Below are 144,179 nucleotides of genomic sequence, written 5' to 3' on the forward strand. Positions count from 1 at the left end.
AGCTTTCCAGGCACTCTTCCCCAAGCCTGTAGCATTGCAGCTTTCCAATAGACAGAGAGCGTTTCCTTTGCAAAGCACCTTTCTTGCCCAAGATCAGGTCACTCTTGCAGCTTCTCTATACATTTCTTCTACCTCCTCCTCGTCCTTTCTTGAGCCTGATCTTCTCCCCTCTGCTGATGAGTGCAGAAGCAAAATGATCTGTTTGACTCACATCATCACGCTGTTATGGGCGTGACGCATCCACTCCTTTGGGTCTCCATTCCCACACCTCCTCTTCACTTGCATGGCAGATTTTACATCACTTAAGCACAGCTGTGGGAGAGCCAGAGCTGCTTGTGGGCAGGGAGGAGAACTCAAACCTCCCTGGAAAACTCATGGAAGTACTCCCTCCCCTCATCTTCTCTGTTGGCTACAGTGATGAGAGGCAAGAACATCAGCGAATCTTTTTTCCTCTTTTAAAAAATCATCTGTTTTTTCAAAAGCGAAGTGTTGTCAAAAGTTGTTGGCTTTACTAAAGTACTTTATTTGTGGTGAATTATTTTGCCAAATATATTTTCAAAAATCCATTTCGACTCCATGCAGTGATATAAGCAATAGCTGCACTGGAATTGTACAGATGCTTTAAGCAGGAACTTATCTTAAACATCTCAACAATTTTCATTTTCTCAAAAGCACAGCTTTTATTGGGATCGAACTATCAAAAGCAGTCTTTAAAGCAGTTAAATAACATGCCAGTTAAGATATCAGTGATAAACGCCACAGATAATCTTACAAAACTAGGGAGAAAATGGAATTTGCTGAACTGGAACCAATTTCACAATTCTAAGGTTCTTCCCGACATTTCCTCAGTGCTTTCTTCCTCCCCCCTCTGCACAGCTCGCCTTCAACTGTGCATGCTCATCGCCCTCAGAGCTACTTTGCAATGCTGCACATCCAACACCATTGCCGGAATAACTGGGAATGCACATGGCCGTCGGTCACACGCTTGGGCCACGTCTCCCCCATCTGTCACAGGGCAAAAGTCATTTCTGCACCCCCTGGCCGCCTGCAGAGCATCATCAATGCACAGCTGCTGAGCTGGGCTTTTCCTGCTAATCTCCCTTCGGCAGAAACTTACATTTCCCTCTGGTATTGAAGGACACTAATATGGCAAGAGGTGTTTTCTTTTATTCCTTTCAAAGCCCTACCTCCTATATTATTATCAGCAGTACCTGAGTTTTCTAGTTGCTGGGTCAAGAAGAGAATTCTTCATTTCTTGTTGGGGGATACTTGCTGCCTAGGAAAGAAGGTTGCAGCCTCCACCTTCTTAATTTTGTCCCTTCACACCACTGCATTTGGTATGTTCTCCCTTCCTCTGCTCACTTATTAAGGGGAGAGTTTATGGCAATATTTCATGCCACTTTTCTCTGCAAATGTTATACCCAAGAGAGCATATCCTTTAACTCTCACCAGCAAGCCAGCAGCTCAATAAAGACACTTTACATTTTCATGCTGTTATTAGATAAAGTAACTGCCATCATTTCCTATTCATAGTGGCTGCCTGGTGCCCACATTACCATAAGGACGTATTGCTTTCAATTGCCAGCCTAACGCAATGCTCAGCAGAGTCCTGCTGCCCTGGGCCATATCGGCACGGGGGGGGTGGATGAACTGCCTTGGTTGCCTTGTGTCAGAGAGAAAAAGCTCCAGAAGCCAGTAGTGATGGATGGAGGAGGTTCCTTTTCCTGCTGTCGGCCCAGGCAGTGGCTTGTACGGAGGCAGCCTCTAATTCTGAGCAGGTTTTAAGAGCCAGAGAGTTTATCATTTTCTGGGCAGCCCACCTGAGAGGCTGTCTCTGGTCACGCTCTGCGGGCTGGCATTTTGTTCCCAGAGCTGCACTCAGCTGGGGAAAGCAGCAGTCAGCAATGCAGACTGGCGGCAGCGCCAGTGTCACCCTTTAATCTCCTTAGTGTTGTCTCCTCTCCAGTGCAGATTTGTGATCAGGATGCTGGGGGCCTCCCTAGGAGCCTGCCAGAGTCACAACAGGATTTTTTTTTGGTCCAGCTGCTTTCAAACAGACACAGAGACATGTGCATGGAGGTGTGCGAAGGACAGGCAGGCAGCAGGGACGAGGCAGACTTGCTGTGCTTACGTCAAAGTGTGAGCAGCTTCTGGGAGTGCAGACAAGCCCTGCTGAACAAGGTCATGCTGCTCCTGCCTCCACCATGGAGGAGGAGGGCCTGGGCAACAAAGAGGTGGAGGGTTGTACCCAAATGACCCAGCAAGATGGACTGAAGTCCTTGCTCTTCTGGGTCACAAGAAAGATAAGTAATTCAGGCTTGCTTCAGAGCTTTGGATCCTATGTCCACATTTTCCTGCACTTGGACTTTTCTGTCTTCAAAATCTGGTTGAGGAAGATTTAGGAGATGTTCACTGAGGATTTTCCAGCTCTCAGAGGTGGCACACATCTTCCTGAGTTAGCCAGCCGTGCCTCTTGAGACAATGGGGTGAAGCAGGTCTGGGGCATCTCAGTTTAAAGAAGGTATCTAAAATGTGTTAGATGACTCACCACCTAAAAGTACCAAATCACCTCCACTGACCTGCAGCTCTCACAGATGTAGCACCACGCTCCTCCGTAACCAGGTGAGATAAATCCCAAGCCCAGCAAGCTGGGCATTGCCACACAAGCAGCATCTCCAGTACGTGGCATCCTGCAACCCCAGAGAAGCCCCTGCACATCCCACCTGGACAGTGGGTACCACGGCAGGGGCTGCTTCAGTGAGGACCTTCTTGCCACTGGCACTGCTTGGCCAGCACTGCAGGAAGGCCAGCCCTGGTTGTGACCGAGGGGAGTAGTCTCTGCAAGGGGTTCTGCTTGCTGTAGGGGTACGTGCACAGCCCGCACTGCTCTCCCTGGCCATGGCATCCCCCTGGCCTGGCCCTAGTGAAGGCTCCAGAGCCCAGGTGACCCCAAATTAGTCTGGGTACACACCATTGCAAGAGCCTCTGTGTCACCTCTGGTCCCCAATCCTGCTCTGGGCAGTGGAGCTCCACATTGCCAGGCATACCACTCACCAACACAGACATGGGCTGGGGATGGTTGGACAAGCACCAACTAGGTCTAAATTTCAGACCCCTTTTCTAAATTTCTAAACCATTTTCATGAGAATTTCTGGGACAGAGCCCAGCAGTAGCCTCCCACATAGTCCTGGTGAGCCCAGGGGCCACACCGTTATCTGAAGGTTTCACCAGCTCCTGCCATCTAAAGGCTTGTGGATCCCACTGATGACCACTTGCCAGGTGGGACACGTAGCCTTTTCGAATCTGTATTTAGTCACTTGAAAAGCTTGGCTGCCAATGCCAGTGTTGCTGAGGGATTGCTGCGAAGTTCAATTAGCTAATGGCACAGAGATTCAGAAAGCAACGTGGATGGGAGGCAGCACTCAGTGCCAAGTGCTGTTAAAATTATTACCATGTCCCAGTGTATCACCAGAGGCATCCATCCCTCATGAGCTGCACCTGGTAACAGTTTGCCTGGACCATGTCCTTTCATGTCTGTATGCGCACCAAAGGCATCCTAGTAGCCAGTGGCATTTTTCAACCCACAGGTAGCTAAGGTTGAGCTCACCTAGGTCAGAGATGGTGCAGGGACTCCTCTGCCCAGAAAGTGTGCACAAAAAGGGATGTCCACCAACAAGGGCCTCACCTGGAGCATCAAATCCTCTTCCCGTGTCCACACATGGTTCTCCCATGACATTGGTGGCATCTGTAGACAGGTATCTGATGGCAGAATTTCACTCTTAGACCATTTATTACACCTTCAGGATCTTCTCAGGAAGAAAAAACAGAGGTGGCTAGTCCTCCCTGAAACGAATTTTTGGGCTGTCCTTCAGCTTAGTTTACCCTTGCAATTATGCTGATGCCAGCAGAGATGAAGCAGACCGATGCCTGCCATCACCAGCTGGCCAGCGCAGTGAAGGCCACCCAGCTCCCTCGAGGCTACGTCCTGCAGTGATGGTTTCTTTCTCTGCATCTGGACTAGCGTGTCATGAGCTAGAGACTGTCTATGATGTCCAGGACCCACATCACATCTGTCTTGCCTTGTCTAATATGGCAAATGGTGAGAAACACTGGGGAGGGCTGTCAAAGTATGGCCTCTGTTTACCTCCTCTTTGTATCACAGGTGGACAAGTGATGCTGTGCTGTGCTTCAGATGTGGTTGGAGTCATGGACAGGGCAGAGGATGTTGGTAGATCAGTGGAGGGGGGCTGAGGGAGAGAGAGAGGCAGGAGGTGAGAGCTAAAGGTCCAGAACATGTGCCTATAAATAATCCACCTTCTTTGTGTGGTAGAAGGATATATATCTGGAGTTATTAACCTTAGTTATAAACCCTTAATTCACTATTTCCCTGGAGCAAGATGGCACAACTCCCCTTCGTGCTGGCGGGCATGTCACCCCACTGGGTCCCTCTGGGCAGGTGGTTTCTCACCGGTACAGGTTTTCAACAGTGCTTGACATAAATTTAAAATATGCAGCACTGGAAATGACAATAACCAAATAAATACTTGCAGCCACATCGCACTCTTGGCTTCCCTGGGGTGAGCAGTTTTAATACTGCCAGTGTTGCCTCTGTTTTGGGGCACAGCCACAGGACAGACCTTATTGCTTTTCTTCCTGCCTTTGTAAATTTAACTAAATTAATTTGATTTATATAGCCAATAAACAGGCGCTTCTGTCCCCTGTTCTCAGAGACAATTGTCAAATGGACTGTTCTTGCAGCCACCTCTCTGCCAATAACAACAGCATCTTTTAGCTGAAAATAATCATTTAAAGGGGAAACTGTCCTAATTGGCTAATGTCTTAATTCTGGGTCTGTTTTCCAGAGAATAACTAATGTTTTTCATAACGAGATCAGTTATCGTCTCTGGGGATACAGCCACCTTCTTCCTGGAATGCTTTTCATGCCGGAGGATGCGTGTTGAAACCGAGAGCAATATTGTTGGCGAAAATCCCAGCTGACGCTACATGTTTCTGACTGTGATACAGCTAACTCCCGAGAGGCGAGTAGAGCCTGACCTCAGGGCAGCCAGTAGAGATCAAGGCTGCAAGCTTCCAGCCTGGGATTTAGCTCAGCCACTTTACACTGAAGGAAAAACTCCCAGAGCCTTCTCTCCAAGATTTTCCCGGCAAAGCAACTGTTTTGAGTTAAGCGTCTCGATGTGAAAACATCCCTCTGCTGGCAGTAATAGCTGAGGGAGAGTTCCCAGTGCGACTTGTGCCTAATAGCACTGGGACTAAAACTGCATGCTTTGCTAATCACGGCACATCAAAGAGTCAGGCAGTAATTTAAGACTTGATTTCTTTTTTTGGGGGGGAGAGTGTTTCAATTTCTATTTGGTATTCCTTACCAAAAAAAATTTAAGCCTTCAATAAAACTGAGCATCCAGATAGCTCAACACAAAACCTAAGAAGAGGTTATCAAGACCATCCCGACTATATCTTGACCCGTTACTAGAAAATAAACAACTCTTGCAGATCTTTTGCCAGCAATTAGCTAGCAGGCAGCAAACTGCTCCTCCCCAAGTCCTTCCACCACTGCCACCTACCCACCGAACTATTGTCTTCAATCAAGGAAAGCCCCACAGAGCAGATGAGCCTTGACCTCTGGCCTCGAGGCCATCGTGCTTCGGCTCAAGGCGGGGGGGGGGGGGGGAGTCTCAAGAGGCTTCCTTCCAGAACACACTCTGGTTTACATTTTAAATGGCAATTTATAAAACCATGATACAGCTAACACTGAAAACCTAACTTGTTTGAAAGCAATCCCTGCCACGCAGCATGACAACGGCATGCCTCGGGGTTTGCCTTGGTGGTTTTTTTTTTAATGTAAAGATATCAAATGATCAGCTCACTCTCCCGGTGTTATTTCACCTCTCTGTATGAAGCAAGACCATCAGAGACACTTTTCTTAATTACTCAGCAATCCCACTGGGATTCATTTATCTCCAGGGTTAAAATATGCCAGGCATTTAAAGTGCAAACCAAATGATTGTACTAAAAGTTTGCCAGAAGGACTATCAGCATTTTATGTGTGTAACATCCCTGGTTGAAAGATTCCAAAAGGTGGCTGTGATATATTCCACTTAATTATTTCTTTCGATGGTTTTATAAATGTGCTCTCTATGATCTACAAGCAGTGTACATCTCGATTATATATGACATGTTTGTTTTTAACTAAAAGCAAATCAATAAAGAGATTCCACTTTTTATTTAATGTTGCTATTGGATGGCTGCTCACAATAAAAAACCCCACAAATATTAGTTGAATCATAAGAATCCAAACAGGCTACTTAACAAAGCATAAAAAATAGATGTCAGCCTTTGTTTTGGAATTAGGTTATAAACCATGCCCCTGCATCTGAAATGCAAAGCAGCAGAGCTAGAGGATAAGGCACGAAGCAGCACCTTTGCCCCTCCGCCTGCCAACGCGGTGGCTTTGAATCGAAGCTGGAGAGAAGCCATCCTGCCTTGGAGAACACCTGCCACCCGCCCTGGCCCCACAGCCCATCGCAAGAAGGAGGAGCTCTGACAAATTGCAGTCCCAAAGTCCAGATCAGGATATTTTTTTGCATTTTTTTGGATCCAAACCTAATTCAGCCCCTGATCCAGTGTGCAGCCTGGGGGTTGCCACCTTGTCTGCATTTCTGCTGTGCCTGCTGAGGGTGAGATGCTCCAATGCACAAGCACAAGTTGGAAAAAGTCATCGTGGAGGACTTGACCCCTCTAGTGCTCCATTTCCGTCTAGCAAATAAATAAATGCACATTTTGGTTCTTCTGAAACACCACTGGAGGATCCTCGGCCACCCTGTGTCTCTTGCCCCTTTGATGCCTGAACCTGTATGGGCCTGGAGCCCCTCAGCAGGAGGGCAGAGGTGCCAGGCAGCATGCACAGCGGCAACCAGGACATGGGGCATGTCCCTTTAGCGAGAGTGGGTGCAGAGAGGGTCTGGGTGCTCCAGGGTGAGGCAGGGTGGGGAACACCCATGGCACCCCAGTCTCTGCTGTAGGGGCACTCACAGCCCCTTGGGGAGTCCAGCCTTTCCCAACCCATGTGTTTTCCTGACATGTTTTTTGCTCTCGCAGCCCCATTTACCTCCTGCCACCAGCCTTGGAGTGGTGATTTCTTGCCTCCCATGGCATGTCTGGAAGTGGCCACATTCATGGATGAGATGGCTTCTCTACCTCAAAGGTCAGGGCAAGAAGAGTGGTGGAGGAGGCAAACAGCACCCAGATGAACTCACACTTAGCAGTTATTGCTAGTATTAGTGGTTTTCATGATGAGAAAGGTGAGCAAAGAAAAGGATTTAAATGGTGTTTGCTTCTTGTACATCTGATTTTTCCACCATTTGCAGATCCCTTCAATTAATTCCTCCTGGAGAAGAGAAAGCCCTTCTAGATCGTTTTCCAAAGCTTTGTAATTAATGTAAGCAGAGCCCTGAGGGGCGTTCGATTTGTGTTAGAGTGTCAGTCTCATTTATGGTTAATTTGGGACGGATCCACTCCACTTTGCTTTGCTGGACTGTAGCACCCAGTCAGATCTGTTTATGAGATGCACTTTATTACCAGCAGAGGTACCCTCAGGGCACTACATCAATTTACAACTACTTAGTCACTGCTTTCTCTTAACCCTCTGACTGCCAGCTTATTTGCATTTTGTAAGTTAAATAAACAGCATTCAGTGGCTGACTGGGGCAAATAGCAACTCCTTTAGCTAGTGGATCCTAATTAGCAAGATAGGAGTAAGGCAGCCACCCATATCCTAGTAATACTGTCATTGCACCATAATATTTCAGCTGAGGATCCCTGGGATCTTTATGTGACAATGCAGGGGACAAAAAGGGCATGGGGGTGAGTTGGTAGTGAGTATGAGAGCCTCCCTCTGCAGATGGACACGGGGGTTGAATGACATGTCACTGCCTGCACAAAAAGTCTGGGCAATGCTTGGAAGAGAGCTTGGAAGAAAGACCATGTGTCCCAGATTTCAGAGCTCTGCTCCCCTTTCTGTCTCCAGCCTTCCCCTACTTTCTAGAGTCAGAAATAAATTGGGAACTCTTCAGGTGGTTTCACCATGACACCGAAGAACCACGAGATCCTGCTGGTCTCTGGGACGTTTAAACGATGCTGTGAGCCTTCTGCGGGGGCCGAGCTGGGAAGTGCTGACCCTTCGACCACGGCACTGTCCCTGTCACTGGCAGAGAGGGAGAGGGACTTTTGGGGGAAAGAAGGCAAAATAAACAGAAATAGAAACAGTGTAAAAAAGGAGCTCAGGCTCATGTGTGACTTGATCTGCTAGAGTGGAGAAGAAAATTGTCCCTAATGTTTTCCATTGGAAAACAACCTTTCCATTCAATAAACATTTTCAAGAACATGCTACTTTCAATGACTTTTCATGATCGGAAAAGTTTTAATTGCCAAGCAACTCCCAAATGTTTCCATTTCTCAAACTCTGGGTTTCTCATGGAGAAACTTGAAAAAACACCAGCACAGACAACAGAAATCCCTAATTCCAGGGGGCAAAAAATCTCCATGAGCTCTGGCTGCAGTCCAGAAACAACCCTGCAGATAGTACCCAGAAACAATTTCTCATCCTACTTGCTCACTTCACCGGCAAGGCAAACTTTCCCTTTCGTTAGGACTGCAGAGCAGGCTTCCTCCTACATCATGAGAGGGAGTAACAGTTATGCCACAAAGCACGGGGCAGAGGTGATGACTCGCTGTCCTATGTCAAGGTCAGTCTTCTTCTAGACCACAGAAAATAATATGAGAGGAAAGAAACGGACCCCCATTGTAGCAGCTTTTGAGCCATTTTTCTGCTCCAATCACACTTCAATGAAAGTTGGGCGGCAAAAGCCCAGCAGAGAGGGCCAGTAGAACAGGGATCTGTAAGAAATGATAACAGAGAGAGTGTGTCAAGAGGGTTTAAATGGACAGCTTACATCAGACAGAGGAGTAAATGCGGTTAACACAAAGCATTTTAAAGCCGATGGTAAGTGACAGCTACGTTCCTTTGCGCCTTATTATTAAATCGCATTGGATTAATCTGGCATTAAGTGGTATTTCTGTCTCTCTTCCCTGTCACACAGATGCATCACTCCTGTGAAGCACTGGCTGTGGTATGTTTCACATGAGCTTCAACCAGCAGTGTGGGATCAGCCTCCGTCTGCAGAGGTTAGAAGTGGATTCCTCTTCCCTACTGCTCTCATAGGCTGGTTTTCTAGATATTACATGGGAAAAACAAGTTTGCAAAACTGAGGCATTGACTGTTCAGATTCAGCTTGGCTGGTTCTGTCCTTCCTAATCAAAATCTGGCTATCTTGGGGAAATTTTCTCCTTGTGAAGTGTATTGTCACAGGACAAAACTGTGATGTTCCACCTCGGAGAAGACAGTAATGAAGAGGTGATCCTCCAGAACACATTTTCTCAGGTGCTCTGGGATGTCTTGGGAATAAGGAGTGATGGGCCTCAGCTACACACAGAAACAAACAGATCCTTTACAAATGTCCGCTTTTATTACAGCCACACCGAAGAGTGAAAGGAGCAGCCCTGAGAGCTGCGTTGCTCCTGTGAAAGGGGCTCTAGGCCTGTAAATGAAGTCATGGGTTCTCTGCAATATCTTCCACCGATCTCTCAGGTCATTTGGACAACTTTCAATTATTATCTGCTGGACCTCAAAGCTCAACTAAAAAGAAAAAAAAACACAAACCAAAAACAAGAACAAAAAAAAGAAAGTTGAAGTAGCAGCGATTCCTGGCAATTCTCCTGAGCTTTCTGGTATGGTCCTAGTAACATGTGTCGGGAAGCAGAGAATGACTGCATAAAGCTTTTGGCATTGATTGAATATATAGATTGGTGATGTCTCAACTTCTGTTTTAATCTTTCCATTACCTGTGGTATTTTTTACAGGGAAAGCCTTATTATTTAGAAAACAATTTCTATCAGCCTTCAAATAGATGAGAAGCTGCAGCATCTTAATGGAAGGTAAATTACTGGTGCTTTCACAGCCAGAGCCTCTCCTTGGTCTGATGGAAAGGTTAACCATTTAGCACCTCCTCAGTCTGAACACGGTTTTCCAACTGAATGAGAATTTGGCAGAATTCGTCACAGCGTATTCGCATTTTCTGTGAGGGATAGCTACTCCGTGCCAAAGAGGGCTAAATTTTTAGCAGTGGGGAAATCCCCTATGGGGAGAGCATCTAGCAGGGGAACAACTTGCAGGGGCAAGTGCATCGCCGATGCAGCACCGATGACCCCCGTCACTGGCCCCGGCTGCCAGATGGGGGCTTCTGGCCACCAGGGTAATTCAGGTGATCTGTCCCCACTTCCCTCCCCTGAAGCAAATGAGCAATTTCACTTGAGCACCAAAATCGGATTCCAGCCGAGGTGTCTAGGTGGGGAAGGCAATTGCTTTAATCCATTAAGCTACTTTAGCTCCCCATCTTTATCTGAAACTCACAGACGGAAAGTGTCACTGGGAACTTGATGGACTTAACTACTTAGTGCAATCAGCATTCCCCGGTGCAAATTGGGGTTTCTTGGTTACCTTGCTTAAAAGGGAAACAGACAAAAAGAAAAGGCTCTATTACAACCTCAGATGCCCCATTTTGGAACCAAATCCTCACCAGACAATCTGTGCCAGCCAAAAAGCATCTCGGAAGAGGATGGGGACAGGAGTGGTGTGGGGTGTTTGATCTGAAAATGGCTGCAAGCCTAAAAGCCTGTCTGTTTCAAAAAGCCAAGCAAATCTAACACAAATGCTAAAAAGCATGGAGCCGGTTAAATCAGTCAGACTGCCAGCAGACACTGGTGTGACATGTTGATTTTCCTGTCTCTCCCTGTTATTTGGTAAACCACAGAGGTTTCTTCCACCTCCACACTGAATCCAGCTGTCACAGATCCATAATTTAAGGTGTGCACCAGCATCACAGCATTTGGATGACTGCGAGTGGCACGATGGATAATGAAAGTCATTTTTTGCATTGGGCTTTTAAAGCCCCCCCCCGGCTATTACTGTGCTTAAATTTTTGACAAGGGGGAACACTAAAACCCACATCCAGCTCTGCCAGTGGGTGGGCAGCAGACAAGAGGCTCAGGCAGCCCCCTCCATCCCCCATCCCTGTACTGCCTCAGCTCCAAATTTCCACATGAAAGTCACAGAGGGACTAGGGAAAATTCGGGAAAAGAGGTGGAGCTGGCACCGAACATGGGGGCAGCTCCCCAGGCTCTCAGGTGAAACTGCTGCAGCAGCGGGACCCTGTCACCAGGGCCAAGCCTTGGGATTCCTCATCCCCGCCCCAGACCCCTTCTCAAAGGCATCTTGAAACCTTGACCAGGTGTCCCAAAGCCCTCATATCCCACCCCCACCACACCAGCCAGCTTGACACAAAACCTAAAATGCTTCATTACCCTTCACGAGGTTATTAAAGGCAATGAAGTGGGGGACTCTGGGAGGTGAAGACTACTTCCAGTGTCACTAAATCAGGGAGGGGTGTAGCAGCTGAATAACATCCCCTCTTAAAAGGCTTTGAAAGTCAAAGGCAGAGGCACAGGGAAGATTTATTGTTATATTGGCCTTTATAATCCACTAAGGCATTTTCTTCCAAAAGGGGTCCCTTCCATGTTTTGCTCTGACGCCCTGACCAGATGGCAGGGTGCGCAGTGTGCCCCCTTCGTTCCCTGGATCAGGAGATGACTGACCTTCAGTAGCTTCACCCCGCCTGTGTTTACACCAGGGAACAACGTTCTGCCCCTATGTCTGCCAAGTCCATCTCGCAGCAGTGGTCATTACCCAGAGTTTCCCTTCATCCACCCCTCCTGACTTCTTTTTGCTTGCACACTCCATCCTGGGTTGGTTGGTTTGTTTGTTTTTTCTTACTATTTTCATCCCTCTCTTTCTTTTTCCCCTGCAAGTCGCCAATTCCTGGACATTCTGGCCCTTCTCTCACCTTAGGGTCAGGGCTTTGTTCTTTCCCTGGGCAAAATCACCAGCCTAGGACTTAGCAGGCTGGCAGAATAAACAGACCAGCATTGCCCCGGGGGAGAGATCAGAGCCTCTTGCAGAACAATTTCCTCCTAATTTATATAGCCCTGTGTCCAGCTCCAGGCCTGAGGACAGCACAGCTTTCCCTGTGTTTCTCTCATCACCCGCAAAGAAGGTCTCCAACCATTTCCCGACCCCATGGCTGTTACATTTGTCCCAGCAAAACTGAGAAGCACCATGATTTAGAGGGTTTGTATCCCACACCCCAGCCTCTGTTCCCCACACCCAGGCCACTGCTGGCTGATGGTTAATGGTAATAGCCACATGGATGAGAACCAGGAGTAAACTGAAGGCCCCCTTGAAAACGGGGGAAACAGATGTTCGGAAGGCTCACGCTCCTCATTGTTAAATTCAGAATGTAAATGCCTGCTAATTCCTCATTTTATTGCCCAGCCTCACGCTCAATGTCAGAGAGAACAATCCTGGAGGGATGCTCCATACAACAGCTCTGAAGGTCACAGCAGTGGTGGAAATGTACCTAAACAGGAGAGGGGAAAGGGGGCAGGGGCCGCTGTTGCAGCCCCTGGGCTGTGGTTGGGAAAAAAAGGGCCTCCTGAGCAACTGTGAGAAAATGAAATATCAGGGTCTGACAGCAGAGAGGGGAAGGGGGAGCCCTGTCCCAGACAAACAGGATTACTGGAGTTGAAGATTATCCTTAGCTGGGTTCCTGACCACTTTTGGTGGTCAGATTTTTCTCACTAGAAAGCCACAACAATTTTTTGCTTGGGAAGAATTTTGTGAAAGACAGTTCCCCGAAACCAACATGACTTTGCTGGGAGCTGGGTCTGTTCTGGAGAGCAAATGATTTTTCTTTGTATAGAGGGGAGATTTTTACGACCTGTTGAACAGAGATTTAACAATATCTGTTCTGCCATTTTCTCACTCTCTTGTTTCTTTTTTCAGACATTTATTCATACTATTTCCCCCTGCTTTTCCATTTCAGCTTTCCTCCCCTCTCTTCCCAAGCGCTGTCACTGTTCAGCACCAGATGACAGTGCTCAGGACCACAGATGTGGTGGTGAGCTGGGGGGGATGGGGTTTTGCAGTCTCTGACCTTGTCACTTAGACCTCTCTACTGAAGCTCACGCTCCCTCGGGATCTAACTCCTTCTGCAAGAAGAGCATTCATAAGGAGATTTTACTGAGGACAACACGTGAACAAGTTAGTGGTGTTGCATCTAGGAGGCTTCTGCACTTACTGCAGCAGCTCAGCTGGCCTCCACTGCAGCAAGAGCGACCTGGCATTGCTCATGGAAGAAGGCGTAATGGAAAGCAAGAGCCTAGAAGACACAGAACGTGCAATGGGTCCTCCAGCCCTCAGCATGGAGGAGTGGTTTACTGGACGTTGATGCACAGCAGGGAGGACTGCTGGTAATATTAAAGCTGGATTTACAATGCAACGGCTTAACTAGTGAGCTGAATTTCCATGCAAATGGATTTTTATGAATGCATGTATGGAAAAACAGCAGCATGGATGAATGGAGTGGAGCTGAGGCAGGCAGGTGCATCCAGCATGAGCAATTTACTGTGTTAGTTGGGAGATCAGTGGAAACTCCTCTCATGTTCTCTTAATGTCTAGAGTTTCGCTTAATAAGCAGAGAAAACATACATATTCTAACCTTCAACTGTGCAGATGAAGTATAGGTCAAATATGTATTTGAAGACAGCACGACCACAGTGGTATTCCACGGGCATCTGAGTAATAAAAAGGCACCTAAAAGTTTTCCACTTAGCAGGCCCCTGTGTATCATCACGGACACTTGTCTGCACTTGGAATGTGACAGTTTAATAACTACGAAGCAACTGGAAATAATAATGGAGAAGACGGTGGACTAGAGCAATATTAATTATCTGTAACAAATACATCAAGCCAACATGCTGTTGTACACGTAAGATTGACTTCAGCTAGTACATTAAAAGGTCAGCATGAAACGAGGGGTTGGAAAACATCTCTGATTTGTGGACATATGCTGTAGACAGTCAGGAGTGAGGGATTCTAGCCCTCATCCCAATGTTTATAAAAGCACAGGGGTATGTTATTCTAATCAGTTCCTTCCCATTTATGAATTCCAACTCATACTTGCCAAACACAAATAGCGTGCACATGTACAAAGACTATTTTTGATTAGCAGCTAAGACCTGTTCCTGAAAAGGCCACAGGCACAGAGGGACTCTGCAGCTGTGCCTACAACCACAATAGCATCTTGGCTGGGAACAAACCTCCATTATCCTTGAGGAATAAAAAATGCACAGTAATCAGGCAAGGGAGATATCCAAAGTACAGTTAATTTTGGTGAAGCATATTGATCATTTTGCAGCAGTAATGAAGTGAGGCAATATTTAGAGGTCTTCAAGGGTATGCTAATGAAGAAAGTTTTGCCTTGGTGCTTCAGTGTGATGCATTAGAGACAACATGGACAACACAGAGAAACCAGTCAACAGACCACTAAGCGATGATCTGTACTGTGACCACATCCCCTAAGTGCAAGACTCTCATCAATATTCAAGTGTGCGTAGCAAAAGACCATAAATTAAACCTGTAAGATGCCAAAGGCTAGTCACACAGGAGTCAGGCAAACAAGGACTTCACCTCATCTAAACGCACCAGGCTTTTGGTGAGAGGAGGGGTTGCATTATATTAAGCCTGAAGCCAGCAAGAATTCAGACAAGATAAAACCCTAACATCAAAAATATGGGTATGCATGAATGCATTTTTGTCATATTGCTACTTTCATGTCATAAATGCTTTGCCTAGTCTTTTTGAGATTGTTTCATAAAAAATAAATGCAATCACACATTGAGTATAATATTTGGATCATGGGATGCAGGCATACACAGAGTCAGCACCTCCGAGTTGGGTGTAAGGATGGAAGTTGGTCTCATGAGGGACAGGGACTGGCGTGGAAGTGACTGTAGTGACAGACCAATATCCCTTCTGAATTACTAACACCAGACATTCAAGGGCAAATTATTCCTTTCCAAACTTTCTTTTTACAGAATCTTTCTCTTCTCCCAAAAGACAAACCATGTATGTTACAAGAGAGTTGAAGACTGTAGGCAACTTCTCGTGCAGGGAATTATAATGCCTTTCAAAATGAAGCTTTAATATTAAGTATGGGCAGCTTTCTTCATGGGTAAGACTTGAGCGCTCACCACTAAAAATGCCATGAAGCACAAGGGCAATCTGGTCACTGCCTTTTACTGTTGCATCAAATCGTATCAAGCAGAAGGTTTATTCAGCTCATTAATATGAAGAGATTTTTGATCTTGTTTGTCTTTTTAGGATAGGCAGATGACATTAGACTTTGCTTCAGATTCTACCTTCTCAATCAGCGTAACCTGCGTACTACAGATAAGTGTGACAAGTTTAATTTATGCCGCAACAGAACAGTGATGAAAAACACTGAATCTAAATAAGATTCTTGATACAGCTTTCTTACCAGAAGAGGGGAGAGCACGGTAATTCATACACACGTGTACGCTCACTCATACACATACAGCCACTGAATCTTATGAAATTATTAATGAAGATGTTTGGCTTTGTTATTTTTAATGCCTAAAATATCTTCTTTGTTGGATGGCTAACTTTAATGTCATATTGGTCTCAGATTTCCCCCTGAGGGAACTTGCAATCTGTATTAACAACCCAATTCAACAGAGAGGCCCATTTAACACTCTTATTAGCTCAGTACAAAGATTAATTAAGCAATAATCTCTTCCAAACAGCTCCTCATCAGTGGTTAATAACATGTTTGTTAGTTAACTTCCTAAGGCTAGATCTGTGATGGGGAATGTTCTAGTGAGCTGGTTAACTGTTTTAGCAATTGTTAAAGGCTTTATTGCCGATGTAAATTGTACTTCATGATTTGTAACAGAAGCAGTGGTCATAAAGAGTTATCCACAAAAAAGCAGATCTAACCACGTAGATCGAAAGCCGGTCATTTAACCAGTGGGGGTCTAAGACTCAATTAGAAAGAAGGCCTGCTGAAGATAACTATATCTCTACAGTGGTCTTTGCGATATTCTTTACAATGTATTTTCAAATGCGCCTTAGACTTCTGTTGGCTTTTAGAATGTTTTTATTTACAACAGCTTTCTATTGCTGTCTCACAACCTTTCCACGATTCCTTTTCCAGCAAGGCATCACGGAGCTGCCAGCCCACAAACAGCAGGAATTAATTTTTGTAAGGATGGAAAGAAACTTTCCCAGCTCTTGATCAGTAGCGTGTGATGAATCGCAAAGCTACCCAAGTCTTGCAGAAGGGAGAGGAAAAAAACCACAACAATTCAATTTAATTTAGGGTTACATTGATTTCTCCTCCATCCCTTTATGGGACGGTGACAGCATTTATCAAATTGAAGTATGTTACTATGTCTCCAGATAAAATATCTCTTTTGGACCTGCAGACCTTCTGCTTTCATGCCCCGACTAAAAACAATTACCTCATGTAAATCCTCCTAAAGATGCATATTTCAAAGGGTCAGGACACCTCTGCCCACGGGCTCTGCTTGAGGTGTGATCAGCCGCAGGGCAGTGGCCAACACGTTGATACTCCTCACCGGAGCCGCCGCTTCTCCCGCACACGGCCGGGAGCAGCAGGCTGCACCCACGGACCCTTCCATGGCACCGAGGCCACCGTGGAGGCACCCAGCTGTGGACATGCTTCTGCATGACGGCGGAAACTCTGCTGCCTGTGTTAATGCAAGTCTAAGGCTGCTCACTCTTTGCCCTGTCCTGTGGCCAGACCAGACAAATTATCCCCTGGAAACTGTGGCAAAAACATATATATGTATTTCAGTAACAATCAGGGACAAAAGCCAAGGAAACTCCTGCTCTTCACCTAATATTCCTTTTTTGAAACACAAATCAATACAACAGTGATAAAGTACTTTTAGAGTAACACAAAATATTTCTAGAGAAAAAAGAACCAACCCACCTGATAAATCCTCTTCTGCTGTTCTCGGGTGAAGAGCTGAAAACCAATTTCTATGGTTCAGAAGTAAGCAGGGAAGGAAAACATCTTGCCAGATATTAGATTTATTGCTTTGGTAGTATATCAATTTAATAATGTCATTCCCTTCACATGTCACATTGGTTTATACAGGTGAAAATTAGAGTTGAATCTTCCATACATAAATGTGATCTTTCCTTTCTATCCAGATGTGCATGGCTGAGCTGAGACTGGAACTGATACGTGGCAGTTGCCAGAAAAAAAAAGCCTGACTCTCAAATTCCCTGTCCAGGTGCCTTATTTATTAACTACCCAGTATATTTTATTATAGGTTCCAGCAATTTAATGCAAAATCAGGCCATTTTATGCTCTTATGGTATTTGAGCAGTATTAACTTGCTTTTCCTAAAACAGTGCTGAAGCGGGACCCTAATTTGAGCATTTGCTTATGAAAGAACCTTGTGGTTATGCAGCACTCCTGTGATGACATTTCCACGTAGATGGTGATGCTGTCATTCTTGCGTTCCAGGAAAGGCTCGTGCGCCCATCCAGACATGTACAATGAATGGAACAGCTCTGTTTTTCACAGGTTTAGAAGCGCTTTTAAAAGCGGTATTTATCAGTCTTGGTTTTTTTAAGCTTCAGATCTGCTAAGATTCCATGCTTCCACCTGGGTCAGAGGATGCCGTGATTTACACTAAGCTGTCATCAGACAGCACTCCCCATTTTTTATGTATAGTTATGGATGCGGCATTAGCTAGATCAAACAACAAGATAGCATCGTGCATCACACACCGCACGCGCTTTGGAGTCTACTGATGAATAGGCGAGGCCATCTTTATAATTTGTGCACCAAGAAAGAAAAAAAAAAGTGGGTTAGATTATAGCAATAAAAATGGAAATTAGAGGGATGAATACAGCAAATAGATTATGCTATCATTCCAGAGCAGACAGCGGAGAAGTCACCGTTGCCCATTTATATTTTGACAGTTCATACATCAGATGAGATTTGCAAAGAGGGGTACCACCGCTTAGAGGAAGTGGAGAACAGAGTAGTTGCTGCTAAGTGTGAATTTAACGGTGCATTTATTATTTGGGCAACTTGCTTTTGGATAGGCTGGCAAGAAAGCCTTTTGCATAAATAAAAATAAAATTCGGATTGTGCACAAAAAATGCAGCAGTCAGGCATGTTATCTGTCAATTTATCTCTCTCTTACAGTGGTCCTAACCAGACACCTCAAAGGAAAATCCAAAAGCCATCAGACAGGGTCTCCTAATTTCTACCAGAGTTAGACAGAGGCTGATGTAGCCTTCTCAGCAGGTCTTGAAGTCTCCAAGAGGTGAGCAGTTTAAGCCCACACATGACACCCTGCAAGATTCAGACATACCTGGGATGGTTTGTAAGCATGGGAACCCAATTGTCCAAGGCTGAATGATTGTGTGACTGAACCTGGCCTGTCCCAGCCTGAATTCTCCCCCTGCAAATCCCCGGTGTGATTTGGCAGCCGGTCAGAGGCTTTTCGCAACTGGCAGCCATCCCATTTCAGGAGCTGGGACAGCTTGCTCACGCAGAAACTGCTGGTACCAGGCGCTCGCAGTGCCCAAGAGCCTTCCCCATTGTGTATAAATTCATATAATATCAGCTGTTATAGATGCAGTCTTGGTTTACCTCCCAGGAACAACTGTATATACTCGCAGCATGCTTAATACTTTTGGAAATCGTGCTAAGTTTTAGCTTCTGCAATGTTCTACAGCTTGACCTCTAAGCCTTATTAGGCACTCTGAGGAGAACAAGAATTTCTGTTTTGTTACTCAATTCTGCCACTCTTTAATTTTACTGAATTATGACTGAGCTCTGTCATAAGGAGCAGGAAATGTGTATCTTCCATCCTCCTTCTTTTGGACCACTGTTTCATATATTTTAATCATAACTACTATTATTCCTTTCCTTTCTAAGGACACGGACCCAAGTTATTAAAATAACTTTGATATAAGATCTTCCATGCCTTCCCCAACTCCTCACCTGTTTTGCAATAAACTTTCTTGCATTAGGAGCCTACTCATAGTGCAGTTTCTACCTTTGCATATGTAATCTTTTCCGGGTATACTTCTGGTTTTGGCTTTATGCACATATCTTTACATCAGATTGAAGTTTTCTGTGAACTTCTGGCATTGATATTGCTAACTTACGGCACTGTAAGGTATAGAAGTTGATTAAATTTTCTCCTTCAGGGATGTGTCAATTTGCACATCTTGACGCTGACTTGCAGAAGGACTTGAAATGAGCTAAATGAATGAGCCACATGGCAGCAAATGCATCTCCTTGGGTTTTTCTCCAGTTTTAACTGTGATTTGCAAATTTTCTCATCTTCCTTCTCAGTCAACGCCTTTCTAGATCACAAATGCACAGGGAGGTCACCCACTGCGAGCTGTTTGTGATGAGATGTGATTATTTAATCCTCTGTTTTACCTTCTGTGTCCCAGCTAATTTTTAATTCATGTCATTTCTTTATCCTTCACTTGCTACAGCTAAATTATTTCTAGTAACCTTGTGCGAGACATTTCAGAAGCCCTGTGAAACCTCTTGCTAACATGTTTTCTGTGAGCATGTAAGACAGACACAGGAATGATGTCTAAGATAAAGGCAACTGCAGGTTCCACGCTGACACCAAGCACCGTTTGCAACTCAGAGAGAAGATAAATCTTGTGTACACCTGTTCAGGTCCTTAGATGCTTTCCAGTATCCATCTTACAGGTACATATGGGCATCTTAGGCTCACATGTTCTTCTGCTGACCTTCTTAAGCTTTTTCTCACTTTCCCAGTTTTTAGGAGACAGCAATCATAATCCATGCTTCTCCTCGCTTTCAGGACTCCCTGTGTCTGTAGGCTGAATCCAAATTCTGTGAGCATAGGGGAGCAGACCGGGAGGGACCAGGTGACAATTCACAGGTCCTAGAGAAAGTAGTAAAACCACTCCTTTCCCTGCTGGAAACACCCACCTGGAGCCACGTCAGGACTACAGTCTGTTTATACAGTTCTTTCACCAGTGCGTCCTGCGCTCACTTAGCACACCTAGATATTTCGGTCTCCATCATTCTGACGAGTGAGCTCCTGGCTTATAGACAAGTGAAGTCTCACTCCCAGGCTGACAACTACAACTTATGCTACTCAATTCTGTCCCATTTCTACTACTCCCTTCCTCAAGTACTTTCCACACAGTGCCCCAAGCACCCCTCATACGCGTAACAGAATCAAACAGCAAATTTAATCATGAAGTAGATGGAAAAGAACATTTTCCATTGCCCCCAAAGCTGCAAGCTTTCTTGAAAATCCCCATCCACTACCCGTTACTTCAACCATCCCCCGTTTAGGAACTGAACGTTTGCAACAAACACAACCCCTTCACACATGAACAAACACTTACAGCCTGGCAGTGCATTGCTTTGTAACTCAGCAGTTTGTCCTAGCACACCTTCTGACACTTCTCTTTAAAGAAAATACCTCGACTTCATTACCAAGGAAAAAGCAAGCCTGTGGTAGGTGTATCCCTGACAGTGAAAGCTGGTGTCAAGAAATTAAACTTCCCCAGAATGCACTTATCTTCCCTCTTTCATCTATTGATCCCTACTGATAGGGCAGAGGCTATGAAACTGGCTGTTCTTCATAAAAGCCTGTCTTCTTTCAAAAAACTTCAGCTATTTGCCTTTGGAATGCTCTTTTAGCACTTCTCTCCTGCACATTTGGAATCCCTTTATTGATTTTGATGGGACAGATTTCCAAATTCTTAAGAGGTCAGTTAGGTTTAAGAAACCCCTTGCACCTTGATGCCTGGCCACTCTGCTTTACTTCCGAGTGTGGGGCTTAGTTCAGAGCTTTTCATTATTATTTCAGCAGTACATTTGCCATTCCCAAGCTGTCTCCTAACACTACATTAAAAAAAAAAATATTTCCTCTCCTGCACTGCCCACAAAACCTTACCTACTATATAGCCTGTGTGCCGAGACCAAGCATTTGATAACATCTCCTTGGATTTCCCCTTTGCATTATGGTGAAGACCAGTACCGTAAAAACAACTGTTTGTACAAAGACCCTTTGAAAAGCAGACTTTGACCGTTACTACAGAACAAAGGAGATTCCTGAACTCTCTAAGCTGGTAGCAACCGTTTGAATCGCACATATATCACGTGCCCTGCCTCATACGGGCAGAGCGGCTCCAGCTAGCCCAGTCTGCTGAAGGACATCCCTAGAGCAGAAAAGGGAGAACTCAACTGCATCAAGGCAATTAATAAAAAAAGGCCTTAATTTAGTAAAATTATCTGAACTCTAACACTGTCTTTTTCAGTACACTGTGCAGATGGCCCACTGTCAAAATCTGTACCTCACTCCACTAGCTGGAGCGGTAATAGCCTGGAAGTACTGTTTGAGATAATGAACGTGACAATATCCCAAGATACAGGTCATAGCCCCGTTTGTGTCTTGAGGCTCTAAAAATCTGCTCTGTCTGCAAATCTGTTACGGCTGCAAGAGCTGGGCGTAGCGTTTCACCTGGGTGAAAGCTTGCCTCATCCTACCAGCGCACGCGGCGGCAGCTTGTTCTGCGGCTCCGCGTTCCAAGGCCGCACCCGGGGGGGTGCTTAAACCTAATTTATCATCCAACTAGGCACAGCATGGGCTTAGCAGCAGAAAGGGCTGACATCTCTAGTACAGGGACCTCTTTAAAGTTGCTGCCACAGATTAAAAGGAGAAACTGAGTAGCAATAGAGGCTTCTCCACATTTTCAGACTTGGAGCTCGAGCACACAAGGGCGTCTGAGGCACACATTCAGCTCTGGCCTCGCACTGCTGCCTGAAACGTTACAGGCTCCTGCGCACCACTGCTGGAGCCTTGCAAGACGAGAACTGGACTAAAATTTTTCCATCTACTCTTTTTCCACACACAAATCAAGCTAGGAGAGAAATGGGGAGAAAAGGAGAGATAGGTTAAAAGGGCTGGCAGACTGTATTAGAAAAGTGATTACCAACACAGGGAAGGGGGTGGAAGGTCCTAAAGCAAGTTCTCTGATTCAGACAAGTTTCACACCTTTTTTTTCTCGAAACTGGTATGTGGGCAAATCTCTTTACAATAACTTTAGGAAAAAATTAGCTGGATACAGCTTTGTAGCTTACATTCCCTGTCAGAGGGAACACCTGCAAACTAACACTATGTTATGTTAAACTGATGGAAACCAAACACACTCATACACGGGAACTTCACACTTGCCGGGCACTGCCTGCGCAGTAACTCCTGCCAGGTAGAGAAGAATTGCTTGAAAAATCTTAGTGCTTCCCACAGAAACAAGCATGTTTCCTGCCAGTACCATAATGTACTTCCGCACTCATAACCACTACAAAACAAATCAAAGGTGCATCAGAGACAGTTTCAGCACCTTTTTTTGTACATTTCCAACAAATGATGGTACAGGTCAGCACTGGCTTTGACCTTCAATGGGACAACAGCACTTCGAGATATTCATAGTAGCCCATCAAGCCTATTTTATTTTGCATTTTCTAGGGTAATGGTAAATATTCTTCTGCAAACTAAGTGCATATCTACACCTTGACTGTTCTACAGGAAGAGTGTTTAAAGTAAGCACAGTGTAATTAAATGCCACACAGTGAATCTATTTTGTGTACTGCAGTCTTAGACAAGGCTGTTTCCAGCTATCAAACATTTTTATGTCTTTTAGAGACGGAGATTAAAATTGGCTTTAACATAATTGGAAGCAATGATCTAATACTTTCAGCCTAAAGACAGCATTATTGTAGCTATAAAATAGGTGAGAACGCATTTAAATGCTGAGCAGAATGGGTTTCTTAACTCTTGCTCAGGTTAAAGTACTAGTGTGTTTAAAAGACACACTATTTTTTTAATAGGCATATATAAAATCACCAATGACATTAAAAATAACAGTCACCAAGCCCCTTAAAAGTGTTCAACAACTGAAAAACTTAGGAAGGTGAAGTTTTGCCTGGATCACATAGTTTAATAAGAATCAAACAAATGGTAGAAATTTCTCATGTCATTTATATTTGATACAAGTACATACACACTGGTGTGTGGGCACTTACAAAAATATAAATAAAACCCCCTCACATTTTCTTTTAACAACAATTCTTTAAACGTAGTATAAGAACATGTTACTGAATGCTTATGTACTAGGCGTTATAGGAAAGCATTATAGTAAGAAAGCTTTGTATTTGAACTGAACTGCTATTCATATTTAGGCCTGGAAGCCCAAAACAACTGTCGGTAATCCCATGAGATGTGAGACAGGCCTGCTGTTAAATGGCACAGTCAACATCCCACCACAGTGTGGTGGTTCCAAGCAGGGAAAAAGGATAAGAAACCAATATAAACCAACTCTCAAAAAATTTAGTGTTTTTAACTTGTTTTCAACTTGAATGAGAACAATGAAAACAAGCTGCTTTGCAGCAACCCAGCATCAAGGTTAAGCTATGGATTTCCCTCCCACTCTCTGTGAGCAGAATTCAAAGCCACAGTTCAGGTTTAAACCAAGGAAAAGTAGAGAGGTATATACAGAGACTTAGTCTGCAGTCTTGGAATTCTCAGTTTCACATGGCAGCCTCCACAAACTACCTAAACATACCTGACTGGTATAATCCAAAGATCCCACACAAGATATTAACTTCTCAAACTGAAAACAATTGAGTCCAGGCTTGACAAGTCCCTAATCACACCCCTGAAATCTGTAACACCCAGCAAAACATCACTGCTCCCTGCCTTTACTGCTAACATCTGGAATCCCCAGAAACTCATCAAGTGTTAAATACCCTCAGGTTGCTGCATGGGATTGATCTGCCCTGATAATTAACAGAATGTAAGATATATGCACTAGTCCTCCTTTGGAAGCAGCAGGTATTTCCAGAATGCTGTTAGTCTCATAAATATAGGCATCTAAAACTGTCACAAATCACTTCCTGGAAGTTCTTTTTTTTTACTACTTTTCATCAACAAGAAGAGAAGCCTTAAGAGACTAGCCTAGATTTTTGTGTCCAGAAATTATCAAAGGAAACCTACGCTAAAGATGGAGAAAAGCTAGAGTTTCATCCAAATCCAGATCCACACCAGAGGCTGCTGTGATAAGGAAGGGATTTGGAAAGTGCAGGTACACAGACTCCCAGGAAGCAAGTTATTTAAGAAATTCCAGACGTGCATTGAGGGACCAGGGTGGTAGTGGAAAACCCATTTATAATGAGGAAAAAGATACGCAGACAGTTTTCTTCAGTTTAATATCAGGTGGTGTTATAACCTGCTAAAACCAGACATCTACACATCATTACACTTGATGCACCATAGAACAGGTTTATGTTACAGTGTAAGATTCAATATTACAAAACTTGCAGAAAACTTCACATGGAAGTCTTTATTTTTTACCCCTTTTATTCACATCTAAACCCCGTAATTCTTATCTGTGTACAGATGGACTATTTTCTTCCATCTTATAGAGCTGCCTGCCAACCAACCAGTTCTAAACATCAATACCAACACTGGCAGTGGGAAATCAACTAGAAAATGCCACTGTGCTCATTTGCTCAAGATACACACACTTCTTGCTGTACAGCCGGTTGTGGAATTTTACTATCCTCTGTCTTTTCCTGCCCAGGAACTTGGCACACAGTCTTTCGTTTGAATAACCGGAGGCTCAACCGTAACAAGTCACTGTCCATTGCTGCAGAATTTGTGTAAGTTTGTTTTGTTGCACCCTGTTGAAATTAAAAATGAAAAATAAAAAGAACCGATAACAGTGGCTTTTAACATGCAAGCTGAGAAATTAACCTCAAGTGCTCTCAGTAATTAGAGGTTTAATCATACATATTCACTACAAAAGACTTTGTGAATTAATGATTTTTCTATCAACATGCAAGATCAGAAAACCTACTGCAGTGCAAAAAATAGCTAAAATATTTTTTCTTGCAATTTTAACTTGGGAGAACAGAATCTTATAATTCTTATAAAAGTACATGGAATCAAGAAGGACAATTATTCAACAATTGTATTTGAAATTGTATTTTAACCAATTATTTTTATTACGTATTCTCTAAATATAGAAAATGCATCTCCGGAATTTAAACTCTAAAAGAAGAAACAGCACCTACCTCTAGCCTCACTCATGAATTAATCTCTCATCCTAAGTAAAAAATAAACACGCTACAACCTCTTTCAATTAAAGTCTGTTCTCCGTTATTTAAAGGACTACATCTACTCCTGAACAAACAGAAAAATTATCTCCCTTTGCATAGCGGAATCTGTATTTCCATATTTTGACCAAGCACTGTAAATGAACTACTTGCCTTTTCATTCTTCATTAGCTGCTTACGAATTGCAGAATCCCTTCGAAAGCATAGCGCTTTACAGCAAGGACCCAGATTACTGAGAAGACCCGCCCTCTCTTCTTTTCGTAGAAGCGCAGCCATGTTCAAGGCCCCCAGTTCATGTTCAAAAAGGTTTTCTGCATCTAGACAGAATTGATATTTGCAGAGATCAACATATACATGGTATTTTTGAACAGCAATAGACAGTAATAGGTCATTCCTTAAAGTTCTGCTATTTGTATTTCTGCCTTCTAAACAATATCAAGGTTTGGAAAAAAAGGATATTGCCGTTTATAAAAAAGCCACGAATAAAACCTTCATCATTTAAAGGGAAGGGCAGGTACCCTTGTATGTAGCTTCAGCACTAGAAAGCAATATCGAGACAGCAATTACAGAGGCCTAAAAATCAAGTGACAGCTCTGGGACAGAAGAAGGGTTATTATTTATGGTCAGACATGTGTGTTGAAAGGTGTCTACTACTAGCATCAGAAAGTGGTCTAAGTTGCACTTCTCTGTAAGACATCAGATAACTGTACCAGTGTCAACACAGGGTTTGTGTGGCTGTGCAGAAGTGAAACACGACTACGCAGAATAATTCTTTTATCTGTGGTGGATGAACCTGTAGAACAAGTCAACAGATGGTAATGAACTATCCCCTCCTACCGGCTCATCTGAAGCATTTGTTAATAGTAGTTAAAGAAGCAGGACTAGTCCTTTAATACTTTTATCTGAAGAAAAAGTGTGCATCTAGAACAGGTTAACCACTTTAACAAAAGATGGGTCCTGAGGCAAGTCTTGTTCTGCAACAAGTCGATTTCTACAAAATGCAGACAAAGACAAAAAGAGTGCACATGGCTGGACTGCAGCTCGTTGATTTATAACCCTTACCAATAAATAGGAAGATGATGATATACTTGGGGAAAAAAAAAAGAAAGGTATGTAGCTAAGTCCAGTCCAGCCACCTCTATATAGTAAAACATTTGGTGTTTAGCAGAGCATCTAACACCTAATGAGAGACACCTGGGGGAACCTGGGGAAAATTTAGCAGCTAAAAGTAGACTGCTACAGCAGTTTGGCAGAATGCACGCAGAAGAGAACAAAGATGCATTTTTAAACTACTGAGAGAATTTGGACAAAGCTGAGTAAGACTAGTTTTTAAACAAGGTGAAAAGAAACAAAAAAGTTACATGTAATCAAAGGCTTGTTAAAGAGAACTGCACTGAAATCATAAAGACAACCTCAACGGACAATCAACAACACAAATAAGTGGTAAGATACAAAAAGGCCACTTCAGAGGTAACGCTCACAGCTTGCACACTCTGCCTACATGCCAGATGCTGAGTCTATGTGGCAACTAAGCATGTCCATGTCCTTAGAGGAAACAATCGCATGTAACAGAAGGTAAGTCAGCTACGATTTGAATTCCATCACATACTACAGATTTTTGTTTCCAAATGAATAATTAAAAAAAAAAGTCCCTGAAACAAACTATTGTTTCCTTTTTTCCTGCATTTCGGTGTATTACCAGAAACTTCTCATGTACAATAAGAACAGAGAAGGGAAAACCAAACTCAGGAATAAATCAGGGAAACAAATTATACCACCATGAACAAGTCCAATGTGAAATCACCACATTTTCACTGTCACGCACACTGAATAACTAGCTCAAATTCATTCCCTTTTCAGGGCACCATATCTGAACCTCGGTTTAGAACGTGTGCGCTGTGGCTGTGTAATCACTACACAAGGAACCTTCACATAGCAGATAACAGGGGAAATGCATGCACTTAATAGCCTACTGGCAGTTCCACATGTAGCGACTTCGATGTGTGAGAGACTGCACACACCAAAGGGTAACCAGTGGGGGCACTTCACTGCCCCTTCCGCTCCAGAGCAAAGTTCTGCTGAATCTGGGTACGCTTAAGACAGCCCAGAGGCCGTGCTGGAGAACCTCCAGTTGTCACTATGGACTTTCTGTTTATTTCCAGAGAAGCATGCAAGGACTGCTGAGGTTATTTCAGGTATCATTTGAAACAGCCAGGTGGAATGGTTCTGCACTACAGTTCTTGCTGCAAGGAATCCCTGGTAAGAAGTATTGAAGTATACAGCAAAACTAAAGCTTACAGGGAGAGAGACATAGTTCACACCTTTACTATATCAGACAGTTTGCAAACCCAGGAACTCAATATTCTGTCAATTACATCGGTTATGCGAATTCTTAAGCATAGAGCTGAGATTTTACTTCAAATTATACTATCTATGATGCAATAAAAATGTTTGCCTTTAATTAAAAAAAAAAAGTAGAAGCAGTAGCAACAGCCCACAATTAATAGTTACAATTTAAATGACTCAAGCAAGCAGTGACATTCACGGAGATATGTCAGATAACTGCATAAAGAATAATGTTACAAAGAATTAAGTAGTATTGTTTCAAATTAAGAACTAGAATTTACAGGGTTAAAAGGAAAAAAAAATCAGAAAAGTCAGCTATTCCCTAAAACGTGGCCCTCGCAGATACTATTATTTATAAGCCATAATTGTCTCACATTTAGATCCTGAAATAATTTCCACAGAGATCTTACAGAAAGCAAATGTTTCATAGCCCTAAAAAAAAAACATCTACCATGCAAGTTGTAGCAAGCAGCTCAACTGGCTCCTGGGATATCAAAGAGAAAGATCAGTTTCTCTCTCATGCAAAACCCCTGCTTACACTACAGAATTGTAGTAAACAGCAGTGATATAGTTTGTGCCCGCCCCATCTACCATGCATGTCTTATGCCACACACTTTGTCCAAATGCCAGACCTGTGTATTATTTCTCACTTCTAGCAGAGACCTAATACACAAATTTCACTTAGCTCCTTCATTCTGACCCAAAACCTCCTATCTATGCAGTCTGGAGAGGATCATCAGAAGAAAAATAAGAGGACATGCAGAGGACCTTCAGAGAAAACAGGAAATCTTATTTCTTTCTCATAACATTACTGCTAAGTCACTGAAGAAGATATTTAGGTCTCCAAAAAAACTGCTGACACACTTTAGGCTAGGAAAGCATGGATGGTCTCACAGAAAGAATATTCCACTAGGATGAAAAATTTTGTTTAGGCTATTATTAAAGACTTCCTCACCACTGCTGGAATTAACACACTAATTTCATTGACAGGCAGCTGTACTATATTCCTGTAATTTTCACATAATACTCATTATACACTTTCTATGGTCTTGAAACCTAAAACAATAAACTAATGCACATTTCATAAGGACTTTCACGAAGTACAGAAGACAGTTTAATCCCTGCAGAAACAATTACCTTTAGGTTTTTCTAACGTTCTCTGGCAAGTCTCTTTAATTTTGGTGAAGAGCTCTGGTCCTGCCAATCGCTTGGAAATGCCAACTCTCAGCATAACAGCACCTGGTGTGAATTTTAAGAGCGCAGCCCCAGGCTCCCGTGGTTCTTTTGGCTGCTTTGGCATAAGACTGGACCAATCTACATCTATAACATCCACAGGATCTGCAAAAACATTGACAGAGAATGAGTTACCACATCATCATCCCTCACCACAGTTGATTAATTTCACATGCTGTGTACATACCCATCTCCTAAAAGCAATATATATTAGATGAACATTGTTCTGCAGTTCTCCAACCCAGATCTTTGGATACTTCAGGTAAGAACGTCAGAACTGATTGGTTTTAAAAAGAAGCATACAAATATAAAGCTTCTTGGACTGAAAAACCCACCCCTAATACTCAGCTTCATTTTTATTGTAACCCCTCTGTGGAAGGCTGCTCAGACCCTGCTTAGCCGGCAGATTTGGACACATGCTTAGGCATTCATAAAAGTCACAGTACAACCAACATGCTATGAGAGATCCAAACTAAATGCTTAAGAAGTTGAAATACAACTCTGGATGCCGGATTTTTTTTCCAAAGGAGATATACACTATTTATTGGATAACCATACAACTGTGTTTGTCTAGTATGTTTATCACAGAAAATATGAACACTGAACATAAAGCCCCCACGACCCAACCGAACTTATGACAAGCAGATTTCATGCTTCCTAACACATTTAGAAACATTTAAGCATGGATAAAATCTGTTCATAAAACCAGCAGTTCCAAATAACGATCAAAACCTAATAGGATAAATGAAAACTTGTTTATAAAAACAAAAAGCTTATCCTTCCAGTTATACAAAACAAGATAAATACTATTTCACAATACAGCTCCCGGTACTCTTTACTTACCTCTATACTTCTCAGGCTTACCTGGCTATTAAAGAACAAATGAGAAATATTGAAGAGCATACAAACTGCATTCCTAATTCAGAAATACTGTCAACATCACAGTAGCATTATACGCATACTGATCTAATCTTTATATTCAAATAATCATAAAGGGGTTTTGCTATACTTTTACCAGGCATCTTCTCATCCTCCTGTTGATCCTCCCGCTTTTCAGCATCACCTGCCAGAATTTCATCCAGTTCATCATCACTGATTGGCTCGTATTCTCCAGCACCAGACCCCAGTGACTGTACATCATCAATCTTTGCTTCATCTTCTCCTCCTACAGAGACAGATACATGCTGTAGCTTTAAAGCAATCATTCTTGTTCTCTAAACATGCTTTAAGCAGCCTGAAAACAAAGAGGTTCAGCAAACTAAACTCTTAGTTTTTGGGGATGAGTATATTCAACATGAAAACATGAAAACTCATGGAAACAGAGAAGTTATTTCACCTATACACAGTGTGACAGTTTGAATTTGCATATCTTGGTCAATTTTTCGATGCAGTATTAGTCAAACTGCACATAGAAGGCCATATTCAGAAGAAACATGTTGATTATCTGATATCTGATACGTAGTTAATAATACAAATCTAAGCTAGCACCACAAAGTCTTTCAGATACTTGTGCACATGAATCCTTAAGACTCATAAACACAGAACACTTAAACACTTCATTTTGCAGTTCATTACAGGAGCACCTGAAGGTATTCTCTCACCTCCAGGACTGAAATATCTCTCTCTCATATATATATGTATATTATTCAAGCATCCAAAAACCCTACTGCTCTAAACCCAGGCTTTCTTTGGGTTCTCCACCATAGTACTTGCAATGAGATGTGCCATACAAACTAGACAGGATTACAGGGGTCCTCCTCCAGGATTGACTACTTTAGAGTCTTTTATCTCCCTTATCCAGAAGGGAAACTGCCTCCCATTTTAAGTTGCCCCGATTTTTTTTTTTTTTGCTTGCCTTTCTAAAAGCTACAGAGAGGGAAGAAAAAAACCAATTACCTCAACTAACCCAGACGATCTAACTAACTAACCTAATCTAATCAAAATGACTAACTATCAGCACAGAAAAAGCAAGTAAAAGACATACTAGCAGACCACCTGACAGTGCTTTGGAGGAAGCATATAGCATTCTTGGGCATTATTTAAGCTCACTCCTAGAGCAAACCCATTAAGGTTCAAGATATTACAATAACGTTGCAATTATAACCTCACAGATTTTGTTAGACAATATACGACAGTAATTTGTCCAAGCAAATACCAGACACCTCCTTAACATCATTGGATTTGGAAATTGTATTTAGTTATCTAAAGTTTTTCCTTCTTGAAAGGAAAATAAGGTGATCTGTACTAGATTTCAGTTTGTGTTTTAGGATTTTAAATATTAACTGCCTGTATGATCCATCTGCCTCCACACAGATCTACCAGATACACTAGCTCACCACAACTACGTCCTTGGACAGCACAGGTGAACCATTAAAAAAATTACTGTATGAAGCAATTAAAAATAATAATGCACAGTTCTCAATACATGATTGAAAAAGTTTACTTTCTCAATTCTGAAATTCAAATCAAAGATTGATAATTTCTAGGTTATAATCCCATTACTACCTTTACTGGTTTTTTTTTCAGAAATGTACTTTTGTATTTAATTCTGCACTGAAAACACAACTGACACTGGTCAGCTAAAAGGAGCAATGTAAAGAGGAATAATGAAGTAATGAAAGACAATGAAATACACTAAACCTTAGAAAATCATAAACATGCTATATATAGTATGCTTTAATAACATGAAATTCCATTTTACAGAAGACATTTGTTTTTCTAAAAAATACTAAATATACTATAACTTCCTACAGATGGTAATCTTCGTCGAATTCAGAACATAACCTTTGAAAAATACACAAAAGAATACATATTAGAACACCTACAAGAAGCCTGCTGAAAGCCTAGACATAAGAACACATTTAACATCCACACCTGTTTAGATACAGGTGCCCTAATGGACACAGATACGTACCTAGGAGTAGCCTTCCACCAAGTCTTTTCTGAAGTTACCACATCGTGCTCTCAGATTTACTGCATCATTCCTGCCTCTAGCTTAAAAATCACTGAATTCTGTCCATCACAGCAGTACAGAGCAGACTTTCCCATGCTCACTCCAAACACTATCTTTGAGAAATGCTTCCACTCCACAGGTAATCTCCTTAAATGGAATTTTCTCAATTGTACTAGACAAGCCTAATGACTACTTTGCAATTAATCAGGTTAGGAGATATAGTAAGTAATAAATATTCCTCATCATCCTCTCCAGACAACATTTGGTTTAACGGCCTAAATTAACCATGAACACTAGAGATAATTCTTAAGAATGCAAATATGGTCAATGTCCTGTCATCTTGTGTAAAACTAGGAAAGCTTAAATGGTTCCCTCTTTCTGCTTCTGAAGACTATGGACTTCAAGCCTTACCATCCCAAACATCCCAAAATTCCAAATCCTACACCACCTTTTTCCTCTCAACAGACTTTAGAGCAGAAAACTCCTGCAATCACAAAAAAGAACCCCAACTTACTGAACATAACCATAACGTACACCAGTTACTCTGGATTTAGACTCTTGCTTCTTTTACGTTGTCGATATAGGTTATAAGGACTTCCCAGACTCCCTATCCATGCAAAGTTCAAGCTGTCTAATCCATGTGACAAACTTTTAAGGGTCACACTTTGTCAGTGTTTGCCCTTATTTTATTTATTAATCCTAAGCAAGTTTTCCCCCCTACCATTCAGGCCAGCTAACTGAAGCCACAGGTTACACCAGGAAAGCCATTTTTGTACTGTTGCGCCAAGCCATACATATGTTTCACCTGCTAATCAATCATTTCAATGATAATTGGGCTCTGCATAAAAAAAAAAAAACCCAAAGTACAGTTCCAAGTCAACCCTCATTTTTCTCACTCGTTATCTGTCTCTTCCAAACTAAGAAACAGATCTTATAATGATATAACAAGGCAATCAAATGTTGGTGTTATTCCTTAGCAAACTACCTATTCAGAAACATAACAACTTGGCAAAATTATACTTCGGATCGTTTATGTTTCTTTGCCTCAGGACTTCTTTAGAAATTAACAAATAACACTAACATTAACACTAAGATGATGCTCATCAGAATTCTCTCTTATTGAGTCTGCTTCCACAACAGAGAAGCTGGAACCAATATGCCTTTCAGTAGAAAATTATTCTAATGTAGTTTGGTTCAGCACTATAGTAAAAGGGAAAGGATAAAATATTTGACAGTCTGGGTTCTTTCCCAGAATATCTCACCTTCTAAACTCTCTACTTTTTCAGTCTCATTTCCATCTTCAAAACCTTGTAAAGGTCCTAAATCTTTGTCTGTTTTTTCCTTCTCTGAAGCCACTGAATCCCGACAAACACCATCAAATTCCTTTTCATGATCTCTGTCCAGTTTCGTTTCACTGTGTTTTGTTGATTCCTTCTGAGAGGAGATGTCTAGAGTTCTGTCTCTTTCTCTTTCAGCAGTATCAGGTAGTTGCCTGTCTCTCTCTCTGTCCAGCTCCCGTCTTTTCTCCCTCTCCCTCTCTCGTTCTCTGAGTCTCTCTCGTTCCCTGCTCCTCGGCCAGTCTTTGTCAACATCTCGGTCCCAGTCCCTCTGTCTTCCCTCTCTCCTGTCTCTCTCTCGTTCTCGATCATGTTCATGTCGATCTCGCTCCTGAAGCCTCTCCCTGCTATCGAAGGATCCAGATCTGGAATGGACCTGACGATCTGATTCAGGAGAACTTCTTCTTGAACTGTGGCTTCTTGAATCTTGACGATCTGAATAAAATATTTTAAATGTATGCATGACTACAGCACATAACTGTAATACCACTTTAGTAAACCAAAGCTTTTTAAAGATTCAGGTATGAAAATGTACTTCTCAAAAGCATAGTTTCCAAATTAGTAATGCCTTCAGACTGCTGATAGATTTAACCTTACTTAAAAAGATAAAGTATTTCTCCCACTCCCAAAAAAGATTCTTAGTGGCTCCTTTCTACTATGACAGAAGCCAAACTGAAGGTACATCATTTTAACTCAGGAATTTAGGCAAGGATGGGGGGACAATCATCTCAAAATTCAAAATTTTCAAAACATGTCTTCTAAAAGCTAGGAATGCCTTGGCTAACAAATGATAAATTCAGAAAAAAATAATTTCAGGCATGTAACCATGAGGAGAACAGAGAGCCGAAGTGCTTTAGGAGGAAGATATTTTCCTACTGATGCTGTTTAAATTTTAAAACATTTTACCCTTTTTTTAACAGGAACTACACAAATAAAACAAGTCAATTGTGATTATTTTGATTTGCAACGAAGATGATTTCCATATGCGTTAAAAGTATGCCTAACAGGATCCATAACAGATTTACCTCAGTGAAAATAGCTCCTGAGATGATGATGGATCTCTCTCCCAGAGAGAAGAGACATTTTCATTTTGCATAGGTTTCAGAATTTCCATATCAAAATGAATGTTAATAATGAATCTAAGAACATTATTTAGATGATAAAATTACCTCAATGTTCTGTTAGCACAAGCAATCTCTCTTTCTACGAGGTTTTTTTTTTTTGTCATACAAATTACTTTATTCCCCAGGCAGCATGAACTGCATCTGACTGAATGTTTTGGTGTCAACAAAGTGGTAGTCCTGCCCACTGAGGATGAGCTTTTCAAATATGGTAACACTTGCAGGAACCTTAATTCACTCCAGTTTTGCAGAGGATGGCGAGGAGCACCTCACTCTCCCTTCACACTAATTACAAATGAAAAGAGTATACAGCCGTGCAAGAATGATTTGGGATTTGTACCTTTGCACTTTTATACAGCATGATAGGTCAGTCTCACTGAAATCTATGTTATTACCTGAAGACGTGCTGCGACTGGGTTCTCCTCGTTTCAACTGATCAATTCTGGACTTCCGTTCCCCAGTGATTTCTAAGCTTTTCTTCTCTCTGTCCCTGTCCCTATCCCTGTCTCTAGAGCTACTGTGCAGGATCCTCTTCCGTCCAGTCTGGTCATCTCCGCTGCGATGAGCGGACTCATTGGAAGGGGATCTAAGTCTGCTTGAAGCATGGCTCCGATTGCTACCAAGGCTGCTGCTGCGCTTCTGATCCACAGGTTTACGGTGGGGTCCATCGTCTATAGTAACATGAGGGGCTTCCACCTTTTCACCCCTTGTCCTGTGACTTTTTCTATGGGAGTCCTCAGTGCTTCTTTCTGGAACAACAATGTCACCACGTTCAGGAACATCTTCATCTGACCAGTCACTAAATGTTGTCTCTTCTCTTTTCTGGGGGACTTCTGCCACAGCTTTCTCAGGTGGTGCTTCAACCAATTCTTCTTTTGTTACAGGGGGGGTTCTTGGGCCTTTCTTCTTTTTATGATGTGGAACAATTTCTTCGTCAGAAACTTCAGAATCACCCTTGGACCTCTTCCGCTTTTTCTCTACGTTTTTCTTTTTTTGACCTTTCTTGGGTGAAAAGACCTGGCTTTCCTCAGCTGTTGATTCATTAGCATACCTTTCCACCCCACTGTCATCATCTTTCTTCTTCTTTGTGGCCTTTTTCTGTACTTTAGACTTCTTCTTGCTGTCATCATGCATTCTATCCGAAGCATCTCTTTCTTCAGAGGGACGGTGTCCAAGATTTTCCTGAACCCTGGACCGGGAACTTTCCGAAGCATCCGGTTGCTCTCTTTGCTTATCTGCTGAAGAAACCCTCTCTTTAAACTCTGGTTCTTCATAACGCCGGGAGCTTTCCTTTCTGTCTGATTTTCGCTCCTCATCTTTCCAGCGACTCTGCCGCTCTTCTGCAACATGAGAAGGGCTCAGTGACCGGGATTCCTGTGGCCGCACAACCTGGCTCAGAAGTCTGTGCTTTTCATCTACAAAATGGGAAAAAGGACGTAGGTGTATTGTTTAGGAAGGAGAACAGGTGAACACTTGGTATCTTGTGCATGCCCAAAAGTGTCAATCAAAACAAATAATCCATTATTTCAGCTACGATTCTTAGGTTTGTCTGCTGATGCAGCAGCAACAGACTATCTCCATTTTGGTGAACATGCGTTTTTAACAACAGAGGTGGAAGCCACTATCAGCTGGCAGATGTAACATATAGTGACAAAATGAAGACAAAGACATATATATTAACAAAAATAGTGTTGCTCATAAAAATAAGGGGAGGAGGACCCTTATAAAAGATTGCCCTATGTTTTTTCTATTTAAGATTGCAAGATATTTTCCATAGGCAGAGGGCAAGCTGGATCCTGCTACAGAGATAGCCAACTCCTACTTACTTTTATCATCTCCACTATTGTAAGCATCACTATCAGGAGAGTGCTCACGGCGACGTTTGGGTGACTGACGAGGACTTGGACTGCTTTCATTTCTGTGGCGCTTCCTGCAGAACAAACACATACAGTCAAATTTCTTCAGGATTCTTTAAAGAAACAATTGATAATTGAGTTTATCATCAATACAATCCCTGAAGGTTAAGCACTTCATAGAGAAGACAACACACCTAAGGATGCCAGGAAGTTTTGTAGTTTTCTAAGTTGCTATTCCAAAACTTCAAGTACAGTCAGTTTTCTGATCATACTCTAAGAGACCTTAAACTAAAACTTTAACACTTAAAACAACTATCTTTTTAGCAAGAAGTTACGAAAGACTATTAAGATGAATTTTTTCCTGTGGCAATGATCCTCGCAGTGTGTTTACCCCAGCTGGCAACTAAGCCCCCATCTACATGTTTGCTCACTTTGCCCCCAGTGGGATGGGGAAGAACCCATACTAGATGATTTATAGGAATCCACAATTGTCTCACACAAAACCTATTAATCACTTCCAACTGAATCAGCCATTCAGGCAACATTGTTTTTGCTATTATTGATGGAACAATGAGAATTTTATCGTACTAAATGAAAAAAGAAAAAGAATCAGTGCTACACACTTAAAGGAAGTACCACACGCTTACTTGGGATATTGCCCACGCCTTCACTGGTAGCCTTCTGGTATTGAAAATTTAGTAGTGCAAAGTGTAATGGATGTTCCATAGAAATTTAATGAGCAAAGTCAAGAACCCTGACTTCATTAGCTGCTGTCTGACTTTCCAGGCTTCAAAATATATCACAGTCTGCTATTATGCTTCAAGAATGCCTGCATTATTAAAAGCAAGGCCACACAAGTATACTTAGAAAGGAAAATTATATGGTCTGACTTCACTGTTAGTTCCCAAGCAGTTCCACGATTCTGCACTAACAAAGCATCAGGTTAACTTCACTAGCACAGTACTGACTTTGGGGTCACCAGTATGTGCCACACAGATGCAGGGGAGACGAGGCTCAAGACCAGACCTCTGCATGAACAGGATATCTTCCTCCTTATGATACTCCCCTGCTTACTAACTTACTGAAATCAACAGTAAGAGACTGCCTTTTCTCCCTCTTTTATTTTTTTTTTTTAACTGAAGTAACATTCAGATCAACTCACTTAGATTTTCTTTCCTCGTGGACATCTCTTGAACTTCTTTCTTCTCGGATATCTTCTCTCTTATCCCTACGGTCTTCCCTTCCTTTTTCTTTGTCATCCCAGTCTCTCTGGCGGTCTCTTTCTTTATCCCTGTCCCGACCTCTCTCTCTTTCTCGTTCCCGCTCTCGCTCCCTTTCACGCTCTCGCTCCCTTTCTCTCTCCTCCCGCTCTCGCTCTCGCTCCTTCTCCCTCTCCCTCTCCCGTTCCCTTTCCCTGTCATGGTCCCTGTCTCGGTCACGATCGCGGTCCCTGTCTTTGTCCCGCTCTCTCTCCCTCTCCCGTTCTCGAGCACGATCTCGTTCCAACTCTCTTTCCTTCTCCCTTTCTCTTTCCCGGTCTCGCTCTCGTTCCCTCTCTCGGTCCCTCTCCCTTTCTCGCTCTCTCTCCCGGGCCCTTTCATCTCTCCTATCATCAGACCGATCTACCCTTCGCTCTTCTCTTCTTTCATCCCGCTCAAGGTCATCACTTCGTCCTTGATGTCGTACCGGTGAGCTTGCTCTCTGATCTGTGAAGAGAGGCAGGTTTGATTACCAAGTGCTGAAGGGACAGACGCCGCTTCCACTACACAAAACTGAAGAGCTTTTGTTTTGATGATCTAGATATTGGTTTGCATTAAATGAAAAGAGACTCCCTGCAGAAACTTGGAAATTCTCTTTGGGGAGAGAAAAAGACAAAAAGCCGTACTAATTTTGAAAGAATTTTTCAATATTTAGGGAGTGGGCTTTCCTTTTTTTAGCAAAAGTTACTACAAAACCTTTATTTTTTCTGAACAGCTTCAAAAGATAATTACACACCTCATGGCTTAGCTATTACTATTGCATTACTCGGTGATTCAAAATGTGGTATAAGGTCTTGAAAAGCTCTGACATACATATGAAAACAAAATGTTAAGACTTCTGTATAAAATTTGACTTCCTAGAACTGTTAAAAGTCATGGGCTTTACAAGAACTTACAGTATTTGTAATACATAGTAAAAGTTACTGCAAAATACTAGGCTGAAGTCACAGAACAAGAGATCCCTGCACAGAAATACACAACCAAATCCATGGGAAAGGGAGGGGCAAAGTTGCAACACAGGAAGCAGAACTGCTGGAAGTTTCCATATATATTCACTGCAGAGCCATACAGTTTTAGAAGCTGAGTTTTAAAATATTCAGATAGTGCATTAGAGTCATGTAGGAAACTAAATTTATGTAGAAAATGACTGATCCAGAAGGACAGTGAAACCTGATTTATCTAATAGTATTTACTCTTCATAGACTTAGCTGCATTTTGTTAGCTGTATTTTGGATGTTTAAGTATTTATATAAATTTTCACCACTTTGTAACAATTTATATGCTGATGTTAGTAGTAGTTGAATCACAACAAATCAATAAAACTTTTTCCACAATATATATATTGAAAGCACTATACAAAAGAGCAAAAAATGGCACAAACAGAGGTTGGTATTTTTCGGTTCATTACTCTGGGTCTGAGAGTGCACTTTGCTGTAAATTGAGACAATGTCCACCAGGGGTGAACAGGCAGAGTTTGAACAGGACTAAATCAATAAAACATGCATTTCCATCAGTTTAATCAATTTTCATCTCTGAGTGAATTAGCAATGGCTTAATGCTCCCCTGTTACCAGGTAAAATTAAAAGCAAACTTGAGTGACATTTCTGCCATGGATGTAACACTTTTTTTAAAAAGGTAAATCATCAGTCCGTGCAGTTTGTTCCATGAACAGGTTTCACATTCTTGTAACAGTGCCTATAACATTATAATATGATTTACTGTGCATACTAAGTATTAGATTTTATACAGAAGTTTGTTATGTCAGTTTTGGTGACAAAACATCTACGTGAAACTCTTACATGAATCAAGATACTGGAAGTGTATTAGACAATTAAATATGGATAGTCAGCACTTCTTAGATGATTTCATTATTTGGAGTGTCATTCCAGTGGTTGTTTGGAACACCTATGTATTTGCCTTAGTTGAACAAAGACAGCCCGATTTGCAAGCTTACATTTCCAAGTCATACTAAAAAGTTTCCTTATATATCACAGAACTAAGTACCAACCAAAATCTATCTCCATTTTTCTCTGAATGACAAATGTTAAAAACTATGGTCTAATTATGGAAACTATGTCTTGATTTGCAACTCTGAGGAGGATTTACTATTAAGAAAAATTGATCCAAATTTCTAAGGAAGAAAACAACAAATCTTATCTCCATTCAAGCTCTATGTTCTTCCTCCCAAAGGGAAACACAACCCATTCAAAGCAGCTTCCCTTCTAGAAATTTATTTTCTTGTGATGACATATTTTTAATTCTATGGGGTTTTTCCTTTCTTTTTTCCTTAATGATTTCCTTATTAAATTAAGAACTCTGTATTATATGAAAAGCACAAATTACATTACAATATAGCTAAGATTTACTGGGGGTAGGGAGGTGGAAGAAATGAAAGCCAGTCTGCAAAAGCAAACGCCCAGGACAGCTGACAAGAAAAAGGAAGCCTGGATATAAGGTTTGCTGAAATCCTGCCTTGAAGATGAGACAGAATCTAAAGCAGAACCTGTTGCAAGAACAAGCAATAATAGATACATTTCAATGGACCAAAAAGCACCTCACAAAGAAACATACAAAACACCTCTTGGAAAAACTGAATTTAAACAACGGCTAGAATGTATCTGTCACTTCCAAATCAAAACTCAAGAGAGAACTCCCCGCACTGTAATTTCATATTTGTTCTTCAGAGCTCCTCATTTAATTTCCATGCTGTTCTTATTTGCCTGGCTCCTGTTCTCTTAATCAGTGAGCAACACAAATATTTCCCAAGTGAAAGTTGGTACCAAGTTCCTTAGAGACAACACAGTACTCTTTCAGGTGCAGAAGTGTGACATCATGCATACTATGTCTAAAAGACCAGTCTTGCATACTCTTTCTAAGATCACTGGTATCTGTACCAACACTTACTAGCCAATTATTATTGACCACAACAAAGCATTCATCAATATTAAATTCCCCAGAAGATAAATTTTTGAATTAAACAAATTTAAACTGTCACTTGTTTAAGTAGTAAGTTGTCACTAAGTCAGTCAGTCTAGTAGTCAGGCCTTCCCCAAAACACATGTAAATTACAGTGCAAAAGTACTATGTTTCTATACAGACAGAACCAGTAGTGAAATGCAGTGGAGGAGGCGGCGAAGAGGAGGAAAAAGTGTTTTACATCACAGTTGTACAATGAAATCTCTTGTAGAAGTTCAGTTTGTTTGAAGACTACTTGGATGAACAAAAACAGAAGGTGTCAAAATCTAGTCATAAGAAGGGAGTAAGGGCATAGCATTCATGCATACACTGCCAAAGAGAGATCTTATTACAGAAGTTAACTTACATCAAGGATACAATTAGTGTCAGCGTGCCATGTCAAATTAGTTATTTATGAATTGATGTTATGCGTTGGGAACAAGGGAGAAAAAGGAGGGAGATACATACACACACACATATATTTGACTACGTATGTATGAGCAAAAATTATACATTAAAATACCTCTTTCTCTGTTGTCACGCCTGTCCCGTTCACCATGTCTTCTTTCAAAGGAGGAATCCCTTGCTTGCTCTCGACTGTCATAGCGATCCCGATCAGGGTAGCTACTCCTTGATTCCCAGCTGTCATGGTAGTTTCCACTGCTGCTGTGACCATCAACCTGGGATCCTCTAGTCCCCCGACTTCCTAATTGAGATATATCAATATAAAAGATGAGTTTCCACATGTAAGGAAATCCAGTGAGATTCTATAAAGTTTTCATAAACTTGAATTAACTGTTCATGGAAATAGAAATTGTAGCAAACTCTACTTAACCAACAACTCTCAAATTTCACATTTTAATTGGAAAGTTATTATTTTCAAACTGCAAACTCAAGACTTTCTACATCACCATCCCCTGGTCATAGCATGAGGTCTCCTGATTAGCAATGTAACAGTCCAAGCTTCAGTTCACATTTGTTCTGAGTTAATTCTGAGATCATATTTCCTGTAAAAATTGTATGGCATCTTCCCAATGAAAACATCACAATAAGCCTGAGAAAGCCAGAATATATTTACTAGGGATGATTAAAAGGCGATAAGTGCATCAGGCTTTCAAAAACACTGCCAAGGGTTAAAATCCTGCTTTTTTTGGTCAGTCAAGAAGGGCAGGGTAGGGAGTTGATAGAGAGTTTTTGGGTACCTAAGACATGCAGTTGCTTTTGAGAGAAAACAAAAAAAAAATGCTGCTCAGTACTTTGAGACACATCACCTCCTATGGATCTTCCACTACACATCGGTGTCTTACTTGTTTCCCACAGGGAAACCTAGGGTTGTCATGTTACACAATAGAGTGGTGTAAAGGTTAGGGTTGGTTTTAAAACGGGATGGCAGAATACTATGTTTATGCCTCTTTAATGAATGAAGAACCTAGAATATTTAAGCAACTGTTCTAATTTCACAATAATAGAATTGAACACAGCTTTAAAAGCATGAACTATCTGGCAGCACTTCCTTATCAAATATCAAACAAGATTGTATGAATGTCAATATCCAATCTCCAATGATAGGGACACATAGTAGTTTTTTAAATCACACGATACCTTTGTCAGATAATTCTGGACCTCTGCCTCGACTTCTGCCAGTTCTATCACTTCTGCTCTCATTTCTGGAGTCACTTCTGGAGTCATTCCTTGTTTCAGCACGAGAGCTCTCCTCTCTGCCATGGGATCTTCCATAGCTGCGTGAGTCCTCCTGATACTGGTCATCCTTTTTATGAGCATCGCGACTCTCTCTGTCTCTGTAGTCATGGGAATCTCGTGTGGAGCGCGAGTCTCTCTGATCACGACTATCTTTGGTATCTCTGCTATAATCCCTCGTATCTCTGGAGTCTCGAGTGTCTCTGGATTCCCTTGTCTCCCTCCGATCTCTGTTGTCTCTTGTCTCCCTCCGATCTCTTCCATCACGAGACTCTCTGTCATCTCTATGGTCCCTGGAGGTACTTTGCTCCTGATCATAATCACGATCATCTCTTGTTTCTCTTTCTTTTTCCCTTTTCCCTCTAGTTTCTGTAAAGTGTTTAAAAGAGTATTAAATACCTCGCTTAATCAGAGTGAGCAAAAATTCTGCACACAAGTAACACTAAAATAATAAAGTCAAAATATACTTCTGACATATGCACAGAGGATCAAAATTAATAAGTAAGCAGGAAAAGATCACGTTGGCTATCTAACTGCATACTCAGTAAGCTTTAAACATCTTTTTATGAATGTGAATTTGTACTCCAAAAATATTTACCTGTTCAAGAGGTAATAAGTGTAATAAATTTCAAACATATTAGAAAGCAAGCACACTGCAGTAATTTTAAGGTAGGATTATTTCTCCTCCAATTATAGATTCTTTTTTTTCCTCCACACATACACATTTTCAGGAAATTTGTGCTAGATGTAGACCACTTGCTTTTAAGATTCCAATACCCTGCTAAAGTTTGGGGTTTTTTAATTACATATTTATAACGTTACTCCTAAAGAAAGGTAAGTTTACAGCAGTCTAAAAAAAGCTGACATATGTACTCTTTGTAATCTGTCTCTTGAGAGAAGCAGCATGTTTGCCCATCACAAATTACTCAACCAGCTTTACAGATTTCCAGAGGGAATGGCTGTTTCATTGCACGCACCTCAGTTAATGTCAATTAGAAAGACAATGCAGCAATCGGTGGGGACTGGGATAGCATTTGGGCACCTCACAGAAAAGGGTAATAGTTACAAGTATCCTGCCATCACTCAGCACTAGTATATGCCTGATACCAAGAAAATATCACTTACCTACTGACACCACCTTTGCATTACACAAGAAACACCTAGACAGATGTCTACAGCATCTTTACTATTATCTGAGCCTACATAAGCAGCCCTATCAGGAATACTCCATTGCACAGTCCCTGAACACAGCACCACGAGCACAGGAATGATAATACAGCTAGTATTTTCTTCTCCCCCTAGCCATTGGGATTGATGCGGACAATGCATTTGAAATTTGAAAATCAAGTTTCAAAATGCAATTTGCAAACAAATCAAAATTATTCTGAAGTGCTTTTTTATTCATACCATCCCGCCTTTCGTGGCGCCTATCATGAGACTGCGAAGTCCGATCACGGTCATGTCTTCCCTTTTCTCTTGCAGGAGATCGGTGTCTCGAAGGGCTTCGCTTCCTCTGAGGAGAGGAGGAAGAGTGTGGAGGATAGGGAGAAGATGATCGCCTTGCAGGCGGGGAAGCTGTCCTTTGATAGGATGGAGAAGGAGTTCTTTTACGGTGTGGGGAAGGAGAATGTCTTTGAACAGAGGAGCCGGACTGCGATGAAGAGGAGTGATGTCTGGAGGATATGGGAGAATGATGCTGACCTGATGGGGAAGCAGACCTGCAAGGAGGAGTTAGAACAGGCACACATGTAATAACTTGATTTGAAAAGTTCTTACCATAACCTGCAAAACAGAGTGATTAAAATTGTGCATTCTCTACCCTCTGTCTACTGAAAGTAAGTGCTGCTTCTAAAAAATGTCAAACTAGTCTTCCCTCAAGGGTACCAAGGCTACTCTTTCGAAGTATGCTTATCTTTAAATGGTTATAGTTTATTTAATATCTAAGAACAAGTTGTCCAATCAAAATTATATTACACAGCTACCAGAATGCTTTCCTTGGGGAAGGGAGGGAGGAGTCAGAAAAGCATGATGATCTCCCCCACACCCAAACCAAGGACAATTGTTTTAATATAAAATGCTTTTCAGATTTCATGGTAAATTAGGCAGATAACTTTTACAGTGTTGCCTAAGGGGAATTTTTCTTCTTTTGTTTCCAACAGCATTCAGTTTTTTAGAAAGCAACAGTGTCTCCTTCTTGTGCACTTTTAACTTCTTTATTATAAGCATTGATCTTTAAACAATTGAGGCCTGGATTCTGAAAACCCATATGTGTATCTACTCAGAATTTTAGAAAACATGAATGTTTACATAAACACTGAAAACTTATCTAATGGAATAAGAAAAAGTACACAAAGTGTCTCTCATCTTCGAAGCCTTTGAGCAAAATAGTGGGCTGGTTTTTTTTTTCCTTATCAGCAAAGCAACTTCCAAGTATCTTTTATCATGACATATGCATTGCCCTTAACTCCCAACTCCCACTTCACAAAATTCCAGAGACTCCACAGAGAAGTGCAGGAGTCAGAAAAATCACACGTGGACAATGCGTCTTCAAAAATCCCACTTAATTTTAAGTAATTCAGCTGCTGTTTTTGAATGTCCATACACAGTGTTGGTGACTTCAAATAAACATCCAGGTAACACAGATCAAGCTCTCAGTTTCAGGTGACTCATAAATGAGGGACTACTTTACAAAAGGCAATCGTACCTCCCTACAATCTTCTGCAATAGCCCAGCAGTTGGTAAAGATATACATGCAACACGGCTTTTGCTGAGTATCTTGCAAACATCATAAGAAATTCTCAGTGAGGTAGCTGATGTCAGTTGGGCTCTGAAGAGAATGAGCTCTGGAATAATTCAGGTTAGCAGGCTTAGAATCTATCATGACATTATTCAAGAGCCAAATGGACAGTTGCCCAGCAGTGGATCTCCTGGCTAAGGCTTCTTAAAGACCTAGACTCTGCAGGTAAAAAGATTCTCCTCATGCCAAGAACGTGGAGCAATGACTCAACTTCAAAGGAGCAAAGCTTTGGGAACAGAATGCAGAGTGAAATCACTGCCAAACTGAGGTAGGAACTCAAGTCTGTAAGGAAGTCCTTTCTGCGTAAAAGACAGCATAGTGGAAATCTACTAATATCAGGACTTCATCCTTCCTTCTGGTCAATGTCAGTGACTCAAGAAAACTGCCTTCAGAGCCCCATGGAGTAGTATGCTGATTACCACAGAACCAATCTCACAAAGACGGTGGTTTTACAGCCAGATTCCATTAGAGAACGAGATATATTCACTAAGGGAAGCATCTTGACTTGATTGCTGAGGCACCTCAGACTTGTCAATCAAGGGAAACCAAACAATGTTTGCAGGACAGGCTGAAACAATACTTGAACTGAGCCACTAAGTATAAGCTTACAGACTCCTTCAGACCAATTAATTGGGTGGTAAAAGATATTTTATTCTAAGGCCCCTAGAACTAGCAGGATGGTATCTTCCCTGAGGCTTCCTGCAAGAAAGGTCTCTGCAATGGTCCTCATATTGTACTGTTTAGCCAATTGTGCTTGCTTTTCAGGAAAGATGTGTAGAGCCAGGATCTGTGTATCACCTTACCCATTTTAGAATGGAGAAACTCTGCTCCTTCCCCATCTCCAAGATGGACGACTTCTTATATTTTTTACTTTTTAAGAAGGGGGAAGGTGAGGAAGAAAAACGTTCCCAAAGGATCACAAACTGACTAGGTCTCATATCAGACTTCTGAAGTTCCACCTGACGTCAAAACATTTGAGAGGAACTAATAAACAGAAGCCTGCACCATGACCTGTGTTCTTGACATGACAGGTACTCTCAACGTAGTAACTTGGCAAAAAAAAAGTCTCAGAGCTCAAGTGTGTGAAGCACACACATACCCACAACAGACACATACAAACAAGTAGTCAAACCAACGGAGGAAGTTTCTAAACTAGAACTATCCATGGAAATAAAACCCATGCAATTGACCTCCCACCTGCGAGAGGGTGAGAAGTTATGTTTGTGAGTGGTTGACTTGGCTGGAGCTCGGGAGGTTTGTCTTCGCCTTGCAGCAGGAGGTGAATACTCCCTGGAAGGGGAAGAATTACTGCCAGAGTGATCTGCAGGACTAGGAGAACGCTTCTGTCTATGGGAGCTTTCAGAGGGGTCCCTGGGAAACATACACAGCAGATTGTTTAACAGGTATAATATGGCATTAGTACATTTCTAAGAAATTACAAACAACTCCAAGACAGAACCTGTGCTTACAAGATCAAGAACTATCTTACAGAATCATTTGTTCCATCTATAATTTCATACATGAAATTATCTTAAGCTAGCAAAATTCAAGAATGCAAGATATGCACTACATTTCTTACTAATCACTGGACTGTAAAATACAAAACTAGAATATGGTAAAACCGAAAACATGTTCTTGTAATTTTACCTAATATTTCATGTCGTGGTGAAATAGAATTCCTATCAATGGAGAATTATCTTGCTAGCCTATTAAAAAATTTCTGTAACATCAAAACTTTATTTAAGAAGCCCCAAGCTCAAAGACATTTTCAAACAGTAATCACAGCTGCAAATGAATTAAAGACATCTGTCTGAACCTGCCACTATTTCTCTTACTGTACAACATGAAGATTTGACATTATTTCTTAATTTTTATTATTTAGGAAAAAAAAGACAAAAATCCAACATTGAAGTAGTGTGTAAAAGGCTGTTGTCACCACAGCAACACCTCATTATAGCACAATGGTAAGCCACGTACTCCCTTGATCCTTTTAGCGCTCCCTATATTGTTCTTTTCTACTGCCTATGACCTCCTTCCAGTAATGGAGGGTCCAAGCATGAGGGAAACAATATATTTTAAAGTAAGAATGATGTAATTTATTTAAGCAATTAAAAATACACAGTTCACTGGTCTTCCACTCCTTAATCTTGCTATGCCAGTTACAAAGTAAACACTTATGAACGTGTACCCTATTTTCATCAAGGGAATACAGGACTTAAAAACGCAGATGTATTTTTCAACTTAAATGGACACCTATGCTTCAGAAAATAACAGGAATAGTCATATTAGTGCACCATTTGAGGTATATGTAGAAGTGAAGTAATTCTAAAATTGCAGTAGTCTGTCTACTTCAGAAACACTTTTAACCTACTGAAAATCAAGGAGAGTTTAAATATGCCACTGCCAATTTAGAAAGATATTGGTCCTCTAAGATTTCAGAAGAGCAGGCAAGCAGACAAGTGAAGAACTTTGATGGAGATTTTGGCAAATTAATTGCTTCATTGGTGAAGGTCCAACTTCCTGAAAAGTAATGAATCTTTCAAAAGGGCATTTTACAAACTTACTAAATTATGTAATTAAAACCTACCAATCAGTTGGTTATAGTCTACCAATCCATCTATATAATGCACTTAAAATATTTAATAAGTACTGAAAAGGTTGTTGCCAAAGCAGGTATAAATCCCTTATTAATCAGTGTTCTATAAAAGAACTTTAAAAGCAAGGTTATTTTAATGTTAAAGCTAATAATGCAACATAACTTACCTCTGCTTCTCTTTTTTCTCCTTGTGCCTTTCAAAGTCACGCCCTCTCTCTTTCACCTCCCTTGCCTTTTCTTCTGAACGTTCTTTTGCTTTATGTTTTTCTTTGTGTTTTTTCCCCAAGGGAGTTTCCTCTTGTACTGGAGGAGGAGGACTAGGGGTACGAGGACCTTTCTTTTTACTCTGGTTACTTTTAGAACTCCTGGAGATAAATTAACAGAGAGGGGTGTAAATGAAGGACTGGCAACTATTTCAAATAATGATTTCTCAGACGTTGGCATGGAAGTTATAATGTAAAGAGCCTGGAAGCTTTTAGGATAGGATTCACCACCACATTAGCAAGCGGTATTCAATAACTGTACTGAACTGACAGGTTCAGAATGCAGATGGTAAAAATTCAAACCAAGCCTTTCCATTTATAAGCTTTATTTCTAAAGCAAGTGAACAAAAATAGGAATTGCTCCTGTTCAAACATAACCTGTTTTCAAAGTTAAAATGCCCTTGCATGAACTGCACACATCAGAGGACCAGAATTCTGTAACATATCTTGTCTGTTTAGATTCCCATTTCTGCAATGAAATACCCCAATCGCATACACAAAATGACTTGAACAACTCACGTCTTCAATTCAATCCTAACTACCTGACACAGGATAAAGCATCCGAATATTTTTTAACCTGCACATCACAATATGAAATAGCAGATATTCTTCCACACAAACTCCCACCGACATAAACCCTATTAAACTAGGTATCACTGCCTACTGAATGTCAGTAGCACACTAGCCCATGCTGTGCGTTCTCATAGCAGAAACAACATTGTTTTGTCCCTTTTTTAATGGGGATTTTTGCTTAGCAAATACAGATGTGTCTGCTTACATTGCTGCAGTAATTTCTTTCCTATCTAACACCTGCAAACAGTGATTCACAAGGTCCTGCATCCAGCAAGAACTTTAGACACAGGTTTTGGAGATTGACCTTCTGTGGCAAGGCACTCAGTTTGAACTTCCTGTGATTTTCACAATCCTTACTTTTCTCACTGTCCGCCACATCCCCCACTTCTTTTCCCCTCCTTAATTCTGAGAAATTCCCTGCCTTAAAAGTCAAACAATATTTCCTGAACAGCAATATGTAATACCAACAGAATGTGCAGTTGGTGGTATCATAAACATTTCACTTCAGCCTAGAGGAGTTATTTCACAGGCCGCAGCATCTCAAATAAAACTGCTTCCCACTTTTTAATGGTTTATATCTCATCACATCCCAGAGACTCTAGACATTCAAAGAGAAAAGACCTGCTTGTAAACCATGAAATTAATCCACCGACAACTACATGCATATAACAATTTTCTGCATAAGGTGATTCACAGTGCACAATTTACAGACCTTCCCTAAAGTTATAAAATCAAAAGTCCTGAAAGCAAGGAAAACTAAAAATTATATTAATTATGAAAACCCCAGTAATCAAACTCAGCGTAGTTCTCTGTTCTCACTTCCTCGCAAGATGCACCTACGTACTGACCTTTGCTGATCCAACAGTGGGGAAGATACAGTAGATGCCTTCTTCTCTTTCTTACTAGCTGAAGAAGATGATTTGGGACTGGATCTTCGTTTTGGAGATTTGCTAGACTTTCTTGGTGATGGCGATGGTGATAATTTAGATCTAACCACCTCTGGAGAAATCTTGAGGAAAGAATATAGTAACCTATAAGCTATTGATGCTCAAAAGCTTACCTGTACACTGATATATGTGTCAAGTATGTAAATTCAGTAAGTCTACATCTGAGATCCTAACCATGTACACATCTACCTCAAATAAACTAGCCACATTGTTTTCAAAGGACACCATAAAGAGATGATAAAAAAGGGTGGAGGAAGAGAAGATTATATACACTCTGTAATACATTACAAAAGCTATAACTAAAAGTTTAAAATCAGTATGTTCCCAGTTAGCACTCAAGTTTGTCTGAAAAAGAAAGACCTCCTTTCAGGGTTGTTTTTTTTTTGGTTGGTTGGTTTTTGTTTGTGGGTTTTTTGTGTTTTTTTTTTTTTTTTTTTAAAAAAAAGCCTTCCCCAAAATTTTAGGGTTTCTAACACTTACACCTTTGCCTCTGTCACCATACTCAACTCTGTTACCACAAGACATGTTGGAAAAGGAGCTTGGCAAATGCCTGGTGTTTTCCTCTACATGTCTTCTCTGTTAAAGGTTTCATCAGTTTTACATCATTAAAATGCATTAAATCCTACTCATTTAACAGCTGACTTCCTAAAGCAGAAAAGTTGGTTATGGTGCTGGATGATTGACCAGATACTACAACTAATATCCAAGTCACGTACTAAGTTATACAATAGTGCATTTGTAGCCCAGGAAGCTCAAGTCTTCCAGTAAACAATTAGGAGCCTATAAAGTAGCTAATGACTTTTTTTTTAAATTTCACATTCATGTAATACAAACCTCTTTTTTAATGACTATTTCCTCTCGTTTCTCCATGTTTTCCTGTTCCAACTTCATGAGTTCTCTCTGAATCTTTTGGCGCTTCATTTCCAAAGACAGCTCATGATCATAATCATAATTAACATCTCCATTATCAGAGTCTTTATTAAAAAAAGTAAATAGATTAGTAAACAATTACATATGAAATAAATTATATTTATTACACTGGACGCCAAGCATAAATATTTCTGACTTTTAAGCACTGCATGAATGGATCAATGAATCTAAGCCAAGTTTCTTCTCCAATTATGTGTGTAAACCTGAAATAACACCAGTTAGTTCCATAAAATCTGCAGTTAAATTCTTAAACTTCATTTAAAAAAAACACCTTAACTTCTTTCAGAGACTTGCATCAATTAGTAAGCTGAGGTAGCAAGAGAAACCCAGTAAACCATTTATTTATATTTAAGTAACAAAAAAATTTAAAACTTTTCTGTCTTCACAAAGACCATGAATATGCAAACCACTACTTAACTGGGAAATCTGACATGAAAACACATTTAAATAGAGATGAATGATACTACAGGATCTTGTTTAATAGAGTATAACTGATAAATAATTGAAGCAATTAAATAAGTGTAATTACATCTACAAATTAATTTTAAAACCAAAGAAGAGGTCTGTATGACCTCTTTCACTGCGATAAATGTTAACACAGTGATAAATGCATACTTCAGGAGTTTACTTCTCTTTTAAAGCATTATTACTGTTTGGTTTTCACATCAAAAAAGGTGCTATTTCTCTTTTTCATTAAGTCATGGCTGGTTAACATCATAAGCTTCAAGCCTCACAACTGAAATCTTACTGAAAATTAAAGCAGTTCTACTAACTCTGTTTATATTTCTTATTTTGTTTATGGCTATTTAAGTCTAATGCTCAAAAAGCACTTTAGGAAAATAGCTGTCGGAGAAAATATGATTTCATTAAGAAGTCATTAGCTTTCACTCCCCTTCCTACACACAGGAACTACACAAAAGGTTTTGCAGTAACTAAACTCGGTTGACAAATTCCCTTCATGTGTCATGAATGCATGGGAACAGTTTATGTAGAGGTGCAGCTCCTAACAGCATAGGTTCTTTCCCAGTCCATCCGTCTGCTTATATAGCACTCACTAGAACTTAACAGACAGTAATTTTACCTCATCCACATAACTATGATCAACACTATTTTCAAGAAATCGTAATTCTCGAGCTGAAAGCCTCAGTGTCTAATACTTAAGACATTTGTACTATATATTTATATAGAACTTAAGGTTTTTATGTTCCAAACTTTTTGACACAGATTCTATTTCCATGCAAAAATTTCATAGGTCAACGTTGCTTAAATCACACTGAAAACAAAATTTAGAAAGGAGTGAAAATATATTATGGCTACTTTTCTATTCATGTATTGTGCTTAAGTCACAGCAAAACAATATTTGCAACACTTATAGTACATACCATAGAAAAGCCACCTACTTAATGAAATTTACAGAGGAGCTCCATCCCACAAACAACTTGTAGTTCGCTTTATTGCAAACACATTAATTATATCTGAATTCACTCAGAATGGATCAGGACTGTGATCTTCTCTTGCAATACTGTAACTACTTCTGAAACACTGACACTTCCAAAACTATATAAACAACACAGTGAAATTATGGCAGCTTCTAGTGAACTGTCAGGTGAACTTGGTCTCTAACAAAAGTGAAACTCAGGAGAGAGAGGAAAAAACAAAGACAGTCTTTTCCTCTACTGTCCACATCTTAAACTATGAGTATTATCAACAAGGACAATGAAACCAGCTTTTAACCATTGGGAAAAAACAGGAAAAAAAACCAAAAAACCCTCACCCAAACAAAAACAACTACAGAAGGTAATGTAAGACTCTTACCACTGTTCGAATTTTTTAGAATATAAGTAGTTTACCAATTGCTACCTTCAGCTGTTGTTATACTCATCCTAATGGAACCATTGTCAATAAGATAGTTCACACCTTACAAATTATGTAACAAAAACCTGCTGACTTTTAAACTGAAAGGAGTTATGTTCTCTCCTCAGCCTGACCAGTTTCAAAATTAATTTGGATGTAATTTGGACTCAACTAGCAGTCTAAACGTGAAGGTTCAGCAACGGAGTAGCCTATGACCAAATTCCTTGTTGTCTGAGGAATCAAAAAAGAAAAACAAAACAAAGTGAAAAAACTATGTGTCTTTAAAATAAGTTGGTTTTACCATTGTAGCAGTTGCTCTCCTCCTAAAAAAAGAAACATTAATGGCTACTGCACAGAAATACTCTGCTTAGGGACCAAATCTTTAAGCATTCTGTACTTTACATACAGCCCAGTAATCTTGCAATTCTTCAAGCTGTAGGGGGACCATTAGTTTAATTATACTTACCTTCTCTATTTGTTTCCCAGCCCCCATTTTCCTCTTCACTTTCTGGTGTTCTCTCCTTTGTGATTTTGATATCCTCCTTTTCTCTGTGTCTTCCTCGTGAAGACTCTTTCTAGAAAGGGAAAAATGCTGCATTAGAGTAAACAACTTTTAAAATAAAGAAGCCTGAAGAAGCAGGTATAGTTTACATGGTATTTTGGCTGGTTTTTTTTATAGTACAAAAAGCATATTCCCCTTTAGCCTCTTGAATAAATACCTTCTTAAAAAAGCAGAGACTCCACAGGCAACATGTTCTAATGCAATTTCATATAATCAGTATGCAAAGAGCAGATGGGGAAAAGAGAAGAAAGGATTCATAAAGTAAGAATGTTTAAAGGCAGGGCAAGAACTGAGCATGTGTCAGAGAATAAAGTTTAAAACAGGAACCGAAAGAACAGATCAGGTTCTTAAGACCAGAATTTTAATGAACATTTAAAGAGTATAAATTTTAACAGCTTGAGTAAGAGTTCTCAGCTGTATGCAAGGCGGATGAACCTCAGAAGCTGAACCATTTAACCCTCCAGAGGATAAAGAATGGGTGGGGGATAACAAAATAAAAAAGAGACCCTTGGGCGGCAGAAGGAATGGGGAAAAACTCTAAAGCAACACATTGGAATCAAGTTTTGTTGATAGCTTTGTATTTGAACTTTCACTGGCCCTGAGTTTTTAGACAAGTCTAACTATTGCAATAACACTAATTTTGCATGTGGCAGATGGTCCTGTGGACACCTAAGGAAGCCAAAGACTATTCTTACAGGAGAGAAGATAATTTCAAAAGGCAACTGAACCTGTGCTGCTCTTCTCCCCCTGCTAAATTCCAGTAGTAAAGCTGCATATATGCATCATTGCCTCTGTGGAATTAACATTCTCTAAACGATCTACCTGGGCTCAAGTGGAGTACAGGACAAAGTTTTTTCACTATTTGCGAAAAAAAAAAGGAACATTCAAGCTCAGAAGTATCTCAGGTTACTTTATTAAGTAGGAAACCAGAAAAAGCAAATAATGAAAGTCTGTCCCATGCCCCTTTTGTTCTCACCTCCCATATTGCCTTCTTTTGTCTTTTGAGGATTCTTCAATGTTGATATGTAGGAGCCTTTGGTTTTATGCCATGAAAGAGAGATGCCTGAAAATTTCACTAGCTATTCTTTACTGGGACTTAGATCTTGACCTAATTTAAATGCTTAACATCACCTTTAAAACACAGTACGGAAATAACATTGTGGACAGTCACTCCCAAGTGAGTAAAATTCAACTATCCCCTTTTATTCACTAACAATGTTAAAATCTTATCTCTAGTTTAATGACAAATTATGACAGAACAAGTACTGCATTCATTTTACGTACTGAACTGAAACAGGTGCTTCAATGCACAGTTATCTTCAAGCCTTTCATCTTAATGCATTCAGTATATCATATTCAAAGCCTTAGAAGGTTTGGAAAAAACACTGACCGGTCGCTACATAACATGAAGGAACTTCACATCAAAGAACTAACTTGTGTCATGTTTATTTTAAAGCAGCTTGTAGAATAAGAAAAAAGTTATTTTTTCTCCATTTCATGACAGGATCTCTAAAATGGTGCACAAGATCCCTACCTATCAAGTCATGTTGGCTGCTGACATCAACTGCAGACAAGTCTACGTCAACTAAGCCATCATCACAACATGTACTAAAGGCATTTCAGTCTAAGAGCAAGAATTGTACTATGCTCCAAAGTAAGTTACTTTAAAAGAAAATTACTCTGAAAATCTGTAACTATCAACCTGCCTCTCCTGCAACCATTCTTTTTTTCCTTAGAGTATCTTAATTTTTCTAGACTGCTGTCCTCAAAGGCTGCATCTGTTCTATTCAACTGTGTACTTCTGCTATATATTGCAACTAATTCCTACAATATAAACCAACAATAAACATAATTTCTTAAATACAAATACTGATTTCTATTAACACAACACTATTTGTTACTAGCAAACTGAAATACACGTTAGGACATTCTCAATATACTGATTTCAAAAAACTTCTCAAAGCCAATTCCCCAAATCACTTGACAGCAGAGAACGTGCAGATAAGGCAGAATGCTTCAAGACCAATTTAATAACCCATGTTAAAAACACTACACAACCTGTATGCATCTCACCTACATCTCCAAACTTACAACCAAACACAAGCATCTTGAAACAGCCTGTATTTTCTCCTTTCAGTGGAGAGATTTGGTAGTGGCACAATCATACTTCTATAGAAGAACTGAGAACAAAAACATCTATGAAAGGATCTTTATTGAATTACTGAATATAGGGGAAGGGAATAGACAATTTTTATGCAAGCATGCTATTTTACAAATCAGGACAACTTGATCCGAGCCCATTCATACACTAAATTACTTCAGTTTAGTTGTCAGGAAAGAGAGATTCTGGTAACATTGCATCTTGAAAAACAAATAGCTTAGAAATTGAGTATATTTTCCTGGGGCACGCAAATCAAGAATTTAAATTATGACAGTTTAGAGCACATAATTGAATTTTCTCATTTAAAAGTCTTCAACATATTCCTTTTATTGTACTCATTCCATTTACAACGCATATAATTCCCTCCTACTATGGGGAGTAAATATTTCCTTCATATCCTTACAGACCTTCTTGTACTTTACACAGGCTTTTTTCATCTCTCCCTTGATAAGTCAAGAATAAAATAAGTCAAGTTCCTAAAAGCCAATAGCATGTCTTTGTACTGTACTTCTTGTACTTGAAGATGCTGTATCCACTTCAGCCACACTTGTAAACTATTTCTTTGCAGACTCTGGAAAAATGCCATATACTAGATGAGAAACAACAAAACTTTCATAATATAATTATTTACTGGAAAAAAAAAAAGTTGAATGTCCTAAGAGTAAACAACTTAGCAGACTATCTATGCTATTTTCAGGTATGTGCTCACAGTTAAACTTCACATGTGCTGGGATAGATGATAACAGTTTAATGTTGACGTTACGGAGAAATGCTGCTTATGAAAGAAAAAAAAACGACATTATGGCTGAATTCTATGAGATTTTATTTAACTTAATGTCTACTTAAGTTGAAGTTCCACACCCCATAAGATATGATCAGCACCCTACAGCATAAGACTTGACGTCTACTTGAATTAATTTCCCCACTGCAGCCAGAAGAGTTTGGGCAAGCACAAAAGGACTCAGTCTGCAAAACATGCTTCTAGCCAAGAAGCATTAACTTTGCCAGCACCGATGGAAAGAATATTTATAAGACTCTTACAACCTACAAATCCTACAAGGCAGAAGCTTCAGTTTCAGCCTTATCAGCACATGTACATGAAGCAGCAATATAAACTAATTCAAAAGCACAGATTCCTTTAAATCTAGAATAAGCTATAATGTATTGCACCTAGGATCTTTTGGGCAAGCACAGTACTATTTTGCTCTAGGTGTAATACCTTTATAAAGTACTACCACACTACACAAACACACAATAAAATAAAACTGAAGTTTCCCTGAAATGAACAGGTATTGTTTCCATTTCAGAGATGGAAGATAATGCTGACTTCCATTTCCAGTGAAGATATTCAAAAGCCATGGTGACAAAAAGCACAGATACGAAGCAAGTGACACATTCCTTACAAAAACCTCTCCTAAATATACATTAAATTCTTCCCACTGTTTCTCCCAAATCACATACACCTCCCAGGTAATACTTTAGGTAATACTTCACATACTCCAATGTAACTGTCTTCTCATAATACGGAGGAAAATGCAACATAAAAATTTCCAACTAAATACAGTAATGGCAGGAACCTTATCTAATTATTTGTATAATAATTAATACACTAACATACAGCGCTGACAATTCCAAGTACAAATCTGAGAAACACAGAAACAACTGAATTCAATGTAGTTGACCACGTAACGCAGCATGTCTCTGAAAATAGTACACGGCATGATGAAATAATAAGGGATATAGTCTACAACCTGTCCATATAGAACGTTTCTTCCGAAATACATACAGATTGTACTAGTTATGTTATGTCTCCAAAGAACAAAAAAATCTCTTCCAAAACCATTTTATACTAGTTATACTGGCTCAACCTTTTGTGAGACCTATTCAGGTTTTTTACTGTTTCTTCTGTCAATCAGGTAGAATTATCATATATAACGTAAAAGCATTTCCCCTTGTCATTTTCATATTCGCCACTCTTTCTACTGGGATAAAGTATGAATATGACGCATCTAATTTACATTCTCTCAACCACACATTATACGCATTCACCACATGTCCTTTCTTCTCTCCAGTCTCTTTCTCACCTCCTTGCCCACTTCACAAAGACCTCTGACTGTATTTTCTTGCATACAGGCGTTCACAACCAAGCAGCATTTCAAATAAATCTGGACCATTAATTTCTGCAGCATAATATTGATTATTTTCTGTTCCATTTTTATATACCTGAGTTTGCTTCTGCAGCTGCGACTGCACTTTGAACAGATGGTTTCATTGAGCTGTCCACAATAACTTCTTTTTCTACTGGACGATTTCCATTACTTTTTAAAATATTCTTTCATTATTTTTTTGTTTTAAATACTCTCTTCATTGTGCATTACCTTTCATTTGCCAACACCAAGTTTCATCTGCCATTGTACTGCCAAAAACTATCTTTCTCCAACCCCTATGACGTTCCTCAAACTTTAGTAATCTCGCCTAGTATTTTCATATCTTCTGCGAAGTTTGACATTTTGGATGTCCAACGTTTTTCCCACAGTATTAAAAAGTTATAGCTCTTTATGATGAAGCACCACAGCATCCTCTGTAACCTCATAATTTGAAATTAACCTAAAAAATTTTCCCCTTAGCTGGCTTCTAAACCTGACAATATTATACCTGCTATTCTTGGACTATCTATATGCCTCAAAAGCCTTGCATCAAAAGAAGCTATTTAAGATTTCATCTGCATCAGACAGTTCTCTCTTAACCACTGCTCTCTGGTAAAGTTTCAGTCTAGTAGACTGGTGAAGCACAAATTTTATCTGTAGGAACAGTGCTGCTCTTTTTATTTTTTTTTTAAAACACAATTATGAAACTTTTTATGGAACAACCTACTTTTCGTTATTTCAGAACAAAGTTAAGGTTTCTTATCCAGCTCCTCTGTTATCCCAAAAGCTTTAATAAGAGATGGAAACGTCAGATATTAGATCTCCACCATAATAGTAGCTCTAATGATGGAGCAAGATTTTTGTTAGTAGTTCAGTCACTTCAGTCTTCTGTTCTTTTAGATGTTCTGGTTCTTTGCAACACAACTCTTGACACCTGTCCCTCTTCATCTATTTGTCCCAGAATATTTTCTTTGGATGCCTCATATTCTGAGTTGCCTCCACGTAACTAATACAAAAGCTCAGCAGGTTCCTCAGCCGTCTGTTTTATGAGATTGAAGCAGAGTCCTTTTTTCTCTGCAGTGTGCTCATCTTGTAAATAATTCTTTGGTACTTTAACAGACCCACTAATTTTCTGATTCCTTTTGAATCCCACTTCCAGTTCACCTTTACTCGGGGTTTAGTTTTTTAAGAGTATTTTATTATTACATTAATAGAACACTATAAAAAGTAAGGTTAACTAATCAAAAGTAAGAATTACATCAAAATTAGAGTTGTACCAGGAGAGAAGTTACAGTAAATTTTTAATAACGGTTGGAAAAAACACTTTTCCCACCAGCCATGTACTCAATAACTAAACAGTTTATTAAAACTATTAGAAAATAAACACATTTAAGTAGGAGAGTAAAAAGACTGAGAGTTTACACAAATTAACAGCAACTGCAAACATGATTGGAAGGTAAGCCACTCTTAATTTAATGATAGTAGCTGCTGTTCATTTCTTTACACCTGACAAAAATTCATTTTACACAGCAAGTAGGAACAGATCGAGAGGAAAAAAAGAATGCTGTTAATACCTGCAGAAGCAAAACTGATTTTTCACAAATAAGAACTTTTAATCATTATTCATATGAAGATGGTCTTAAAAAACATGACAAAGGAATACACTGGTGCTACTGTTACACAGGTAGAGGGTCACACTACTAACTCTGCCCCTATTTGTTTGTAACATTAGGAACAGATAATACAATATAAAAATACAGAACTTCTGAAAATATGAGGGGTAGAGGGTTGCAAAAAGATGATTAGAAAATGAGAACGATAATGAATTTTTTTTTTTTTTTTTTCTTCAAAAAGTGAGCAGTTGGGATGGCTGATGAGTATGTGAGGATGGCGGCAAAATGAGCCAGCACAACAGTAACTGCACGGACTCATCAAAAGTAAATTTGGGATGAACAACTGGAGTCAGGATGCATGTAAACAATGGATATGAATAAGTGTTGGGGTAAAAAAGCAGATGATTGGAACAACTGTTAATACACTTTCTTGGTAATAATCAAAGAGTCTGCACTGTTATTAAATACCTGTTTATCAGTATAACATATTTTAGTCTGCAGGATTTAAAATCTTTGGTTCCCAAAAGACCAGGAAGTACTATAAAACCGCAAAATACAACTGGTAAGACACTTCATAATAAAATATGCCACATGCTACGTACAAGATGATTAGTTCATTAAAACATTTGAAATATTACAAGTCACCACGATCAGGTTTCTAGGACACACTGCCCAATTGCTACTGAGGGATTCTGGAGTTCTGCAAACTCCATTCTTACCCTAACAGGAGAGGACGATTCCTCTGTACTTCGCTTCTGTGGTTCTGCCTCAACGTCTTGACGTTTGTTCTTCATTCTTTCCCGGAGATCTCCAGTAGGTCTTTCTGGTGACCTGTATAATACAGAAACATAATATAACCAGTTCTACAGGACTATTTTTAACAGAATACAATCTGTCTTTTAATTATTTTACTTCTTAGTATATACAGAAAGATCTAAACCTCCCACCCAGAAACGAAGTGGATGAATAAAAATATACTCCGTTCTAATGGGCTTAAGCATTCTAAAACACCAACTCTTCCAGAACATCAAGGAAGACTTGACTCTAAGAAAAAAAATTACTTGTACATATATATCGCATGACTCGGTTACTACTCTCGATCAGCTTCAGGTGATCCTATCCAGAACAAATCTTTTGCCGACCATCATGCAAATGTATTTCACAATCACTCCTACCAAGTGTTTCAAGATATCTTTAGCCTTCTCCATATTCTAAACTGCACCAATTTTAAAATATATATTTATAGATATATATATAAAAATACAATTAATGCAGAGTCAAACTACTGTAGACTAGCAACAATAAGTCACACAGAAGCACAAGTCTGAATACAGATGAAGTCTGCAAGTGGAGATAATGTGACCTATGTGCCATCCTCCCAGGACCTTGGTGAGACTGCCACACAAAAGAACACTGTTGCAAGACCATGCGCCAGAAATTCACTATTGGAGGCCTCCTCCATCCTCCATCTTGCAGTAACATAATTATTTCATTATTTAATTACAAAATATTGGATGAACTCTACTAGTCATGCAACTTTAAGGTATCTTATCTGTAAAATATTACTCTGATGTGGGAAGGGAGGGGGAACATCCTACACTACCACAAGACATCTATATAATTTTGTCACCTCTTAGTATGGATTCACAAGTTCATTTATCCCTTATGGGATAAAAGAGAACAATCCTTCCATTCAAACAAGCTCCTAAGCAAAGGGGATGTAGGAGCTGCTTCAAATGATCTTTCAATTCAAGAAAACAATTTTTTTTCTTTATATAAATCTGGCTTGATATTGAGTTTGGTACTTCCATGATCGCTTTAGCCATAACTACAGATTCTTCTGTGAAATGGTTGTATGGAAGTACTGGATCTGTACCTATCAGTTTACCCTAAAGAATCACAAAGAGGTACTGAAGCTGCCTTAGTTGATTAGGAGTTAAATATAACTCTTAATATAATAATTCTATAACCTATAATAATATTCAAATATTGTTATATATAACATTTGACTAGTGAAATTTGAATTTGTTTTGTTTTTTCAGACTGAATTAGTATTTTCATTTAGAAAGTGTTTCTCCCACCCTTCCTCTGTCACATAATACACAAGGGGTAAACTGTCTTTCACCATTTATGCATACAAAAAATCTAAATTAATACGATTTCATTTTCAACCTGTGCATATTTGAAAAACAGCAACTGGCTTCCACTTCCTTTTTTGTAATGCTATCTATATTTAATTCTTTAAATTGTGTCATAAGGTTAAGTGTCTTAGGATCTAAGAAGAAAAAGACCAGTGATTGCTCTCATTTTTAAAGGCATTTAATTATTCATGAAGTTGTAAATACAGGTGAATCTAGATCAGAGGAAAGGTACAAAACAGTAGTGTGCTGCTTCTTTCAGCACTAAGAAGGATCAAATAATATCCAGCATACAAATATAAACAAGTTACCTTCTTTGCATGCATGACTATATCATCTTGAAAGTGTCCGGATTTAGCAAATTTTATGATTCAAGGGGTTTTTTTTCCCTCCCCCATCTTAAAAAGGTAATTCCTTTGCATTACCAAAACTCTCTGAAGCATTCTAACCATCAGCTACCTCAACAAATAAACAGCCTTTCAACATTAAAGCGGCAATTCAATGCCTTAATTGTTAACAATATTTCTGCTATGGCACAAAGAATTTGGATTTGTGAAACTGCCAACTAATTTAAAAGGTAAAAAGATTATAGATAATGTACTAGTAACATTATTCCCCAAGAGGAGTAATTTCAGGAAAAACTTTAGTAGCTGAAAGAGAAAGCAAGAGAACTTACACTGAATGCAGCTCATGTACTTTCTAGAGACACATGATATTTTAATACTTTTTTTTTTTTTAAGTTATATGCTGGAGTGAAGAAAACATCCAAATCATTTCACCCTCAACACCTTTTTCAGCATGAGGGAAGAAAACACTTCCTTTGTTAAAACTTTATTCAGAGCTACTTAAGCATTACAAAATTTGTCAAGAAATCACAGACATTAAAAAAAGGTATAGCTTCAGGGCTGGGTTTTGGTGGTGTTTTTTTGGTTGGGGCGGGGGTGGGTGGGGTGTGTCAGGGGCCAGTTCAGCTTTAGGAAGACACTGGAGTAAAGTCATGGTAACCATCCTACCCCTCCTTCCCAAAAAACATTATAACCCCCTAAAACATCTAATAAATGAGACTGAAAATTTGTCTAAATTTGTCAAATTTGGCTTAATGCACAGAAAAATAAGCTGGTCTACTACTAGCTGATTTTCGTTTCAGATGTACCGCAATTTTAATTTTTACACAATGGCTGCTTTTCTACATAACTTTCCCCCTGCTCCTCCCCCAAAAAGGATGTTTGGTTATTCCAGGAAATGCACACTGCTGAATTTCAACGGATAACTACAATTTTACCTCTACAGTTTAAGACAATGTGCCTAGACTGCAACTGGTAGAACCTTTCACACAAAGGCTCCACAGCATTATCTCTGTACACTCAAGAAAAAATTTCTCTTTAATGACTTAATATTTTGTGCAGGCCCATCTTTTAAATAAGGCCTAAAACGCTGAATGTCGTAATTTCAAATCTTAAGCAGTGCAGTTAAGTGATATTAAACAGCATTACTTCCTGCGACAGTTCAGTTCTCCTTATTCAGCAGCTTGGTTAGGAAATACACGTTCATAACAGCCCCTCCATTTGCTTCTGTACCTCTTACAGTGTCAGGGACAACTACCTAGCAACAGGCACACATTGCAACACACCTATCTGAGAATGTCCACGTGTATTGTGTGTGCAGGCACACGTGCATGTACAGGCAGATGACAATTATTAGCGTGTAATGCACATAACTGAACGCTCATGAAACACTGTCCTGTTTTTCAGTTTCCCATACAACAATATATGAACCTTGCAAAATCCATATGCTCTTACCTAATATTACTGCTGGTTTAGTTAGGTTTTTAAATCCGGTGTAATGATCCAGAACAAAGAGGATCAGACAGGCTAAGAAAGGGATGCTACAATGGCACAGATCCTGAAAATAGTTTAAGAGAAGCAGCAAGAAGCTTCCCACAATCTATGAATGGAGGAAGAGAGCAAAATTCCTTGTGGGATAGCATGTTTGCACGCAGCTCTTTGACAGAGCTCTTCTCCTTACTTCAGATGCCTGGAAGACTGACAGGTCTATTACTGAATTCTTAATACCCTCATCAAGAAAACTTTATTTGTAAAAACATGCTAGGTTTTATTTTCATAACAGCAAAATTACAATTCATGCTATGAGAGGCAGCATTAATGGTGAAATGGAGTTATAATGAAACTAGATTGAAGAATCTTTTCCACACTTTACAGACAAGTTTTCCTACTGTCTGGTGATGTTCTGAACTATGGGAGGCATTATGGTCAGGTAAAACCATTAACAATGACATTTATTTCAGACAGGTATGAAACTGAAGGGGCAAGACAGAAAGGTAGCAAGATGTGCTTTGTCCTACTAAACTGCTTGCAAAGCAGGCTAAAGACTTCACTAGCAGGCCTGGCTGAACACATGTAGACACGCTGCCATTACATTGTCCCAGATACTGTAACAAGAGTACTGCTTGAACTGAACTGATGTGGAAGCAGCATTAGCTTGGCTTGCAAGAAGCCAGTAAAACTGCATTCAAAATACTTGAATAACATTTGCAAAAATCTCTGTAATGTTAAATGGCATGAAAATGCCAACATTTTATTATGTACATAAAATAGCTTTTTCTGTGCCTGGCCAAGAGCTACCAGAGGAAACTTCTAAAGACATGCATGTTTTTTTCATTCATCTGTTTTGGTGTGCGTGGGTTGGTGAGTAGGTAAGGGCTTCCTCCCCCTTTTTATTTTTAAGAACAGCTTTATTAAATGTTGAATGCATCAGGCAAATAAGCAGCAAGATTTGTTGCTTGCCTTTTTCATATAGTCGTAGTAAAAAAAGTTAGCAATAAAGAGAAGTAAATCAACATTATTCTTAAATGTCAGTGGTGACAGTGAAGCAGAAACACAGCTTTAGTCACTAAAAGAAATGTCACTTTTCTTCAAATGACCAAGCAGAACTACACACTGAGTGTTCCAAACATTGAAAACAATAAGAAAGTGACATACTAGCAGTTTTAAAATTTAATCTCTACCAGTATTTCACTCCTTTTTCCTATTTGGAACATTCAGTACAGAACAGAGTAAGATTTTTTTACACACTGAAAGAAACATTAAGCTCAGTGATATATTTTGTATCCCAGCTGCTACCTCCTTAGAAGCAATGGAAGATCAAACAAGCAAAGTCAAGATCATCCTGAGAGTATGACACAGAAATAGGAAAAAGAATCAGAAACAGAACCCTAACTTCATGCCAACCTTCCCGTTCTTGCTTTACTTTTTGATGTTTCAGTGTGCCCATCCATAATCTAGAGGTAACATTGACATTACTGTAGCATTATGAAGCACAGTTGTCTGTAAAATGTGAAGCCTTCATACAAAGAGGCGTTATGCTGAAACTATACTCTTCGTCCTTTATAGCAAGATTATTACAAACTTACTGCCACATTTAGCTTCAGTTAAGTAAGGCATTATACCACAAAATGGCCAGTTGAAAAAACCAACATTTTAAAATTATGGTAACATATGAAAAGATAGATAAAAAAATTATCTTCTGAAGAAGTAAATCTTGGGGTCTTCTCCTACGATACAGGATATTTGTTCTATATCTGACAGAAAAAACCCTATGTTTTGTAAAGAAGTGTTTTCTCAGAACAGGAGAGAAAGGATAGGCACCTTATGCATCAAACAATATAGCTAAGGCAGAAGGGCTGCCAGTATGTGAGTACTGCTGTAAGTAGATCCAAACCAGCATTTTAGTAAAGGACAGAAAGCATATCAGAAGCTGCAGTGACACTATGCCAAAAAAAAAAAGTATTAAGGTACTTGAACTTCCCATTTCAAGTAATATAAGTAGTTAATCTGCATCCAACGGACTCCATTAATTTTTTTTAAGCTACATAGACACAAAAATCTTGGGAAAACCCACTGCAAGTTGCCAAATTAACCGTTTTGAGCAGCTTCACAATGCAGTTGGTTACTGATAAAACATACCATTAGGCACACCACAGTATTTCACTTAAAAAAAAAAACCAAAAAACAGAAGACAGTTGCAAAAGCTATTTTCCTACAGCATGTGAAGAATTCAAAGTGAGTTCTTGATTTACCTTCTATAACTGCTGCTATAGCCTTTACCTCGTGGTGAAGGGCCATGTACGAATCTACATGTGTTCCCATAGAGGCAGTTGCCAGTCTTCAGCCAGTTACGGCACTGTGTCTAAGAGACAGACATTACTGGGTGAATTTCACACTCATTGCTGGAAATACCATTGGTGTGAGTGTGGCAGAACAAACAAATGACTCCACATTAACTCCCACTTATCTGTAATTTCTGTCCACCAGTAATATAATTTGAAAAATCAACAACTAGCATCACGTCTGGCAGAGAAAAATTTAGGTTGGTGGAAATACTATTAATATGTATAGTACTACTGCTCCTCTCCAGAAGCTGGGACAACACACATTATTTGAAAATTCTAGTATTAGTACGTTGAACATCCATGCGATAAGGAGTTCTTTTCACCTTTAACATCAGTGATATCTGAGTATTTGCTATTTGTGAGCTACTCTTTCCCACCACCTAGATCCTGGAAAAGAATATGCTGGGGTGGGGAGGAAAAGAAGAACACTTTTACAACTCACCTCTGCAGTACTTCCAGTGCTGGGTCCAAGCCTTTCAAACACACTGGGTCTTCGGGATGTGCTATCGGATATGGTCTTGGTATTTTCCACTGTGACCTTCCTTCTAATTTTTGACATTTTGTACTACTTCAACCAAAAAAAAAAGCAAAACTGTAAAATCCTTCAGTTTGGGGCTATTGACACTGAACTCGCACGAATAAAATAGTATTATATACGGTAAGAGTTGCTGCAGAGGTGATGAAGAAAGACAAAGAAGTCATAAATGAGTGAAATGTATCTAATAACAAGGAATGTCTTTGATTTGAACTTGGCAGCTGAACACCAGTAATGATCATTTTTCATTTTATTTTATGACCTGCTTTGGACTCTTCAGTTTCCCTTTGGGAAAGATCATACGACATGTTATTCATTTAGGTAGCAAACACCACACAGAACAGATGCTTTCCTTCGTCATGTGCGTGAATTCAAGTGACTTCAAGTGAAAAGAACCTTTAACAATACTTCACCAACCTCTCGCAGAAAGGTTCTGACCACTAAAAATGGCTCCAATTTTCAGAAACAAATCTCCAAAAATGAGAGCTCCAGGTTTTTTCCCCACTTTGTTGTGTCTAACAACCTACTGAAAACCACCTTGATATCATCCACAGTCTGTGTTTGTTACTGGTTTGTATTCTACAACTATTTTGAACTGCCAGAGTTTAGAAAAAAAAAAAAACAAAAAACCCACAACAGTGATATGCTTCTTAAGCTTCTCAAGAAAACTTTTCATTAAGAAAAACAGATTTCAAAAGAAATACAGCATAAGTTTGACAAATAAGAAGTCACAATTTATCTTACCTGAGAAAGGAAGGACTTACTGAATACAGAAAGAAAACCATATTTTAAAAAAGGAAGATATATATTTAATGCTAGAGACAGGTTGCAGAAAAAGGGCAAAATGGGCTCCAAAATCTATGGTCCATTCTTTAAATGCTGCTTGATCTACACAGAAATAAAATCAGTTTGGGAAAATCTGCCAGTTGCTGGACGATTTATATACAGCTTAAACAACTACCTTTGTTGTACTGCAAAGCGCCATCGTTCTGGAGCTCATTAGTCAGTATAACACGATTAGCCAAACACTAATCTCCTACCCTTCTGCTCCTATGCATGTGCTGCTGCCTTTAGGACACACACAGTTAAGCTAATTTCTCATACACAAACAGGTTACGAATGACAAAAAGCTCATCCATACAGTCAGAATAATACAAATTTAAACTAACACCATCAGATTGGATTAATGCAACATTTCACTGATCTGATCAGCAGTATTTTCCATAGCATTCAGATTGTAAGGTTCCATTCTACAGCAAAAAAAAATGTAATGAACAAATGTGGACAAATGTACATAAAATGTAATACTGCTGTAACTTATATTTTACCCTTGATACTTTGATAACACCTGGTTTTCTCCCTTGCACCTTGATGAAACTTCATTATCTGAATCCTATGGTTACTTCAATGACAAGTCCTCCCTAGAAGTCTGACACCTGTGCACTTTCTACAAATAAAACTCTGTGCTGAAGCTTTTGCCAAGAACTTTAGCTCCTTTATAAACAACAGAAGAAAGCAAGCTTACACTATGTACTTGAGACACTTCCCAGCTCAGCTCTAGTGACTACTTCTCCAAGTCTTCGATTATCTGAAGAATTTTGTCTCGTAAGTAAGGTTCAGATAACCAAGACGTTAACGAAGATGCTCAGAGAGGGTAGAAGTTAACCACGTGGTGTATACCAGACATTAAAAACAATGGTTAACATCAATTAGTGGAAGCAGACAGTGAAACAGTAGAATTTGCCAGTAGTAGGAAATTATTTGGGTTAGTAAAACTGGAGTACAGAGATTTCCAGAAAGATCTAATTGAGTTAGAAAATTGAATAATACAACAGCAGATGAAATGTAAATAAATATAGTGTAATGCACACAAGGAGAATTATTTTATCCAAATACTCTATGAGTTCAAATTAGTCCAGTTGTCTGAGAAAAATAATTAGGAGTCATTGTGGACAGCTCAATGTGCAGCAGTAGTTATAAAGTCTGACAGGATAAATCATTAAAGTTAGAAAGCAAAACAATACCACACCTGACCTAGCTGAGCACCCTTCCATTGCAGGATTATTTCCCACTGTATTTCAGCAAAAAAAAAAACTCCACTGAATTTGTAAGATTTCATGCAGCTACATCCTTTAATAGAGGATACAAAAATCGACTGACATATGCAAAAGCATTTTAATAAGATGATCATATACCAAATACTGAATTTGGTTTAAGTATTTACAGTAAAGAGATCCATGTCTGAAATAAAAAGGGTTAGAAGAACGGCACTGGCAATGGCATAGGGAGAGGGTTCAACACATGAAGGACAGATAAAATGAGTGCATCTAATACATAAGTACAGTACAAAATGACATGATAGCAGTATACAAATACAGAAAATTTACATTCATTTTGCCTCCTAATTTGAGTGTCCTTTTATCTTCAAGGAAACAGAGGCAAAACATCTTTTTTTAAAAGTTAATTTTTACCCAGCAAATAGTACCTTCTTGGAATTAACTTCTCTAGGAAGTTATGATGAATAGGTTTAAAAGGAGAGTTATAAACATGGAGAGGATGAAGGGAGTAACATCATCATAACTGAAGAGATAATTTCATTCCAACTACCTACTTCCCTATATTTTTGCCGATGATTTCCTACAAGGAAATGAAGAGAACACCATCCACCCCTGAATCTTCTAAGGTTTGTAAAACCCCCTGTTTTAAATAAAATGAGATCTTGGAACATGGGAGAAAACCGTACTATTTCAGGGAGCATTCTGCCAGTTCTATCCTTACATTCTGGCCCATATCCACCAGTTTGTCATTAAGAACAGGTACTTTATTAACAGAAAAGATATTTCATGAGAAATTATTCTAAGCAAACAAAAACTGCACAGCATATTACTTTCTGTATGCACATGCGAGGGTCTCACTCCTGCAACCAGAACCACATGAGATTTCACTGTTAAGTGAATATAGTTGTTACACAAGCTGCAGGGTTAGAGTCCAGACACATTTTTCAGAGGCAAACTGAGAAATTTCCACTCTGTCAAACACTACATTTGAAAGACTGTATCTGAAAATGCAGTCAGTCCCATTTTTGTTCTTCAAAGACCAAGCAGAGACTATTAAAACAATATTGCAGTTGAAACCTCAGATGCATAACGGCAGTTTTACATTACTGACAAGCTTCCTTGCTTATAAACAAGTACTGTGAGGGGAAAAAATTTAAGTGTTTCATTTCCAAATTTTTCAGAATGCACATTAATGGCTAGTTGAGAACAATTTAAGTGGAACATCCCATTAAAATTCCCATAACTTGCTCAATTCTCCCACATTTTCATCTTATATTGCTTTACCCTTGATGATCACAGTCCTGCTATCACTCCCACATTGACGGCCAGGGCAACGATCTTCCTTTCCATCAAATGCCTCTGAATTACCAACTCCTTATCAAACACACACATGGATCAGACAGCACTGATTATCAGTGTGGCCTGAGCCTTGAGCGTTCATATTTCAACATTTAAATAATTACTATGTTTCTAAAAAAAGTTTCTAAGCAGAAAATTATGTACTTCTCTATTTTAGGTACATGACATAGCATTGCTAGATCTACTTAGGGGCACTGGAGTGTCTGCAACTTCTGAAACAGCTCACAACCCCTATGTGAAATTAACTTTACACTCCTAAAATAAATTATCTAGCTAAGGTTTTTAACTGCAAAGTATCACTTTTCCATACATAAGATAGATTTGCAGGAATCTTTAATAATAAATTAGAAATATTTTAACACTACAATAACTTACAGATGCATCTACATTAAATGCAGTAACTTTTCCAGAGTGAGAGACAACCTGCTAATTACATTAATTATACTGCCATTTGAAGTAAAATACATCTCAGAGTGTTACTTCGTGACTAAATCTAAAATGTAGAAAGACTTATGTGAGTATACCTAGTGAGCACTAACCAAGTAACTGAAATCAATGAAGCACGATATGATTGATACAATATTTAGTGAAGTCCTGTATTTTTATTCCCAGTACTCCTATGTTTTGGTGTCAAGCATACTTAACATTTTTTCTTCAATAGAAGTATGATATTACATAAGCCACAATCAAGAGAAACACATCTGAAACACCCACTTTTCTGTTAGAAAAACCTGATCCAGTCATCTGCAAAAATTAACCCTGCTTCTATAGGAAAACTAGAAACTGAAATGTAACAAAGCAAAAGCAAAGTTCGCAAAAAAACTGTAAGGAGATAAAATCTCTTTAAGAAGTCCAAGACATCACTAATAAAGCATGTCAATGTCTGTGCATGCATACGTGCATACCACACACAGCCTAAGCCTTATGTCACTTAAGAAAATCCTACCTGTGAAGTGATAAATAACACACCACTTAAAATAACAAACAAAATTTTAATCTTAAAATCCTACAGAAGTGCAGATGCAAACTGATCATAACACTCTAGAATAAATACCTTTTGACAACTAAATAACAGCTTAGAAAGAGGAAAATGTCAGTGCTTCCCCTCACTTTTCCAAATGAACAGCTTTTACCTGAAAAGGGTTTGTTTCTCTGATTACAATGTTAACACTTCCATGTCACAATACTAATGGAATAGTAATATTTGAAGGAGCTCCACAGGTTTACTACCTAAAAATAAGGCTAAAAACAGTAAAGTGTGTTGTTAACCAACTTTGGAAAAAATAGTCAAATACTGGCTGCGCATTTTGCGATATCAGTCTAGCACTCTTCATCTCACACAAAGAGGCCTGTTTGACAGAAAGCTTGAAATTATTCCAAGTTTACTTTAACAACTCCATGCTGTTAACCCATCACCATACTAATCTGAACCTAGCCCTATAATTTAACATGCTATTTCTCCATTAGTAGTGATAAGCAGCTGCTGATTATGTTTTTACAAGTATAAAATCATGGTTGGCTTTCTACACGTAAATAATTAAAACACCAGGCCCTAGTATCGCAAAAGAACGGGTACAGTATTCCATATCTTGTCTAACAAGGTCCTCAAACTCAAAGATGTTTCACCAGACTATGGGACAGTCTATGCAGACCTGTGTGGACAGGTCCAAGCTCACTCAGCCGTCATACTGAGTTTGTCGGACACACGTTATCTCCAATCTGTAAATTGGATCACCGCATTAGCATGTCGTCACAGGAGAGCAAACATGCCGACAAGCGGGGTGTATTACCTCGGGCACGGCCACATAGAGCCAGACTTCTAGGGTTTTCAGATACCCTCAGTTCATGGGCTGAGTCTGTCCACTCCCGTCTGCACAGGGGCACGGTGAGTGTTTCACCCCCACAGCAAGATCCCTTAAGGTCCTGGTGGCTAACCTGTCACAATCTGTTCTTCAAACAGGCTTGCAGAAAGTCAACAAGAAATCAGTGGTAGAGTGAGAATCCAGCAGAGAAGTCAAAGGTGAGGACCTAAGCAGACCATCGGTAACACTAACCCAACGCGCCCAGCCTACAAGTTCTGGAAGCGATGGGAGTTAGCCGTAAAAAATGGTAATGAATAAATTTGTACGAGCGAAATTAGTGGTTCCTCTAAGCGCGTAAAGCAGAAACTATTTTACTGCCAGAAAGCGTGAGAAGAGCCCCATTTAAGTGGAAAAAAAAAAACCGCTTAGAGAGAAGATCAGAGTATCAGGGAGGCAGGCTCCAGCGCGGCCAGACTGATGGAGCTGCACCCCGAGCCAAGGGCGGCCCGCCCGCCGCCCCGGGGGGCCCCGCCAGCCTCGCCCGGTGCCGGGCTGCCGGTAAACGGCCTTTCCCCGCGCCGCAGCTCTCGAGGCCGTGCGCCCCCGGAGAGAGGCGGGGGGGTGAGGGTGGGTACGGGGCGCGGGGGCCCGGCCCATCTCCCCTTCCCTCCCGTCCCACCTCCTCTTCCCTCCCGTTCCGGCCCTCCCCTCCGCGCCCCCAGCCGCACTCACCTGCTCCTTGCGCTGCCGCGCCGCTCCCCGCCGCCTCCTCCGCCGCCGCCCGGGGCGGAGAGGGTGGGAGGGGGCGAGGGGGGAGTCCGTCCTCCCGGGCCTGAGCACGGAGCGACACGGAGAGGAAGACGAGGAGCGCCACCCGCTCCCGCAGCCCAACGGCGCCCGCCGCTCCCGCCCTGCCCCCGCGCGCCAGGGCCGCTGGGTAACCGCCGCCGCCGCCGCCGCCGCCGCCAGCGCCGCGCGCGCCCTTCCCGGCGGCCCGCGCGCCGCCCGCCGGTGATGACGCCAGTAGGGAGGAGAGCGGTGGCGGCGGGTCGGGCGGAAGCGGAGGCGCCGCCATGTTGGGGGAGGGTGGGGAAGGTGGGCGGGCTGTCGGACTCGCATTCGCCGGCGGCCCTCGGCGTACCGCGGGTGTGCTGGGCTGGGCACATCAGGACTGTGGGGTGATAAATGGTTTGGCTGAGGTGCAGAAAAGGGTCACGGGGTGGTTTGGGTTGGAAGGGACCTTTAGAGGTCATCTAGTCCAACCCCCGCTGCAGTGAGCAGGGACATCTTCAACTAGATCAGGATGCTCAGAGCCCCGTCCATCCTGACCTTGAACATTTCCAGGGATGGGGCATCTACCACCTCTCTGGGCAACCTGTTCCAGCGTTTCACCATCCTCATTTAAAGAAATTCCTTCCTTATATCTACTATGAACCTCCCCTCTTTTGGCTTAAAACTGTTGCCCCATTTTCTGTCACTACAGGCCTTGGTATAAAGTCTTCAGGCCTATGTTGCACTGCACAAACCCTTGGCCACAGGATAAACAACTCTTGCCAGCTAATTGTGGAGGAGGCTGTGGGCAGCTCTGACTTGGTACCAGTGATTGGCCACCTGCATGTCCTTGCCTTTATGTCAACGTGCAGCAGGAAGTCCTCATGTGGACCTCCTCTCTGTTTGACAGTGGAAATTATTAATAGGGCTGTTTTCTTGTAAGGAAATCCTCTAATAGCTGGAATGACTGACATGGGGGAGCCTCCGCTGTGGATGGGGTCTGTGCAGCATGCTTCATGTCAATCAGAGGCCCGTTGAATGCTACATCACCTGGAGTTCCCACCATCCAGAGGGACATAAGATGATTTATGCTATTTTCCCCTTATAGTGTGCACTATTGATAAAGGTCTGGAGACCAAAATTCTAATTATTGTAGTGTTGTTAGCAGAAACTGAAGCATTAGAGGACAAATTAGTTCTGAAATTATTTCAAGGCTTTGGGAAGCTTGATTATTGCTACCTGTATACCCCTACCACATTCAAGCAGAAATTAAATAGAATGGGGTATCTTGACCCTACAGGAAATGCCTGTGGTTAATGTCAGTAAAGGGCTAAGAAACATAATACTAGCCAAAGATTATGGAAGTCTCAGGTGAAATATTTGAAACTTCCAAAGGGGGGAATTGTTACCTCAAAGGTATATATATTATTCTTGGATGAAATGGAAATAATTTAGAGGTTGTTAGTAGTTAAGAAAGGATCACAGTTAGGAGTGGAAACTAACACCTGAGAATTTTAACGAAGTAGTAAATAACACTTAGGCCAGATAGAAGGGTATTCGCAATGAATGCCTCATTAACAAGAACCTCCTCAAAAGAATACAAATCAGTAAAACTTCAAGAACCTGCGACAAACAAGGTTGTGAAGATAAGGGAAGGCCACAAATCACTCAGCAGTGATAAAGGGAACAACAGCTTGGCCCAGAAGGTGCCGAAGCACGGTAACTGGGGGAAAGGTAATTCCAGCAGGGGTAGATTGTGACCACTGACTCAACTGAGGGATGAAAGGACTACCCCCATCACTCCTCTTCGGCACGCACAGTGAATTAAAATTACACTGTAGCTTTAAATTTAAGTGAAGAAGACACAGACCAATGAAGAAGAGGATGCTCAATCAGGTCAATGATTATGCATTAGGTAGGCTTGATGTGTTAACTTCCATGTATAAATGTCAAATATGAACTCCAGTAGGTATGCATGTTAGGTGGAAGGATCCCCTGTGCATCCAGCACTGCAATAAAGAGAATGCCTACTTGTTAATGCTACGTTGGTGTTAAGAGGTTTTATTCCCAATTTTGGTGACGCTATATATATCTATCTATCTGTAGTGCACTGAACTACTGTTGTAGGTATAGGTATATAAGTCTGGTTGGAAAAAACTTAAGTATTCTAAAATGAAGTATAGGGGAGCAGTCATCCTTTTTTTTTTTGCCTGTATAGAAATAATTTTAATAAAGCAGCAAGCTTTTTTATTGTTATTTGAACTAAGTACAATCATGCTGGAATAAATTATATTCAACGTCACAAATTTTGATGAACATGTTGAGCTATCTCTTTGACAGCAGAAAGTGCTTCTAAGCAAGTTGGTTTAATTTCTTGAGGAGGAAGCAAAAATCCATAGGTTCCTGTGTCCCGAAGCTCAATGGTAAAAGAATATTTAATGCCAAGATCGTAAGCCCAGTCATCTGAACCTCCAGGAGCTAAATCTATGTGAGGAAAGGAAAAATACATAAGTTACCTGAAACCAGAATCATAGAATCATTAAGGTTGGAAAAGAACCTTAAGATCATTGAGTCCAACCACTAACCTATCACTGCCAAGTCCACCACTAAACCATGTCCTCAACACCACGTCTACCCTTCTTTTAAATACCTCCAGGGATGGAGACTCAGCCACCTCCCTGGGCAGCCTGTTCCAATGTTTGACAAGCCTTTCGGTGAAGAAGTTTTTCCTAATATCCAACCTAAACTTCCCCTGACGCAGCTTGAGGCCATTTCCCCTCATCCTATCGCTTGTTACTAGGGAGAAGAGACCATCCCCTGCCTCGCTACAACCTCCTTTCAGGTAGTTGTAGAGAGCGATAAGGTCTCCTCTCAGCCTCCTCTTCTGCAGACTAAACCACCCCAGCTCCCTCAGCCGCTCCTTACTTCAGCTTTCTGTTCAAAACCTGTTTTCTGATGCTTGCAAGGATATGCTGTCATGCCTATTGTTGTAGTAAAGTCATACTTACAAATTGTTTGTGCACCAGCACCAAGTCTGTAGGTTTTCCTTGTTGTTCTCTTTATAGCTTTAGCTGCTTTCTTTGCCAGACTTTCCTGAAATTAAACAAAACATTGTTAGCTTTATAGTCTTGTGATAATAGATAATATGTATGCAGTTAGGATTTACTTACACAGTAGTCTGGATCTTTCTTTAGTTAAATACTCTTATAAAAGGCTCTAGAAAACCCACTGAACATGATTACAATTTTCAGCATATGCCCCTGCTATAGATAGCATTTCTGCTGTAGCTAGATAAAAAGCATAGATAGGACCTTACCACCACTTCAGGCAGCAAACTGTTGTGAAACCATTTGTTCCCTCCTATCTTGTATTTTTCCTTTTCCACCACAGTATTTAAGTCACTGTTGATTTATGTAGTATTGACAAAAACAGCAGAAAAATATTTTCATTGAGGGAATTCTACTCTCAAGCTATGAAGACTTAAATGCCTGGAATTAGTGCATCTTTTTCTGCTTTACAGGGCAGGAGTCACAAATGCATTATTACTGTCCACTCACAACTGCATTTTTTTTTCATTGCTGTATATAAACCAGTTTGTTTCAGGAAATTCAACAGTAACCAAGACAGCATAAGAGTATATGTTGTTTGGAGTTAGTTTGTTCTGTATTTACATTACTGGATTTTTTTTCATTTCTTCTTCTGAACATACTGGCACTAGTTACCGATGGAAATGCCATATTGGACTGTGTGGGCTTTGCCTAACAAAGTAGGATGCTTCCAGTGCATTAATCATGTAGTTTTTACAGTCCTCTTATCTATACAGCTTTTATTTTTGAAATAAAATATTTTTTTAAATACAGTTTTAAAAAATAAAATAAGTGGCATGGGAGATGCATGAGATTGAAAAACAGCAACAACGACAGCAGTGTGTGCAAATGTCAATCCTGTATCTTTATAAACTCTCTTACTTTCTGTCCTTATGTCATATAGCATACAAAATGACCTGTCTGCCTCAGACATGTGCTGTCTTCCCATATGGCAAATCCCAAAGCCTGCAAACCTGCTTTGTGGTCACCTTTACATGACTTCTGCTTCTCTTTTACAGCTAGGTAGGAGCCCTTGCTGCAAATAAAAGAATTTTTTGCCTCAGCACTTGGAGCTTAGGAGACACCAGAAGTGGGCTAGAAAGTGCGGGAAAGGGAATTCCTTGCTTTAGGGAATTTGATGTCTTTGCATTAGAAGAATATGACTCAGCTGTCCACCTACTCTTATGGCTTGATTACTCTGTGTTAGAAAATCCCATTTTATCCTGGATATCCCTTCCAGATCCAGACAAACCCAGAGTTTTATGGGAAAAAAGCAGCAGCTACTTTTTGTGTTCTGAACTATGTCTGTCTTCTAGGAGAGTTTTTACCGTGTGATTTGTTGGCTCAGGAACGTGCATAAGCAGTATATGTTTTCCATCCTACCAGTAGACTATTTTAAGTAAGTATCCCTAGCAAAAATGTTAATAAAAATGGCAAGTGTCCACCAGAATACCTCATTGGTTACGTATGTGGAGGGTATTTTCCAGAGTTATACATCCAAGTAATTTCAGAGTTTGTGTAAACCATACAACATGATCAGGGATTTGAACAAATATCTTTTCAAGGTGTCCAAAAAACAGACTCTGCTCTTTTAGCAGCACCTTCAACATGTAAGGGGTTGTTGATGTGTTATCGGTCTGGAATAAATATTTTCATTTTTCCATAGTCTTCAGAAGAAGCTTGCTGACTTACACACTGCTAGACCAGCCCAGACTTCAAGTTCTTAAGAACACCAACAGATATCTCATTTCTTGATCCTCAGAGCACTGTGACTTCTGCATTACAAGCCTAAACAAGCAGGGTAAGATGTTCTGAAATAAATGTGAAACTTCAGGAGACGGGAAGACTTACCAGCTCATCATGGTCTTTGCTTTTGTCCATAGTGTAAGAATATGGAAACAATACCATCTGGGAGTAAGAGTGCATGGTTATGTAGGCTTTAATGATGTCTTTGTGATCTCTGACAAAGCGAGCCACTGCTTTCACTTCAGGCTCAGACTCTGGGTAGGGTCCACAGTATGTCTCCTGACATTCTAAGGGAGATGCTCCTTTCCCTGTAATAAAAAAGCACACAATGTAACTCCTTAACTTCCCTTCCGCATTTCTGATCGTCTAATGAAAAAGCAGAGTATGATGCTAATACTCAAGAAATCGTGGACTCCACCATGCTATGGAAAGAACTCTTATGCTTGTAGAAACTGGTGTGAGCCCACTAGGATTTCTCACCTACTATACTCTTGAAAAAAATTGGAGAAGGTGAAGAAAAAAAATGAATTAAAGAATGGATACAAAGTCTTAGAGGAGAGGATGACTATGTTCCATTTAAATTTATCAAGAACAAGATTGTGAAATCCCTTCTTAAAATCTGGAAGTACTGCAGGAAAAAAGCAGTTCTAAGTGATTATTTAATCTCAGAGGAAAGCAAACTGCCAACTGGAAGTTGAAGAAAAACTAATCAAAATGCAGGTTTTTAAGAATGAGGGGGACTAGGCACTGGAACAAGTCACCAATAAGACAACTAGGATTTACCATTTTTGCTATCTTCAGAATAAGACCAAATAACTTTCTGGATGCAGCTGGGATCTTCAGAGTTAAATGTTTTCATGTTTTAATAAATTTTGTAAATTTTTTTCCTCTGCTACTGTCTGTAGTTTAGGTGGACATTTTATCCTTGAATCTTATATAGAAATAAAGCTCACTGAATACTTCAACACCCACAAGACTTTCTTCATCACTGGGCATTGGGACACTTTAACAGATGTCCATCTTCCAGAAATCAGTAATGCCAGTTACATCTGCAGAGTAGCAGTCCTGTACAGGCAATGCACACTATTATCATATGATACAGGAGAGAAGGAAACATCTTCTGGTGCCAGTGGTATCTAGGGAAGATCTATAGCATGCCACAGAGCAGTGGGGAGCATGTATAGACCCCCAAAACACTTTAAAAGTTTGGTGTATATATATGTTTTAGTTAATTAAAAGTTGCAAGGCTTCATACAGGTGTACTTGGGTGAAATGTAGTTGTGATAGACAGAAAGACTAGGTGATATGGTGGTACCTGGCTGTTGATATTAAGAATAAACCTGTATTTTCATGCATTCAACTGTTCCACAGATACTGCAAGCCACTTTAAAATATGAGTGACTGAAAATAAATCCGCAGATGACCTATACCCTTGTATGACACAGCAGAACAAGCATAAATAATATAGTGAAGAGAGCAGGCTGTGGGAAGAAGTGGTGACAGAGACACTGAGTCTGGGAGATACAGACTGAGAGGTCAGAAACAAGGAGTACTGAGGCAGAGAGGGCTGTGATACCTTTATGTTCTGGGATATATGTATAAGCCTTAATGTTCCTGACTCAAGGGGGATTTTGCAGACAGTCCATGAAAATTCATACGCATGAAAATACAAAAAATTCCTGGCATCTCTATGCACCAATGCAAAAGTGACAAAATGAAAATTTTACACTGTTCTGTTTTGCACAGAAATGAGTACTGTCTAAGGAAAAAGGCAATGAGGAATCTGTTGGCTGGCAATCTTGGATGAATGTTCTGTGTGCTTTCCTAAATTCTTGATCATACTGAGAACAGCCAGCTAAGGAAATGATACGGAAAATGTGGAGAAAAATTGAAGTCTGCATTCCAATCAGATTTAGTTCCACAGACCAAATTCCAAGTTAGTGCACTGCTTTTAGTGGAGTAGTTTTGCTTTTTATTAGTATAAAAGAAAAGCATAAGGTATCAATGCATTTAGTATATTTTGCTCTTCATAAAAACCATGAGGGCTTTGTTCATAAAGTTCATACAGTTGTTATCCGAGCTGCTAAAGAGGAAAAACAGATAAACATGGCATTACATTTCTAATTAAATGCATAGATCTAAAACCTGGAATTTTGCGGTGGCACACAGTGTATTTGCAAGCAAATCTAAAGCCAGTGGAAGCCTGAACATTTGGCACCCCTGACAAGAACTCTTCTCTGGTTAAAAGTATGTGAATAAAGATAAAAATTGCAGGTTCCCATGAATTTGTGGTCATTTTGCATGAACACAGTTGTGTTATTGTATTCAACTGACAGAGCTAATAAGAATTACAACAATATTATAAAGTTATAAAACTCCAGCTTGGTTCTTCTGAGGATCCTGTTGAACTCCTGGTGTTTCACACAGCTACAGCAATAATGGAGATTCTGCAGTTAATATATTCTGGATCAAATCTGTTCAACCATTGCTATCAGTTCCTGATGTATCTGAATCAGTATATACAATATTTTTATGCTAACTACAAAAAATAGGATTTTGTTTTTCAGCATTTTACTGACTATGACTACAAAAAGTAGAAACCTAGAGACATCCTTACAATCATCTGTTTAAGTTATTGTAAGCACCTGACTTCGGTGCTTAGATTCATCTGTACAGTTTTTTCTCTCCAATGACCCTGCAAGGTGCTGAGGCTTTTCTCTTCTATGTTTTCAACCATGTCTAAGAGAGGAGTGTGGCGTGGCTGAAAACACTATGAATACTTCCCTTGTTACTCAAGTAAGATCTGATTTTGCCCTGTAAGGTGGTGTACATCACGTAGAGAGGAAGCACCTTCTACACTATCTGTATTCTTCTGCTCTTTGTGAAGTACAATCATTCCTCCACTTCAGAAGTTGTTTAAGACCAAAAGTGCTTGACAGGTTGAATGCACTACATTACGTTATGTGCACTACATTATCTGTATCACATAGGGTTTTTTTGCTGTAATTCCTTCAGAGTTCTCCAAGTCCTGTTTTTTAGGACATATTCATATTGAATATTTTTTTAAATCTATGTATTTGGTCCCCATCTTCATAGTTTTGTGCCTTACTTTTTTTTTTTTTAAAGTATGTTTTTCTCTGTATAATAGCCATGGATGGTAAATAAACATTTTTATTCCCAGTTTAGCAGTGGACTAAAATGACTGAAAGTTGTACAGGATGTTAGTGTCAGTGCTGAGTGAAGCCAGATCTGATCTCTAGGGTAACATTTTAAGATAGATATTCTGCAGACTATTAAAAACCTGTCAAGTGCTAAAGTACCTGTAGGTAAGTAAATGTGGTATAGCCTTGAGAACAAACACTGAGAGCCAAAACATCTTCATCAGCTAGGGAAGGGCCACCTCTTCCCTCTTTCCCCCTTCCCACCAGCAGCCTGCACCAGGTGTGTCACGGTGACCCTCTCTCTTGTCATTGTACTAGGAAGAGGTTAGTCCCCAGTGTGGCATCTGGGGAGGAAATATCCTGAGTCCAGCAATAAGTGTCCCAAGTTGGGGAAGTGCTCACTGGTTCGTGGCAGATATTCAGCTGCATTTGTCTTTATATCAACTTTGTGAAATGGTAAATGAAAATGTCTTAAAAATAAAGAATTTTAAAGGCTAAAAGTGAGGCAGGGGTACAATAGGAAGGAAATTATGTCATACCACACCACTGTGCATCAAAATTTCTGTTCATGTCAGTACCGATGCACTTGCTGTTACCATGCGATGAGCGGCTCTTTCTCCACAGACGATTCTATGGAAAGAGGCACACAAGCCATGTTCAGGGAAAAAGCTGAGGAAAGCAATCTCACTGGTTCGTTAAATGCGACTTCCCACTTGCGCCTCTACAGGTCATGGGCAAATGAAGAAGCAAAAAACCAAGGAAGATTATAAAACCGCAATCTGATTGCCAGTGAGGCTGGAAGATGAAAGGAAATATTGGGTAGGATAAGTGGTCACATCTCGTCTGATTTCAATGGATTTGGACTGTGGAAGAAGGGGAGAAGACACACAGTTTGGCCAGATGTGTGAGTTCAGCAGTCCAAGCCCAACCTTTCCATACGCATTACTGACAGCATGGGGAAAGTTGGAAATTTGGTGTGCAGCGGTTGAGGTGTATATGCATAGTTGTCGAAATATGAGCCAAGCTGGGTTGGAGATTGAGCGAGTAAAAGAGTGGAGGAGATTATTTTTTTTTAAACTTGAGTGAAGGATCTAAAACTCAAAGAACCATCTCAACAGCTTGGAATTTCCAACCAATAAAAAAAATCCTGGACAAAAGACACCTGTTGTATCTTCATTTATCTGAAACAAAAAGTACTCAGAGAACGGGGCTACCTTGCAGGAGGAGAGAGTGAGTAATTGGCTGTGCTCTATGTGATGCAGCATGCTATTCAGCTTGTGCTGGACTGTGCCAGTATTTGTAACCTTGCTACTGAAGGCTGACACAGGCGTTCCATGACATCTGGAAGTACTGAAAGCCCAGGATGAGATTCTGTCATTTATAAATGCATTTCCAGAAGCTTGGAAGACACAAAGGTACTGTGGGTCAAATGCCAATTAATTAGCTGCAGTACTGTGGTTTAAATAGGGCAGAGATGCAGAAAGTCCAAGCACAGATAAAGAGCTTGGGGCGTGTGATTCCAGGATGGAAATGATGCCCTAAGCATGCACACTGATAGATCCAACAAATAGCACATCAGTACATGGCACAGCCTGTCAAAAAAAGCTCTACATACAGAGGGATGGCTCCACGTGTACTCATAGCCATCCACATTCACCACAGGCATGACGTAGAAATCAAAGTGCTCCAGAAGTGTTGTCATGGTCTGATCTCTCTCACGCAGATGGATTGCCTATAAAGCACAGGGGAAACTTATTAAAGGCATTCATAATTGTGGTTTTCTTACCTTCCTAGAAAGGCACCTGATGGCATGTGTAAAATAATTGTGCAATTATCAGACCACTCTACCTCCTGGTAGAGGCACATCACATCACAGAAATTGCTATATAGCAAAGTAGCTCTTTGGTTAGAAGTGCCAGGGAGAGGGTAGGAATCGAATGGATACAGTCAATCAGATACAGTGCAGTCCTTTAATATTAATAGGTGGTTATGAGATAGAGTTGATGCCTATTAAAAGGAAAGCTTGAGATTTTGTTGCTTGTATAAGTGATAGGAACCCTCCCTCCCACCCAAAGTACCACAAAAGTAGCATAAAATAAAGCAAGCACAAAAATAACAAGTAACATTTCAAATGGCAGCTGTACATAACATTATTTCTTCTGGTTGCATTGTGAGTTCAATACACTTGTATGCCAAGAGCCAGTAAGATCTACATTGCTAATTTTGCCTCACAGCCTATTTTCAAGGCTTTAGTGATGCCTAACCTGGTTGTTGGTCCATGACACAGGGATAAATTTTAACCTAGATAAGTGGTTTTGTTACTATTAGAATAAACTAAGTCCTCAATAATATCTTTTTTCCTTTATGCCTTACTTAAACCTCCTTCTTTCATTTTAAATCCTTCCTCGTTTTCCTCAGGCAATATACTTTCTGTGACTAAATGAGAAATGTCAATCTTTCTACAATCTTAATGATAAAATTAAATGGCAAAGAGTGGACCCATTGTAAAGAATGCCTAGGATTTGCTAGAGAGAGCTAGTGATATTAATGTGTGTGTGCAGCTGTGTATTAATGTCAGGTTTTAAAATGTTACTTCATGAAGTGATACAGAAATAAAATTTGAATTTAAAACACATAAATTAGATCAAGGGGATGGAGAACCTAAATGTTCAGCTTGTTACTTCTGAAAAATGCTGCAGGGACATGTACTGGCAAAGTGACAGCACAGCTGGTAATTATTTGGAGCAGCATGAAAAGGGCAAATGCATTTCTCTCCAAGGGAATCTCGAAGGCTGGGATTATCAGTGGGTCACAGGGTATGTTCAGCTGTATCTGTCCCTAACTCCTGCAATCTCCTTTCAAATGTTATAGTCATTGAGGTTTTATAGTTGTGACTGAGGACAGAAATAAACACATTTTTGATGATGATGATGATGATTATTATTATTATTATCATCATCATCATCATCATTATTTAGTTCCATCATGGCCAAACCATAATTCATGTTTCCAGGACTCATCTATGTTGTTTCTCTGCGTGCAGTACTGGTGATTGTGATTGTGATTGTGAAGTCTCAATCCCATCTAATTTATTTTACTGTGAAATTTGCTTTTGTGAAAGAAGGACAATAAATAATATCTCAGGACAGTAACTGAGCAAGCTGGGCACTCTTGTCTGGGCTAGAAAGGTCGTAGGAGCCTTTTCCTGGTCCATACTAGGAACTGGGCTAGCAGCTCAGCATAATGAGTTGAACAGAGATGCCCTAAATTCAAAAAGACCAAGGCAACATATGTTAAGATCCAGGTGTAAACCGTGGATGTTGTATCCTTTAGTGTACCTTTGTTCACTATCCTGACCAGTGTAGATATTAAAAATATTAAAGATCAGATATGACCATTGGTCTGCAGCTGCACATCAAGGCTGGCTGGGCAAAGCCCATACTACAGTCTCATCCCATCATTAGTTTATTATTTTCCATGAACTGTGTCGTGGTTCAGCCTCAGCTGGCAAGTAAACACCACGCAGCCGCTTGCTCACTCCCCCCACCCCTGGGGTTGGGGAAGAGAATCGGAAGAGCAGAAGAACTTGTGGGTTAAGCACAGTTTAATAATTACAATGAAATAATAATTATAATAATGATTATGATAATAATGACAACAATGTTAATATAATAAAATGGAAGAGGAAGGAAAAAAAAGGAAAAAAACCACAGAAACACAAACGATACAGCCGCTCACCACCCGCCGACCGACGCTGCCCGAGCCGCGATTGCTGCCTCCCTCCCCCGGCCAGCCCCTCCCCGTTAACATACTGGGCATGACGTTACATGATATGGAATACCCTTTGGTTAATTTGAATCCGCTCTCTTAGCTGTGCCCCCTCCCCTCCCGGCTCCTTGTGCAGCCAGCAGAGCATGGGAGGCTGGAAATGTCCTTGACTAGTACAAGCGCTGCCCAGCAACAGCCCAAACATCTGTGTGTTATCTCAACATATTTTTCATGCTAAGTTCCAAGCACAGCACTATGGCAGCTAGAGTGAAGAAAATTAACTCTATCCCAGCTAAAACCATGACAGTATCCACCCCTTATTCCATATCATTTACATCATGCTCAGGTCCCATACTATCCAATACAATTTCAATAATCCCTACCCACCTTCTCATCCTCTAACAGGATATACAGGTTTCATTTATCATTCCCCTAGTCTATGGACCACCCCTGTAAAATATCTGTGAAGTGTCCATTGAGTTCATTTAGTCCATGACTTTGGGTTTCATCTATTGTTAGAGTCTTTCAGAGAGGTGCTGTTTGTGGTGTTGGATTGTTGCATGCTGAAGTCAGTCCTCGTTCCATCACTGCTGCACTGTTAGTTCTTGTTCTCTCCGTGGTCATGCAGGTAAAACCATAGGGTGCCCTGTCGTGTGTATCACTTCTCTTGAGCAAAGGGACGCTTACTCCTAATGGCTGAGATACTGGTCTGTACTGGTGGGGAGTAGGACCTATCTTCTTTGAGTTGCTGGACCTCTTGGGATAGTTTCTCAACAGCAGAGACGAGCGAGGAAGAGAGATTTGCTTCATACTCCCGGAGTCTATCAGTCACCTCCGCCACCGTTCGTGTCCTGTCACCTTTCCAGAACATCACTGCCAATGAGTTTGCATACGAGGATGGTGCGCTCCGTACAAACTTCCGCCACATGGGTCGTGTGCACTCAGCTTCATCTGGATCTTTGGATGACCATTGATCGTCCAGGTCACCATAAATCACCTCAAGCACAGCTAATTCCCTTAGATACTGGATGCCTTTCTCCATGGTCATCCATTTTCCTAGGCGAAATACAATATCTTCTTTGAAGGGGTACCTTTCTCTCACTCCAGACAGGAGTCGCCTCCAGAGGCTGAGGGCTTGTGTTCCTTTTCCAATTGTTTTATCAATGCCCCCTTCCCTAGAGAGGGATCCCAGTTGTTTGGCTTCCTTCCCCTCTAATTCCAGGCTACTGGCCCCATTATCCCAGCATCGGAGCAGCCAGGTGATCACATGCTCACCTGAATGACGCCCAAAATCTTTCCGTATATCCCGCAACTCACTCAAGGATAGGGATCGGGTAGTTTCCGTTTCTTGTACACGTTCTTCCTCTTCCTCCTGCTCTTCTTGTGATGGCCCTGGTTCCTCATAATCTCTTTCTAAACGAGTTGACTTTCTCTTCCAAGATTTCTTCTCGACTGTAGGGGTGACTGATACTGGCACAGGTTGGTCCTCTGGTTTAGCTGCAACGCTTGGCACTGGGGTTGGAGTAGCTGCAGTGTCTGTCATGGGGGTTTGAGTGGCCACAGTGCTTGTTGCTTTCCTTGTCTTTGTCTTTTTAGATCCAGAGACCTTCTCTTCCCCTTGGGGATACTGAATAGTGTTAAATAGGGCTCGATAGGCATGAGCCAGGCCCCAGCACATTGCAGTGATTTGTATCTCTCTGGAATTGCCAGGGTGACAACATACTTCCTCCAAATATTCCACTAACTTTTCAGGATTCTGCACTTGTTCAGGGGTGAAGTCCCACATCACAGGGGGGGCCCACCGTCTTAGGCATTTGCCCATACTATCCCACATACCCTGCCACGCATAGCTATCAAGCCTTGGGGCAGATCTCTGCATTATATTCTTAACTTGCTTATTAACCTTAGACAGAACTGACACCATCTGCCAAAGCAATACCAACAGATGTATCTTGACTACCCAAGGATGTTCAAGATACTGAAAAGTTGTTGTAATGAAGGAGGAGACATTATATAAGATGGTAGCTAAGGTGCCATTCTGTATTGCCTCCATAAAAAACCTCTCATAGGAGGAGGTATAATTGCTAATTGTCTCCATGAGGTGGTAGCTGAAATACAGTAACGGCTTCCGTGCAAGACCTAAATAACCGATAACAGTCAAGGCCAGTGTTTTAATAACAAATCTCCTAGGCAAAATATCTCTAATCACTGCAGAGCACAGCAAACTGCAAAAACCAACAGCAATTTTTAACATGTACTTTACAATCGGCTTGGTAAAGACTGGAAAAACTGAGAGCAGATGAATCAATGCTGTGACCCGCAACTGTTATTATCTCAAACCCTTCGTGCCCCACATTGGGTGCCAAAATTGACTGTCGTGGTTCAGCCTCAGCTGGCAAGTAAACACCACGCAGCCGCTCGCTCACTCCCCCCCCACCCCTGTGGGATGGGGAAGAGAATCGGAAGAGCAAAAGAACTTGTGGGTTGAGATAAGCACAGTTTAATAATTACAATAAAATAATAATTATAATAATGATTATGATAATAATGACAACAATGTTAATATAATAAAATGGAAGAGGAAGGAAAAAAAAGGAAAAAAAACACAGAAACACAAACGATACAGCCGCTCACCACCCGCCGACCGACGCTGCCCGAGCCGCGATTCCTGCCTCCCTCCCCCGGCCAGCTCCTCCCCGTTAACATACTGGGCATGACGTTACATGATATGGAATATCCCTTTGGTCAGTTTGAATCCGCTCTCTTAGCTGTGCCCCCTCCCCTCCCGGCTCCTTGTGCAGCCAGCAGAGCATGGGAGGCTGGAAATGTCCTTGACTAGTACAAGCGCTGCCCAGCAACAGCCCAAACATCTGTGTGTTATCTCAACGTTTTTTTTATGCTAAGTTCCAAGCACAGCACTATGGCAGCTAGAGTGAAGAAAATTAACTCTATCCCAGCTAAAACCATGACAACTGGTACTATGTCTGTGGATGGCAATTGTTGGCCGTGTTCTAGAGGTCTGAAATGAGAGTGTGTCTAGCATGGATGGTACCTTCAGAAGAAGGTGGCTTGGGTGGCCTCATTCAAAGAATGAGGCAGGTCCAGAAAAAAGCAGGAGCACAAATAGAAAATGCAGAGGCAGGAGGCAGAGAAGCAGTGGCAGCAGACACAGCAGCAGGTGACACGTCACAGCAAGTGCTAAGAAGAGATTGCTGGTATGCATGCTGGTGTGGAGCCATGCTATGCCTGGAGCACACAAGCGTGGGGTATCTATTGCTTTAGGAAGGCATGTAGGGAAAAGCCAAGTGTTGTAGGAGAGCTTGAGCTTGTTCTGGGTGTCCTCTGATCTACTCCAGGCAGTACTAGCTGGAATAATATGGGTGTGAGGCACCATGTATGGCATGACCCAGAGCCAAGATAATTCCTTGGATCTATGTGGCAGTATAGACTTCGCCCTAGTAGATAACCAAATACTTGCTTTTCCTGGCATGCCCTCTCCATCCCCGACTGTTCATAACGGTAAATGTCTGTTGAATTTGCTGCACATACTTTGAAGTTTCTTTCATACTTGAGAATACATCTGAGCTCTTTTGCATTTGATCCATATGACCTTCTCTCTCTCTCACACACCCCTCTATCTACTGACATACATACATGCACACACACTCACTGCTACATATGCAGCTTAGACGCAAATCTCGTGTTGGTGTTGTGGAAGTAAATGGGTTAAGACTTGATGGACCTTAGGGTACATAGGAGAAGGTAAATGGCATAAAGATTTTTTGAAAATGGTAATAAGATGTGATTATCACTCACATGGCCTATGAACCATAGGCAAAAAGCAGGAGAAATCCATTCTCTGGCATGGATACCACAGTCAATCCATATGGCATTTTTTGATTTCTGCTGGCTTTTAGAAAGCTGACAAAAGAGAAATTGTATTAAAATGTCACCGTTGTAAAGTGTACCACATAAAAGTAGAAGTGAAAAGGGTAGCCAAGACAGAAGAAGAAGCATCTGTCTTGTAGGGAGAGCTTAGACTGATCCCGGGCCAGGATACTGCTGTCAGTTACGTTCGCATGCAGTCAGAGAGCCACATTCAGACTGCTTGCAGCAAGCTCCTAACATAGACACCAAGACTATACAGCAAGACCTGAGGTCAAGTGGGTAGATCACCAACTATTCAGGGAAACAAACTAGATTGGCTTCATAGTCAACAGAGGAGGGTAACCACCCTGCTGGTATTTCTTGGCCTAGATGTGGTAACTTCTGTGACCCAGCAAGGAACCTAATGTGGTCAAATGCCTTTGCAAAGGTAATGCACCTTTCTAGAAGAACTTAGGAAGCTTCTAAAGAACACAAAAATATGCGTATAAGTATATCTAAAAGAAAGTGTTCTGGCCAAACCCCATCACTTGCTTACATTGGTACTTGGAAAGTTTTTGCAGTAAGTCACAGATGTACCTTCAGAACATAAAGTGGTCGTTTTTCATATGATGATCCAATATATATTTTCTGGAGGAGGTCAGAATGGACTCTCACTACTTCTTCCATCCAACGATATATCTGCAAGAATGGAGTTAGTAAATACTTCTTCCCCCTATTGTTTTCCTTCATCTCTGAAAGTGGTCTAGACTTTAATTCACTCTTCCTCCCAAAACCCTGCCTCTTTTGCTGATGGGAAAGAAAAACTAGCAATTCAGCCCACTTGCCTGACTTTAATTTCTCTTAAAACAAACAGTAAGATACAGTCACAATACAGTCTGAGTGTATTACTGAAACTCCTCTTTAGTTCTATTTCGTTAAATTATTATTCATTTCATGTTCTAAATATTTATATGTTGTTTTGTGACTTCATTTTGCTTCTGTATTGACTGCATTTAGATGGCAGATTGAGGCAATACATGAGATTTTTTCTGGTGCTTCTTTCTTTCTCTATGAAGGCATTACAGTAAGCACAACTCTCAGTGGTTGAGCAATACAATGGTAATGATTTACCTGTTGATTTCTTTCCCTATCTCCATTCTCAGCCATGAGACAAATTTCCCCCCTTGAATCTACAAAGGATTACAACAAAGAAATCTTACTTCTTTCATCGAATGGTAGTTTTCGTAATATGATGAAGATCTGCGTGGGTTGACTGTATCATTGATAGTCTGTTTTTCAATAAGTCCTTGAACATCTTCCATTAAGACTCTGAATAACAAAGAAAGAGCACAACCTCCTGTTAAATAAATGACAAACAACTTTAAACAACATTCATGACAACAAATAAAAAGTACATACCTATGTTGGATGGTCAGTTGCCTTAACTGAGCTTTTATGCTACTTATGCTGGATGCCCTGGCGTAGAAATGGACTTCCCTGTCCTTCTTGATGTTTTGAACCTCAACAGGTTGCCAGAGAATGACCTGAAAAGTTTCCAAAATCATTTTTTAATGAGGAAAGAAATATATTCTTTCTAACATTTAATAAGTATTTTGAAAATAATCAAAGCATATGTTTTCAATTTAAGAGACCACTTGTAACAAGCAGTTTAATGTTCCCTGTGTCGTATCATAGCATTCTGCTACTGCTGGAAATGAAACCTGTGTATTTAAGAAATGTTTATAATGACTTCTGCACATAAATTTGTAAATCAAGAACAGAGACAGGAAAATAACCTTTTCTGAGATAGTATTTCTAGTATAATAGGTATGTTTAGCTGGTTATTATGTTACATGTTTTCAAGTCTGCTGAGAGTTATTTTCCCTGAGGGTATTTGGAAAATTAATGAAGATCAGACCAGTCTTTGTAGTGATTGTATTTGTTGATGACTTTAGTCAGGGAGGAAATAAATGCCAGAAGGGGTTTGAATATAAGTCAATTTGAAGCAGCAATACAGAGATTAGGAATGGGAGGAAAATAAGAAAATGAGATTCTTCTTGGTAAAATTAAATCTTTTACAATAATAAAATCAGAAGCCAACATATTCCATAAAAGACTGAAACTTTAGAACCAATAATACCAAAAGATCTAGGGGTGAGAGTAAGCAGAAAACTAGGCATGAATTTACAATGTGAAAAAGGTCAACATGGATTGGATGCATTTTTGAAGGCATACAGCATGGAGTTGCCAGACAATAGGGTTCGGTTTTTTTCTTTCTGGTGCAGCTGCACTAGGAATGTTATATTCAACTTAGGGAACCATGTTTCCAGGCACGTATCAGCTGCCAGCTGTTTACCTTGCTCATTTCTCAGAGAGAACATGTCTGCAAAATCATACACAAAACTCATCCATTCGTTTAATTAAGACATTAGAACAATAAATGGTAAAGCATTTGGCCCCTGGATATATTACTGCAATGAGCTATACAAATGGCTGAGCTAGTCCCAGTGTAGCCATCTCAGACACTATTGGCAGGGTAGCAACAGCATTGCATGGCTCAGCATTGTTTGGAAAACCCATCCAAGAAGCGAACTGGATGCTTAGCTCCCCTGCACTGATTTGCCTGCTGCCCTGGCTAGCCTGCTGTCTGCACTTTTGTGCATCAGTTCGGATTTAATTCCAATTTGGTGTAGACATTTGTTGAATTGAGAGTAAGGAAAACTAAGGAACTGGATTGACACAGCTGAGGTGGCAGAGGAGCAATGAATGGGGGTAAATGGGAAACTCTGATAATGCACATGATTAGCAAGTTCGCTGACAATACCAAGCTGGGAGGAGTGGCTGATACGCCAGAAGGCTGTGCTGCCATCCAGTGAGACCTGGACAGGCTGGAGAGCTGGGCCGAGGGGAACCTGATGAAGTTTAACAAGAGCAAGTGCAAGGTCCTGCACCTGAGGAGGAACAACCCCATGCACCAGTACAGGTTGGGGGTTGACCTGCTGGAAAGCAGCTCTGCTGAGAAGGATCTCGGAGTGCTGGTGGGCAGCAAGCTGACCCTGAGCCAGCAATGTGCCCTTGCGGCCAAGAAGGCCAAGGGTATCCTGGGATGCATTAAAAGGAGTGTGGCCGGCAGGTCGAGGGAGTTTATCCTCCCCCTCTACTCTGCCCTGGTGAGACCACATTTGGAGTACTGTGTCCAGTTCTGGGCCCCCCAGTTCAAGAAGGATGCAGAACTGCTAGAGCAAGTCCAGCAGAGAGCTACGAAGATGATCAGGGGACTGGAGCATCTCCCTTATGAGGAAAGGCTGAGAGACTTAGGTTTGTTCAGCCTGGAGAAGAGAAGACTGACTTATAAATATCTGAAGGGTGGGTGTCAAGAGGATGGGGCTGGACTCTTTTCAATAGTGCCCAACAAGAGGACAAGGGGCAATGGGCACAAGCTGGAACACAGGAATTTCCACCTCAATATGAAGAAAAACTTATTTCCTGTGAGGGTGCCAGAGCAGTGGAACAGGCTGCCCAGAGAGGTTGTGGAAATGTTCAAAACTCACCTGGACGTGGTCCTGTGCCCCCTGCCCTAGGTGTCCTTGCTCAAGTAGGGGGGTTGGACGAGATGATCTCCAGAGGTCCCTTCCAAACCCTACCATTCTGTGATTCTTGATCTTTTTACCCATCATCAGCAATGGTCAATACTGCCCCAGGGGCAGCTACAAAAGACTCTGTTGTAGGTGCTCCTGAGTCTGGGACTTCTGATGGATGCTACATGCAATGAGTGTGCTGTAAGGACAAAGCATTTCCTTTGGTTTAGGTTTTTGCTTTCCAACTTTTGCAGGAGTAGCACCTATAATTAGTTTGATAATTCTTCTTATGAGATGCTAATTTTCAATTGTTTCTTTTTTGCTAGATTGTAACCTTTAAAATTTGTTGGGAGGTACTGTTTGTGTCTTCCCTTTCCCTTTCCCTTTCCCTTTCCCTTTCCCTTTCCCTTTCCCTTTCCTTTCATTCTCACATCATCTTTACATTTTCTTCATGTATCTTGCCCAATTTATAGCCATGGAAAAAAAGTGGCCAGTTTGTAGCCCCTGAAAAATTTTCAGTTTGCATGTTCACATGAGTGACTTGGTAGAAACCACCACATGTTCTCTCTGCACTGAATGTACTTCAGTTGTTCTTCATGATTTCTTGGGGCTCTTGTGTACAATAAAGTGAAGAATGACAGTGGTGAGGAAATGATGGAGGAGGGAGATTTATTTTGGTACAGCAAAGGAGATGGATGTGTGAGTTGACTTGTGGAGGAGGAAAAGAGCAAGGAAGATAATCAAGGTTTGTGAGAACTGAAGGAAAGGATCAGAAGATGCTAGTAGAGACAGCAGAAGACTAATAAAATTTTTGGGGTGGGCATAAAATGAATAGAAGCCAAGAACAACAGAGAAAGACCAGGCATAGGCACCATTAAAAATTTTCAGTCATCTGAGACACATCCTCAATCATCCTGTAAATTATATTGGCCAAGGGAATGCTGGCACCTTTGCTGCAGTGTTGGTTTCAAACTGGGAGGGTATGATTGGGGAAATGCTTTTGAAGAGGAAGAGATGCCTCATTCTAATTACATACTCTGTTCTTTAATATGCTGGTTTTGGCTGAGAAGGGGTTAATTCTCCTCACTGCGGGAGTTGGCTACCTTTCCAGCTTCCCGCGCTCTGCCGCGTGGCGGGGGGGGCTGGCAGGGGCAGGGCCGTGGTGGGGGCGGCTGACCCCGACTGGCCAATGGCAGGTTCATTCCATACCATGTGACACCATGACCAGTATATTGAGGGGGGGCAGTGGCAGGGCGGAGGCGGCGCGGCGCCGGGTGGCGCGTGGCTGCGGCGCGTGCGGTTTGTTCCGGCGGTTCGTTCCCCCCCTCCCTTCCCCCCCCCCCCCCCCCCCCCCGCGGCTTTGCGCCTCTCGTTGTTCTCTTTTACATTGCATTTCTGTTGTTGTTTTCTTTTCATTTTAATTATTAAACTGTTCTTATCCCAACCCACAAGTGTTACCCTTCTGATTCTCTCCCCCATCTACCGGTGGGGGAGTGAGCGAGCGACTGTGTGGGGCTGAGCTGCCGGCTAAACCACGACATTTAATGAAAGATAGAAATTACAAAAAAATATTGCTTAAGAGATTTTTATCTTCTAAATGCTTTAAGAAAAAATACCACAAAAATCCAGTCCTGAACTTCAAAGCTGTGCAAGTCATGTAGGTCAAGATTGCGTTGGTCTAAAGTGCTGAGGTTCCCTAGCAAATGTATTTTGACTTACTGTGTGTTGGTGCTTTGCCAATTTTGCAGTGTCTTGCATGAAATCAATTGCAGAAGCCTGAGCTCTGATATGATGCACTACTATACCATTATGAAGGAGAGGGTCTTCTCATGTAAATCAGAAGGTAGCTGAGCAATGAAATCCAAGCATTTTCTGAGTTGATGTGTTAAGATGAATGAAAGTGGGCTAAATCTTTCTCCGGGGCAGGGGGGAACAGTATTAGTGCACTTTGGGGAAGAATTTGGCCTAGAGACCAGAGAGACAGAGGGATCTGTTTACCTCAGTGGTGTTCAGTAAATCCTGAAGGGCTTCAACCTGTTCATCTGTTTGTGGGAGAGCCCACAAAACTTCATCCCTGAAAAAAAAAAAAAGCGTTTTAGGTAAAGCACAGGTACTTGGAACTACTCTAGGTCACACAAAAGTAGAGAAGCAGGCTCGGCCTTTCTTGTCTTCCCTGGCTTGGCCACCATGAACTCAGTAAAGATTCAATAGTGAAGATGCCGAGTCCTGTTCCAGCCTCTGCTTCTGCCAATCAGTAAAATCCATGAAAGAGGTGGTGCAGGGCTTTGGTAGCCAATATCTACTGCTGGACTCTGAGATCGCTCCTGGGAGATGGCACCAGCACAACAGCAACCAGCTCCAGCTCATCTGGAGTGCAGCAGGACCAGTGGAAAACTAGCCTAGACCAGGATGACAGCTCTCCTGTTCACCCCTGAGTTTCTCAGTCTCAGTCACTGTTCAGCAGAGACATCAGCCCTCCCAGCTTGGCAAAAGCCAAACATGATGTTTTGTAGATGTACAGAGGCTACTGCCATCATCATTCCTACTTCAGTCCAGTTTTTCTGAACTCCTTATTTCTGTCCCTCAGCCAGGTATGGTTTTAGTTGGTCTTTATCACTGTCCTCCCCCTCTTTGCCTGGTAACTTATATTCCTCTTCTGCTTGAAACCCGTGGTCTGGACACACTGTACGTGAGATGGCATTTCCCAGCTACTCCATGCCTGACCGCACTATCGGTGACAGAAGTGAAATTCACTTTCTGGAAAGAAAAAATACCACTTTGCATTGTAAATCCAGCCCGGGTCTTCAGTGCCCCGAACACCATGTAGTTCAAAATTGCATTGGAGAGATAATTAAAATAATATGTGTGTGTAGAAGGAGGAGACGCAGGGAAATGTCAGACCCCTATTTCTATTTTCTGGGCTGGTGTGGCTCTTGGCCCTCTAATCGTGTGGAGCTGGTGGCAGCGCATAAACCAGGCACTGGAAGTCCCTGCCAGCCCTGTCTGCAAAGGCTGTTCTGAAAAGAAAAGAGGCAGGGCTCTCAAAACTAATGTTTTCAAGCTGCATAACTTGATTGTCCCAACTTGTTGTTGTGACTGATTTCAAGCAGAGACCTGACAGCATCTGCCAACCAGGTGATTCATCTTTTCTACTTTTAGCCAGGCTCCAAGCAATCGCTGTTGTTTCTCATGCAGAACCAACAATATGCCAGCCCTATTTTTGCCTCCACCATCATTTGACAGAGCATCAAAAAGCAGTCAGGGATAGCCCGGGTGGGCAGTTCACTTATTTCTTTAGGCAAGTGCACTCCAAAAGCGTGTGTTTGGGGCTACTTTAAAAGTGAATTTGTCTTCTCGTATCTGGGGAAGTCTTTTCACAGGGGAGACCAGAAAAGGGCTGCTGCATCTGGTTTCATCCTATGATTTCCACAGCGTGAGAGTACCATAATGAGGAGGCTGGTATGTACTTGTACCCCAGATATTTCAGCTGAGTGTGGTAAATACTGGACAGGTGGTAGCTAGCAGTGATTCCTCTAGGACCTGAATACCCTGAACAAGCTGATTCAGGTTCTGCCCTTGCTCTTGCATTCATGTTTAACATGGAGAGTATTAACAGCTGAAACTGTAGTCATTGGGTTTCTCAGTTCATCTGCTTTGATCTGGCATTATACCCTTTCATCTGTCTTCTGCCCCACTCCTCTTAGAAAACACACAGACAAAATCTCTCGTTGTTTTACACCAGTGTTAGAAACTACCCTCCACCCCCAGCTTCCTTGCCCTGTCTGCTGCCCTCGTGTGGCTGGACATGTTCATCTTGAACATACCTCTTTCACTTTCTGTCCTCATGCCCTGCTTTCCTGGTTGCTCTTTGAGTTTGTCCTTAAGAGGATCCCTCTCATTCCCTCCTCCAACTTTCTGCCAGGGTCCCACTGGACTCCATCACTGTACACCATTTCTTTTTCCTCTCCGTTTTACTTCTGGGTAAAGAGAAGTCCAGCTGCCATCCCCACACTACAATGCTCAGGTCTTATCCTGTAGCTATGACAGAGTGAATGCTCAGGTCTTATCCTGTAGCTATGACAGAGTGAGTGGGATGCATTACAGTTCATTTTAGACAGTTTTGATATCTTCATCTGAGCTTGTCACTCTCTTAGTAAAGAAATAGGCACTTTCAGGGTCCAGTTAACCTGAGCTACTTTAGATGTGTGTGCTAAACTGGAATGAATTGTAACCTAAATATGCATAATTTTCTCTACTAGCTGTACAGAAAGGTGAAGGGACTAGTTCCCATGCAGATCTGTGTAGAAATCCCATATAGTCGGATGAATCCCATCCAGGGGCCCTGGCCACCATTTCACAGAGCAACATAAATCAGTGCTGGCTCTCTGCAGGCATCTCAGTCTCTTCATCCCTCCTCTCCATTGCATTTCTCAGCCACTAGGAAAGCCATCAGCATTGCATACCACACAGGCCCACAAAAACAAGGCATCAGCATGGATGTGTTTCTTTGTCCTCGTAGCCTGGCTTCATTTAAACCTTGTGTGTTCTTTCTGACTAATATCTCCAGAAGAGAGGCCTCCCTACTTGTCTCTAGCTGAATATCTTACCCTGGTTCTAGCAGGTAGTGTCGCTAGAGGAGTGCTGCCAGCGTCTTCTGTTCTCCTGGACCATGTAAGCTGTTCTTCTGCCTGGAGCACAGATGGCTGCCTGTGGGCTCTCTTTTCTCCCACCTTGCTGGCTCTCAAACAGCCATCAGCATCAAACAGCCATCAATATCAAACAGCCTTGTCTTTTCCCTACAAGTGAGCTAGGTGTCTTTCCAGTGTTATCAGTTCTTTCACAAGTCTCGCAATATTCGGTATTTTTCTTAGAAGTACAGATGCAGTAATCACACTATAACCTTGCAAAGGAAAGCTTTAATACATGACCGTTAAATCCTCCAACGCTAGCACTCAAATGAAAGTAAAAAGTCAGATATAATATATCACCTTTAAAATCTCATTATTTTAGCCATTTTCATAACCGGGGCTGGGAGGTTTAGACTCATGCTTTCCAGTGGGAAATGCCGTATTCTTCTGTAAGGGTCAGATATTCAGTGTTTTATTTAAACATGAAATAAATGAACCTTCAAGTAGCACAGAGCAATGTTGCTCTACTGAATTCACCTAAAAATGTGTTTAACTGTCCCCCTACTTTAACCCTCACGCCTCTGTAACTATCCACAACAAAATATGATTGCAGTACAAACGGTGATGAAAGATCCTCTTTTTAAGGCATGAACTCAGGAGGTGTTCACCTGTCACAGGTCTGCCCACTGGCTTGTGGTGCAGAGTCGCAGAAGGCCGTGAGACATAATTCACTATTATTTGTGTAGGTATTTCAGTCCTGGGAGCAGGCTGTGTTTAATCGTGATTCCTATAGGTTATTAATCTTGCTTAATATCACCACATGAGGGTCTTATCCTTTTAGTTCTACCTATTAAAACATTTCAAGTTTTTAAACCAGCTGTACATGTAGAAAATAAAAGCACTTTGGCTGTCTTCATCTCTGACATATGTTCTCATGTTTTAACAAAGCATTTGGTTTCAGGGCATTTCTGAAGTTTATCGATAGGTAACAATAAAGCTGCTTCTGAAACATTGTACAAATACCAAATGGTTATTCAAAAATGATTTATGACTGGAAAAACAGTCATAAAAGTTGCTTTAGAAAGAAAACAGATTGTTAGCACTTTCTGAAATGGTTTCTCTCTCTACCTCAAGAAGTAATTCATTTAAGGTCTTGTTTTAAGGCAAATGAAGCAAATTATTTTTTCCCATTAAGTTTCAGAATGCCCTTTATTGGCATTCAAAAGCACTGAATGAACAGAATTGATTTGCACTTAGACCAAAAAGAATAGTTTTAATATGATTAAAAACATAGGATTTATGGATGCAGAGAAGACTTAGAATAATTTCATTTCCTCCACCATCTATATGTTAAATTGAACCACATATCCAATTACAAGAGCAATAAAAAATGTCAACCTTTGCCAAATGTTTTCTTATGTAACTTGGAGTTATTTTGCTTCAATACTTTCCCTGTCCCACTCACCATGCGCTAAGAGCCCCGTAGCACCATCAGATATTTACCTTGGAAGAGTGAAGACATGCTTCTTTTGAATCCAGATAAATAGGGTAAAAAACAGCAGGTAAAACTTCATCTTCACAGCGTCCACAATGAAACCAAATGCAATTGGAAAGCCAAGGGTTCAGGACCCACATTATTGATTTCAAAAATGTTATTTAAAGAGTGGTTAAAATTTAATACTCTCTCTCACCTCAACCCCAGGCTCCTGGTGGCTAAGTCAATATGACAGAGCTCCCTGGGGAGGTCCTGCTCATATTGATGTTGTCCTTCCATGAAAGGATAAGGTACATTTTGGACATTTTCACATTGACAAGTCACTTTGTCATCTCAGCCTTTGTGTCATTTCATTGCAGCTATGAACCACAGACATAAGAAAGAACACCAAAGACAAAATTTTTGCGATCCTCTGAGTTTTAGAGAGGTCCAGCAGTGTGCTCTGCATTCAGCACTCCTATAGCACATCATGGCCAAGCATGAAGCTGGATTAGAGGAAAGGGAGTGAGATTATTAAGTCCAAATAGAAAAATCCTGTGCAGGAAAGCTTCTTTTGCTGGCATTTGCTAGCAGAGAAAACAAGGAGCAAGTGGGATGTGATACTCTTGGTATTGAGGGCCATTCCTCTAGTTCAGAATGGAGCACATCGACTAGGTCTCCATCTTCCACAGCTGGGCTCTACCTCTTTGGTTAACACTCGACCCATCCAAGGATTTCAGACTGCTTCTGTTGCTCCATGCCCTCTTTTCTGTGACCATTCTGACATCCATGTATTTTCCACATGTCACACTCGGTTAGCTTTCCAAGAAAAAGTACCATGACTCTTCATCTCATTATTACTAATTTTTGCATGCCCCAAGACTTGCCTCCCATATTTCTATCCACAGTTGTCCAGACAGGACATGCTGAAAATCTGAATGAATTTGACGTGTCCAGAATAGATGATCTCCACATACGTTCTGTGCTTGAACAGTAAATCCAACTTGGCTAGGGTATGGCAGGCTTAGTACATGGTCCAAGGCCTCTTCTTCCACACACCAACATAGCAATTCAAGGCACAGCATTGGTTAGAGAACACCCCAATGGCAGCCTTATGTGGAGGAGAACAACTCGTTTACATCTCCAGTGTGAGACCCACCCTAATGTTAGCTCTTGGCTGAGCACGTCATATAGGCAGAATGAGAAAACCAAACCTGGGGTAGTTTCATCCATACTGTATCAAATAAAAGGTTTTTCAGGTGACTGGTCCCCAGAAACACAACACGGTTTTGTTCCAGGGGGAAATCATTCCAGAAGAGGACCAAGGAGTGAATCAACATACCTACAATGGGGACTCCAGGGACCAAGACCTGGAAGTGAATAGAGGAACTAAATTATTTGATGCTGTAGGTGTAGCTTAGGGTTATAACTATACAACTAGGTGAAAAATGCCTGGGAGCAAGCCCTGGAGCTAATGTTAGGTAACAGGGACTCAGTTGCATCCACCAACCTCCTCTGAAACAGCTCTGGGGTCATCCGGATCAAAGCCAGTGCTCCAGTTCAGCAGGCAGTTGGGGCTTCAGAGCTCAAATTCAGTCCTGGCTGGTTTTTATTCAGGAGGGCAGACCTACCCTAAGAAGCCAAACAACTAAGTTTTAGGTGGCTGAAGTCAGCAGAGGTGAACCACACTACCGAGTGAGTACCCCGCTGTTAACGTCTCTGTGAAAATAAAGAAACACTGAAAATCCCCAAACTCGAGTTGAGCACAAACTGAACAACAAATGGAAATAAAAAAAAAGGCTCATGGGAAGCTACCCACTGACACCTTACCTAGATTTTGTAGTTCCTATTTTATCTTTTCTAGATGCTGTTCAAACAAATGGGAAGTTCTGGTAATGTACAGAGGCAGTTCCTGGCAAGGGCCCTGGGCAGTGCTCTGCCACAGGGGTTGATTTTTAAACTGATGGTTCAGATGCCCACCCCTCACGTAGGCAAAAGGAAGCTGCTAACAGAGGTTAAAATACAGAAGACAAAAAACTTGGTCATCCAGGCACGATTTTGTCTGGAAATGTCTGATGCACAGATATGAATTTAAAGAAAAATTGGACCTACCTAGATAGGTGTGACACAGGAGATTGAAAAGCCGACAGAGTGTGGTTGCTGGTAACAAAGGAAAGAAAAGGATCATATTTCTCTATGTCTTAAAGTGTTAATTAAGTGGGAAAAGGGAACACTTTCTGCTATGTACCTGAGAAAAAAGTTTTGGAGAAATGGTAGGTGTCAGACATTTTTGTATGTTGGTTGCTTTTCTATGGGTTCTCTGGCTCATCTGGAAAGAGATGGTTCACACACTGTTTGAAAGCTGCTATTTTCATATTTGCTTTTTGGTTTCTGGTATGCACTGGAAATGTTTCACCAAAAAAAACCAAAAAAAGAAAAAAGAAAAAAATGGGTGTTAGGGGAAACTAAAGGCACTAGAGTAAATTCTGAGGGAAAGACAAACAAGAGTCTTGTGGTGGTTAAGGCATCACACAGGTTAAAACACAATAAGCAGAAAAGTAAATGTAGGATGACAGATCAAAAATAAACAAAAAATAAAATGGAAGATGTGGCTGCCCAGGAGGCAGAGATGTATATGCCCATGCCTCTTGCTTTTCTGAAAGCCTCAGAGGTCTCATGGCTCAAGGTAGGACACAAACCCATTGCCTTTCAAGCATGTGCTGGACATTGCTTATTTGGATCAATTGCCTTTCTGCTTTTTTGTCTTCCATTAATATCTAAACAACACAGACTCCATCCTCCTCCACTTACACAGCCTGTCTCAGCAACAAGGTCACACACAGTGTTCAAAACCAGTGCCACTGGTCATTGTCCTTGGGTGACTGAATGGCACCTGCACACCACTACAGCCCCTAGCTCCATCCCAGCACCACCACCTCGCCAGCCACAGCCAAGCTGTTCGGATCCGGGTGCCTAAAATGAGGTTCCTGGTCAGTAAGCACCTCCAGGATGTGGGCTGATTTTCAAAAGCGTGGAGCCTCCCATCACAAAGGTATTTGTACTGGGTAACACATATTTCACACACAAAGACAACTTCTGTGACAGTTCAGTCTCCAGGTGGGTCACATTTCCTTTCCTGATACGATCTATTTAGACTGCATCGCTGTGGTTTGCTCTTATAAGCAGTCAGCTATACTTTGATTACCCCCAAAGCCTTGTGAGCTGTTGAGGAGCACTCTAGCCCTGTCCAGGCAGAACATTAGTAAAAAAACCTACTGACATAATAGAAAGGGATAGCAATGTATTTAGACACCAGACCTAAGCATTAACTTCCATGCTTCCACCCAGCTGTTAGGGGTTATCATTTCTCCTTTGTTTTTTGTTTACATTCCCCTGTCTGTTTGCCTCACCTGCTTAGGAAGAGAGAATCATCTCCTCTAACGTTAGCCCTTCCCAGTGCAGAGTGCTATACCTGAGGGAGCCATCTCGTGCCGCTTGCATAGGCACTGCAGAGAAATGGGCACTCGTTGGGAGCAATTCATCTGTGACCTCCTGTAGACATTTCAGAGGGTAATGAAGTGCCTGGTCCTATTCATGGCCACGGGAGCTGGGATGACTTGCTCAGAGGTAGGAGGATGTGTTTGTTCCAGTGAATTCTGTGGATTCTGTCTACCTCCCTCAGCTTAGACACTTCAGATGCTTGCTATGGTCAGAAGCAATTTGCTGTGTTCTGGGCTACAAAAGTAATAAAGTAAGATATACTTGCCCTACCTACGACAGCAAATTGTTTCTTAACCTTCAAGAATTTATGACAACCTGGGAAGTATTTCCCAGCTAAGCTGGGAAGAAAAATGCGGCTTAAAAACATGGTGAAGGACGACTATAAAAACAATTGGGTTAATCAAAATATTTCATTTTTATAATTTCAATTGGTTTTGATTTTTCCTCAATTTAAAATCTTTTTCTTAACTTTATTGAAAATTAACTCACATTTCTGTGCATTTTTTAAAGACCTGGAGGAAATAAGATTGAATTTAGGAACTGTTGCAAGTGGAGTTTTCAGCTGTTTGAAAGCTTCCTTTCTTAAACAAATATATTTTTCTCTAATTGGGAAACTCATCAAAACTGAGCCTTTCCAGCAACCCTCTTTGCTTCTCATGAATCATCATTCCCTGATGAAGAGCTCCTTGGTTGAAAATTCTGGCTGAGTTCAAAGGTTTTGCTGCATGTGGATTAATTATTACTTCTACACTGGGCAGACCATGGGCTATGCTGAACTGGTGCCTGCAAGCATTACCATAGCAGATGTGACCAGGAGCCATGCAGTAATGGGGCACAGTTTGATCCATGTTGGTTTCTATGAACTTTTAGAGTAGCTTTGGGACATGCATGGGCTTTTAGTTAAAAAGGGATGATCAGGTCCTAGTTTTCAGAGAAGATAATTAACAAAGCAGTGTCTTGATTTCTTTGTCGAAAACTACGCATGTGGGAATTAGTACTGGCAGTATATAAAGCCTCCTGGTGCAATTACTATATTGCTTTTTAAAGTACAATCACACTTTAAAGGCAATTCTAAAGAGATATTACCACTCCTTTGCCTGAAACTGCTGTCCCTCCCCTCCCTCTCCACACTGACATGTAGTAACAACCACAACCTCCTGATGTTACACAGGTGGTGTACCTCACCCAGACCAGGCTCTGGCACATCTTTGTATGGTGGTTTAAGACGTCAGTGCCCAAAAAGGTAGCGGCAGGAGATGCCAGGCACCCTTGTCCCAGCTAAGTCAGAGTATCCTTCCTCAAGCACCCTCTGCGCCAACATACGCTGGGATGCCCAGCTGTGCCCAGCCATCATTGTGGGCTCTTGCAGCTGCTTTTGCTGGTGGAGGAGACCCAGACCCCAAAAGTGACCAGATAAAAAATTTCAAAAGAGGAACTGCTTAAACTGCCGCAGCCAGATGGTCTTGGGCAGTTGCAGCAGTGCCACTGAGTAATCTCCAGTGACTCTCGTTACTGGCACCCTTGGCTTTCAGCAACCAAGTGTCACAGGATTTGCTCTAAGCTCAGCCAGGGTAAGTGTGGCTGTCCTCTTTGATCCCAGGGCTTGCACAATATCCAGCAGCAAGATTTTAAATAACAAGCCTCATTCTACATTGAGATTCTCAGATCTGAGTGTATTTCAGCATTTGCCAGAGCCCATGCTAGGTTGGTACTGTTTGTTGGTAACAGTAAACCTGTTAGCAAGCACACAGAAGGGGCAGGAGGAGGGGACGTTAGCTGTTATCAGCAGCCACATCCCTCAGATCCTTTTTCCTGTTTGGGATTAGCATATTCTGCTATTGTTTTGAACCTCCAAAATCCTCTTGTTTCTGGTTAATCAGCAACAAGTCACTCTGGGGATGGGTGATCACTCTGATGAATCCATATGACTGAGCAGAACACAAAAGCCATGTGAGTCTGTGCTGTCCTTCTTGGTTCTTTAAATTCAGATTCAAATGCAAAATTAATGTCCTGAAAAATATTTACAGGCTCTTGCCCTGTGCGTTATCATTACTGATGAGGCCAAAGGTAACTGGTTAGCATACTTCCTACATGAGGCAAAGGACAGCTAAAATCTAACTAAACTCTGATCTCTGTTGCTCGCTGTGCAATGCAGCTGAGTGCCGTTGCTCATGAACCACACAAGGATGCAATTAGTTTAACAGCTCTTTATTATGAATGCGGCAGAACAGAATTAGAACTCAATTTACAAGTCTCCCTTTCAAACCCATTCAGCCGTTAAGGCCTTATCATCTTTCAGTTTTCCAAGGCATATAATTGATAAATGATTTCTCCCTGCACACCTCAGCTCCTCATCTTTATTCATGAACCAATTAATCTCCGTAGGACACTGTGATCATTTACATACATGGCCAATGTCACCAACCTCTGTCATTTCATTCTGGAAACAGTTTTGCAGCCCATGAAAACACCAGGAGGGGAAAATCTGGACTACATCTAAATGTCTGTGCTTCTGGCATTCCTCCCTCATGTCTGATATAAAAATCAGATGCTACCTGTGCTAGAAAATGATGGGTTAACCTGGGAGGAGACAGACCTCTCATCCCTGGGTGACTGCTGTACAGGCAGTATGTTTCAATTGTGGTTGATAGGTATGAGCAGAGGCTCAAAATGTATGTTCACTTTGCGTTTTTGAGTACTTAGTTATGCCAACCTGCTTTATTCATTTTTTTATTCTACTCTCCTTGCTGTTTATCTTTCCAGGGTCAGCAGAGAGAAATGCTGTAGTGTGTGTGCTGTTTTGGGGAGGTGAGGAGGTGTCTGTGCTGGTTAAACACTTTCCTCATGAACTCTGTTTCCTGAAGGTCTATTATCAACTCCCACTCAAACATCATGTTGTCCAAGTGACTCATGTTTTCTTATTGCCGGTAGATATTGATTTATTTGCCAGTATCTTAACAAGGAGCACTTGCAAAAGAAGATTAACTTTGTTAAACAAAGGATATCAAAGGGAGCCACAGGAGCACTCCAGACAGAGCTTCTGAGCACTTGAGAATCGTCCCCCAAGTACCATCTACAGAGAGCACACTTTGGCTAAGGTGCAAGTGAATGGATGCACACCTGTCTCCCTCTCTACATACAGAGATATGTATGTACATATCAGGAATGCAATTATCCCTGGAGTAGTGATGTGTTCTGCCTGTCTCTGAGTGTACCAACAGTATTTGCTGCTCTTTGCACTGCTTCCACTTGCTCACATTGCTTGCATGGCATCTGGCAGAGGTTAGAAGAGTGGGCCCTTCCTTTGGGCTTTTGGAGGATGCTGGGATCTCTTTGAGGATGCTGGTGAAGAGAAGGTTCATGGAGCAAAGCTCCTGCCCCCTTTCATTCTCCCTTCTCGCCTGTGCGGTACCCACCTCAGAGAGGCACATTTCACTCTCAGCCCATGCTGTCCATCAGTCTGTGCAAGCAGATCCACACTGCAGAGAGACTCATCACTGTCCCAGCGGAACAGCTATTGTACAAATGCATCCAAATAGGCACTTGGCTTTTCTTCTATCCGTCCAGGGGTGGGGAAGGGGAGAGGTGAGCCCTCCTACAGTGTGCTCAGTGTTGCAGTTCAGACCTGCAGGAAAGCAGTGACACCGCTGAATGGCTGCTGCAGCCCACCATGGTGTGACTGCTCTGGCAGCTGAGGGCATCTGTGCTGAAAGCTTCTGCAATCTGCATCCAAGGACCATGCTCTGAGAGCCACATGATTCCTGTTTGGGGTGTCAAGGGAGCTTATCCTCCCCCTCTACTCTGCCCTAGTGAGACCACGTTTGGAGCACTGTGTCCAGTTCTGGGCCCCCCAGTTCAAGAAGGATGCAGAACTGCTTGAGCAAGTCCAGCGGAGAGCTACGAAGATGATCAGGGGACTGGAGCATCTCCCTTATGAGGAAAAGCTGAGAGACTTGGGTTTGTTCAGCCTGGAGAAGACTGAGGGGGGATCTCATCAATACCTAAAAATATCTGAAGGGTGGGTGTCAAGAGGATGGGGCTGGACTCTTTTCAATAGTGCCCAACAAGAGGACAAGGGGCAATGGGCACAAGCTGGAACACAGGAAGTTCCACTTAAATAAGAGAAAAAGACTTATTTCCTGTGAGGGTGCCAGAGCAGCAGAACAGGCTGCCCAGGGAGGCTGTGGAGTCTCCTTCCCTGGAGACATCCAAAACCCACCTGGATATGTTCCTGTACCCTCTGCTCTAGGTGGGCCTGCTCAGTCAGGGGGGTTGGACAAGATGATCTCCAGAGGTCCCTTCCAACCCCTGCCATTCTGTGATTCTGTAACTGTGTGATTCTGTGTCATTTCCAAGCCTTTAGGAGACCACTGTAGACTAGAGAGGGATTTCTGTCACAGTGGGTATCCCCCTGCTCAGAGCTTATATGAGAAATGCAGAGTGAAGCGAAACAGTGAAATGTAATTTGACAGTGAAGCAAGCAGAGGAGGTAGGGCTGGTGATGAAGGCCTTCATCCCTCCACAGAGATCTCTATTGCTTTCCACTGATGTGGCTGATTGAGCCTTTTACTGGCATGTTACCACAGGACTGTTTCGCTAGCACCCAAAGAGATGCAGGTCTTGAGGAGAAGGCATGGAGAGGTTGATGCGCCTAACGCTTATCTACCACCCCTCAGACGTGCGGGGTGTTCTGCTCCAGGGCTGAAAAATTAAGGGAGGACATCTTACTGAGGGGCTGGTCAGAAGACATCTCCCCATCACACTGACAAACCAATGCATGCTGTGAGGTGTCTCGTTTGCTTAACTGCGTTGAAGGCCCAGGATAACTTCATAGCCTGCCTGGCCATGGGACATTGCTTTTCTGCCTGTATGAATCAAAGCAGCACTGTGCATGTCACTCACCTGCTAGGAGGTTTCCAGGGTGGATGTGTGAGGTTCCTCTTCATGTTTTTTGTGTTCACAGATATTCATTGCTGTATTCCTTTAGATTCTTAACACGTGCACTAAATGAGTGCCTGCCCTGAGGAAGTTCAGTGCTTATATGCATGATCGGTTGTGTAGCTTTCTGCCCGTCTCACAAATTTCAGACATACCATTACCTGTGAGCACATGGCCTGTGGGAATGCTGGCTCTTCTCAGCTTTGGACAGTTTATCGTGGATCTGTAATTGCAATAGTGGCTTGCACCCTGGGAGCAAGTTGGGTTTTCTGTAAGATACTGTTGTTTTTGAAAAGTGATCAGGGCACAAAAAGTAAATAAGGTGAGATGAAAAACAACACTTTAAAAAATGGCAGTTTTACTTCAGAGCTGTGTGTTACTTCCTGAGCAGCAAACAAACCAACATGAGAACAACACGGTTTTCCTGGTGACAGAAGAGAACTGCAACAAAGCACTGATATACCTAAAAATATAAACAAAATGAGAATGTTACTAAGTTATTTTGGTCCTAAGACAGAGTTAAAGTTAATTTTCCTCCTGTTAGCTGGTATAGTGCTGTGTTCTGGATTTAGGATGAGAATAATGTTGATAACACACTGATGTGTTAGTTGTTGCTAAGCAGTGCTTACACTAGTCAAGGACTTTTTCAGCTTCCCATGCTGTGCCAGGTGCCCAAGAAGCTGGGAGGGGACACAGCTGGCACAGCTGACACAAACTGGCCAAAGGGATATTCCGTACTGTATGACATCGTGCTCAGTATATAAACTGTGGGGAGTTGGCTGGGGCGAGGCAGCAGTTGCTGCCTGGGTACTGGTTGGGCATTAGTCAGCAGGTGGTGAGCAAAGGTATCATGCGTCACTTGCTTTGTATACTATTATTATTATTATTACTATTTTACTTTATTTCAAATATTAAACTGTTCTTATCTCAACCCACGAGTTTTCCAACTTCTACTCTTCTGATTCTCTCCCCCATCCCACCATGGGGCAGAGTGAGCGAGTGCCTGTGTGGGGCTGAGTTGCTGGCTGGGGTTAAACCACGATGTGGATTTAAAGTGGCTGAGCAGCTTGGAGGAAAACACTCCCAAATTCTTGACAAGTCCATTCTTCAGATGGTGGAGGAGACTGCCAGAAGCAGCAGAAGATGGGGAGCTGGAGAGTCTCAGTAGCAACTCAACGCATGGGTTTGCAAGATCAGAGGCACCAGGATCCATTTCTCCTTTAAACTGAAGGCAGTGGTAGCTGACTACTTGCTGTAGGACCAGTGCTGCTCATGTGTTTTTTGCAGCCATCTACCAGAGACAGGGTCCTGTTTTCCAAGCAGGAGCCAAACCAAAACTGCTGCGTGGTCAGACAGCAATGGACACCAAGACCTGAAGTGTAGGTTCAGGCTCACAGCAGAAGCAAGCTGCCCTTGAAGGGAGGAGTGATGTCAGGTTGGGTTTTTGGTTCAATTCCACCTCTGGAGGAAGTAGAAACCTGACTTTATCTGTACAAGAGCACAGCAGCCAGCCTTACTGCTTGCTGTCACCTCTCTAAAGCCAGGATATATGATTTCTAGCCAGGATAGATGATTTACAAGAAGGTGTAAAATCCTTATCATGCGCCTAATTATGCTCTACTACACTATGGGGGCATATTTCCTTCTGAGTCCATCTGGTGATCAGATCCCTGAAGCATGTGAATTGATTGTCCTCATGGTTTTTTCTCTTAGTTAGCCTAACGGCTGATGCTTCATTTTTATTCATATGAACGTCTAAGCCTTTTTGAAGCCTTGAAAATTATGATTAATTGTGCAATGAAAATCAATAATGGAAGTGCTTACAAAGCCAGCATGATTTGGGAGTGAATCCCAAAGACAGCTGCTTTCTCTAAGAGTGATGGAGAGAGTTGGAGAAAAGCAACAGCAAAAAATTCCAGATCCTTTTTTTTTTTTTTTTTGTGATGTTTGTCATGCGTTTAACTCCTTCAGCAATGGCTGGGAGCATTATTACAGGTTACTATTACCAGTTCATGAAAGCAAAACCTCAAGTCCATCAAAAAACCAAGAAAACCCAATTAAAGAGAGGCACATTGAAAAGTGAAATTGTTTATACTCCTGTACCAGAATGTGGCTATTCCCACACCTTCAGGTTCATAACAGCTTTATTTTTCATGAGAGATTATAGAGATAGGGATTAAGATCTGGTAAGGCATTTACTGTAGTATCACCGCCTATTCTCTTTTGCACACTGACAGGTGCTAGCATTTTGCCTAGGGTTAAATATCCCAATTTTTCTCCATTTCCCAGAGGAGAGCATTTTTGGAGCCTCATGCATGTCAGTCTCTAAAACTCCAGATAGAGTGACTGCCATCTCGTGGTTAGCTCTCCCTGCTGCAATGGTGCCAGGGCTGGTGCCAGGGCTCACCGCTGGTGCAGGGCTGCAGGTTAGGGTTCAGAGGCAGTGCTCCAAAACGCAGCCTGGGGGCAGGGGACTAGGAGGGAGGGCTGTATGGCAGGGTGCCTGGCTCCAGTGCTAGGACGCTGAGGAGGAGGAAAAGCAGGCCTCTTCACAAAACATGCTTTGAATAACAACATACATCACCTGTCCCCTCTCCAGAGCCTGAGCTAGAGGCAGGTTTCAGTCTCTGGGGACACTGAAGTCCTACATTTTACCTATGGGAAATGCATGATGCGTGAAAGCATCCTCTCCCTGTCTTTCTCAGCAGGCCTCTCTAAAAATCCTACCCCTGTGCAAAAAACTTGAGTTGCTAATGGCTGGTGAATGGGAAATGCTGTGTCTGAAAATTCATTCTTCTCTGTGGGGATAGCAAGTGCCACCATTCATCTGGGACCAAGGGAAAAGCCCCTCCTCACACCCTGGTGCTGCTGCCACCTCCCATCCATCGTCTACTTCATCCCTCATGTCTGCTCCTGAGTCTAGGGCGAGGGCATCTCCCTGAGATGGGGAACCCAGAGCAGGGCTGTCTTCAGGCAGGATTACCTGGCCCTTTCAGATCTACGTCATCTATCCAGCCTAAAATAGCCCTTGCAGTTTGTGAACTTACATGTATGCATGCAACACAGACAAAATACATGGTCATCTCACCCGAGGGAAATGCTGTGGTCACAGTTTCTGCCTGCAGTTTCCTCTCTCTGATTTACCTGTGCTGGACTTCTAGGTCAAACAACATAAGGGAAGAGCACCTGCCTTTTCAGTGCCACCCCTCTTTTATGGCAACAGTGGGTCATACACTTAGAAAGAGGAGGAGCAGCTTAGGGGCCATGCTCTGATAACTCCCCTTTGATGGGCAATACGACCGGGTGATGTGTCCTTTGTATAACACTCGAGAAGTTCTCCTTCTCTGCCAGCACTGGGAAATACTGTGACCAGACAGGGTCGGTCTTGGGATGCTGTTCCTTTCCCACCCTGTATTAAATACACAGGTTCATGAAAGGAACAGGGCAGCCAGATCTGATCAGAAGCAGGATCTGGCCTTTAGTACAGAAACCCAGTGGCACATTTGCATTGCAGAATACATAACAAAGCCACATTTTTGGGTATATGAGCAAAGGAAGAGGATGACAGGTATTGTACTGAAGGGGGAAAATCACACGGGGTCAGGCTGCAGGTCCAGCCAGCACAGTGTCCTATCTTTGGCAGGGTCCCAGAGTGGCACGTACAGAAATGACCTAGGAAATAATTCTTCCTGCTTTCTGCAATCTGTGCTTTCAGTAACAATATGGTAGGCACCTCCTTAACGAGCCCACAGTGGTGTTTTTTTTTTTTAAATCTGTCCTTATTTCAGCTATATGGTACAGACTTCCCCAGTAGCACATGCATTACTAAAAACAAAGATTACACGTTTGACTTTATAGAACATTTTCTGTAGAGAGACTAGTGATGTCATTGAATATTGACTCTTTATTAAGGCAATTCTGAAGGGGCTGGAGGGGAGGGAGGGGGAGAAGGAGGGAACTGAGACAGTGTCAATGGGATTGCATTAAGGCAAAATTCCTTCCTTCTGCATTTCATCACAGTAAAAGCCACATAAAGGCCAGAACAATAAATGACTCAAGCCAAGGAAGAGATTCAGTGCAAACAATATCCCACTGACTAGCCACAGACGGGGCCAGGTCCTCGACTGAGGCAAACTGACAGCGCCTTGTTAGCTGCAAAGCTATGCTGATTTAATTCCATTGAGGATCCCAGCCTGGGTTCAGGGAGGCATTTTAATATGTGTTTCATATTAATTCGTTCACATTTAAATGCTCTCCTGAATCAGGGCCACAGCCCTTTGAGTGCAAGTCTGTAAAGTTAACAGAGTTTAATTTTCATTCACTACATAAATATGTCATTCTGCATCCCTTTGGTTCACTTCTTATCTTATTGCTACTAATTGAGTAGTTTCTTTAACATGGTTTTCATTTCTATCATGCTTTGCAGTCTGCTTATGTTTTGTGTTATGACATGAAAATGAGTTATCCTTTGGAGAGCATTTCTTGCAAAAGTTCCACAGTTTGGGTATTTTTGGAGGACCAGGTTAGGGTATGTTTTTTCAGTGAGTAGTAATCTACTCTGTGAGTAATGCCACTGGTGGCAGAGGCATAACTTGCAGAGGAGAGTACTGCTCAGTTCATAAACCACCAGCACATAGCAGACTCCAAACACTTCTCTCTTTTCACAAGAATTTCCTAAGAGAATCCTACCGTTCCAAAAATAGAGCCACTAATACTCGCATTGGCTTGGGGAAACGCCTTTTGTTATCCCGATGCAAACTGAAGGGAAGTGTGGCAGAAATGCTACCAGAAGCATGAAGACATTTTTAGGCAGAAGCAGTATATAACATTTCATAATCCTAAAAGCTGCCTGCACCTCCCAAGACAAAGAGGTCCCATGTGACCTCTGACAGAAAACCCTGGTATCCATTAATATAACAATATGTACAGGCCTCATTATTGAAAAGAAAACTTCATCAGGAACATGAAATGGTTATATCTAGCAAAGTGGAAAGTAAGGCAAAGAAATCAAGCACATATTACTGTTCAAAACAAGACCTTTTTTGGATACACAACTTTCCTATGATCTGGAAACATGTATAATATTCATGCCTTAAAAGCATGAGCACCCTGCATATTTCCTTGATTCAGAGAAGAGCATCCAGTTTGAAGGAATCAAAAGGGTGAATACCAGGCCTCAGTACAAGTCTTTTGTGCTTTAAACTTTCTTCATGCCTTTTCCCATAAGGCAAGCAAACACCGTCATGACCATTTTGGGTTTTACTTCAACCAGGTCTTCTGGAAGGGCATAGACTCTTGCTCCAATTTTCCTTGCCATAGAGATGGCATATCTGTATTGCAGGGGTGAAAAAAAACAAAACAAAGGAATAAATTAATGCAGTACCATGCATTTGCCCTCTGTTAAGAAGTTTTTTACATGACCAGTACCTGAGTGGGTTGGGAACTTTCTTACTGATTCATCAAAACTTTTCTATAGGAATGTATGAGGCAGGTTCACAAAGAACTAATTTCTAGTAAAAGGAGGAGTGCATTCCCTGATGGTTAGAGCACTGATTACCTGCAGCATGGGAGACTGCAGGTCAAAGTTCAGTATGAAACATTTAGTTTCCCATTCCCTGAAAGATTATCCTAACAAGCAGCCATCCTAGTCTTGCTCCCCCTCAATTTCTGCTGCTCAGGCTTCACACATAAACAAATCCATGAGGATGGAAAGGAGAAGGCTGATGTTGGTGGAGATCAGTGTTGTTGGAAAATCGACATTCAGGGCTTTCTCTCCTGTTTGAAGAAGAAAGTACTCAAAATCTACAAGCTGACCTTCCCATCTCCCTCCTCAGAGTCCACTGTTGCACAGCTACTGGCTGTTCTCCAGTGGGTATGTCTCTTCTCTCTATTTTTTCCTGAAAAAAAGCTAGAAAATCCCAGGTTCTTCCCACTGCAGAGCACATACATTTGTGAAATTCTCCCCAAAATGCAGAGAAACGGGGGGGAGGGGGGGGAGGGAAAGGGAGGGGAAAAGAGTCATCAGCAGGGATGAAGAAAAGAAGTATGGAGAGAAGCACATGTAGGATTGCAAGGAAAGAAAGATAACATGGTAGGAAATGGAAGGGAAAAAGAACAGTGGGAGAAGTCTTTATAAAAATAATGGGAGCTCTGATTGCCTTACAGTCATCCTTTCCTCTTTTGTAGTTGCCACATAGCAAAGAAGTAGCTAAACTGATGATCAGACTGGGAGGTGATCTGTATAACTCTGAAAGGAAAGGGAGATGCTCCCAGCATTGGCTCTCTGCTAGGAAATGGTTTGCTCAGGAAAAATAATCAATATCCACACCCATAAAACTAGTTTTTCAGGCATGAATCCTGTCCTCCCTCTTCTCTCTTAAAAATGCCCTTGTTCCACATGTATGTGACTGAAGAGGTAGCATGACCTCTAATTACTGGTTTCCATGGCTCTCTATTGTTGGCATTGTTCCCTGATCTTGGAAGGAATTTTAAATTTAATAAGAGAAAATAGGAGCTTGTGAAGCCAAGTGATTTTGATCCCTTCAAGGGAATTATAAAGCAGGAATTATAACATTACACACTTCATTTCCATTGATAGTCTTTTATACTGCCTAACTCCTAGCCTTCATGCTTCTTACTCTGGAGGTATTTCTCAGTTGAGGTTGTGCCAGATGAGAATGATAGCAGAGCAGTTTTCAAAGACAGAGTCAGGCAAGCCTGAGCAGGTAACTCATGTTAAGTGTCACTTGGCACGAACGTACTTAGCATTATTTAGTTTCTCCTCATCGTTCAGGTCCTCTGTTTTCAAGAGGTCATATTTGATTGATCCTGGTTGAATAGCATCAATGAGATCCAGGACGGGCATGCTGGTGCTGATTTTGCTATCCTGTGTAGATGAAAAATACTGTTAGATGCAAGAACAGGATGACAGATCTCCCACAAAGCCAGAGTCTAGGCTCGAAAGCAATGGACAGCTCAGTCAAATACCATTTAGATCTTCACAAAGGGCTGCTTAGCATCACTTTTCATCTACAGCAGACTAAAAACCCTTTCAAGGATTTTTTTTTCCCCCAGTGGAAATAATTAAATCAAAAGATGGGGTGCTGGGCTAGTGAATTTGCTTCTGATCCAAGGACTGGAGCACCTCTCCTATGAAGAAAGGCTGAGAGAGTTGGGGTTGTTCAGCCTGGAGAAGAGAAGGCTCCAGGGAGACCTTATTGTGGCCTTTCAATATTTAAAGAAGGCTTATAAGAAAGAGGGGACAAACTTTTTAGCAGGGCCTGTTGTGACAGGACAAGGGGTAATGGTTTTAAACTAAAGGAGGGTAGATTCAGACTACATATAAGGAAGAAATTTTTTGTGATGAGGGTGGTGAGACACTGGCGCAGGTTGCCCAGAGAGGTGGTAGATGCCCCATCCCTGGAAATGTTCAAGGCCAGGTTGGACAGGGCTCTGAGCAACCTGATCTAGTTGAAGATGTCCCTGTTCATTGCAGTGGGGTTGGACTAGATGACCTCTAAAGGTCCCTTCCAAGCCAAACCATTCTATGATTCTATGATTCTGTGATACTATAACACTGATACACGTCTACTGATGGGATGTGTGAGGGGGACCAGCTGTGTGTCTTCTGAGCTTATTACATGAAGTCTGATGGATCTGTCCTCGCCTGGTGCAAACTGCTGATTTACATCAACTGAATGTTCCCCAGCTTGGGAAGTGTCTCAGATGTGTTAGCAAAATTGGAAGCTCTCTGGAATTGGAGCGTCTCTGTGTTCATAAGGTGCCTTGCAAAATAGGGTACCACTCCAAACAGTACCACCATGTTATAAAAGTATTGCTATTATTCTTTTTAATACGGTCATTTGTAATTGTTGCCATTTAATAACAAACAGCATAGCAATTCTTGCTTAATTCCAGCCATCGTTCCTGGCTCTATACTTTGATTTCCTATGTCAAACTGGTGTTCAAGGTGTTTTCTTTTATGATCATATCACGTTTCTGTTACCTTTTCATAATAAAACCCCTTGAATAAAATCACTATATCTGAACATGCCTTTGAAAGGGAATGAAAAATAATCAAATTATGTAGTTAATGATATCATAATATATTGTAGGCATGTACATGTGTATATATATGTCTATATACAGGCAAAGTATGTAACACACACAAACACACTGAATAAGATATTCCTAAGAAGAGACTTCCAGCAAAAAACTGTACCTTGAAACTGGAGATGGTTGAATCCTTCCCAGCAGCAGTCAGCGTTTCATTGACCCAGCTGACAATGATTTCATCATTGACCTTCTCTCCACCACCAATGTCTTCAAGGATATTCAGGGTGTACCTTAAGAGGGAAGCCAGGATACCTGCATTTGCTTAAAGTCTACCATAACTTCAGAACCATCCTGTATGTGCACAGCTTGACTGGGATCATCCCAAAAGTCCTCTTAGACCTGATAACCCCCTGCTTCCCACACATTCACAGTATATATGAATTATATTATAACATGTTAATTTATCTATTGGGTCTAATTCACACCCAGTTACCTCATCACTGTTTTGGGAATGTGAAAATGTTTTGACACTCAAAATACCTACAATGTCCCTCTTAGTTGATCTCAGTGTAAATGATTCATTCTCACAGTGCTTAAAAAATAATCACTGACTTTAACACCAGAAGGGAATTGTTATGCTTATGTAAGACTGACCTTCTGCATAAACACAAGCCCAGAATATTTTGCTTATATGCCAGCATACACCTTGGAAAGACATCCTAAATTGATGGCAAGTTATCACCACATCCCTAGATTAATTATTTGCCTGATAAAGCTATACCTTGCTTTGTAGACTGAATTTAGTCTGTATTTATTTTCTAACCACTGGGTCTCTTTACACCCATTTACGGAGCTCTTAAACACACAAACACACAGAGAGAATTACATTAAAGTGGGGAGAGCTACTTAGTTGCATCCACTTCATGCAGCAGATTACAAAACTTCTGCAACAATTCCTTGCTTCCAGTACATTCTCCCCATTCCCTGATACAGAGACCTTTCAGCTCCTTTTTCTCTTTTCCATGCAATGAACATTTATTCATGCCATACCGCTAATGACAATAATGATCTTCTGCATGAGCTGACTGTAGTGGCCTTGCCCACAAGATAATGTGCTTCCTGATTGCATCCCTAACTAGGAGTGAGCAAAAGGTTACTCTGTCTTTGCATAGAAGTGCAAACAGAGGAGTGAGAAAGCTGTAGCCTGTAGACCCTTCTCAGTGATAGCATCAGGAAACCTTTACAATACAAACTCAGTATATCAAAACACTCTGAGGTTTGTGTCTGACTGCCATACCTTCTCATCAACTGCCAGATTAAGGCCAGCGTGAGCGTACGGTTTCCTTCATTCAGATCTTGCCCAGCGATGCCGACAAGGGAAAATTTGGCTTGATTCTTTCCCAGTTCCACTGCATAGTTGCAGTTTTCAAGCTGTTGATGACAGGTGCAATTAGTGCCATTCAAAAATATAGAAAAAAAAGAAGACAAGACACTGTTACTTTAAATTCTTTGGATTGCTTAGCCCAGACCCTCCTGGGCAAACAGGAGCTTTGGGGCTCTGTGATAATACAGCTGTTTGACTACGAGCAGCCAGTTCCATCCCAAAAATGCCATGGTAAACAGTTAACATAGAAGGAAATGTTATACTTAGTCATCAGGGCCTGAAAAACAGATTACCCTGGAAAATATGAATCTATGGCTCATGGGTACCTCCAGCATGATGGCATTGCACTGAGACAAAGGATTAATGTCCACGTCAATTTTTTAGGTCAGTTAATCACTCTGGTCTAACTGGATGGAATCCAGATAGCTAGGAGAAAGCTTTGTATTTAACAGCAACTCTGTGATCTGTTCTTGAGGCATCTGGTTAAGAATGCTTATCATCACTGTCTTCATTTGATGTGGAGGACAGTGATCCAGACAGCTGCAATTAAGCTGGTGCCATACGACTCACAGTAAAGATGCATTATAATTGGTGACTAAGTAGCAAAAGTGGTCTGCAAATACAGTTTTTAAATATTGACACAACAGGTGTCGAGTCTTTTTACTTTACAATTATTTTTCGCTTGTCAAAAGAGCCAGCGTGTTTCTTTTTCAGGATGAAAACTTATTCACTGACTAGACAAAATCCCGTTTAATGTGCCGTACTTGGGACTTGAAAACAACATGAGTGCCCATGTTGCAGTTTGAAATTATATAGTTATCCTCTGAGGATAAGGCATCATTACTGGAGCTATTCCAGCTTTTTGTACCTTCTTCATGTTGCCACCCAGTTTAGGATATGGTGGTTTGTTCACTCTGTTCCAGTCTACTGGCACTTTAATCTTCTCATAGAGCTGGAAGATAACCAAGGCGTCTGACAGGTCACTGAAAACAATAACAAAGATACATCATTGTCCAGAGAACAGAGGAAAGGAACCCAGCTAAACTATTGGTAGAGGTAAAGTTAGTTTCCCAAAAACTAAAAAAAAAAAAAAGCAGCTTATATTCTTAGAGGGTCCAAAAGTTTTTATGTCTTTATAAACAATTTGCTGACTCTATTTATCATCTGAAGGAAGTGTAATACCTCCTCTTACCTATATAAGTGATTTACACGTGGATTAACACCCAGGGAGTTCATCCAGTTCCTGAACGTCCTCTCTTCCCTTGTCTCACCTAAAACAACAGATAGATCAATCAACCAGCCTACGAAACACAACACTGCAGTAAAATAAGTGTCTTGTGATGAAACCATAACTCAGAATTTACAGTGCACTGAACCATAAACAAAAGGAGACACTGGCTGACATGTGAAATAAGAGAGCACGGTGCAGCATGTAATATTTCTTCATGCCCTATGTATTACGGTATTTAGGCAGAATGGCCTTGAAATACCTTCAAGAATTCAAGAACAGCTTGTGCTCTAGCGTGAACTGTTTCACGATGAGGCTGAGAAGGAAGGACCTGTAGCTCAGCAAATGATCTGTACATCGGTGGTCCTGACCCCAACCCAGAGCAAGCAGGCAGCAGGTTTATGCAAGACATGATTTTTAAATTATATTCTCAATTAAGGGAATGCCAGATCAACTCTAATTTCAACTAACAAGCACTCTCAGTAGTCCGTACTGGTTCAGACATCCCACAAACATTTTGGCTTTTAACATGTGCTAGCCACAGAACAGATCCCCAAAATACTAGAAGCTACATGCAGGGAGAGAGCAGCCTCCCTTTCTCAAGGCTGCCTGTGCTAACAATGCAGTGAATATATGTCCGAAGGACATAAGGTTAGGTTAACCTATCATCAACTCAGAGCTGGGAATACTGTGGCAAGTGGGGCCAGAAAGTACCTTTACTTGCATTTTCCTTACCTTCAATAGAGCTCCAGTCAATGTCCTGGTTCTCTGGCTTATGCAGGGCAGGGTATTTGTTGAACAAGTTGGCGATGAAGGCCAAGTTTAGCTTTGGATTTCCCCGGACAACATCGGTGGCCGTGACGAACTGCCGGCAGCCCAGCCGCTCCGCCTGCTGCAGCATGCACTCCGCTCGCTGGACATCATCCTTCTCCTGTGCCGGCAGAAAACGGGACCATCGAGCCTCACCCCGCCGCCTGGCGCTGCACACAAGACCCGCTCAGGGTGTCCACACGTGGAGCTACGCGTGGGGCTGCTAAAGCAGGTCCTGTCGGATTTATAGCTATTTCCTTTCCCACTTTTACTAACAGCAGGTCTGTGTTTCCAAATGGCCTTTACCTACAATCCAACCATCTTACTTTATTGCTTTTACAGTTATATTCCATATAAAAGGGGATGGTTTGATGAAATTCCCAAATACATATATTTAAATATGTTTGTTACATGTTAGTAGTTTATCAGCATGATTCAATGGTTGTTAAAGTTTCAGCAATAATATCTAACAAAAGGCAAAACACATCATTTAATTCTTTGAAAGCTTTGATTTCTGAAATACAAGATCATGTTGCAAAGCTAAAAAGAGTTTGCTTGTTCTGGCGTCTCCGTGCAACTCTGTGTTGACCAGCAATGCAAGTAATAGACAGAAAATATCGGCATTTACTCTAAACTTATCTCATCTTACCCTTAATCCTGACATGTCAATAGTAATAGCCGGAATGCCTTCTTCATCTCCCTTGGGGGCAACTTGGTTCAGCAAATGGTAATAAGCTCTTGAGTCCTGTGACGGGCAGAAAAATTAAAGGGAGGAACAATTACATCTAAAGCTCAGGTTTTGCATGCCAGTGCTCCCCTGAACAATGTGCCTGCATGCTTAGTTTTTATTACATCAATCATTGGGCTACATAATTAAATTAATTAAGCTGGAAGCACTTAGCAGTTCCTACTTCATGCTGTATTTGCCAAATCTATTTCTTCCTTAAGCCAATATACATGTGCTGCAGAACGGTCAACGCACAAGACAAAATGCTGTATGTTGCACTTACAAAAAAGACAGCAACAACAAAGAGATATTAGAATTTACTTAATCCGTACATTAAATTAGAGATAAGAAAATGCATACCTTTATAATGCTGTAGAAGTCAGGCTGCTGAGCATTTAATAAAAGAAAATGCAGAAGGAGAAAGCAGATGTTTAAAGCGGATTTCAAAGCAACGCTGGAACAGTTATGGAAGAGAAAGCATAGTTTTCAAGGACAAAAGTTAAAACCAACAATAGTGTCAGTATTTTTCAGGCAAAAGCGCAGGAACAAGATAAGGAGTTAACATGTTGTGCCTTTAATCTTTTGAGAAACGTAATGTTGCTTCCATGTTGCTTCAGAAATATCTCAAAGAACGGAAATTAAAGCTACATGTTAGTGTCTAGGGACTTGACTCACTAACCCAACTAATACTCTTCGAAATCTAAAGCAGATTACCTGAATTATTTTAAATCTTATACATCGGCAAGGTGGGGAGACATGTTTAATTAGAGAATGGCTGTAAAGGCTGAAGTCTTGGCCTCTGAGAAGTAAACATGTGCCTTATTCTCCAACTGTAAATATGATAAGGGTAATTTATCTTACAGTTGCAGATAGGATTTAATCAGTTGCATTATAGTCCTCTCAGCCACCCTACAGAAAGATGGGAAATGCTCCATTCCCTTCCCTTTCCATGGATATTCTCCAGTCCCCTCCCACAGTGAACCAAAAATCTGTTACAATAAAAATCATATTGTCGAACGTGACTCTTTTGCCTTCCCCGGTATTTTTTGCTGTATGTCAAGCAAGTCATGGTAAATGACTTTTCATGCTTAAGTCCCTGGTGAAGCCTACAACCAGGCATCTCTGGAGTGGGTCTTTTCTCATCCTATGGTGGGAGCAGGCAGGTCGGGTCATGGCTGGGGCGTTCAGTGTGCCAGCCAGCCCCTGGCTTGCCTGGAAGCCAGCTCAGACACCCTCCCTGGTATACCACCTACAGCTCTGGGATGTGGCTGGGCCTCACTCTGTAGCTTTAGTGTCTGAAAGCCATCAGTGTGCACCACTGAGGTTCAAATACATCTGTCTATGAAGAATGAAGGTCCTACAGAGAAAGCTCTGCTGAAATCTGCACCCATAAGCCTATGAAGTCCCAAGTACATGAAATGTGCTACACAGAATAGAGACCCAACCTTGTGAGTGCCTCCCCATCTAGCTATATTATTTTGAATAGTCCCACTGAATTAAAACTTGTAGGTAAGTGCATGCAATGTTGTAGCAAAGGTTGGGACAGAGGAGCACATAACGCAGGTGCTGTACTGAAAAAAAGATCAAGCTGGGGAATTGGAAGAGCCCCATCCTCTTCCCCTACGCCTAGTTACATGTCTGGGTAAGGTCCAGCCTTTTCCAAACCAAAGCCAGGTCAAGAGGCATTTAAGGACATTTAAGAAGGAGGAGAGCAATAGGCAGGGAACAGAAAGTACAGCAGTAGAGCATGAGTCTGTATGACTCAGTATAAGAGTCCCTATGCCCTGTCCAGAGCCAGCAGCCATTCCTTTTCCAGGCATTTGGTGTGCTGGGGCTGGCAGTGATGACTGGGAGGTCAGGATGGGGAGGAATACTACTGAGCGGAAAGGTAAACCCCACTAAAATGATTTTATGTATCCAGCTCCATGCGTTCAGCAGAGCAGTGTCAGCTGCTTGGATTGTTTCAGTACACAATCCCTGTTTGGAGGGCAGGGATTTGGGTGTGGAACTGCTGTTTTGCCATTGTTGGTCAGTGTTTCTCATACCTTGATGTCTGAGCTGAAGTTGTTGACTTTGTTGCATCCTGCATTCTCCAGGTGATAGTTTGCCCACCTCAGCAGCAGTTCCTCTGGAGACAACTTCATCAAGTCCTCCAGGCTCTCTCCTTCTCTCAGAAGAGCAATCAAAGCTAAGCAGGGAAAAAGAAAAAATTAGTGATGTTGTGAATACTTGTAAGGAAGAATGTATAAATATTTTCTCTTTTACACATTCTGCTACCGTAGTTTCTAGAAGTGAGCGACCAAAATGTTGCCAAAATTCAAGCTGGGTTAGCATGACAGAGGACATCAACAGAAAAAGGGTCTCATCAATAAAATGAGGACAAGGCTGTTAGCTGTGGATCTAGCAGTGGATCATATAGAAATGCAAGACGATTTCAGTGTCATCTAAGAACTACCCGAATTCCTTGCCTCAGGTCTTAATGAAAATATTATGATGTTGAGCACAGGGGCAAGATGGGAATGAAAAAATGAACACGGACTTTCTGCAGGTTAGATGAAAGAAATCTCAGTGACCTTCACACTGAAACTGGATCCACACAGGTATCCTGAAGAACTTGCACATGACTTCATGGGCTCATGGGCCAGTAGGGTTAACTCATCTGTCAATTGGAGAAGATACCGTATTTATATAGAAAAATTAACATAGTTATGTTCATAAAAAGAGGAAGAGGCATAATACTATTTATGTTCATAAAAGGAGGAAAGAGGAAAGATTGACCCTTGCAACTGCAGGATGTTCAGCTGATCTCTGGAGCATGAAAAGCTTTAGAACAAGTTTTGAAAAGAACAACTCATAACATGGAAACTAATTGTTAATGTGATAAAAAGGGAGAGTGTACCACACTACTCTGATCTTTCAGTATCATTTGTCACTCCTTGAAAGAAATATGGACTTGCTACATAAAGGAAGCAGTGGAGACCTACAGTGGAGACCTATATCTGAAGTTCCATTGATAATTTGGTATAAGGTGCTATGGGGTTAAACTGAACCGGGAGAGGTAATAGAAGCGTCTGAGAGTAGGCAGTGGATTTTATGAAGAGAACAATGTTAACAATGAGAGAAGTAGGCTGGAAGAAAGATCGTGGAGTTGATCATGGATTGATTTTTGGATTAATGTTTCCTTTTTTTTTTTTTGCATCAATTATCTTGGCACAAATTCTAGCAATGTGATAAAAATTTGATGATGATATTCACTAGGTGGCATAGTCAATACAGAGGACGATTAGGAAATCAGACAGAAAGAACTAGATGACAGTAATAAAAATGGAATGTAATTTAATAGTGCCATGTTCAAAGACACTCACTAGGGAATTAATATGAATCACTGCTATCAGCTAAAAGCTTGTACGAACAGACGATGAAAACAACTTGAGTGTATTAGATGTTTTCTGAGCTACTCTGAGCCACCATACGATATGACCAGGGGAAAACCAAACGTGATATTAGTGCATCACAGGTATTTCCCATAGAGGTTGGTGTGTATTACTGCCTTGATACCATGTCCTTATGAGACCTCATTGGAAATACAGTGTCCCATGCTCAAGAAAGGGGATTTTCACCTGGAACAGCTGCAGAAAAGGGCTACCAGCAGAAGAGAGAGCCTGAAAAGAAATCAAAATTATCTTGGCTTGTCTACTGTGACAAACTGAAGTCTGAGATGAGAAGTGAAGAAGAAAATGCCAGAAAGTGAAAATTAACTATTAAGCAGGGTAAGGCTACCTGCAAAGGAATGGGAACAGAGGACTCTGGGAACTGGTGGCTCTGGCTATGACAGGGATAGAAATGTGGAAGGGCTGAAACAAAGACAGTAACACCTGCGTGGTAACTGGAGGGAAGTGTCACTGTTGCTTGAGCTGACTATCCAGAGGCGCAGGAAACAAAGCAGCAAGATGAGGTACCATGTGGACTGCATGTACACACCCACAGCCTCACACTGAAGCTATTCACAGAGAATGTTGGCATTGGTGAGACACATCTGGAGTGCCGTGTCCCGTTTGGGGCTCCCCAGTACAAGAGAAGCATTGACAAACTGCAGCCTAGCGGAGGGAGACCAAGATAGTTGGGCTGGAGTACCTAATGTATGAGAAGAGGATGACAAAAATGGATTTGTTTAGCCTGGAAAGAGGTCTGAGAGGGGAACGAGTATTGTCTTCAACAATTATAGAGGGGCCAGAGCTGTATTTTCCCAGTATGCACAGCAAAAGGATGAGAAGTTACAGTCGCAAGGTGCAGGAGTGGAAATTACAATCAGATGTAAGAAAAAAAATTCACAGCAAGAGTGATTGGGCTCTGGAACAGGCTGCCCAGAGAGCACTGGAGAAGGCCCTGAGCAACCTCATCTAACCTTGAGACTGGTACTGCTGTAAGTGGGTTGGATTGCTGAACTAGAGGACTTCCAGGGTGAACCTCCAGGGGTTCCTTCCAGCCTAAAATATTCTGTGATTCTATAATTCTGATTTCACAAAGAAAGAGGAGATGTTTGGCAATCAAAAGCGAGGAAAGAGCAAAGCTTCCTGAATGCAGTGTAACATTTCCTTATCCCAGTTTTAGTGCCAGAACACCAATATACCGGGGTGTGGACCATCACTCCTGACCCAATAAGCATGAAATTGGCTCTGCACATACAGGCCTACACACAGCCTTGGACTCTAGAGTGCTGGAACTTGTGAAGAGCAAGGGAAATTAGAGCAGTCAAGAAGACAGGCAACAAATACTTGAAGAAAAAATCGAATTAAGAACTTTTTTAAAAGAGCATTATCCTAAAGACTGTTCAGTGATAACACTAGGGCACTTAAATAAAGAGCCATATATATACCCTCATTCCTGCTGATCTCTATGTCGGCAAAGAGTCCAATTTTGATGACTTGCCACAGAAGACCCAAAACGAGGTACGGTTTCCCTTCTTTTAAGTCTTCGGCTCCAATGTTAACAACATGGCACCCAATGGCTGAAGCAGAGTTCAGGGCCAGGTTCAGATTTTCCTAGGGAAAGAAGAGAACTTTTAAATGATGCAGTAACTGGAGAGCTGAGGATACAGGAAGGGAGCAGAGTCAAAACTAGTGAAATCTGTGAGCAGCTTCACTGTGAATGCATTTATGTACATGTCTGACAACAGGGAGCAGGGGAACACAGAATATCCTGGGATTACAGGTAAGTTCTGGGTCCCAACACAAAGACGGAAAGGACCTCTTTGGCCAAGGTGAAAGACACCATGTCACACCATGACATGGAGCTCAGAACATATGCCTGCATTCACAGTGATGTCCTGGCTCAATCCTGTTATCAAAGCCAAGCTCTTCCTATAGCTAATGCATAAGCGTATGATTAAGTGCAGGCTTAGCTTCAGCATGGGGAAAGCTCTCGTCCATTCGGTCTTGCACACATGGAGGAATGAGGGAGCTACAACCCAGTCAACTGGCAGACATTCCAGGCTTGGCTTTCCCTAAGCTCTATGCAAAAGCTGTAACACTTAAGATACAGTTAAGTTCCTAACTGGCAATGTATACTTAAAGCACACGGTCATAGGAATCAGTATGAATAAACCTGTTGAATTTTTAACCTTGCAGTTCAGCCAAGGTCAGAACTGGTCAAGCCTGAATATTTTGCAGTATGGAGTCCTGGTTTGGGAGTGTTCAGTGGAAGCAGAGGGATTCTGTGATTCACAGTGAGGGAGAGAATGAAAGTGATGTTTCAGGAACATTATGTTCCTTTGCCACTTAATTCCCATTTAAAACAAAATCTATAAGAAAATCTGACCCACCAGTCTGCACTATTGAAAAAGGTGGCTCGGTGAACAGCAGGCAAGTAAAACAGGCAAAGAAGCCTGGACAATATAATTTATCACACAGATATGCAATTTTTCACATGAATTTCATCACTGCTGGCATGACAGAGAGATTTGATTAGATACAAAATACAGAGAGAGACATAGTGTAAATTCTCATAAGCTAGAAAAATTGGAGCATTTCACATTAATTACCTTTTCTCCACCAGACAGCTGTAAAAGGGTTAAGTTAAAGTGGAAGCTATATTGATCAAATCATGTCTACCTGTGACAGCAATTGATCTGAGCTGCATCACTAAGCTATGCTGCTGACCAAAACGATTAGAACTGAAAAATGTGGTATACAGCATAAAAATCCAATTTAATGGCTTCTGAGCTTACTTGAGCCTGGCTAATGTTCCATCAAATCAGAGCAGCTGAGGGCTAAACTGGGTTAGGTTCATATCTATTCCATATATCTATTTATATTCTGTACCCAGATACATAGATGCTGTTCATATAAAAATATCTCTCTACATACTGCTGTGTGAGAAACACAGTAAACTTTAAATAGGTGAAAATTATCTTTTTTGACCAATTTTTAAATCATGTACATGTACACATAATAGAAATAGAGAAGATATTCAGTATTCAAGGTGAAATAGCATGGGTTGTAAAAGGTGGGTAAAGGCTACGGTCCCATCTCAGGCATGTTGCACACCACAGTACTTCCTAGACCATAGTTAATATTTTGGTGAGGGCATCAGACTGCAACACAGCAGTTCTGAATTCAAGTCCATGGCCATGCCTGTGTGACCCTGGATATGGGGTTCAGCCACCTGAGAGCTTCTCCAACTGGAATTGGTCACCATATTATCTAGTTGCTCTTGCACTCGTATGGCATCTACCACAAAGGTATCTAAAGCTTTGAAGTGGCAAACATTATACATTGGATTAAGTGCAAATACAAACACAGTTTGTTTAGTCAGATTGCTCATTTGTTTGGCAAGAAACAGAAATAGAAGTCTATATGTTTTTTATAACGTGGACCTGAGCATCTCACTTTGCCACAAACTTTGGGCAGGACCATGGTATCTTCAGCCTTTCTCTTAATGGCTATATCAAAGCATCCTAAGGGGAAAAACAAAGAGCCTTGTTACATTTTAGTACCTGAATTGTGAAGGGCGTGAGTTTCTTTTTGTTGATTGTTCTCTCATCAATGGTATCTGGCACTGAGAAGTTGATCATCTTACTGGAAATAAAAAAACAGCAAGAAATGCACTACTAGCTATGTGTGCACAAAATACAATATAGCTTTTGTCCCTACGCTTCAGGACAAGTCAAAGAGCTGGAGAGTTACTGAGCAAATATAGTCAGCCTCTGTTTTTCCACATACGCACATGGGCACACACACAATACTCAAGCAATTCTTTTGGGTCACGTGGAGATTGTAATATAAGTGTGAGGCCAAGAATGCCACAAGGTGAAGTTGTGCAAGAAGTTTATTATGCAGGAAATTTCTCTGAAAGCACTCACTATCTTGTGTTGCTTCATTGAACCCTAAAAGCCCTTGGACAAAAATAAAACCAAGTAACTTCTTGAATTTCACTGACTTCATCTTATTGCAAGGGCCTGGAGGCAAAGAAAAACTATCATTTAACATGAAAGAAGCTTTCAGACTTGTTTAATATCTTTATCAATTATCTGGATGAAGGGACTGAGTGCACCCTCAGTAAGTTTGCAGATGACACAAAATTGGGCAGGAGTGTTGATCTGTTCGAGGGTAGGAAGGCTCTCCAGAGGGATCTGGACAGGCTGGAACAATGGGCCAAGGTCAGTTGTATGAAGTTTAACAAGGCCAAGTGCTGGGTCCTGCACTTGGGTCACAATAACCCCATGCAACACTACAGGCTTGGGGAGGAGTGCCTGGAAAGCTGCCTGGCAGAGAAGGACCTGGGGGTGCTGGCTGACAGCCGGCTGAATATGAGCCAGCAGTGTGCTCAGGTGGCCAGGAAGGCCAACTGCATCCTGGCTTGTATCAGGAATAGTGTGGCCAGCAGGAGTAGGGAGGTAATCGTGGCCCTGTACCTAGCACTGGTAAAGCCACACCTTAAAAACTGTGTTCAGTTTTGGACCCCTCAGAAGAAGGACGCTGAGGTGCTGGAGCGTGTCCAAAGAAGGGCAACAAAGCCTGTGAAGAGGGTCTGGAAAACAAGTCTTTTAAGGAGCAGCTGAGGGAGCTGTGGTTGTTTAGTCTGGAGAAGAGGAGGCTGAGGAGAGACCTTATCACTCTCTACAACTACCTGAAAGGAGGTTGTAGCGAGGTGGGTGTTGCTGTCTTCTCCCAAGTGACAAATGACAAGACAAGACAAAGTGGCTTCAAGCTGTGTCAGGGGAGGTTTAGATTAGATATTAGGAAAAATGTCTTTACTGAAGGAGTGGTCAGGCATTGGAACAGGCTGCCCAGAGAGGGGATGGAGTCACCATCCCTGGAGGTATTTAAAAGATGTGTAGATGTGGCACTTCAGGGCATGGTTTAGGACACATGGTGGTGTTGGGCTGATGATTGGACATGATGATCCTAGAGGTCTTTTCCAACCTTTATCATTCTATGATTCTATTATTATATTTTTAAAGAGAAAAGAAGCAAAAAAACTAGCATTACTAAGGCCCTGAATCTGCAAAGATTCATAAGCTTAATGTCAAGTCAGCAGCTTCCATTCAAGCAGAGGTGTAAGCTTCTGCAGACTCACAGTTCCCATTTGAGAGAAAGATAGGTATTATTTACCAAAGCACTATGCCATCACCGACCGCCTGGAAGAGGTCATCTGTTTCTGGATTCATTGGGACCACGTGTTTACAGTCAGGGTCTTTCTCAAGGGCTTTATTAATCCAGTTGACAAAGGCATACTTTTCTTCCTCTGTGGACACAACATCAAATCCATCAGTTTGCTGTGCAATACCTCTACCATCATTTTACTTACAAAAGCAGAACTCCTGGGGGAAAACTCTCCCATCAGTGTGACTGATCAATGAACACTTACAAGAGAAGAAGGCTCTGAGGAGACAGGCAAATGAGCTGAAGACAGCAATGGGCTTGACCTGGCTAATATTCCTTCCATATTCCCCTCCACCGAACGGGGTTACTCGGTGTCATGAGGGCAGGCATATTATAGAGACTGGTAATGAAGTTCATGTGATTCAGCTGTATGTTGCAGTTGCTATGCTCTGCTAAGCAAAATTTATACTTGCACCATAATTTGAATGTATTGTTGTATCACTGCTGAATCAAAATCCCATGTAACTTCAAATAAGTTCAGATAAGCGAATACTGTATTGTACATTACACCCTCCACATGTGGAATATCTAGAAGACCCTGGCCAGGGTGTATTGGACTCTAACAGGAGCATTCAAAAGGTAACTGGCAAATGTTCCCTCTAGTCCAACAAGGCTGTAACATAGCTATCCTGTACCAGCAGTAGCTCACACTGTCACCGCTAGCTCAGAGAAGGCGTCCTCTGTGCTCAGGTGGGTGGAGACCTTGGAAGCATCCTCCACTCTCCCTTCCCTGGAGAGAGTTCCCCACCCCAGCCCCTGGAGAAGATAGCCAAGGGTGGGGCGCCCTCCCTGCGGAGTTGCTTCAGAGTGGGCTGTGCCTAGGAGACAGCAGAAGCAACCATGGCTGCCTCAAACCTTCAGCTTGGAAAAACAGGCTGGGAGAAGGGCTCTGATGGGGTCATCCCCTCTTTAGAAAGTGGTCAGGAACCATTTGGTTACAGGTGAGTTTATAGAGAGACTACCAGAGAACTGGTAAAATGTACAAGGAAGTGGGTTAGCAGCAGTGGGGAACTTGTGCCTTGCCTCACCGGTAAGCAGGGACAGCAATGGGCCAGTCTTTGTGGTGCTGCAGTTGTACAAGGAGGCTGTTCTCCAGCAAGGCTGCAACGCTTTTATGCTAAGGGAAGCTAAGCTGGTTGGAGCTTCCTTCCATAGCCACAGCTCTGCCCACCCCAGTAAACTATCTCACACTATTTTTGACAAAGTTCTGGGGTTTTGTCACCTTCACAACTCTCTGCCTTGCACCAGCCTTGCTTGAACAGCTGCTGAAGCTCACTGAGGCCAGAGCACCTGGGTTTGCATCAAGATAAGGTGCAGATGATCTCCCAGGGCACACTTGTTCCTAGTTGCTATCAGTATTGGACAGCTGTACCTACCTGAATAAGAGTGTTGTGTGCCAGCACTGGATTGCTCAGACGTCCCACCGATAGCACAGATCCCCTCCTTTTTGTTGATCTGTTTTCGGAACGACTTAGCAATGTCATCACTCTTCAGGCTTTGGAAAATCTTTCAAGCACAAGAGGCAATTTTAAAATTTTGGACAATTATACCAAGCTAAAACAGTGAGCTCTTGGGCCAGGAGACACATCCTCTTTGCTTCACACATAAGGAAGCGCAGCCTGCGTATTATTCAGTGGGTTTCTGTGTAAAATCTGTGTATCTGCTGTGGTAGAACAGAATCATACACAGCTTTTATGTTTTCAAAGCAGTGAACAAAGATCACCTAAGTAACAGAAACATACATGGTATGAAACCATGGAGCCAAGACGTGCAGGAGGAGGGCCTTGAACAGTTTCAGTTCGAAGAAAAGGTAAGTAAAATTCTGTTTGTCCATCCCAAGGGAAACGTCACTATTTCAGCATTTGCTTTTGTTCCAGTTCAGACCAGAAAAAGAAGAAGCTCTTTAATAGAAAAAAGGCCCCATAAAGTTTTTAGTTTCAATCTGCTAAAATTTCTCATAACCAACTAGCTAGAACATAATATTTTTGCAACTTGTAACTGAAAAACTTCATCCTGCTGCGTCAACCAAACTGAAAGATATTGAATCTGTTCTTTATGTAGCTACATTCATATAACTTGTCCCTGTTAACTGCAAGATTTCTAGTTCAGTTACCTCCTGCTGTCATATTTTCCAGCGAGGGGACTCCTTGGATTAACTAGGTGCCCATGAGACCTTGTGCTTGTGCCTCCGCTATGCCCTGGGGCCCACCTTGAGTATCCTGCCTGGCATCTTACTAAATAAATAGCATCTTACTTACTGAAATAAATTCATCAAAACTGATCCTGCCATCCCCTGTGGTTGTCAAATTCTGAATGAGTTCTCTGGCTTTATATCCTGGGAGAGGGAGATTGGCTGCCTTCAACACGTCTGTTAAATCGTTGGTGTGGATGAAGCCATTTCCACTGATATCTGCAAAGATTAAAGCAAGCATTTAGATTCTACATCAGCCTAATGAAATTTTATGCACACAAAGGCTGTTGTTTTTATTTTACCTGGGGAAGTGTACATTATGTCTAAAAATTTGTTATCCTGAAATTCAATATTTTCAACCACTGCAGTGTCATTCACACCCAAGAAAAAATTACAATCACCATTTAACAAAAACTCACAGTGGTGTGTTTATATGTTTTAGACATATAGTTATATCTTAACAAGGCTAGGTTTAGATGGACATAATTGACTTTCCAAGGTTTACATATAGACAAACATGTAAGTGATTTATAGAGGGAATATCCTGTCTACAGAACACCTAAAGAAAATGGAGCTGATGCAATGCAGAATTACACCTTACACGTGCATATATTCATAAATATAACTTGTGATTTTGGCCTGTTTTCTGCATCTACTATCATCAGAAGTCATGGGTTTAGAGGCTTGGAAAAGCATATGGTTATCCTTAAAGTAAAACTTGTGTGTTTCTCTGCTATGGTGCTAACACAGATAGTCCTGCTGAGCCTGTTACAAGATCCAGGGCCAGATTTTATGAGAAGATCACCAATATGGGTTAAATAGTCCTTTCTTTTCTACCGATTTGTAAAGATCTCCACAAATAAAAAAGGAAAATTAATCTATTGATTGGAGAGTTCCTGTTAAAACACTATGGTTATGGGCATAGTTATATATATATATATAGTTACATATGGTTATATATTTATATTTGGTTTTTATGTATCTGTGTGTTTCTTGTTCTGCAGGCTCTTTCTCCCCAGCCCAGAGGCCAAAGTGATTTCAAAGAATCATGTGCTGATTTCCTGCATGGTAAATTGCAATGTGAGTCACTGGTTGCATGCAGCAAAAAGGCACTCAGCCCTCAGCATCGGTAGCACAGGGTAATACAGGTTGCAAAGAGCAACCTATCCATTTCTGAAGTTGTACAACAAAAGGATCTGGGCTTGCAGAGGGAAATGCCTGGGAGAGGAATGAGAGCTTCCTTCTGGCATTTACCTTTGTCAGTGCATCAGGCGCACTGAGCACACACAGTGACCAGATGTTTAAGATTGCCAGCCTGGAGTACCATGTGCTCAGAAACCAAACTATCATCATCACCAGAAGCAGTAAGGACAACTGATTAACACATAATCTGGCAAGGCTGACAGATCTGCTAATAAAAACTTAAGTAAGCTGTGAGAAACGCAAGGATTTTTCTTAGAATTTGGGTAGACAGTGATGGATCTGTGTGACTCTAAAGGATACAAATCAGAGGAGACCTTTCAAGGCTTGGAAAGGAAATACAAACCTTAAAAATACATAGGGCTTGAAAGGTCTTAGTAAAGGGATTACAAATTTTGTAGCCATTTCCACATTTGTCCTTTCCAAACTCTTCCTCTCCAGAGGGACTACTCAGTTTACATTAAAATAAAAACTTCTTGCCTCCCAAATAATTAGCCAGGAATAAACAATATTCTTAGGAAAACACTTGAGACATCTCTAGCATGGTTTTCCATACAGCTTTTGAGGTTATTTCACAAACCCTGCTGCTCCTTGCCCTGCCGTCTCTCTCCGGTCAGAGGCCATTGCTCTGCAGCGCGCTGATGTGCTTTAATCTAGGAGGCCTGCAGTGGCAGGAAGATGACTTTCTGTGGTTTCTGTGACACAGCAGATCAGCACTGGAGTAAGCTGTTTTCTCATGGCTGTTCAGTACAGGAGAAAAGAGCCTGCTACGGGTTCACACTTCTGCAGCGCCTTTCCTGTTTGCTGTACTAACCGACTTTGCTGAAAGCCTCTCGTAGCTCTGCCATCTCCTCCTCCGAGAAGTGTGCTGTCGACGCCATTTCTTATTTCTCCGAGCAGCAGGTCTGCAAGAAGAAAACATTTGTTTTTATTTAGTGCCTTTTTGGGTTTGTAGTCAGGATGGAAAAGAGGTGGTTTCTCTTGGATTTTCAAAATCTTGGAGCAGTTCCCATAGCTGAAAACCCAGTTCCTCTCTGCATGCCAAAATCAAGTGAAGGGGTAAAATCTTGCACACATGAGATACAAATCCATGTCCCTCCGGTTGTTTTGCCAGGCCTTGCTCAAAATCCCAAAAGTTTTATTCATACTAATGTAACTGGAATTAAATCCTACCTCTGCTAACTTTAGCTTCTCATGGAGAAAGTGGACAAAATTGTGCTGGTCCTTGTTATTCTTCCTTTGGAAACACAATTCACCACGTGCTTCTTCAGCAGTGCTGGCAGAGAAGTGGCAGCCCTGTCTGCTCCTGGGACCCTGGGCTGGAGCCGGAGCCCCAGGGGATATTTGCACCGCCTACCTTTGGGTACCTAATGAGGAGGCTGGTCACCCTTACGGGGTGGATGGGTGGAGAGAAGCTCCTTCACAACGTGCTCAGAGTACCAGATCGGGCTCCTCAGAGGGCTACTTCTCTTCCTGGCTATGGGGAGAGTTTGGGGACTTGCCCCCCCAAGGTACCTAAGCTAGTGCCTGCGGTTGGGGGACACTTTAGGAATGGATGGCTAGAAGGAGTTTTCCTGCCTTTCCTCTCATCAAAGATATAAAGCAGGAGGAAAGATTACTCTTGCCCTTTCTAGGCACCTTTCTTAATAATCGGAAAGAGAGAGTTTACTTCCATTTGTCACATCATTTAATACACTGCCAGAAGATGCAAATTATACCCCTCTGCTTTTTCATGCACCTACTGTCCCTCGCATCTATTCATGAGGAAACTGTTCAGGAGAAAGACTATCTATTATTCTATATTTGTGAGAATGACTCTAGTGTCCTATGTCTCTTTAAGTATTAATTAACCAAGCAACTATTTAAATAGAATAGAATGGAAACCTGAGTTGATCCTGGAAAGTGGTTGCTGTAGCTATAGTGTCCAAATGAGGAAAAAAATATCAGAAATACCTCATTCCCAGACTAAAACCAACATTGCATCCTAGAACGTTTGGATTCCAAACTTTCTAGAAAGATATACAGGGATAATTTTAAAAATCACAGATTTGCTATAGTCCTCTACAAAAACACAGAGTTCTGTACAGCGTAACTGGGCTTAAGATTTAATGCTCGCCTGAACTCAGGCATTGATTCTTTGTATCTGTTGAGAACCGCTATGGACATGGCTTTGAAATAGCCCAAAGGCAATCTCATGTGGTTGGCTTTTTGTCTGCTGTCTCCCTGTAGTATTGTGCACCCTTTATCTGCCTCATCATTGTGATTTTAGGGTGACGACAGCTTCCAGAGGAAAATCTGTTCATTTATTCCAACCTGCCTAAGTAGAGAAATGCAGCATAATCCATAATGCTGCACTGTGGGGCACGAGGACCCACGTGCAGTTTTCAGCACAATGGAGCTGGTGATGGCTGCTGAAATACTAATATAATATTAAAAGTGGTTCTAACCACCATACTTGCAAGGATTACCTGTAAAAATCCCTGTGATCCACTAGCAATGTGGATTATTTATACTAGGGAAAATTAGATCCATAGGCTTCCTCCTTCATCCTGGTATCTTTCCTGCCTCTGATTATTCACTACGTACCTTTTTATTGTTGTATGCTGTGTGTTTTTGCAACATCTCATTACCTAAAATGCACCTGGACACATGAAAATCTTATACTATCAGCAAGAAAATCCATATTCCACTGCAAGATCATCCCTTCCAGTACAGTCATTTCATCAAGCAATATAATTTGCAACACAACTTTTAATAGCGTTAAGACTGTTCCAGAGCTTAACAGATAAGAAACACCACAGGTTGTTGCCTATAACATTGCCTTTGCAAAGAGTTTTATAACCTCAAGAAAAAATTATCACCAACAAAAACTGGACTTTTCTCGATTGCATAAGAAGTTGTGGCCTCTGATCAGTAACTGAGCATTAGAATCCAGTGAATCCCATTAATACTACATGTTTACATGTATACTAACAATACATAATAGGATGAAGGTTTTTGCTGTAATGAACCCTTCTGACATCTCTTTTAGGTCAATATTACCCACTCTTTTGTAAAGGCTGAGTTGAGAAATCAGACGAATCTCTGCACTGAGCGTGAGAACTGGTTCTCGATCACCCAAGGAGTAGTTGGACTCAGGCAATGGAGTTATCGTCACTGCCCACTCCAACGCACAACTGAGTTTCTTCTGCATTTTCAGTCCCTTGGTATCTCGTGATTTCAGCCTGTCAGCTGCAGCCAGAAGCCCTCTGCAAAGTGTGTGAAAGCCCTCAAGTTTATACACAAATAATCAAACCCAGAATTTTTGGATTCAAGGTTTCAGAGTAATTCACAATTAAAAATAGCTGTCATTTCTGAAATTGTTCACGTAGTAAAACAAAACATAGGGAAATCGAAAGTAAAAGTCCAACACTTTAGCAACACATGTCAAAAAGGAACAAATCCACTTTTTAAAAGCTACTTTTTGGTATATAAACTGCCTATTTTGCTTAGATAGTTAAAAGTAAATTATGATATTTAGGCACACAGAAATGTAAAATGCCTCTGGATAATGGTGTGGGAGGTCAGACCCATTATTTTCCTTCTGATTTTATTAACCAAGAGCAGAGCAATTTGTTTCTAGGGGTCAATCAATTCCAGCACTTCACCCTCCTTAACGCAAAGTGAAAATACCTTGGGCATCCCATCAAGACGGCATCCAAAAACCAGAGGTGAATAATTCAGTTACTGATAATCCACAAGGCATTGTAAGCATACTGTGCACTGCTCTGCTCCAAACCATTTGTAAAATCAGTATGACAAGACCAATGCAGAGAAAAAAATCCAGCAATATAAATGTATAACACCAAAGGAGGATATGTGGCAATACGAACAAGTTGGAAGTGCTTGTTTGAAGGGAATAGCTGTTGAGGTGCTGAGAGAGAAGCAAATGGAAAATCAGCTGATGAGAACCAGGTGATGGCTTTGAGCAGGGAGACATATGGCAAGAAGCAAAGAGGAAAGCTGTGCAGGACCAGGGCATGGCAAGAGGGAGGGGAGTTTGAGAAGGAATGAATACAAACAAAAGCTTAGCGATCAGCAGAAATGAGATTTTGAAGGTCAGCAGCAGCCAGGAGGAAGGATCATCAACCTGGTATGATCGAAGATCAGTGAAAGAATTGAAGTTCCTTAGAGAGAACAAGGCGAAAATCAGCACATGCTCAGATGTGGAGGCAGGACACTGAAGAGGGGAAGACAGTTCCACGGGTCAGAGCAAGAAAGACAGTGGAACTGCCAGTGAGAAAGAAATGGAAGGTAATAAAAATTCAGAAGGAAAATAAAACACTCCTTGAGACAGACTGAGCTTCAGATGGCATCAGAACATCCGGATTACACATTACCTCCAAGTGACACTTCGTTCTTGCTTGCCAAACAGCGTAACCCCACTATTGCAAAAGCAAAAATAAAGTTGTGCAAATATACGCCTTCCTCCCCAGAAGACTGTTGAGTAACAGGTTAATGTAAAAAAGAGAAAAAGGTCTCACCTAAACTGCTGAGAATCATAGCAAACTGATATTCGAAGAGCCTCTACGAAGCATTCCCTTTCCTGCTGTCATTTCCAAACCAATACACTACAGCCACTCTGTAAACCCTCCTTTTATTTGACCTTATCGTCATAAGAACCTACTATCACACTGATGTTTTAAGAGATCTAATAACAAACTATTTTCGGTCCGGAATATAAAGGAAGAACTAAAATAATCTCAAACCTGAACGTTACTGCTAAATTGAAACACACGATATTGATGTTCTTTCACCTCTTTCGATTTTGAAGCTGTAGTCTGGGAAGCTGCCTAGTTATATATTACTTGGCAAAGTGTGCACCCACCATGCAATATAAATAATAAATGGCGAAGCCATTAAAACCTAAAGGTTTCCATGACTTGTATGAAATAGTTACCTTGTTTTGTATTTTCCTCGACCTCTTTGGTGTTTAAGCTTTACTGCAGGCAAGGCAATGAAAACCTCGAAGATGTGAAACCATACCTTACAGCTAGACATATAGTTGCACCTTTCCCCAAAGCAAAAAAAGGAAATTTCATGACGCAACATTACATTTCACAAACACATATTCAGGTCATCAGGAATGACTTAACTGTGAATTTGGTGCCAAGGAAGCTGAGTAAATTACTAATATTTACTCGCTTTCTGCCACCAGAGCTTTATTTTGTTAATGCACTAGTACTTTGTTAATAATACAATAACCCCTCTAAGCTGTTGGAGAGTGACCAGATAAAGGATTGCACATGTGTTCCCTGTCATATAAATTTCCCTATTTCTTCTGCCATCTTCTCATCAGACTTGATTTTTTTTCTGAAAGGGATGAAACAACAGACATTGACTGTTGCAAAATACAGCTGTTAGAATTACATGGGGCAGTGTAAGACTGTGTCCCCCTCTGCACACAAAACACTACTTTTTACAGCGCTCACAGCTCTAGTTCCTTTTCTTTTCTTTTTCTTGTCTCATCTACAAATTCAATTTCCAAATGTCGGGCATTCTGTAAGGGTTGGGGGAAATACTTCCCCAGCTCTCTCCTGCATTAGCCTTTCTTTCCCAGCTGATTTCCAAGAGGCACCACCAGCAGTCCTCCCCCAATGCACAGCATTCCCTGGGCAGTGCCACCAGTGGGCAGGAATAAGAGAAGTGGCCCCAGAGTTGTGCAGAAAGTCTTGTGATAGATCTGAAGTGTCTTGCAGGCCAGAAAAAATATAAGAGAAAAGGGAGCATCTTGAGCATATTTTCTCTTTGTCCCATACCTCCTGCACTTCCTCATTCCTGGTCACTCATCAGAATGTCCCTTATATTCGGCCCCAGAAATATTTCCTTCTACCTTTCCCTCATAAGATCCCACACATAAGTCCATATATCCATATACATTTCTGTTCAAATTATGTTTCTCAGCTTATTTAGTACAGTATGGAATGGGTAAGGAGGAGACAAGAAAGGAGAAGATTTATGAGTTAGGCTCTGATACTTATTTTCCTTCTGGAGACAAGTTTTTGTCATTTTTGTTCTCACTAAGGGGTGAGAAAAAGAGAAATTATTCAGTGGATCTTATGCTTAAAGAACACTCTATGCTATAACCACAACAGTGTGGCCTAGAAGTTCCTCAATTTTAAAGTTTCATTTTGTGCCCATCAGCAAAAAAGACCTTCAACTAAAACGCAACAAGCAAAGCCATGCTTGGAAATCAGCCAAACATATTCTTTTGCATAATCCAGGGTAATTTTCTACCAATTAAACTTCATATTCTCCACACACTTGCTATTATAATCCTTTTCTCTCATCTATTTATTATTATCTATTTTTATTCTTGCAGTTCTGATTAAAATAATGTTCTTGTATCCCTGCACTAAGAGGATGATCCATACTGCACCCACAGCAAAGTAGGGTAGTGGTGTTAACACTAAATTTCCCCAGCCTTACTGCCAGTTTGGAGCAGTGATAATTTGCAGTGATGGCTCTGGGGTATCCAGCTATCTTAGACAAACAACCAATGCCATCCATGTCCTTTATTCTTGTTTGCTGTCACAGCTTCCAGGCAGATTGCATGGACATTTTTTTGTGATAGATTTTTTTTTCTGCTAATGACGTAAGATAAAAACTAGAATTACTATGTCTCATTTTCACTGGTGAGTTATTCGGCTATGCAGCTACTCACCATGACTGACAGCATCAGCAAATACCATCAGGTTTTGAACCACGTGGAATTTAGATGCATTTTTGCACAACAACTTTGAAAATCATTGAAGAAGCATGAAGAATTGCAGCATCTTTGAACAGGTGAGGAGGTTCAATAAAAAAAATTGTCATGGTTTAACCCCAGCCGGCGGCTGAGCACCACACAGACACTTGCTCACTCTCTGCGCCATGGGATGGGGGAGAGAAGCAAGAAAACTCATGGGTTGAGATAAGAAGAGTTTAATAATTTAAAACAACAACAGCAATAATAATAATAGAATATACAAATCAAGTGATGTACAATGCAGTTGCTCACCACCTGCCAATCGGTGCCCAGCCTGTCCCTGAGCAGCAGCCCCCCCGGCCAGCTTTCCCCTAGTTCAGGTACTGAGCATGCTGTCATACGGTATGGAATGTCCCTTTGGCCGGCTGGGGTCAGCTGTCCTGGATGCGCCCCCTCCCACCTTCTTGTGCATCTCCAGCCTTCTCAGTCCGCAGAGCGTGAGAAGCTGAAAAGTCCTTGATTTAGTGCAAGCACTGCTCAGCAGCAACTAAAACATCAGTGTATTATTAACATTATTTTCATACTAAACCCAAAACACAGCACTATACCAGCTACTAGCAAGAAAATTAACTCCATCTCAGCCAAAACCAGGACAAAATTTCATTTTTCAAGCTGTGCACTTAGTGGTATGTCTATTTCCCTACTTAAATAACTATAGATACTGTGTATGGATAAGAGCTTTTTCTAATTTCTTCAAAGATACTGAGTTAAATTTCAAATCCTAAAGTAGACAGAAACATACTTGGCTCTATTAGCAATGTGTAGCTTGGATATTACAGTACCTTGAATCTGGGTGGGACCTTGCCGTTTAAATCAGCATAAAAAATACAGAAAGGAGTCTTTCTGAAGTTATGGCAAATAGTTCCTCCCTGGTACCTGATAAAGGTTCACAGTTTAGCCCACAATAAATGGCACTCTTTGCTTCCAAGGCATTTTAAAAGACTGGTGCCTGCAACAGCAAAATCTTACCATGTATGCAGGCACTGGAATCCTTAAGCTGTTGCACTTCATGTAATTTATTTTGTATACAATTTGAAGAAACACAGAGAAAAGACATCTTTGGCTGTACAGAAAGCAGCATAGTGGTGCCCATGAGTTATTTGCTTAATGCTCCGTTTTATAAAGGATCTCTCTTGTCAATGCAATGCCTGAGTCCTAAATCAAATACAAGTCAACAGGGCTTAGGAAGGGAAAATCCACAGAGCCTGTAGAAAAAAAGATCTCTTTCCAATATACCCCTCAGCAGCAGGGAATGCTAATCCTTCAAGGAAACTATGACATTGAAGTAGCAGAGCTGTGAACCCATAAATACTATCCTTATATGTCTTTTATCTGTCAGATATATCCTACCAGGGAGACAGCATAGTTGTGCATATTATTTTTCAATGAAAGGCTGTAGAATTTTATTTTTTTTTTAAGAAAAAAATTGATGCAGTACACTATATTTTTTGTTGGGTCACTTATGTTTTCTGTCCCTTTACCAACATAAGCTAGCTAGCTATTAAGTGAAAACATTTTTCCATAGAAAAAGGAACATTTTGATTCTCACATGTTTTCCAGTGATATTTTTCTTGGGTTTTTTGTGTGGTGAGTTTTTTTGTTTGTTTGGTTGGTTGGTTTTTTTTTTGCCAAAGCTGGTTTTCGAACCAAGCCAAAATGACAAACATCTTCAGTCATTCAACAGATGTTCTATTTGGCAAGGAGATCCCTGCCCCGCACAATTCCACCTTTGCTAACTAAGGTGGGGGAAGAGGAGAGCATCTGCAGGGGCTGCTTTAGATATCAGTATGAGGAATTACCCCACTTCTGCCCCATCACGACCAGGGTGGCAGATGGGACACAAACCCCTGGGGCAGACAGATAAAAGCCTCTCTTCCTATTCCTGTGAGGTGGTCATCATACTGCAGCCCAATGGTACAAGGTCAGGTCATGAAGTACTGAGTCAGTCCCAAATGTCCTGTGAAAGCTGGGTATCTGACAGAAGAAAAGGAGAACATGGCCTGTGTTTCCAGATTGTTAGCGGGAAAACAGTTCCTCTGTGCATGGAAAATATTAAAAACATGTTCCAGCTGTAAAAAGGAGGTTTTTTAGATCCAAATGTATATTTGTATTTGACTGATTTGACCTGTATTTGTGAATCTGTCACTTGCTCCCGTGCTGGGAGCTGTATTCTGTCCAGGTTTGCAGGACTCCTCACTGATTTCAGCAGGGATTCATGGGGGCTTAGCAAGCCCCTGAGTGATTAGGCCCTTCCACCCACCAAACCAGACAAGCAAACGGAGAGCAAATCTGAACGTAGCCCTCCTTATGGGCTGCCCTGCTGCTTGGGACACCCTCCTGCAGTGGTGCCACACTGGGAGCTGTAGAGTCTCTGAGCGTGCAATGGGGAACCAAAGCAGGAACTGGAGCAGCCGGAGGCACAGTCCTCTCATGCCCCTTTCCTCTGAAGAATGGCCTTGTGGTGTGGTCCATGAGCCCCACGCTGCCAGGTACGCCTTGTGGCAGTGTGCCACCCTCCTCCTTGTGGGCGCTGCCTCCATGTTTGGGACACCCCACTTGTCTCACCCGGGGGTGGCAATTTATTTTCCATCCTACAGCTTTCCCCTTTGATAACCACAAAGATGCACAGAGCGACCAATGCAGAGCCTCCTACTCCATCTTGCAGCACAGCTGGTTCCAGTATCCTAAATGCTGTTTCAGTTTTTTTCATAAATATTTTTCATTTTGATAAATATTTTATGTTTTGCATCAGCATTTCACTGGAATCTGCTGTTTTGCATGAAAGGGCTAAGAGTATGAAAATCAGCTACATTTCTGAATGCACTGTACTCTCCTGATCTCCCCCGTCTCCTTCCTTCCCCTTCACTCAATCTCTTTCCAAAGTTCTTTCATACTTTAGAAAAAAATATGGTGATGATTTTTACTGTAGGATTTCTATCAGGATAGCTCTGCTCCGTGCGACACAGCTGCATTTTAAGCTGCTCATGACTAAAATCATCAGGAAACAGAATTTAAAAAAAATTGGTAACATAATACAGCACGATGGAGTGCATGGTATGTTCTGTGAGCAGGGAGAAAGAAGCAACACCACTAGACTTGTTTAAGCACAACGAGTTTCATATACAATCTCAAAAATTTTATAACTAACAGTATTTAGTCCAAACCCTTACGTGATTTCAATTGAGGAAGCAGATTCAAAAACAGAAACATAATTCCTTTTTTTGACCTATTATGTGAGTACTGTCCTCAGCTTCTGAGCTAAGTAAATCTGAACCTCATGGTCAGGATTGAAGCAGAAATCCCCACTCTTGTTACCAGCAGGCAGGCAGGCACTTCCCAGTCCCTCCTGGCTCTCGCATCCCTCCTTGATGGAGTTTCCCATCATGGAGGGGGTTTCCACATCTCCTGTCTGCTCAGGAGAGTTTGCCCAGCCCCATCTCTGGCCCCCTGCAGACCCTCTGACCCCATCTTGGGAGGGCAAACTGCTCCTGTATGACAAGCAAGAGGGCAGGAAGGCGACACATACTGGACTTTCTCTACATGAGAGGTTTCAGGGCATGTTCTACTTTTATCAAGATAATCAAACAGCCATCTTCTGAGCACCCATCTGCACTTCTGATGGCACAATCTCACCTGCCATTTGCTAGAGATCATCTCCACTTCTTATCTGAAGCAGTGAGGGGTCAGCTGCCCAAAGCTGTCTGTGGCTTTGGCTACCCTAACACAGACCTGAGGTTATATTTGCTTCAAGAGTCACATTGCTCACAGGCTTAAGGGTCAGTTGTACAGACAGTGTTCAATCCAAATGCACATGCTAAGGAGAGCACTGTCTGACAAAACCAGCAAGTCTACTGCTCTTACAGAGCAAAAAGTTAAGCCCAAAGGCTCCTGTTCACAATACTACTGCCTAAAAAGTCTGTAGACCTTTGCAAGTCACAGTTCATCTACTTACTCATGACAAAACAAATATTATGTGCTGCTACATTTGTGGATTCCCTTTAGTTTTAAATGGCCCATCAAGAGACTGTATTAGCTCTTAATGCATGAGCAGCTCCACTACAGCCTGAGATGAAATCCCAAAGACAAAGGACAAGCCTGACCACCTTCAACAGTCAAGATCTTAAAAGGCAAATATAATGTTAGGAACACCACATACCACCATTTTTAAAGCAGAAGTCCCTACTACAATCAGGCTCTGTTATGAATCAGTTTGATTTATTCTCACTTGAGAGTAAAATTACATTTATAAAAGCCTAGTATGAATGTCCTAACAGGCAGCAGACTATATTGTAAGCAATATGGGCCAAAATACATTAACTTTATGAATCAGTGTTTTTCATCACTGGAATTAGAATTACCCTCTTACAGGGATTCACTCTGCATCTAAATAACAGCTTCTTACTTTATCACACCCTGCCAAACTCATGAAATGCCAACAAATGCAAATTCAAAGTCTACCACTCTACTCAAAGACCACTCTGCACAATTAAATCCATCACTTTCCGGAAGGTCAGTAGAAACGCCTTGCACAAGATAACTGGAAAATGCTTCACACTAATACAGAACCTGCACTGCTTTTTTCATGGTGACCACAATTTCCTGTGCAGTTAAACTGCTCATACGCACAACGAGAATGGCTTGCTAAAAAATCAGCAGGTGCTGTGATCTTACCTCCTGGGCTCAAGCGGTGCGTCCAAACTGCCAGAGCAACAGCTCGACAGCTGCAAATCCAAAGGAAAGGGGAGAACTTCTTTTACAAAAAAACAAACTTTTTGTAGGTTGGGGAACTGCGAAGTAGTATATTGAAACAGATGCGGTGTGACTCGGAAAATCTTCCTTTTCTGCAGAGCAACTAGTCAAGCCAGAGACTGCAAGACCAAGACTGAGCCCGGAGAGGGAAGTGAGCGGTGACAAAACGTCATAGTGAAATAGATTTTGTCTTTATAAGGAAATTTACCCTCTCTGATCTTCCTTCAACTCGTTACTCCTACAAAAGGTCCCCTGTCATGTACCACTTCCTCTCAGTTGTACCTCTCTCTGGTTCCATTCTCTCTCACTAAGCACATGCATGCACGCACCCATGCACAAAACACCTCCAATCTTTGGAGATTAGAAGCAGCCACGTTTTAGACTTACAGAACAGCAAGGTCTGCAGTTCTACCCCGTGCTCAGTGCGGGGCTGGCTGCAAAGTCAGGCTGGGGCGCTCGGGGCGGTGGCTCCAGGGATGGAGACTCCTCAGCATCTCTGGACAACATCTGCCAATGTTTGACTGTCTTCGCTGTGAAAACTTTTTTTCCTTGTGTGTCTGGAGTCTTCCTTGATGCAACTTGCAAACCTTTGTATTCAGAGTGTGCACCTCTGACAAAAGGCTGGCTCCATCTTCACTAGAAGCTCTGATTAGGTAGGTACAGGCACCAAAAAGATCCCTCTCAGTCCTCTCCTGTCCAGGCTGGACAAGTCCAGCCCCCTCCGCCTCTTCTGCCTCATGTGCTGCAGCCCATGGCCATCCTGGTGGCTCTCTACAGTTTGTCAAAGCCTTTCTTGTACAGGAGAGCCTCAAACAGGACACAGTGCTCCTCATGTCACCTCACAACTAACACCAATTTCAAGGACACGTTTCCCAGCTACACTGAGGGTCAAGCATAAAAGCTCTTGGTGGATGCAAATAATGGCTGTCTTTCAACCCTGATGCCGCAGCATTGCAGAAGTCTTAACAGAACTGAAAACACGCCATCAATAGATAAAAGTGATTCATCAACCCGTGGGGATTTTAAGAAATGTCCTGCCGTAACAGCAAAATTCCCACTACTTTCCACAGGCTGAAGAATCATCTTTCAGCTTTTTAACAACTTCAGCTCTGATTTTGACCTCTGAAAACAGGCATACTTCCCCTATAATATTTCATTATTTGATAGACTATGCCATGGCTCATCTTCTTTGTTTTCTAGGATATTTAAAATTAGCCTGACTGTTTGACCCAACTTTTTTCTTACTAATCTTTTTCTAATCTTTAATTATTTCTTTTGCTCTCCACGGCATCTCCTTGAATGATGCATGAATGTGAGATAGGGAAGAGGGCACCAAATGGATGCCTGCCTTAAATCTAACATCTTTCTTGCACAGGAAAACCAGGGGTGTTTCCTTACCTAGGAAACCTACCTCACCTTTCCTGGGTGTTTCCTTATCAGAGATGTTTGTTAAGCACTCTTAACATCCTCTCTTGAGTTATTATAGCTTAAGCAGAAGGCGGGTGAGAGACGCAGATTTTCCAGCCTAGTGTATGATATTTTATATTCATCTCACTTAGACTGAACTCAAAACTGTGTCATCGATACACAGTACTGACTCATACCAGTGAATAACAATAGGCACCAGCTGTGCTAAAACAGTGCTCGAACAAGCTTAGAAATACATGGACAGCAGGGATGAGATTTAACGTATGATGAATTTATAAGGCAAGTATAAACAAAATATTTTTATATATTTGCCATGTGGACCATTAATCCCTTTCTGGTTTTCTGCCTTATTTCAAGACCTACCGTAACGTTGCTTAGTATACCTAATAACGCTGTCTCACCAAACATTATTAAACATAAGTCGTCTTTACACACAACCCCAGCTGAAGTCCTGTCATGACAGCACACTATTTAAATTCTGCACTGTGCATCCTTGAAGCATCACACAAATCACAATTTTACTGGGCATCATTGAAATACATTTAATTGGTACAGTGCAATAGTTAACTCCTACCTGTTCCTGGTTAACTTGTACCTGTGCAATGTTCATTTGTGGTATTGCTGTCAATGTATGATTATATGACAATGATCCCTCTAATGTAATTTCTCACACGGGGCAGGATACTGGAGACAATCATTATAGTATCGATTTCCCAGAAGTGTGTTGAATCGTAAGTCTCTGATATAAATACCTTGCATTTTGCAGTAAAGTATGCTTACGGTTAGCACCAGGGCTAGCTGGTGTTACCATAGGATGTACTGTGATACTGACTTAAATGTCAATTCCTGTCCCACATTAGAAAAATAATGCACTTGACGTACAGCTCTAGTCTTAGGACCAAAATCCCAGTGCAGCTACTTTGAGATTTACTTGCATGAAAGGCAGAAGAGTTAGAGAGGGGTGTTCCTGCAGTTACAGGCAAAGACATTAGGAAACCGCTAAGATGACTGTCTACAAATTAAGTACCATAAATTAACATGCACTGTATCCAATCACTCACAGAGGGAGGACTAAAATTATAAATAGACCATGTCCTTGAGCCACAGCTGAACAGGTCAAACCCAATCCTTTCCCCTCTGTTGTCACCACTAAAACACTTCAAAAGCCTTGCCCCATATTGTCCTTGTGCCTGAAGGACCTTTCTTTCTATGCATCTTTTGCAACGCTGACACTCTCATCCTGCTGCCTGTGCAACGCAGCCACGCTTCGCTGCAGGTCATCCAGACTGTGTCACCACAGGCTTCAAACTCTTCCATGGCTTTTTTTCCTCCTGTCCTGCAGCCTCAGCTCTCCTCTGCCTCTGCGTCAGCCCAGCAGCTCTGAGCAGCAATGCATGTTCACTCACACCTCCTCACCTGCTGACGGGCTCTCACCTTCTTCCCCTTCACCTCTGGGTGCCTTGGGGAGCCTTGGGAAGAGTGGTGACTGCCTGCTTTCTCCCCTCATCAAGCTTGCATATTTCTTAGCAAAGTAAGTGGCAACCGAAAAAGACTGCAGGAACCATTGATCCGTTTTTGCCAATGAAAGGGAATTATATTCAGAGGAACTGGGGCATCTGCCTAAGAAGAGGTACAGCAGCTTCACCTTACTTGGCAGCGTTGTCTTCTGGCAGTCTGGAGGGGGATTGCCAGGGTCCCCAGCCAAGGAGGGAGTTGGGGTCTGCTGTAGGTGAACAGTTTCCTTGTGGGAACTAGGCAAGTGTATTCTTGTGGTGACCTTTTCTGGCACAACCACCTCTTGCCTCTTCTATTTGTAATTGCCCGCTGGAGTCTCCCAAGACCTTTGCCTTCCTGCAGGCTGCTTCTGCCTGAGAATGGGTTTCTCCAAAAGCCATTATTTTGTAAAATCACATTTATGTAACGCAACACCTTCCT

General features: G+C 41.5%; 3 protein-coding genes across 6 annotated transcripts; all 3 read right to left on the reverse strand.

Annotated features, from left to right (window-relative positions):
• Positions 1 to 23,068: 23,068 nt before the first annotated feature.
• On the reverse strand, positions 23,069 to 71,506 carry ZC3H13 (zinc finger CCCH-type containing 13). 4 transcript variants are annotated; one of them, XM_064440849.1, is made up of 20 exons: positions 71,237 to 71,506; positions 65,194 to 65,319; positions 64,659 to 64,768; positions 59,144 to 59,255; positions 52,408 to 52,516; positions 49,992 to 50,131; positions 49,059 to 49,219; positions 47,542 to 47,739; positions 45,976 to 46,149; positions 43,389 to 43,699; positions 41,886 to 42,350; positions 40,807 to 40,989; positions 37,232 to 37,775; positions 36,040 to 36,143; positions 34,609 to 35,628; positions 33,018 to 33,527; positions 29,818 to 29,967; positions 28,707 to 28,907; positions 25,377 to 25,540; positions 23,069 to 24,788 (listed from the first exon to the last, which is right to left on the reverse strand). In XM_064440849.1, the coding sequence occupies exons 2-20, from the start codon at positions 65,308 to 65,310 to the stop codon at positions 24,618 to 24,620; spliced, it is 4,944 nt and encodes a 1,647-aa protein (XP_064296919.1). In that variant the 5' UTR covers positions 65,311 to 65,319; positions 71,237 to 71,506; the 3' UTR covers positions 23,069 to 24,617. The 4 variants fall into 4 exon arrangements, with proteins under 4 accessions (XP_064296919.1, XP_064296918.1, XP_064296922.1 ...); XM_064440848.1 differs by having other exon boundaries at positions 29,812 to 29,967; XM_064440852.1 differs by lacking the exon at positions 45,976 to 46,149.
• Positions 71,507 to 73,499: 1,993 nt separating this feature from the next.
• CPB2 (carboxypeptidase B2) lies at positions 73,500 to 96,717 on the reverse strand. The gene is made up of 11 exons (XM_064440853.1): positions 96,613 to 96,717; positions 92,480 to 92,555; positions 88,323 to 88,447; positions 88,124 to 88,232; positions 87,501 to 87,602; positions 86,853 to 86,957; positions 80,884 to 81,000; positions 79,808 to 79,898; positions 76,213 to 76,415; positions 74,284 to 74,368; positions 73,500 to 73,759 (listed from the first exon to the last, which is right to left on the reverse strand). The coding sequence occupies exons 1-11, from the start codon at positions 96,681 to 96,683 to the stop codon at positions 73,575 to 73,577; spliced, it is 1,269 nt and encodes a 422-aa protein (XP_064296923.1). The 5' UTR covers positions 96,684 to 96,717; the 3' UTR covers positions 73,500 to 73,574.
• A 12,189-nt stretch (positions 96,718 to 108,906) lies between these two features.
• On the reverse strand, positions 108,907 to 130,185 carry LCP1 (lymphocyte cytosolic protein 1). Its single transcript, XM_064440854.1, has 15 exons — positions 130,095 to 130,185; positions 128,148 to 128,299; positions 127,266 to 127,395; positions 125,839 to 125,971; positions 124,221 to 124,302; positions 122,103 to 122,268; positions 119,272 to 119,414; positions 117,149 to 117,244; positions 116,425 to 116,620; positions 115,654 to 115,732; positions 115,330 to 115,444; positions 114,375 to 114,508; positions 113,244 to 113,367; positions 111,784 to 111,908; positions 108,907 to 110,352 (listed from the first exon to the last, which is right to left on the reverse strand). Exons 1-15 carry the CDS (start codon positions 130,159 to 130,161, stop codon positions 110,220 to 110,222), a joined length of 1,875 nt encoding a protein of 624 aa, XP_064296924.1. The 5' UTR covers positions 130,162 to 130,185; the 3' UTR covers positions 108,907 to 110,219.
• Positions 130,186 to 144,179: the final 13,994 nt, after the last annotated feature.

Source organism: Phalacrocorax carbo, chromosome 1 (genome assembly GCF_963921805.1).
Source record: "Phalacrocorax carbo chromosome 1, bPhaCar2.1, whole genome shotgun sequence".
In the NCBI taxonomy this organism is placed as follows: Eukaryota; Metazoa; Chordata; class Aves; order Suliformes; family Phalacrocoracidae; genus Phalacrocorax; species Phalacrocorax carbo.

What these genes read in the sequence shown, in the direction of transcription:
- CPB2 (XM_064440853.1), bottom strand. Translation starts at nt 96,683, where the DNA reads ATGAAGTTTTACCTGCTGTTTTTTACCCTATTTATCTGGATTCAAAAG. An exon ending in CATGTCTTCACTCTTCCAAG is followed by an intron (nt 92,556 to 96,612) that starts GTAAATATCTGA and finishes TTTTTTTTTCAG; the next exon opens with GGATGAAGTTTTGTGGGCTC. An exon ending in ATTTACTGAACACCACTGAG is followed by an intron (nt 88,448 to 92,479) that starts GTAAACAGATCC and finishes GAAACTTTTCAG; the next exon opens with GTCATTCTCTGGCAACCTGT.
- LCP1 (XM_064440854.1), bottom strand. Translation starts at nt 130,161, where the DNA reads ATGGCGTCGACAGCACACTTCTCGGAGGAGGAGATGGCAGAGCTACGA. An exon ending in TTGACATGTCAGGATTAAGG is followed by an intron (nt 116,621 to 117,148) that starts GTAAGATGAGAT and finishes CTGCCGGCACAG; the next exon opens with GAGAAGGATGATGTCCAGCG. An exon ending in TGGGTGGCAACATGAAGAAG is followed by an intron (nt 114,509 to 115,329) that starts GTACAAAAAGCT and finishes TGTCATCAACAG; the next exon opens with CTTGAAAACTGCAACTATGC.
- ZC3H13 (XM_064440848.1), bottom strand. Translation starts at nt 65,310, where the DNA reads ATGTCAAAAATTAGAAGGAAGGTCACAGTGGAAAATACCAAGACCATA. An exon ending in GAGAAAAAAGAGAAGCAGAG is followed by an intron (nt 46,150 to 47,541) that starts GTAAGTTATGTT and finishes TATGTTTCCCAG; the next exon opens with GGACCCCTCTGAAAGCTCCC. An exon ending in CAGTCGCAGCACGTCTTCAG is followed by an intron (nt 33,528 to 34,608) that starts GTAATAACATAG and finishes TATTTTATTCAG; the next exon opens with ATCGTCAAGATTCAAGAAGC.